This window comes from Eutrema salsugineum, unplaced genomic scaffold, assembly GCF_000478725.1.
Source record: "Eutrema salsugineum unplaced genomic scaffold, Eutsalg1_0 scaffold_14, whole genome shotgun sequence".
In the NCBI taxonomy this organism is placed as follows: Eukaryota; Viridiplantae; Streptophyta; class Magnoliopsida; order Brassicales; family Brassicaceae; genus Eutrema; species Eutrema salsugineum.
Genome location: NW_006256877.1, coordinates 6985755 through 7129933, shown reverse-complemented (window position 1 = coordinate 7129933; position 144179 = coordinate 6985755). Strand labels below are relative to the sequence as shown.

Here is a 144179-nt window from a genome sequence, read left to right as displayed (position 1 = left end):
TTCCTTTGGCTCCTACTACCTCTGCAAACTCTTACGAAGATGTCTTGAGCTTATATTTTATGGACAGGAATCATTTGGCGTTATCACTTCAGCAGCAGGTAAAACAATAAATTATAGTTAAGCTAAAGGCCGACTCTTATTTAAGATTTTTAAGAACCAGTTCTTAAACCCTATGTGTCAAATTTGCATTGGACAGAAAATTTTAATGAAATTTTTCTTCTTTCTTCTTTATTTCTTCCCCAATAAATTTTCCATCTCCTTTCAATGACTCCTCGTTTCTTCTCTCTCGCCATCTCTGTCGTCATGCTCGTCTCTAACAGAAACCCTACCGTTGAAAGCACCCTTTCAAATTGCCGCTGGTGACTCAAAACCACTGAAACTTAATATCCAGAACCTCCCAATTTTCCTTCTCGGAAAAATCTTCACTTTTTGGCTGTTGGACCGATTTTTTTACTTAAAGCCAACTGGGCTTAGTAAAATCAAATGGTGTGATGAGAAATAAGCTCAAGTCGGAGCTCTGGTCGTGGTCAGGTCGGGTTGAATAGGAAAAAAAAAACAAAACTCAAGCCTAATCTTGTGCTTCCATGAGACTTGGTCTCTTTGTTTTCACAATTCTCAGAGAATCGGTTTCATGGAGAGATCGTCGCATAAGATTATGTTGCCTACCTCCTGGATCTGCGTTCAAGAAATCTCTTTGATTTCAGAATCAACATTATCCAGAAATTTCTATATAAACACACAGTGTTATGTCGTCTTCTTCACCGCAAAACAAAGCTTCATCATAACTAAGAAAATCCAGCCATCTCTCTCTGTTTTTTAAGTAAGTATTTTGAGAGTATTGTAGAGTTAAGTTTGTATAGAATCCTTGTTTTCTAGTGCTTGTAAAAAGGGGTTAAAGTGGTTGTATCCCGCGGCTCTGGAATCGGAGAATTTTGTCGTACTGCGGGTGATTCAAAGAGTTATGGAAAGAGATTTATTTATTTCGCCTCCACTCGTTTCTCTTACCATAATATGGTTTATATCGTTCTCATTTTTTTAATCACATTTTTCGTAGTGCTAATTTTCAGCTCCTACACATAACTCTTTGAATCCGTTGGTGTTCTATAAACATCTAACAGATTGATTTACGAGAATATAAACGTTTTCTCAAATTGTTTACCCACCTGCGATCAAATTCTCATTGGAGGCTCAAACTTACAACGCACGGTCGTGGTGCCTTTCGAATTCGATGGCGATTTAAGTTGCAGTTCTGAGTTTTCATAAACGTATGATTTAGTTTACCAGTTGTGATTAATTAAACTTTGAATACAATACGAGAGCTTGCGAGTCTCAAAATTGTGTAGTGAGTGATTCCGTTGAACTCTCATTAGAGTGAATGATACTTTGTGGTTTGATCTCAGATGTGAAATTGTGATTTAGAAGTCTGAAACGAGACCTGTAATTTCTCTACAATTTTTTTTCTATTCTACTCCAAACAGGAAAAAGTGATCGATTATAAAAACTGATACAAAGTTTTGATTTCTGGTTTTACAAAATTTGAATTTTGATACAGACTTGAATTGAGATTCTATTGTATCGTAACTTTTTTATTTACTTGCTATTGGAAGTCTCATTTTAAATGCTGCAATGAAACCTGCAATTTTCTACGAGAAAATTACTTTTATAATGCCAATTCAATTTAGATTGGATCCTTTAATGTTTTTTTTTTTTAAAATTGTATCCTTAATGTTTAAATTAATATTAACCCTGTTTTACCCTTTGATTATCAATTTATTAAATTTTACTAAACATTATTACATTATTAGAGTTAGGTTCATGTACAAGGAATCGTCCATGTGTTTATTGTATTATGCCATTATGTCGCCGAGACCAAATCTATCGGTTGCCCCAATAAGTTATTTTCTTTAACTGAATATATCTTTATGATGCAATTACGTATGAGGAATTACAAATTATCAATTTGAAATGTTATTCACTTTGTCAAAATTTTAAATTCAATAAATTATGATAAAAAATATATACGAAATTTTGATTGGACTGGCCCCATAGAGAACCATATTTTAGATTATGCAGAGAAGTACTCGAGTTCGTATAAAGACAAATTAAGTTTTGATATGTTAATATTATGAAGAAGTAATTATTAGGCAACCTTAGTCCATTTATTTCAATTCAACAGCAATTAACCTAACTCGTTTTTCTTCATCAGCCACAAAAAGATACTCTTTATCGATCTGTCTTTGATTTCCATAAACTACAAGTGATATAGATAGGGAAAAAGGCCAAATAGTACCTCAACACAGATAACTGGTACCGATTAGTATCCAAACAATTTGGGTGAACTAATAAATACCCGAACATTTAAAAATTTGAATATCAATACCTAAACAATTTTTTTTTGGCCAAAACATACTTTGACTTAATTTTCGTTAGTCACTCTGTTTAAGTGTTAACAGAAAATCTGAGTTGGCACTAGAAATCTGAGGTGGCATTATAAATTAAAACTATGTCGTTTTGATAAGTTTAAGTTTTTTAAAAAAATCTCCAACTGCTACAAATCGAACCCTTTACCACAAGGTCTATATTCACGCGCGTATCCACTGAGCTAGCCAAACCTATTAACATATGTTTACCAAGTATTGTTTATATAGACATAACAAAGCATCGAGACTCTTCCATTTTTGAAAAAAAAACTTCGACTCTTCCATTTTCGATGACTCATTAGCTGCAGAGATCTGTTCCTCGCCATGAAATCGGGTTGGATGGATCGATTAAAACTTCAATTTCGTAAAGGTTCGACATTGTCGGATCTCTCTTGAGAAATCAAACAGAAGAATATAGAACAAAAAAAAAACAATAAATAAGTAATATGATGAAAGGAGAAGAAAAACATGAAATACAAGCAAAATCTGTTCAATAAGAACTTATAACGGAAAAAAAGAAATTTTAAAGAAGATGGATTTAGTTGAAAACAAAAAAAAATTCAGTGAAAAAAAAATCGCTCAAATCAAAGAAGAAGAAGAAAACGATACAATGACAGCAAAAAAAAGAAAAAAAACGTCAAAAAACAGATAATAAAAATGGAAAAAACAATTTTCAAAAATATTCAGATCTGAGAGTTCACTAATTTTCCTATATTTTCTCAGATTTTGGTGGAAGTTGTATTCTACGTTAAAGTAGAATGAAGACCATATGTAGAAAAACTGTTTTAGAATAACGTAAAACCTGGTCTAATAAGTAGAAGTTGTATTCTACCAATATGTAGAATATAGTCTATCCAGTAGATTTTATAATTTACCGTAATGTAGAATATAAAAAATATATAGAATATGTTTTCTACCACTTCGTAGAATATAAAAACAGCTATAGAAAACAAATTCTACAGGCTGGTAGAATATATAAAGAACTATAGAAATGGGATTCTACGTGGACGTAGAACGCGCATTCTACTATGCGTAGAACAAATTTTTAAAATATTTGTTTTCCTTAAATGATACCGAAAATATTTTTATTTCCTTTTTAGGTATTTTTTGAAATTTTTAGAAATTAGTTTTGAATTTATTTTTTTATTATAATTGCCATAACTGATTTAAAAGGGCAACTATGAAAAAATAGAAAACATTAAGGAGACAAATATCAATTGAATTGGCATTATAAAAGCAATTCTCCCATTTTTTATTTCAATGAAACCTGCGATTTTCATTTCATTTGAAACCTCACATTTTTTGTTTGGATTTCGCAGACCAACACTTGGTGTAGTTTGGTTTGAGCATGTTCTCTTTTAATTATCGAGAGCGTATTTTGTTACTGAGATGTGTGATTAAAATTTTGTCTAATCATTTGATCTTTTGATAATAATTGAAAATTTTAGATTGTATTATTACTTTGTCTTGGGTTACTAAATTTAATACACATCCTCCACTAAAATATTTTCTAATCGTTTTTGGTGGTTGCTCTGTTTTTTAGAATAGAAAACAAAAACAACAACAACGTTTTCGTGCCTGAGGCCGAGATCTTCACCTTTAACATTGGAGTGACGGAAGCTAACACCTCCACTGTTGCAATCAGGACTGAACAGATCCAGTTTGGGACTCCCACCAGTGATTATTGCCATCCCTTCTTTGATCCCTGCTACTGTTCAAACTGTGGTCACTGGACAGTATCAATCGGTTCAAATGCCAACTGTGAATTCAGTAGGTGTCCTTCTCAGAAAGTTCTACTGGACCAATTTTAAAATGTGGCAGAAGAAGATGTTTTTCTATCTAGCCACACTTAAACTGGAAAGTACACCCATGAAGAGAGACCTCTCTTCCAGCGGATAATGATGATGCTTACGCGCTTGCGAGCATGTTAGCTTGAGAACACAGAGATTTCTGTGGAAAGGATACAACCAAAGTCGCCTTGCTGATTCACAGTTCAATGTGTATAGCAATGTTGAAACATCTAAAGAATTGTGGGATTCTCTAGACAAGAAGTATCACACAGAAGATGATGGATCTTAGAAATACGCTGTGAAAAAATTTCAAGACTACAAAATGGTGGACTCGCAGCCAATAATGGTTCAATTCAGAGAGCTACAAACTCTCCTCCTGAGGGTATGAGGCTGTGTGAGATCTATCAGGCTGCATGCATCATTGAGAAGCTCCCACCTAACTGGACAGCCTTCAAAAAACTACCTGAAGCTGAAGAAGAAGTAGATGAGTCTCGAAGACTTAACCATGGAGCTCTGTATGGAGTCAACAAACCAGAAAAACATTGGAGTAGGTGTTGAAATTCGTGAACCCAATGCGAATGTGATGGAACTCCAAAACAAGGGGCGCCATAACAAAGGATGCCAAGACAAAAGGAAAGGAAAAGTCCCACAACAGAACTCACAGAAGTTCAAGAAGAAAAAATCTGGTTGTGAGAGCTCGCAGAAGTTCATTGGAACATGTCACAACTGTGGCAAAACAGGCCGTAACTCCTTTGAGTGCTGCAACAAAAAAGCTCCAAAGAAAAATGAAGGCAAGAACGAAGCCAATCTCGCTTAACCACACATGTGCGCAATGGTCACTGAAGCTAACGTCGCTGAAAGCCACCCAAAGATTTGGTGGTTCGATACTGGTGCAACCAAGCATATTTGCTTGGACAGGTCAATGTTCTCTGCCTACACGAAGAACAAGAGTGACAAAAAATCCTTCATGGGAAACTTTACCACCTCAAAGATCAAAGGTTATGTAAAGGTTGTTTTGAAGCTTATCTCTGGACGTGAGCTCACCGTTACGAATGTGGTCTACATGTCAGACATGAGCAAGAATCTGATCTCTGGATCTCTCCTGAGTAAGCATGGATTCACTGTTAAGTTAGATGCGGATAAGCTGGTGCTATCCAAACATGAGATGTATTTGGGAAAGGGATTTGTTAGTGATGGTCTTCTTAAGATGTCTCTTGAAACTGTTATTTGCAGCAATGTTGTCATTGAGGATTCCACCTCAAAGATGAATGAGAATAAGAAATCAGTTGTTTATTTATCTGAGTCTTTTAGTTTATGGCATGAACATTTAAGACATGTTAACTTCAAAACTATAAGTAGATTGATGAACATGAATATGATTCCTAAACAAAATAATAAGTAAAGAAAAATGTGAGATTTGCGTTCAAATTAAACTTATTAAAACACCATCACCAAACATGGAAAGAATAAACGTGGAAAGAACAAATGTGAGATTTGCGTTAAAAAAATCTCTTTGATTTCAAAATCAATTTTATCCAGAAATCTCTATATATATACACAATGTTATGTCGTCTTCTTCACCTAGAAACACAAAAACTTCATATCTAAGAAATCCAGCAATCTCTCTTTGTTAATTTTAAAATAAGTATTTTGAAAGTATCGTAGAGTTAAGTTCGTATAAAAACCATGTTTTCTAGTACATGTAAAAACGGATTAGAGTGGTTGTATTTTGCAGTACTTGAATTGGAAAATCTCGTCACACTGGGGATGATTCAAAAAAATTACAGAAAGAAATTCATTATCTCGCTTCCACTCGTTTTGGTATTCGTTTACATCGTTTTTGTTTTTTCAATCATATTTTCTGTGATTTTAATTTCAGCTCTTATAAGAATATCTCTCATACAATCAATTAAAACTTTGCTTTTACCCAATCTTTTTCCGATTTACTAAAATTAGGTGAATACCGTCACGTAACATGCAGGTTTTATTAATTAACAAACAAAACTTTTCATTTTTAAGTAATTTTAAATAGTAAAACTTAACATTAAAATTTATTAATTAAAATTTAAGTGGACATGTGTCACTCTCTCCACTGCTGATGTGTCAAAAAATTGGAGAGAGTTGATCCTCTTTTATATATAAGATTTGGATATGTGTGGATAATAAGTTTTGTGTCTTAAATTTAGTTTAATGGAATTTTCAATAATTAAAGAAAGACAAAAATTGTGATTATATCTTTATAGCTAATTTTTTATAGGGGTTTTGCTAAAAATGACCTAAAACTTGACTTTGAATACAAAAGTAGACCCCTGAAAAAATATTTAGCAGAAATAACCTAAATGGGTAGTGAAAAGACCATTTAATTCTGTATGAGTAAACAAAAAACGGATGTCCTAATTACCGTTTACACCCTGACGAAGTCTACTAAAGAGAGAAAGAAGTATAATAGTACACATCTTTTATCGAAATGAAGTCTACTAAGTAATTAAATCTGGAAATTTAATTTTAAAATTTAGAAAGAATTACTTTGGTATCAAATTTACATTCATAAATTCCGGAATTGTAACCCAAATGTACATAAATTATTTGTTCATATTGCTAAATGGAAATTTATGTTTTTAAATTAAGTAGAAGAAAATTTATTATTTACGTTTTTAAAGTTGTAGACTTCTATATTGAAGTCTGCTAAACCGAATAAATTAACATAACCGAAATTAAACCAGGAATAACTTCCCCTAACCAAGAAAAACTGCCCGTAACCGGGTAAATTTACCTAGTCCCCGTAAATTTATTAACCCTAACCGAAAAAAACTTACACGAACCGAACGGAATTACCAGACTATATAAAGGAATTTTACAGATCTCGTAAAAAAAAAACCATCAAAAGTTCCTGTTTAAAAAAAACGAAGGCGATTTCTGTTTCTCTTCTCCGGCGCCGCCGACTTACAGAACCGCCACCGATAAACCCGTTCAGGAAAGTTTTCTTCCTCCAGCCTCACCCCCATGTTTCCTTACTCCTCCGTATTCATCACCTTTCTGTTTTCATATCCACTAGTGTCCGGATCTGAAATTAGGGTTTTTTTTTTTGCAGATCTGCTTTCGCCACTGGGGGTTAACGTCATTTCCTGCCTCAAAACGATTAGTAGATGTCCTTCCGAAGATATATACTTAGCTATTCCACTATTCTTCATATTTCCTGTAATTTGTCTGTCGGGTTTGAGTACATAGCTTTTCTCCCCAGATCTGGTGCATTTCTCGACGCCGGCTTTATCTAATCACGGCTGTAAACACTACTAACTTTTAGATCCCATTTGGATGATTGGTTTTAGTAGACTTCATATACAGTGTATTATGATGTATTGATTGCTTCGGTTGGCTTCAGTAGACCTGCATATGCAGTATTTATGATGTTTTGATTGCTTCATGTGGCTTCTGTAGACTTCATATACTGTTTTTTGATGTTTTGATTGCTTCGGTTGGCTTCCGTAGACTTCTCGACTCGGATTGTACTTAGAAGGTGAAAGTAGACTTCCTTTGACAAAAGTAGACTTCATTTTGCAAAAAAGTAGAGTTCATTTTGTAAAAGTAGACTTCATGTTGCAAAAGTAGACTTCATGTTGCAAAAGTAGACTTCATGTTGCAAAAGTAGATTTCATGTTGCAAAGTAGACTTCATGTTGCAAAAGTATACTTCATGTTGCAAAAGTAGACTTCATTTTGTAAAAGTATACTTCATTTTGTAAAAGTAGAATTCATTTTGTAAAAGTATACTTCATTTTGTAAAAGTAGACTTCATTTTGTAAAAGTAGACTTCATTTGTGTATAGTTTCAAACCGTTAGTTATAACTAGTTTTTCTCATTAGAGCTTTGTTACCGTTGATGCACAAATCTGTGTTAGATAATGGTGGCCTCTGAATTCCTTAGAAGACTGTACACCAAAGGCGGTGAGCCAGCCCCGGATAAAAGCATCGGCTATTATGCTGATGATAATAGGCTGGTACCTGCACTACGGTCAGCTCTACAAGAGGATGAATGGGAAGAGATTTACGAGTCACCGTTGGGTGTCTTCTTAAAGTTCCACGACTTGGATTTTGGTTGGGCTTCTAGGCTGGTGCACCACATGCTGACCTTTCAGATAGTTTGCAAGCAGAGGTACGAGATATGGAGCCTGATTGGTACCACTCCAGTTCGGTTTTCATTGCATGAGTTTGAAGAGATCACCGGACTCAACTGCGGGTACGTGGATGACTTGGCTCTTGCTGATCTTGAGCTTTCCGATGAGATGCGGGCATTTTGGGAGCTAATGGGGGTTGATGTCGAGTCGGGCCCAAGCTCTATCGAAATTATTGAAGCCTGTTTCAACTGCTCATCATGGTCTCAAGATGATAGGCTGCGGTTGGGTTATCTTGGGATCTACGCTGGTTTCATAGTGGCAACAAGACCAGGCTTATCCACAAATGTCAACCATGCCAGACTAGTGATAGATCTCGAAGGTTTGAAGGAGTTCCCATGGGGAAGAATTGCTTTTCAGCATTTGATCAAGTCTGTTAAGGAGAAAGATCTCAGCAAAAACATTCATATAGAAGGATTTGTGCAAGCTCTTCAAGTGTGGGTGTACTATGCTCTGCCGGATTTTGCTGCTGAATTTAGCGAACCATTGCCAAATGATCCTACACCTCTTCTCTGGCTTACAAAGGATCAAGAGGACGAAAGAACGTCAAAGCCAACATGCTAAAACAGGTACTGTATTAGTCTAGTCATTCTCATTTAGAAGTCTTGTTCTGTAGTAGACTTCTATATAGTAATTAATTTACAAAGTAGACTTCAGGATTAGACTTCATGTGTAGACTTATATATAAAAAATCTTGTTAGAAGAAGACTTCAGTTGTAGACTTCAGTGGTAGACTTCAGTGGTAGACTTCAAACGTAGATTATTATATAGTAATTCATTTACTTATTGTGTTTTTCCAGGCTCGCATACAGTGCTGCGTGGTTAAGGACTTGGCGGATATGTTTCCAGTTTGGGATGATGAGGAACAGGATCCGGATATTGTCGAGATTGTCAATGCAATCCATGACCCCCAATTCAAGTTCTCAAAAAACAACTGGCCTTTGGAAGGTGTTCTGGGTGCACACATCGTCAAGGCAGAAGCAGGAAAGAGGAGCCTTCCCTCAGATGAATCAAGTCGCAAGAGAACCTTCACAGCCTCTGCCTCTGCCGCCTCTTTCGTTGGTGATGAAGGGGTCAGAGTTGTCGCTACTATGAAAGCGCACTTCGACCAATGCTTCAAAAGCTTTTCAACCAAGATGCTGAATGGTCTTGGTAGCTGTGAAAAGCAGATTAAACTTCTCACCGACAAAGTTGAATCTGTAGAGCGCGCGGTAGAGGAGTTAACTACAGGGTCGGCGAAGCACACTGAGAAAGAGGTTAAGGACAATGTAGAGCCAACCCAGCAGCAGGTCACTGGATCCAAGAAGCATGAAGGGGTTAGTACCAAAAACCCTCCGCCTATACAAAAACATTTCATGCGAACAAGATCACGCAAAGATAGGAACACTTAATACTAATGTCATTTGAATTCGAACATGTTGAATAATGCTATGTACCGTGTGAGATTATTTACTTATATTTTAAAAAATTGTGTTTTCAATTTCCAGACTATGATGAAACATGTTACTAAATTATAGCAATGGTGGTGTTATTTTTATATTCATGCCTGTTTATGACAATAAACTGCAGAGTAATTCAGAGAAAGAAGATGCTCCAATGAAAGATAATGTCAACGTTGGTGCGAGTGAGAGTGTTAATGCCCCCGGGGATGCAAAAGGAAAGAAGGCTGCCTTGAAGGAAGAAGAGGCCCCCGAGCCCGAAGACGTGTGATGTTGACTTCGACGCAGTTGCTCTAGCCAAAAATGCCAAAGCCAAAGCAGCGGCTCAGATAATTGCCCGAGCAACGAGTGCCAGAAACCGACAGCTGGCTGCGACACAGAAGAGTCATTTCTTAGGAAATAGCACCACAAAAGCGATCATTCCAACGTCGGCATCTCACTCCGGCCGTGTCCCTGGATATGATCCTTTCGATCAAACCGGTGTTAAGACGAAGCATACTACTCTAATGAACTTTGTGAAAGCAAACCCATAAGTAGACTTCTATACTTATGTAAGTAGATTTCATCATATTATTATTTTCCTGTCTGACTTTTTCACTTATACAGTGCCTATCCAAGACGTCCAAAAAACTCTTCGATCGACTGGTATTACATTCTCCGGACACCGAAGAAATGGCTAGCTGATATGGTTAGTGTTTTACTATTTCATATTAGACTTCATAGATAGACTTCATACGTAGACCTAATATGTAGACTTCTTTAGTAGACTTCGTATGCAGACTTCACTCGTGTCTTATTTTCATCAATGTGCAGCACATAGAAGCTTATATTAACGTACTCAGGCTGCGATTATCCAAGCATCCGGAGTGGTTTATATCCGACCGGATTTGCTTCCTCAACTCCATGTTTGCTACGGTTTGGAGGCGTGACTACAATGACTTCAAAAACTCTGAGCCGAATGAAGATGGTTCTGGCAAACTTCTACCACCTGGAGCGTATTCGTACTACACAGGCGAATTACCTATCTACTGACTAAAAAGACGTGGGCCTATGAAGTCGACCATTTGTACTCAATGTTGCACATCACGGAGGACCATTGGGTACCTATTTGGGTTTCATTTGTGACGAGGCATATCACGACATGGGGTAGTCATGCGGGAACCAAACATGCATCTGACGCCCAAATTGACGAAGCTGTGGAGCCTCTCGCTGTTATGATACCCTACCTTCTTCAGACCTGTGCACCTACTGAAGACAAGTGAAGATTTCCCTACACGCCATTCACACATTCGCGAGTACCAGGTACGGAGATACCTTAAAACTATCAGAGTGGTGATTGCGGAGTCTACTGCTTGAAATACATTGATTGTCATGCTTTGGATTTTCCATTTCCTCCATAACTTTGTGATAAAAACACTCGACAAATCAGGGAGAAAATGGCTGCAGAGATATTTGACGAAATAGGTGCTAGGGGCCATGATAAGCTAGATGCAACCGGGCTGGATCTCTATGATAGGAAAGTTTAGGGTATCCGTATTTAAAACTAAATTTGATTTTATGGAAACTTTTGGGCTACTTGCATAAATGACCTTCAATAGGATTGCAGGTCATTTTAGTAATTGGTAAATGATAGGTGTGGAAGTTTTTTGGCCACCTATCATATAATTAAAATGCCAAATATGTTGTAATTTCGTTTAGGATATTGTAATTAAACTGAAGTCTATGACTGAAGTCTACTAAGTTGTAATTGTATTTGTACTGAAGTCTACTAAGTAATTAACATGTTTGTATTTATAACTTTTGATTTCTACGTAACACTGAATTCTGTGAAATATTATTGAATATGGACTACTGATATGGACTATTTAGTAGAACTCATAAATATGTTGCTTACAATAAATATAAGTCTACAAACGAAGTCTACTACATAAGTCTACTAATGTCAATTAAACATATAAGTAAACACAAAAACATAAAAAAAATGGAGTCAACTAATTTCAACGCGGTCATTCATTTGCAAATCCAGGAATTGTTTTCTAGAATATGGCACATTCCAACTTCCAAAAGCACGGACTGCAAAGTTTGTCACCATATGAGTCGACAAGGCTTTCATCATCCATCCAGCGCTGGTTTGGCAGATTCATACAAGCACAACTCTTGATTGTACCTTAGCAAAAACATGGAAGACGGTTCGTGAAACTCATCAGGCTTCTTATAAGTACATGGACACCTGTTGATGTGCTGCATAGTCTTCCTCATTTTTGTTGCCTCTGCCGGAAGTAGGCCACAAATGTGGTTAAATACATCATGGCTGCCATCCATGGTTAAAGAGAACATAACCATGGAGTAAGTAGCCATGACGCATCCTCCATTTGATGACACCTTTATTAAATCAAACCCTACTTGGATGCTGTCTTCATAGAAGATTAGAGAAACGCCTCGTAGAAATTGCGATGTAGGATTTCTACACTCCAAACAGCGCCTAAAGAATGTGTCAACCCTCCCATGTTGATCACAGACCCATGGAATGTTCAAGGTTATTAGATCAACGGCTCTTAAAAACCCCTCTTCATTAGAAATCTCATTTAGATTTTTGGAAAAAACCCTTGCTTTACAGAGCACAGCGTAGGAACGAGATATGATTTTTAAGAGGATATCCCACAGAATGTCGGAAGGGATAGGGTTGAAGTTTATCAGGTTCGACATCTTCTAGGGTCTGAAATGAAACTATAATTCGTCTTCATCGAGAATTTATAGGCAGAAATACCGTAGACAAACAGGTACAACGGTTATACGCACCGTTAAATTCGTTAAAGCAGTTACTTAAATGAAGTCGTTTCAAATCTAACCGTAAACAAAATATCACATACATAGTAGATTTCGATAGTAGACTTCCACAGTAGACTTCTGGACAACAATAGCAGCTTTGTCTATTCCGGAGCCTTCTTGTTATTGTCCTGGTGAATCTTCGACGTCTAAGTGAGAGACATAAATTTTAGTAAATAAATCTGTTAATATTGTATAGGACATTATTAGATGAGTTTAGCTCAACTTACACAATTCGGTAGGGTATGACCAGGTTGTTTGCATTGTGAGCAGCTATATAGTTTGTGCAGATTCCTTGGCTTCTTGCTTTTCCTCCTAGCAATTTCTAGCCATGATTGCCACCGAGACTTCTTCCGTCTGCATGGTTTGCGGCGAATGTCTGGTGGCAGACATATTAATGGTTGGACTTCTTGGACCTCTGAAATTTGGGGATATATGTTGGTGGAGTATGCAGCAAACAAGTAGTTTTTTGAGTAAGTAGGACATACAAGGGAATCCACAGCTATCCCACCAGCTAATGCAGCTGCAATAGCATGTGAACATGGAATTTTCTCGATATAAAACACACCACATTCACACATTCCATGTTCCAAATCAACAATACAATTCCTAGTTCCTCCTTTCACATAGTATCTCCAAGTGTCAATTCGGTCCACCTCCATTGCATCTGCATAATGTCCACGAATCGCCAGCAAATACTCCACTCCCCAAGTATTATGTGTTGTGAGACTCAAAGCATCCTCTCTGCGTTTTAAAAACCACCGACTGAGGTTCTCTCGTATGAAGTCCAAGAGGAATGAAATGGGATAGCCACGAGCCTTCTTAAGTGCAGCATTTATAAACTCTGCGACATTGCTAGTCTTAATATTGTATATGTCTCCAACAAAATGAATCATTCTTCACGCTCGCTCTAACCATCCAAGCACATCCTTCCACTCGACATTTAGCCACAAACAGGGTCTTCGTAGACTTCTTTGTTTTAAAAGCAAATTTTAACATTATCGCATTCAATCTAACCTCTGATAACAGCTTCTCCTTTGTAGGGAAACTTGCCCTAACATATATATTATCAGACCATGAGATGGGCGTGCTTCCTGTTTCACCATATATGTTTCTGACATTTTCAATACAGACTTCATCTTCATCATCATCTTCATCTTTCACTTTACCGTAGACACCTGTAATGTTCTCCGTCAGAGTAAGTTGCATCGTCGACATCTTCTCCATCCTCGTTCACATCAGAACTGGCTGCATCATCATCGGTAGAATGTTCTGAATTTTTCTCAGACTCCTTACCTAAATCTTCATCTGATCCTTCCTGGTTCTCCTCAGTATCCATCTCCACTCGACTGGACACACAAAGACGTACCATATGCACTCTGCTTAACGCAATCAAGCTTGAAATTTGTCTATCATTGGTGACATGCACTGGAGGTGTATCTGAAGCCATAGTTTGCAACATTGAGACTGGTAGTGAGTAGGTTAACTCGATGAGCTCAGTCTTCTTGCCCAAGTTATAATCATCTCGCGCCATCTCAGTAAGCTCCCCCAAGGTACAACCATCGTTCAAAAACCACATTCTTCCACCTTTGCCCATGTCAACAACAAAATGCCATGAATTCTCCTCAATCTTCCATTCCCCGTACACAACTGGAATTTGAGCCATTCTCTGAAAAAATAACCATATAAACCATATTAGCAAACACTGCATAAAGACTTTTGTATCAATAGTAGACTTCTCCTGAAAAGAACATTAGTAGACTACACGACGATGTCTACTTTGATAAGCTAAGTAGCTTAAAAATCAAAACTTCTGATTCAACAATAAATATCGAATGAAAGGAAATGAAATTTACTGGGTAGTTCAATAACGTACTAAGAAGCAGTTCTAGTCCAAAAAATTTGAAAAATACTTTATAAATTTGCCTAAAACGCATTTTAAAAAAAAACGCCAAAAAATAGACTTCTACAGCAGACTTCAAATGTAGACTGGAGGAGAAGTCTACTTTTTCATAGAGAAGTCTACTAATGAAGTCTACTAAAAAAGAGGTCATTTTTGCAATTGACCAATCTGTTGACTTTTTCTTCAATAGACTTCAGAAGTAGACTTCCGGCCAAAAAGGTTATTTTAGCATTTGACCGATGTATTGACTAACAAAGTAGACTTCTATTGTAGACTTCATGTAAGAGTAGACTTCTCTGACAGTCTACTTTTGAAGTCTACTTTTTTTAATAGAAGTCTACGGAAAAAATAGGTTATTTTTGCAATTGAATTTTTTGAGTAGACTTCACAATGAAGTCTACTCGGAAAAAAGATTCTTTCTAAGTTTGACCGAAAAATATAAGTAGACTTCTTTGGGAAGTCTACAATTTTTAGACTTCTTTGGGAAGTCTACTAAAGTTTTTAAGAATTTTTTAATTTTTTAATTTTTAAAAAACCGTTGTCAAACACTAAAATGACCTATACGTTTTTGGTCAAACTACAAAAGTAACTTTAAGGTAGACTTCTTCTGCAGACGTAAACAGTAGACTTCATACGGAAGTCTATATTCAAAAGTCAAAATACGGTCAACTACAAAAATAACCTCTTTTCTTTAGTAGACTTCTTAAGCTTTCAAACGAAGTCTACTAGGCTTTTTTTTGTTTTTAAAGGATGTCGAGTAGACTTCTCGTGAAGTTTAATGAAGTCTACTTTTAAGAAGTCAATTGCAAAAATACCTTTATGTTGACTAGTAAACTTCAGTATACTTCACGAGAAGTCTACTTTCGCGATATGAAAACTGAAATGTGGAGAAATTGAAGTGCGAGGATTACCTTTAACAAAATTGAGCTTGCCTAAGTTTCTCTTAAACACCCAGAACTCAGGATTTCACCGAAAATAAACAACCCAGGTGTCGAGTAACCAGAAATCACCAAAAATGCATGGTCCGACGCATTGTAACTTAGCCCAGATGTTTTTGAGAAGAAATTATGAAAGAATGAGCAAGGTTATGAGTGAATGAACTCACATATTTACTTATTACAGCTTTAAAATTGGTTGAGAAGCATTTATTCTCATTTCGTGATTGTTCATGGTGGTTAAAGGAATTGAAAAATATGGCATTTTTGTAATTAAATGGTTTTTAAGAGGACCAATGAGACTTTACCCAAATTAAGGAAAAATCGAAATAATAGATGTATAATGACATTTTCGTTAATAGTTTAGGTGGGAAAAATAAAATTGTGACAAAATGGCAAAAATGGGAAAAAGAAAAAAAAAACTACTTTAGTGTTTGACTTTAAAATATACGTTAAATCTAAAACTCTCCATTTTTTATGTGGCTATTTTAGTTTTATCCTTGTTATTCCAAACAAAACACTAAAAATAGGTACCAAAATTTTACGGCTATACACATAATTTTTAATAATACAAATCTTATCGCATTTTTTTGGTTTAATCTTATCAGCAATTTGTTTGGATATTCGAACCAAACAATCTAATTAGCTAGACTTTGGAAGAATCCTAACAAACTAATCCGTTGACGACAAACATAATCTGATAAATATACTGAAAGGGTAAATTTTAAAGGAATGAATTCAAACAACAATGGCCGACACCAAAAAAAAATATCAAATTCAAAAATCAATCAATCATCAGTCATTCTTTGGGTTTAGAGTCAATAAACGCGTGTTATTCACGTCATCATACAGACCCGACGATGAGAAAGGCTAGCCCTGCGCCTACATGCATCTTAACCGTCCAAATTTACATGCATGCATTTGACGAAGATCGAACGGTGACAATTGACCTACATGTTAGCCCTGCGCATGCATGCATTTTAAACCGTTAAAATTTTACATGCATCTCATTCACAAAGATCTAACGGTTATAATTTCCTCTCATTACGACACTAAAGAACACCGAATATGTAGCGACTACTATAACAAGAAAAAAAAGAAAAATAAGTGAAGAAACGTTTTATACTCTTTTATACTCTTTCAAATTTAAAATTCAATGGCTCCTCCAAGTATCAGAGCCATCCCAAGATACTATACTCACGAAATTTTTTTTGTCGATTTCTTTGGAGACGAGTTGATCGTCACCGTAACCTCAACTCCCTCCGTTATCAAGCGATGGATTCGAGATGTTGTCTTCATACACCGTCGTTCGTCATCTTATCACCCTCTCGTCGTAGGAGTCGGCGTCCAGTGGACACATGCAGGACACTATTCTCCGCGGCCAAAAAATTACTGGCCACCACGGCAGATACACTCCAGTTATGCGTGAGGACACGATGTATCATCATCCAGCTGTCTCACTGCGGCCGTGTCCCCGATCTCCTCCGGAGATTCCTCAGGAACTCGGAATCAACTTTTGTCGGTGTTTGGAACCATCACGACGCGAAAATACTGAAAAGATGTAGGCATCAGTTAGAGATAGGACAACTTTTGGACGTAAAGAGGTATGTTATCGATTCAGAATGTAAGAGTCTGAGGGGTCGTTCGTTTGAGAAGATTGTTGAGACATGCATGGGTTATCAAGGAGTAAGGCTAGATCGGCAGATAAGCAAGAGTGATTGGAGTGTTGATAACCTTTGCCTTGGTCAGATACTTCAGGCATCACTTGATGCTTTTGTTTGCTTTAAGCTCGGTGTTTCCGCTCGTCTTTGGGAAGTCTGAAGAATAAACTTTCAAAAGGAATCTAATAATGTTCCGAATCTTCAATCTTATCTTCTCTTGTTAGGCTTTTGGGCAATGGAAAATGTTGTTTTTTTAATCTTTCTTGTGTATATTGGCCATCTTCATTTTGGACTTCCACTGTCTAAAGTTTTGTTTCCCTGCTCTGAATGGTTCCTTGGCTGTCGAATCCTAAACACAGTTTCAGCATGAAAAGTTCCCGGAGACTTGTGGGATTATCTTGTATAAATAAAGAATTAAAATAACATATTTATATATCTGTTTGGAGTAAGGATTATCGAAAAGAGCATTATGTAGGTTCGCTTTTTCATTTTATTGTGTAGTTCACAATTATTTTTACTTTTTTGCTAAAACACATTTAAATTTTTACTCACTACTATGTAAGTTAAAGTTGATTAATATGATCGAAGCGTATTTTACAAAACGAATATCCTTACAGTTTTCTTCTTCATTTTTTTTTTTATTATATAAGCTAATTTCTATGAAGATAACAAATTTTATCAAGCTAATGAATGGAGAACAAAAAGTCAACAAATATCACTTAAATTGATTTTTTTGGTCGAAATTACTTAAATTGATTTAATTTGCCATATTTTCATCAAATATTTTTGAACACAATCAAAATCAAATTTTGAAGAAGTAGATACGTGAGAGGTGTTTTGCATGTCATACATTCGATCGCATAATAAAGAACCTGACAATGTGACAGTACATGGATCTCAACCGTCAGATTTTAACTGCACAAATACCTCCAGAGATCAACGGTAAAATCTTCGTGTAAGTACAAAACGAGAATTCAATCTAAAAAATATATATCAAAATATCATTTTGATTTAATTTCCCTTGTTGACATAAAAAAAAAGATTCATATATCTTCATTAAAACTTTTGAACAGATCAAAATCAAAACATTTTAAAATGACAGTATTGTTAAGCTTTACAGAATTATGGCCGATAGATAAGGTGTTCGTTCAAGTGGGAAAACAAAAAAAAAACTCGTTACAGAATTAGTGTGTGACAATGCCTAAGAGCTTAGTGATTATTTTAAAAACCTTTGATTTTGATTTGTTAAAAACGATTCAAAGCCATATCTTCATCAAATTTTTTTGAACAAATCAAAATCAAATTTTTTTTTAAATTATCACGGGCTTTAACCGAACAAACAGTGTATTTCGATTTGATCAATTCACCAATATGATGTTCCACAAAAACAGGATATATACCAAAATGCATACCAAAAATTGTTTCATGGTTCAATGCTATTACATTCGATTCAAATGTCATTGGTAGAGGTGTCAAATTAGGCTCTGACCTGTGGGTTTGGCCCAAATAAAATTGCAGCGATGCGGGTTTGGGCTCCATAAAATTTGTCCAAATAAAAAGCGGGTTACACGGTCCAAACCCGCGTGGAAGTTGGGTTTTTGCGGGTCGGTCAGAGCGGATCCGCGGGTTTGCGGACCAACCCGTAGAATTTGATGTTTTCTTGTAAAGTTCGAAAAGTGAAGTATTTTGTTATTTTTGATTAGTGTATTTCGAAGTAGTAGTTTCATGGAGTGAATCGAAACTTAGTGGAATCATACAATTCAGCTATTGGGCTTTGTGATAGCTTCATTTCAATGAGATCAAGGAATCAAACTGGTATGTGTTTTATATTTGATTCAGATTCTGTGATTGGATTTTTAAATTAGGAAGAAAATTTGGTCATTGTCTTCCCAGCTAAAAACTAGTATTTTTTTTAGAGTTTTAATTTCAGTTTAATGTCATAAGTTTGCTTTTTTTTGTTGGTTTTGTTCATCGACTATATCACGGACGTGATTTTTATTTTGTCCACAGCGATGCAAAGGTAATTTAGAATATATCGTTTAAATCTTGAATTGACAATAATAAGTTTGCTTGAGAATCACATTGTTTATACGCTGGACAAACAAATAAGCTTTGTTCATCTTTTTTTTTTTTTTGATTTTATATGTGAATGTCTTGTTGCTTGTATCTTGATGGTTATCTAGCTTAAATTACTAGTTTTGATGTGTATCATTATTTGTAATTCATTTATTTGCTTTTCAAAACTAAGTGTCTATTTTTACCGTTAAATTGATTTTTCAAATCTTATGGCATTTTAAGGTTAGGAGTTTTGTATAAGAGGTTTATCAAATTCATTTGTTTGTTCATCGAATTTACTTAGACAAAAATTTTCTTTAGTTTTGTTTTTTAAGAAAATATGCCACATAACCTCAACACTATTCATATTTAGGCAACTAGAAAGATGAACTGTGCATTTTTTTAAATACCACACTACCCCTACGTTATCGCCGATATAACTTCCTATTAAATATTAATTTTATTATACAATTATTGTATAAGAGGTATATCAGTATATATGTATTGGCATGATTTTAAAATTTGAAATAGCTTTATTCCTTATTTCTGTCTTCTGTCGATAATTTCAAAGTCTACAGTTCCAAAACTCTAACTATTTCTTTCTAGGTTAAATTCAAAGTTAGAGTGAAATCCGGTGTCTTTCAGTTTCCGATTTGATCGCCGACTCGGCATGCGTAATTTCTTCACCGTGCAACTCATTCCATCTTCATTCAGACAATATAGTTGGTTGTTTCTGTTTCCGTAAGTAGTTCTCCATCTAATTTCGATCTTACAGATCTAATTAAAATATTGTAAGTTACGATTTTATGTCTTCTGCAGATGTCTAATCTGAGTCTTCCAGAGAGAGTTTTCGCCGCCGGCCAAGAACCAGTTGGAGAAAGGGTCAATTCGTATCAGAAATCGAAAACCATACAGGCAATCGTAAACGCGCTCGATGAATCCGAAGTTATCCGTCTCCGTGCGTCTCAATTGGGGAAGCTTTTAACGGTGATGGAGATGCCGTAATTCTCTGGTAGTTTTGGGTACTACATGTTAGCGAGGCTTCTCCGAGTAAAAAAGAAACATGAGTTATGGTTTTTGTTTGCCGGGTCACCTATCCGTGTCTCTCTGCGTGAATTTGCGCTCGTAACTGGGCTTGAATGTGGAAAGGTTGTACAGAAGAAGAAGAAGAAAAAAAATCCGGTGACTCAGAAACCGTACTGGCCGGAGTTATTCGGCCTCCTGAAGTCCTGCACCATCGAATCTGTTATCACCATGCTAGCCAAGAAAAAAATCACCGACCCAGAGAAGAGATTCAAATGCGCTTGTCTGGCGCTTACCGCTGCTGTTCTTGTGCCTACTTCTCATATCACGAAAATTGTTCCGGAACATGTTGAGTTGATTCGAGATATCGACGAGTTTCTTTGCTATCCGTGGGGCAGAATTGGATTTGATTTGTTAGTATCCAGTATTAAGTCCAAGGATGAAGTGGAACTCTCACAGAAAACAATAGCCGTTAAAGGCTTTTTTTACGCTATTCAGTTGGTGATGATGACCGCTGTGCCCACTCTTACCGAAGTAGTTCAATCACCGTCCGGAGAGTCTGAAAGTGAAGGCGAAGATGAGTCTGAGGCTCCGGCTGATCTTCTCCACGAACGAGAGCCTGGCTCTGTTGGCGACGATACTGGACCTGGAGGCGTGAAGATGACCCTTAGTCCCGGTCATGCCCGCGAGCTCGATGAAGACTGCAAGGTTTGTTCATTGATTTGCAGTCGGTTATTTAATTTATTGCCTGTTAACATAATTGTTATATGACACGGACTCTGAGTGACGTATATTAATATTTGTATTTTTCTACAGGTTCTTGTTCATTGCATCATTCCGGATGTTGAGGACTGTGCAATAGAAGGCATGGATTTGCGGTGGGATGACGAAGTCTAAGACGGCACGGTGGATGTTATGGTTAAATTGATTGAGGAAGGCTTCTGTTTCAGCAAAGATATGTTTATCGGCGGTCTAACTTCTGCTGATTTGGCCCGTATGCGCAGTGAAAAAGCTTTGAAGGAAAAAGAAATCAGAGACAAGAAGAAGAAAGATAAAATCAGCGATGGATCCTCACTCTCTGGGACCGACGACCCGGAAACTGTTGCCGAGTTTGTTGCTGGAATATTAAAACCCAACTTGCAGAGTTTGAACAATAGGCTCAGGGATGTCGAAGCTGCAGTACTGTTGCATGAAGGAAAGCTCTCCCAAGTTATTTCTGGGTTTTTCAAATCTATGGAGGCATCCATAGTACGAGCCATCACTGATTCAATCGGCAGCACCTCGACGAAAGCACCTTCCGTCTTCGAAACCAGGCATGAAAGCGATTTTCAGAACCAGAGGTCACACCCGTCTTCCCCACTTGTCCGTCCCAGACTCAGACCCGACGTGAAATGCATGAATTTACGGGAGCGCCGTCCGAAGCTGTTTACCCCCAACAAATTGATTCTCGCCAATCACAGTCAGCCCCAGCTACGATCAATCTGACTCAGTATTCCAAGGCGCCTTCTGAAAAAACAAGGAATATAGACTTTGGCAAAGCTTTAAGAATGCAAATCAAATTGCTTTGAACTTTATTAAGAATCTCTCAAACAATCTTCTACAGACTTGTTTGATCAGATTAACTCGCAGTCAAACTCTTGACCCGACACTGATCGATTCTTACACAACTCAAAAACTCACTATCTCTCAAGTTTCAGTGATACAAATTGCTCACACAGAAACCCTTTTGGACTCTCTCCTTTTCTCTCTGTTTCGTGTGTCTAGACCTCTTCCCATCATCCCCTTTTTATACTGTGTACACCGAATCCCCTTACAATCTCTTCCTTCCATTATCAGATATTTTCTTGCCTTCAACAGATATTGTCTTCCTCTGCACGATATACGCTTCTTGATCACGCCACGTCATTTGCTCAATTTCACTTCTTTCCTTAATCGTATTTTCTCGTGCTCTCACTTGTTAATCACCGCAAAGCTTGTGCTTTCAATCTCCCCCTTTTTATCTGAATGTGTTCTTCCAAGCTTCTCCACAAACCTGACAGACAAACACAACACAACCAAGCTACCAGAATACAACGAGTAAGCTCTCATAAAAATTATTCAATTCCATTAAGGCAAACTTATGGGGAGACACGGTTCGACATAGAGTAACAACCAGAATTAATCATTATACTCTAACATAAAACAAATAAAATAAGAGATGAGCTTCAAACAAAAACTTAAAAAAAAAACAAAAACGCCTTGGAATTGTAAATAGCTCCCCCTCAGATGTAGCCAACTACTCATGCCGTTGATTAACCTGATCTTCAAACGCAACCGCCTTGTCATACTCTCCCCCTGCTTGAGAGCACATTCAAATAAAAAACAGTTCACAAGCAAATACAAGGAGGTGAGAGGAGATATAACTTAATTACCTTGAAGACGAAGTTGTATCGCAGTGACCCAGGCACTCAATTGCTGAAGGTCATCCACCAGGTTGTGAGACTGAACAGCATGAGGCCGAATTGGTGGAGCAAGTACCACAGGATAGGCAGACTCTTCATCATCAGGAAACCAGAACACAGGACGCTGAAAGCTGAGGACTTGATAGATGAAGTTTGGAAATGGTAACGGACGACTCAACGAACCCGGAGAACGTGCAACACTGAGGATTTGGTGAAATACCATGTGGCCAAAGTGAAATTTTAGTCCTTGAGCCACTCCAGCGAGAAATTTTACCCGATGAGTAGCAAGATTGACAGCATCGGATGTGGGCATCCAGTTGGCAAGGCACACCTTGTACAATTGCTTCATTGGAGGAGTGAAAGCAGGAATCTCCAAGTCACCCCACGAGGTAATCCGACCACCAGATAGAATCTCCGAGGCAGAATCAAGTGTACCATCATCAAGGACTTTAGGAAAGCGAAGCAACGGATCCAAAGAGACAATTCCCAACATACTGTTTATCATGTTGGGAGAGAACTCAAACATCTGGCGTCGAACATACACATAGGTGATCCCATCTCGACGAATCATGTCATCCATATTAGCATAGAACTCAAAAACCACTTGAAGAACATAGGGCTGAACATCTGTCACAGTATTAAGTAGACCAGCTCCCATGATGACAGCCCCCATGATGACAGCCTCGAGTTCACGAAACTGACGACTTCCGACTGGAACAACTAGTTGATCCAGAAATTCACGGCTTGCAAACAAGGCATACCTGTGAGAACCTTCGGCAGTGAGGAACCGATGACAGTGCGGACGCCTCAGTGGCATCATCAGTTCAGGATGGGTGCTGTCTTTGTGCAGTTTAATGCGACGATGAGTTTCATAGTGATAACACTGTATTTTGACCACTTTTGTGGATCGATTTTAAATGATTTTCAAATGTTTTATATTTATTTTAAGTGTTTTAACTATTATTTTCTAGTATTTGTAGTTCCAAAACTCTTTTCAGGTTATTAAGGCAAAAAGTGTACATTTTGGAGCAAAAGATCATTTTGGATAAATTCAAGCTGTCAGACGTTTCACATCCGATGGAGACTTTCTCACCGTCAGATCAACCCCAAAATTGGACATAATATAAAGGAGACAACTAGATTTCAAATGCAATTGGTTTGGAGGCAATCCAATAGTTAGATCTCCAGATATCCTTGATGCACGGAAGACATGTTCTGCAGTCTCGCGAATGAAGCAAGCACAGAATGAAGATTCAACCTCAAAGACCAATCTCCGCGGGTCCAGGAGCCACGACCGCGGGGAACACACTCTCGACCGAGGTTACGAGTCTCTGGCTGCGGCCAAACCCCAATTCACCGCGGTCAGAAGCCTCGCGACCAAGGCCGACTAAAAGACAGGCCCATGACACCGTTTCAAGCCCAATTCGTCTTTTCTTCATTGGAAACCCTAAGTATGACTGGAGAGAGTTCAAGACCTATAAATATGTGTCTAAGAAGACCTATTTTCGTGGGGCCTCAGAAGAATCCCTTTTGGGAGCCACCAAATTTAGTTTTCTAGGGTTTTTATGCTTTTATGTTCTTAGTTCTTAGTTTAGGGAGATAGAGATTTCTCTTGAACCCTCTTTATGTTCTACCTTTATTTCAATTCGGTTTTTACTTCTATGCATCTTTCAATTTCATTTTCATCTTCTTCATATTAGATTAGTTGTTTAAAGGATTGAAGAGAAGTTTTCTCCGAGCCGAGCTCTTGAAATCGAGATGCTTCTTCTTCTTCTTCTTGTCTGTTTTTCTCTACTTCTTTCTTCTTATTAGTCTATGCATGTCTCTTCTATTTACTTTATGCACGTTTTGGAATGATGAGGTATGAGTTTAAAGGCTCGATCGAAGGGAATCGACTATGTTCGATAAGGATCTTCGCGAGATAAACCAAAGCCGAATTCTAGAAATCTTTCTTCTAAACTTATACTTAAGGCATGGATCTAGCATCGCAAACTAGAGACTGATCTAGGTCCTTGGTGTTGCGAAAGTATTCATCCGGGGCTGGATATATTTTGAGAAGAGCAGATCAACCATATGAGTGGAAACCTACCTATGGGCGAGCTGTGAATGTTGACGAGTCTTAAACATAATGCATCTTTTCCCTTCCAGGGCCAGAGTGGAAACCTACTGGTCAAGGTTGCGAGAGATAGTTGTTTATGATCATGACAGTGGCGTATTCATACGTCCGTGACTCGAGTTCTAAGAATTTACTAGAATCAATATTAAGAGCTTTGTTCATCCTTTAGATTTATTATTGATTTATTCACTTCTAATTTTCAAAATCCTTTTCAAATCCCTTTTTAAAATACATATATAGAAATCGCAAAACCTATCCAAAACCCGTTTTTTGTCTTAGACTTCGTTTACTAATTCTGGTTCTAAGGTTCTGTAGGTAAAGCGTGGATTCTCTGTGGATCGACACCCTAAGTACTACAACGCACTGCTGTGCACTTACAGATATCTAGGGTTATAAATTTAAAACATGAAGCAGCGAAGTCAACCCTAGCAGCATCACATAGCGAGAGCTAACATTCCCGGTTTCCACCTGTCGGTTTCCAAGTTGCGTGACAGTCACGTCACGAGGAGCAACAGTAGAGTGAGCCGATTCATCAATCGAGTCAACAGAGATTACCTCGGAAGGCACATGCCCGTAATCGAGATGCCACATGCTGGCTCTGTCATCAAGGGAACGCACTGGAGGTCATGGCACGCATCTGAGCCAACTCAGCAAACATCTTTGCGGCGGGAGTCTGATGCGAGGACATAACTAATGGCTGCACAAAAGAGTTGTTAAGAAAAACTTGTAGGATTAGGTCAACTGGAGACTTTACCAGACGATTCTCTTATACAGAAATCTTAATGGGCCAAGTCGATGTTGGAAGCCCTTACCTAGATTCTGCTCACGAAAAAATAAACCGCCTCACAAAAATAAGGAAAGAGTTAATAAGGAAGAAATTAATATAAGTAGACACACGGGTATGAAAAAAAAAATAGAAATCGGTTCAACACCTAAGAACCATCTAACCCAATTGAACCAGAGCAATCATTCTTGCGTGTTCGAGAGCTGCGAGAAACCTCTGACTGGAGAAGAGACAATAGCACAACCGAAAGAACTATTAAAATGAACGATGAACTACTAAAATGAATGATGGACAAAGGAAATAAGCTAAAGATTATGTCGAACACGGTTGTGTGTACTCTCAAGACAATGCAACAACGTTGACCCCTCAATCTACACTGCAATAGTTAACAAAAAAAATAATCAACACATCAAATGATCACAGCCGGGTAACAAGACACTTCATCCCCTGCACATCCTTAAGTCACAGTATATTTCAAGATGAATGAGGCAAACCGAGAGAAAGTTCAAGTCATTTATTCCACATTATCATTCTTTCTGAGACTGGATTCAATACTAGTACCACTTAGACAAAGAACGAAATCAGAGGTGACGGGTCTAAGCCAAGTCCGAAACGGATGTCTAGTTTGATAACAGAAGTTGTACAAAGAGTATTATGTATTCCCATTTTTTTTGTATTAAACTAAACTATAGAATAGAAATGACTTGAAAGCATGACAATGATCGAATTCAAAAGTGACGGGTCTACGCCAAGTCCGAAACGAGTGTCAGCCCGTGAATTTTCTCTCGGTCACGCACTCAGATATCTTTGTATCCAATCCAGACAGTGATCAAGTTCAGAGTTGACGGGTTTACGCCAAATCCAAACTGAGTGTCTATCCCTTCGGACTAACTGCGTCAGAGAATATACGGCTAGAAAGAGCTTACATACCTTGCTGTGTACATTGGACATGAGGTTTTAAGTATAATGTATACTTATACATATATATAGACAATAGCAGTGTAATTCAAGTTTCTATCTCCGTTGAACCACTATCTCAAGAGCACAAGTGATTAGCATTCACATATACCAAGTGACTTTCTTAAACGAAGAAAGGTATTTAAATCTAATGGCTTAGTAAAAATATCTGCTAGTTGATTTTCAGAGGACACATGTCTAATCTCAACAGTTTTCTCTTCTACAAGCTCTCAAACAAAATGATGTCTAATGTCAATGTGTTTGATTCGAGAGTGTTAAACTGGATTTTTAGATATATTAATAGCACTCATGTTATCGCATTGGACTAATAATGGACCAGAGGACATACCATAATCACTCAGCATCTGTTTCATCCAAAGAAGTTGAGTGCAGCAACTTCCCAGTGCAATATATTCAGCTTCAGCTGTTGATAGTGTTACACAATTTTGCTTTTTGCTATGCCAGGCTATCATGTTGTTACCGAGATAGAAACATCCACCAGATGTACTTTTTCGATCATCAACCGATCCTGCCCAATCTGCATCACAAAAACCAGCCAAATTTGCATTAGTATCTTTGGTATAGCACAAACCATAATCTAATGTTCCTTTTACATATTTAATGATTCTTTTGACTGCATTTAGATGTGATTGCTTTGGATTAGCCTGATATCGGGCACACAGCCCTACACTCAATGATATGTCTGGCCTGCTTGCAGTGAGATAGAGTAGACTCCCAATCATAGCTCTGTAGAGTTGTTCACTGACTTTAATGCCATCTTCATCTTTTCCGAGTTTAACAGTTGTACTCATGGGTGTTCTGGCCGTTTTACTTTTCTGCATCTCAAACTTTTTGATCAAGTTTTTAGCATAAGTACTTTGAGACACAGTTATGCCATCCAATGACTGCTTGATTTGCATACCCAAAAAGTAGTTTAACTCACCCACCATACTCATCTCGAATTCCTGAGACATGGTCTTCACGAATTTTTCAACCAGCGTCTCCTTGGTACCTCCAAAGATAATATCATCCACATAGTCTTGAATCACAAGGATGTGGTTCTTTTCTTCATAGATGAATAAAGTCTGATCCACACTCCCTCTCTTAAACCCTTTGTTTATCAAGAAGATAGTGAGTCTTTCATACCAAGCTCTAGGTGCTTGTTTCAAACCATAAAACGCCTTTTTCAACTTATACACATGATCAGGATAGTTTGGATCCTCGAAGCCCTTTGGTTGAGCCACATAGACCTCCTCCTGAAGAAATCCATTTAGAAATGCACTTTTCACATCCATTTGAAACAATTTAATCTTCAATATGCAGGCAATTCCAAGTAAAAGCCGTATAGATTCTAGTCTAGCCACTGGTGCAAAGGTTTCTTCGAAATCTACTCCTTCTAATTGAGAGTATCCCTGAGCCACCAGTCTCGCCTTGTTTCTGACAATGTTTCCTTCATCGTCTATCTTATTTTTATATATCCACTTGGTACCCACAATGTTCACACCAACTGGCTTGGCAACTAAATCACAGACTTCATTTCTTACAAACTGCTCTAGCTCTTCGTGCATAGCATTGACCCAAAACTCATCTTCTACAGCTTCATGAATGCTCTTTGGTTCTATGATAGAGACAAAACAAGCATACATCAGCATTTCTCTGAAGTTAATCTGTTTCCCTCTTGTTCTTCTAACATCATTGAGTTCCCAAATCACATCGTCAGCAGAGTGATTCCGATGAACTTGGATCCTCTGAGATTCTACTTGTTCTATTTTGGTACTGTCTGCAGGTTCATCTATGTGATTAACGTCAGACGTGTTTGTCTTTGTATTCTCACTCTGAAAAACCTCATCTTGAACCTCGCTCACAGTCGGACTACCTCTGTCGTCAAAGACAACATTCACTGATTCACCTATGGTCCGGGTTCTCTTGTTGTACACTCTATACGCCATACTATGCAAGGAATAGCCCATAAAAATTCCTTCATCACTTCGAGCATCAAACTTTCCAAGGTTTGCTTTGTCATCTAGTATGTAACAGATGCATCCAAAGACATGGAAATAACTCAAGTTTGGAGTTTTTCCTTTCCATATTTCATACGGAGTAGTGTTAGTTCCTGATCTCACATAGACTCTATTAATAATGTAGCATGCTGTGCTGATAGCCTCTGCCCAGAACCAATTTGCAACATTATTACCCTGCATCATTGCCCTTGCCATTTCTTGTAGAGTTCTATTCTTTCTCTCAACAATTCCATTTTGTTGAGGTGTTCTTGGAGCTGAGTACTGATGCCTTATACCTTGAGCTTGACAGAATTTTTCAAACACATCACTCTTAAACTCACCTCCATGATCACTACATATTTCAATTATTCCACCCTTGCTGTTCCTTAGTTGCAGTGCCAGAATTTTAAAGCTTTCTGCTGCTTCCGATTTTTCTCTAAGAAATCTTACCCATGTAAACCTTGAGAAATCATCAACCAGAACAAAAATGTAGCGTTTCCCTGTTATACTTTCAGTTTGGACTGGTCCCATAAGATCAATGTGTACCAATTCCAAAATCTTTCTAGTGCCAACATCGGTGACTTTCTTGTGTTGAACCTTGATCTGTTTGCCTTTAGCACACGCACCACATACAGTGTGAGTTTTGCTTTCAAGCCTCGGTACTCCTCTTACTACTTTTGATCTCACCAGTCTAGTCAAGCTATCAATGTTCATGTGACCCAGTCTTTTGTGCCAAAGATCTAAGTCTGAAGTCACAGCAGAGAAGCATACTTCTTCAGCCTTCCACATGTAGCAATTATTTTGAGCTCGAACCCCACACAGAACTACCAATCCTGCTGTATTAACCGCCTTGCAATCTGTTTTTGTGAACGTTACACTCAAACCTTCATCACACAGTTGGCTGATGCTAATCAGATTCGCCTTCAGACCTTCAACATAATAAACATTTATGAGACTAGGTTGATTATCACCCTCAAGTGTTCCCTTACATCTGATCTTCCCTTTTCCCCCATCTCCAAATGTAACTTTGCCACCAACATCCTCATCTATTTTGACTAAAACATCTTTCTTCCCTGTCATATGTCTAGAGCATCCACTATCGAAAAACCATGCCTCGCTGTTGTGACTCTCAGCTGATGTGAATGCAACCATACTCGTTTATTGAGTGTCTTCAACATCGACCATAGCTAATGAACACACGAGTTCAGGTTCCGAGACAACTGCAGCTATGTCTGTGGGCTGATTGATACTTTCTTGAGCTGCCACCCTTTTGAAGTCATCATACAGAAACCTCTTCTCAATCCACACTTTGAGATATTGAGATGGCTCGATGTAACATTTCCTTGCAGACCAAGCCTGGAAGACTTTCCTCTGAAGTTTATAGCAGAAGGCTTTGATGTGACCACGCTTTCCACAGAAGTAACAGCCGGATTTCCTATTATGTGCTCTAAAGCCATCATGTAGAATTCCTGTCTGCATATTTTTAGAAGCAGAAATACCTTGCCCATCTGTTGGTTTTGGTTCAGTGTATAATTGAATTCTTTCTTTTCTTGGTTCCTCGGGTATCATGACCGATCCTCTCACAAAGTTGATGAGATTTTCACCTGTTGCGGACTTGTTAGATGTTTCACCTTGATAACCTAAGCCCCAATGGTTTTTCTTCGATCTACCACTTGACAACATGACATTCAAGGCTTCTGTTCCACTATTTGTTGTACTTGCCTTCTTGTTATATTCAAAAGCGTGTTTCAGATTTTGTTTTTGGTCCCTGGTATGGTTAAGTGCTTCCTCAAGCTCCCTGATCCTGTCCTCAAGCTTCTGTTTCTCATTCGGATTCAAGGTCTCTGACTTCGTTTCTTGTTGACTCTCGATCTCTAAGATATTGACTTTTGCCTCCAACATGAGCTTATCCTTCGTAAGCTGTAGTTTTTCATTACTGAGAACGATCCAGCTATCATACAACTTCTTAAACTCCTCCTTAGGATCAATTTATGTCTCGTCATCAGAATCTGAGCTATTTTCATCTTGAATTTCTTCGCCTGCGCCAATGAAGGCTACAAAGTTCAGAAAATCCTCTCCTTCATCATCATCATCGGATCCACTTTCATTGAAGCTTATAAATGATTTCTCCTTGTTTTTAAGAAGATTTGGACATTCAGCTCTTGTATGACTGATTCCTCTGCATTCTTGACACTTCAGCTCCTTGCGTTTGGTCAGGGGGCAATCTGACTTCAGATGACCATAACCATCACACTCAAAACATTGAAAGTCCTTCCTTTTTGTGAATTTTTCAGAGTCAGTCTTGAATCCTTTGCTTCCAGTTCTCTCACCGTCGCTCTTTTGAAACCGATTTATAGCTGGATTTTGGCCTTTTTCCACACGCTTGAGAGCTCTGCCAAAATTTTTAGCCATCAACGCCATGCTGTCTTTGATCTCTTGGAACTTGTCTAATTCTTTCTCAGCTGTGAATGCAACACCTTTGGATGTCATCGGTTTCTCGGTCATGGTGTCCATTTCCTCAGCCTGCAAAGTACCAACAAGTTCCTCATATTTCATCTCATCCGAGTTCAGCGCGACATTCATGATAGCTTTCTGTGCTGCAAATTTTGGAGGGAGACATCGAATCAATTTCTTAACCAGTTTAGCATTCTTGTATTTCTTCCCAAGAACTTGAGCCTCATTCGCAATAGAAGAGATTCTAGCACTAAACCCTGCAATGGTGTCTTCATCACTCATCCTTAAATTCTCGAATTGAGAAACTAAGGTGTCCAGTCTTTTTCTCTTCACTGATGAGGTTCCCTCAAACACATTTTGCAGTGTATCCCATGCTTCCTTTGCAGAAGTACATCCTTGAATCAATTGGAACTGTGTTAGATCCACACCACAGAAGATAGCATTCAAGGCCTTGGAGTTGAATTTTGAGAGATTTTTGTCGTCATCAGTCCATAGTGACTTAGGTTTGGTGACCTCAGCACCTTTTTTATTCGTCATGGTAGGTTCCCTCCACCCACTTTGGACTGCGGTCCAAGCATCTTCGTCGATGCCTCTGATATTTGCCATCATTCGGACCTTCCAGTATCCATAATTAGTTGGATCAAGCATTAGCGGTTTGTGAACCACAATTAAATCTTTTGCCATGTCCATATTCAGTCTCAGGATCTTTGACCTGAAAATGGAGTGACAACCTCTCAAGGTCACCCGCTCTGATACCAAATGAAAAAACAAGGAATATAGTAATAGACAAGACTTTTTAGGGTCTCAGGGCTATCAATCCCCTTGTCAATGTAGCACAAAGAGGTTAATCAATCCAGATGTGGTGTTAGACACTAAACTATGTGATCAAGTTCTTAATTCAAGCAAACAAGAGTGGGTTTTGATTAATCTAGAGACAACTACAAACATAAACTGGATTAAAGACTAATGACAATGACAAAACAAGAACTAAGCAATGACAAATGATGTGAATATATTATGATGGAGGCATGAGATACTAGACATGATAGTTGGTTAGGGTGCTTGGTGCTAAACTAGAAATGCTAATGACAATGATGAGACATGATTCAAATGATTAAGAGCTCTAATCTAGGTTAGTCCTCTCATGAATGTATTAACCCCTATACTAATCCATTTTCAAACCAAATTCCCATTTGTGAAATATGAATCAATATGCATTAATAAACAGTTCTCAATGATCATTCAAGCAAATAACAATACATCATCATGCAGAAAAATGCTTAAACCTCTAATACAACTCTTTCAGGAATTTCATCAAACACTTTTGGTGCATGAAATTCCCAGAATCTAGATCTCAAGTGATTATCAAGGATCTAGCATAGAGAACAGTTGTTTAGAGAAATGAATCAATGAATCTAGCCCTAAGCACTCCTAATCTAACACTTTAGCACCCTAACCTACACATCTAGAACCTCATTAAGGTGACTACTCACTAATCATGATCAACACACTAAATCCTTTGCAAGATGTGTTGTTAATCATGATTAGAAGTTTGATTTGATGATAAGAAATGATGGAACAGGATAAAAAGAAACTTCAAAATCGATCTTAAGCTCTCTAAAACAAAGTGTATTAAGTAGATTTTCACCAAAGGGGAAAGAAAACTAAAAGTAGATTCAAGGTTCTCTACAAATTAGGTCTAAAAACCTTATAAAGGAGGCTTGGGCGAACCGGGTCAACCCGGAACAAACCGGGTACTGACCCGGCCTTGGTGGGCAAAGATGGGTTTGCCACGGTCTGGTGTGTTCTTGGTGTGACCGTGGCAATCCTGACCGTTGATAGATAGGAGTTTTTAGGTCTCAGGGCTATCAATCCCCTTTGTCGAAGTAGTACTAAGAGGTGTCAATCCAGACTTGTCAACGAGACACTAGTTTATGTTGTTTGTTCATTTAAGTCAAGATAAAAATGGCATGAAGGTTTTACTAAGCTAAATAACAACGATTAAGCATGTAAGTAAAGTAAATGATGAGAATCAAACAATTAAAGATGCAAATGATAACTAAGCGATTCAGATGATGATAATATGTAATAAAGCAAGAGACTTTAGACCAGATACTTGACTCGGGTGCTTCCAAGTTCAACTAGTGGGTTAATGAACCAAAACATCAAGCGGTTTCATTTAACTTTGAACTCAAGGCATGTTAATCTTCTCATGAAAGTATTAAGCATCTAAATTGATCCTCCTTCATACCAAAAATGTCTTTTGAGAAGCATCGAATCAATCAGCAATAAGAATCAGTTCAAAAATGTCATTTAAGAGAACAAACTATCACTCTCGTGATGAAAGACGCTTAAACCCTTAACCGAGTGGTTCAGACATTTCTACAAACACTTTTGATGCGAGATATGTCTCAGATCTGAACCTCAAGTGATGTGCTCGGATCCAGCCTAGAGATCTCGTCGGTTAAAGAATGAAACATGCAAGACTAGACACCTAAACCCATTAATCTACCTTGAAAGCACCCTAGTCTACCCATCTAAAGCCGCTTAAACGACTACTCACTAATCATAACGAGCTCACTAAGTCCTTTGCAAGACGTGTAGCTGGTCATGATGAGGAGTTTAATGTTAGATGATAGAAGAAATAGATAAAGAACAAGATTTCTCATGCAACAACAAGATATCGGATTCAAATCATCAAGTTTCACCAAAAAGGCAAGGTCTTAAAGTTAAAAACAGATAAGAGATCAGATCCTTAGGTTTTTAGTCTCAAAATGTATATATAGCAAAGGAACCGGGTACTGAACCGCGTTCTTGGGTTGATGGGTGAGTGCCACGGTGTGTCGGAGAGTGAAGCCGAGGTCTTCATGTCGAGGAGTGGACGTGAGTCCAGATCCAAATGAAGATCTCGTGAAGAACACGTCAAGAACATGCATGAATCCTAGTCTTTGATCCATCTTCACGTGTGTGTTCTTGGGCGGCTTTGTTCTTGATTCTGGGTTTGTGACAATGGACCTCGGCATGGTTTGTGACAATGGACCTCGGCATGAAATGCCGAGGCGCTTGGTAGTCGAGGGGTTTGGGCGAACAGGGTCCGGCATGCACGCCGAGGTCATTGCACCGAGGTGCACGTTCAACACTTAGTCGTTTCCAGCTTCATTTCTTACGTGTGCATGCCTTGATTCCAACGTGCCGAGGTGTCAGCACGAGGCCTAGTTCAGAATACTCCCAAAATATGAGCCTTGACTTGGCCGATGTCGAGGTAATGATGCCGAGCCCTGAGAAAACACTTAGCGTGTATCGCAACATATTTGGGCTCGTATTGACCATGTCACCTTCCGGAAGCAGTAACTTTCATCCCACGACTCCAAATGCTCTGAGACCAGTTCCATAGTCAAGATGACTCAATAAGCTCGAACTTTGGTGAAGAAACCGTCGGAGCTTGGGAAGTGGAGGGCTTCCTGGATTTCACATCTTTGAACCGTATTGGAATCACCAGAAAATAAGCTTTTTAGACCGATGTGAACTCCGGAGACTTTATCTTTCAAACCACTGCTCCGAATTTAGCGATCCAAACTGTTCTGAAAAGGTCTTTCACAGATCTCAAACTTTGATGAAGACCGGGCAAGCTGATTTGGTCCGGAAAGGCTCCGTCCGCCGTGATCTTTGTGCTCCGCCGTTCGGTTCTCGGATGCGCGTAATGTTGGTGCATCTTCCGGAAGCTGTATCTTTCTCCCCACGGGTCCGAATTGGATGATTCCAACTGTTCTGGGATCTTTGTTTGATTATCTCCAACTTTGCTGAAGACCCCGCCAACTGGTTCGGACCGGAAGGTTCCCCGGATTGCTGATCTTTGAAACGCGCGGACAAGGACAAATTTTGGTCGAGAAAAGCTTCCCGCGGTAAGGAAAATGGCCGAGGGCTGTGTACCGCGGTAAGCTTTTTGGTCGTAAAAATTCCTTCGCCTCGGCCAAAAACTCAACCCATGGTATTTGCACCTGATCTTCAACCCAGGCTGACTTTGGTCGATCGGTACGGATTTTGGTCGGTGCTGAGCGATTGGTAAGCTTTTTGGTCGAGGTTGAACGATCGGTAAGGATTTTGGCCGGTAATGAGCGATCGGTAAGGATTTTGACCGAGGTTTCTGTCCGTCCGGTACGCGATTTGGCCGAGAAATTCCTCCAAGCGGTTTTCACCATTTTTGACCCTTTTCTTCATCGTTTTCTCCTCTGCTCCTCTTCTTAAGCTCCAAACGACTCCCAAAGCACCTGATAAAGACTTCAAAACATGCAAAACTCTTTGGGACCTAATGCAAGCCCTAAATCCTATTTTCATGCCTAAAGACACAATTTACATGGGAAAACACATGATGAGGACTTTAAAATGCTCTCTAAATGATGTAAAATACAGACATATCAACTCCCCCACACTTGTCCTTTGCTTGTCCTCAAGCGAAGAGAACAAATGAGAGAAAGAGGTTGTAATGCAGATGGAGCTCATATTTCCTTTTTAGAGAGAAGTGATCACAAAGAGAACTTGGATTCATGCTCAAATATGCAATGCAAAGCCATACTCAGATATTTTACAACTAAAGCACAGAATCTCCACAAGTCATTACCACATTCAACTCTTTCACATTCATTAAGCTCGTAACCGGTGAATCCAATGATGCAATGTTCAAATAGGCTGGCTTGGCTAGGGTAAGGTCATGAGATAAAAATGATCTCATCAATATTCAAGCGGGTGCAATGCAACAATGGGATCACTCAATGAACGACCAAACTTTGGCAGAATGCTAAAGGTAAAAAGCAACCGATGCATACAAGGGCAAGACTCATCACACCCCACACTCCACTCAAAGCTTTTCTCACTTGCTCACCCTCTCAAGATCCTCACTCTCTCAATCGCTTTCTTTTTTTTTTTCACTAGGGGACTCATTTTTGTTTTGATTTTCAAGCCTTTGGTGTTTACTTATTCAAACAGCTCTTTTCTTTTACAGCGATTAGCCTCTTTTCTTTTCTTTTTTTTTTAGAACACTTGAGCCTTTTTGGCTTCTTTTCATTTCAGAGACTATACTTTTCTTTTAGAACAACAGAGCTCTTCTTTTCAAATTCAAGACTCGATTCTTTTTCTTTCATTCCCCTAGCTATTCCCACTCTCTCTTTTTTTCTCTCAGCTCACCTTTTTCCACTCACCAATAGATCTTTTCCCCCACACTTATTTCTCGCCAATACTCTCAGTTCCTTGATGTTGGAACATATCACTCAATGAGACATGCCCTTGTCGCTCTAAACCTAACACTTTCTGCTAAGTTCAGTCCAAGGTGGCCTTACAATTCACACACAAACATTGGCTCGAAAAGAAAGTTGGGTTCAAGGTGAGGGAACTGATCCATGATGCGGATTCAGCTACTTGAGCTAAGGAAAAGAGGGTGGTGAAAACAATGATTCTAGCTCAAGTATGTATATCGGTATCCACAAGCCAATTCAAGCAATGCATCAAAAGATATTTACAATTCAAGTTTAGGGTTATCACTTAACTAGAGTTGAGTGTAATTTAGACTTGCTTCTCAGATTCAAATCGTTTCAAGCTTTACAAGCACAGAATGAGTTTCACAAGCATATTTAGTTCAAGTTCTCAAGTGATTTACTCTCTAGGAAAAAATCTATCATTGCCCCTTGCACTGATGCAATCCTAAATGATGCAACTAGACTCGATCTTAAAATGCGAGATGCAACTAGAATGATGCGGTTTTACCATATGTACAAAGCTAGATGAGACTCAAGAATGCAAAAGTCAAATAAGAACAAAGAAAACAAGATCAGAAAACACAAAGCTCCTCCCCCACACTTGAATAACACAGTCCCGTGTGTTATCAAAGCGTGTGAGAGAAGTAAAAAGACAAACTAAACGAATGCAGGATGATATACACAAGATGCATATGTACAAGAGTTTGAAGTCGATACCTTAGTCGGAGAGGTCTGATCCCAAGTAGTACGAGGGATTTGATGTTGAGCAGGAGGGTGTGGATTGACGTGGTGGGCTGCTATCCGAGGGTTCAGGTAAGAATGACAAGGCAGGGTCGATCCAATCTTCTTTGCCTGGTGGAAACTCCGGGTTCCTTGCGTTTGAGCTTTCCCCAACCTCCTCTTGTGTAACTGGTGCGGTTGAGGTCCCCGAGTTCTTGTCCGGAGAAGATGGCCGTGTGAGCTGCTTGACCTTCTTCTTCAGGTGTCTTACACAGTCCACCAAGGCATGAATGGTCTTGTCTTGCCACTTACACCACTTTTGGAGAGTGTTCACTCGCAAATACAGTTTCTTGGTGTGGTATTCAGGCTCACCCCACACGTATGGATCAAAATGATATCGGCCTGCTCCCATCCTTCTCTCAGCGTGCCGTTCTTCTTCATTCTCACCTCCGGCCGGGCCGTTCTCGTTCTGAGGCTTGTTAGGTATGGCCTTGGTGCACTTGCGCATTGGTGGGCCGAGAGATGGGTTGTACAACTGATCCTTGAGGACATAGAAGGAGATGTTACACTGCTTATCAAGCATGGTGAGGCCTCGGTTAGGCAGTAGAACTTGTGTACCGTCCCTGTGCATCAGCGTGAAGTTGTAAACCCATCTATCCCCTGACTTGCCTCCAAAGAAACCACTTTTACTTAGGTATTGCTCATTAATGAGACTCGGCCTCGATGGTGAATCAGGGAATATGAACCCTTGAGCTCTCAAGATTTTAGTGACAATCCAACCGTTCTGAAGCCTCCTTGCTCCCTTCTTCTTTCGGTCACACCACACATTGTGTCTATAGGTGAGCATTTGGATCGCAAAGAACGCTCCTAAAGACGGTACATGCATTGGCCCTTGGAACTCCTTTTTGTTCTTCATTTGAGTGATGAGCGGCTTAAGTCCAAGTCCTAACAGTTCAAGCTCTGCCGTGTGAATGACACCAGGGTTGTATGTAGAGAAGAACGTAGAGGCCAGGACCCGGTTGGTGTATCTGATCGCAGGGTTCCTGATGCAGCTTGTCTTGCTCTTGCCTCCCAAGTAAGGCCCAAAAGATATCGTTTCCCACAACGCGGCCAACTCATCACGAGGGTACACAAACTTGTCAAGCGAGCTTCCATTCCTTTCAAATCCAAATATCTCATCAAGCTCCTTGAAACTGACCTTGTAGTGCACGCCTTCTATGTCAAACTCAATGTGTCCGAATCCTTTGCCATGTAGACGCTTGGGATCTCTCTTGGGGTAGATGACAACCTCCAAAGTGGCAAGAAACTGTTGTGTGATCCCCTCGTAAGCAACATCGCTCATCATGAAGAACTCGGCCAAGCCCATGTTTTGAAAGATGAGTGTAACATCATCGAGTATCTCAAGCTTCCTCAACAGCTCCATATCAGGGAACCGACCTTGAGCTACTCTTATAGAGTTAAAGTGGTCCAAGTACTCCTCAGTAGTCGGGAAATGTTCTTCCTCGGGCTCGGGCTTTGGTTCCTTCTTGGCCTTCTTGCCACAATCGGGTTCATGACGGACTATGGCTCTCAGCTCGTCCCCATCGATCTCAGAGGCTGCCTGCTCCCCATTCCTTTTTGGTTCACGGGTTGGAACCACAGTGAGCTCGGCGTTCCTTGCTCGCTTGGCGGCTGGTTCACCATTGGATCTCACGGAGGGTTTCTTGCTTGTTCCACCATTGCGTGCCACGGCTACGGCTTTCCCTTTTGTACTCCTCCTCTGGACCTCGTTTTTGTTCGTCTCATGAGTGGGAACAGCTCGGTCGCCGGTCATCTGCAAGGCAGATCCTCAAAAAGAAAGTTAAAATCTTGAGCTCAAGAACAAACAAAAGACTAATGCTCCGACAAGTTGGCAACGGCGCCAATTGATAGATAGGAGTTTTTAGGTCTCAGGGCTATCAATCCCCTTTGTCGAAGTAGTACTAAGAGGTGTCAATCCAGACTTGTCAACGAGACACTAGTTTATGTTGTTTGTTCATTTAAGTCAAGATAAAAATGGCATGAAGGTTTTACTAAGCTAAATAACAACGATTAAGCATGTAAGTAAAGTAAATGATGAGAATCAAACAATTAAAGATGCAAATGATAACTAAGCGATTCAGATGGTGATAATATGTAATAAAGCAAGAGACTTTAGACGAGATACTTGACTCGGGTGCTTCCAAGTTCAACTAGTGGGTTAATGAATCAAAACATCAAGCGGTTTCATTTAACTTTGAACTCAAGGCATGTTAATCTTCTCATGAAAGTATTAAGCATCTAAATTGATCCTCCTTCATACCAAAAATGTCTTTTGAGAAGCATCGAATCAATCAGCAATAAGAATCAGTTCAAAAATGCCATTTAAGAGAACAAACTATCACTCTCGCGATGAAAGACGCTTAAACCCTTAACCGAGTGGTTCAGACATTTCTACAAACACTTTTGATGCGAGATATGTCTCAGATCTGAACCTCAAGTGATGTGCTTGGATCCAGCCTAGAGATCTCGTCGGTTAAAGAATGAAACATGCAAGACTAGACACCTAAACCCATTAATCTACCTTGAAAGCACCCTAATCTACTCATCTAAAGCCGCTTAAACGACTACTCACTAATCATAACGAGCTCACTCAGTCCTTTGCAAGACGTGTAGCTGGTCATGATGAGGAGTTTAATGTTAGATGATAAAAGAAATAAATAAAGAACAAGATTTCTCATGCAACAACAAGATATCGGATTCAAATCATCAAGTTTCACCAAAAAGGCAAGTTCTTAAAGCTAAAAACAGATAAGAGATCAGATGATTAGGTTTTTAGTCTCAAAATGTATATATAGCAAAGGTAAAGTGTCGCGGGTCAGCCCGGAACAAACCGGGTACTGAACCGCGTTCTTGGGTTGATGGGTGAGTGCCACGGTGTGTCGGAGAGTGAAGCCGAGGTCTTCATGTCGAGGAGTGGACGTGAGTCCAGATCCAAATGAAGATCTCGTGAAGAACACGTCAAGAACATGCATGAATCCTAGTCTTTGATCCATCTTCACGTGTGTGTTCTTGGGCGGCTTTGTTCTTGATTCTGGGTTTGTGACAATGGACCTCGGCATGGTTTGTGACAATGGTTGGTAGTCGAGGGGTTTGATCGAACAGGGTCCGGCATGCACGCCGAGGTCATTGCACCGAGGTGCACGTTCAACACTTAGTTGTTTCCAACTTCATTTATTACGTGTGCATGCCTTGATTCCAACGTGCCGAGGTGTCAACATGAGGCCTAGTTCAGAATACTCCCAAAATATGAGCCTTGACTTGGCCGATGTCGAGGTAATGATGCCGAGCCCTGAGAAAACACTTAGCGTGTATCGCAACATATTTGGGCTCGTATTGACCATGTCACCTTCCGGAAGCAGTAACTTTCATCCCACGACTCCAAATGCTCTGAGACCAGTTCCATAGTCAAGATGACTCAATAAGCTCGAACTTTGGTGAAGAAACCGTCGGAGCTTGGGAAGTGGAGGGCTTCCTGGATTTCACATCTTTGAACCGTATTGGAATCACCAGAAAATAAGCTTTTTAGACCGATGTGAACTCCGGAGACTTTATCTTTCAAACCACTGCTCCGAATTTAGCGATCCAAACTGTTCTGAAAAGGTCTTTCACAGATCTCAAACTTTGATGAAGACCGGGCAAGCTGATTTGGTCCGGAAAGGCTCCGTCCGCCGTGATCTTTGTGCTCCGCCGTTCGGTTCTCGGATGCGCGTAATGTTGGTGCATCTTCCGGAAGCTGTATCTTTCTCCCCACGGGTCCGAATTGGATGATTCCAACTGTTCTGGGATCTTTGTTTGATTATCTCCAACTTTGCTGAAGACCCCGCCAACTGGTTCGGACCGGAAGGTTCCCCGGATTGCTGATCTTTGAAACGCGCGGACAAGGACAAATTTTGGTCGAGAAAAGCTTCCCGCGGTAAGGAAAATGGCCGAGGGCTGTGTACCGCGGTAAGCTTTTTGGTCGTAAAAATTCCTTCGCCTCGGCCAAAAACTCAACCCATGGTATTTGCACCTGATCTTCAACCCAGGCTGACTTTGGTCGATCGGTACGGATTTTGGTCGGTGCTGAGCGATCGGTAAGCTTTTTGGTCGAGGTTGAACGATCGGTAAGGATTTTGGCCGGTAATGAGCGATCGGTAAGGATTTTGACCGAGGTTTCTGTCCGTCCGGTACGCGATTTGGCCGAGAAATTCCTCCAAGCGGTTTTCACCATTTTTGACCCTTTTCTTCATCGTTTTCTCCTCTGCTCCTCTTCTTAAGCTCCAAACGACTCCCAAAGCACCTGATAAAGACTTCAAAACATGCAAAACTCTTTGGGACCTAATGCAAGCCCTAAATCCTATTTTCATGCCTAAAGACACAATTTACATGGGAAAACACATGATGAGGACTTTAAAATGCTCTCTAAATGATGTAAAATACAGACATATCAACTCCCCCACACTTGTCCTTTGCTTGTCCTCAAGCGAAGAGAACAAATGAGAGAAAGAGGTTGTAATGCAGATGGAGCTCATATTTCCTTTTTAGAGAGAAGTGATCACAAAGAGAACTCGGATTCATGCTCAAATATGCAATGCAAAGCTATACTCAGATATTTTACAACTAAAGCACAGAATCTCCACAAGTCATTATCACATTCAACTCTTTCACATTCATTAAGCTCGTAACCGGTGAATCAAATGATGCAATGTTCAAATAGGCCGGCTTGGCTAGGGTAAGGTCATGAGATAAAAATGATCTCATCAATATTCAGGCGGGTGCAATGCAACAATGGGATCACTCAATGAACGACCAAACTTTGGCAGAATGCTAAAGGTAAAAAGCAACCGATGCATACAAGGGCAAGACTCATCACACCCCACACTCTACTCAAAGCTTTTCTCACTTGCTCACCCTCTCAGAATCCTCACTCTTCACAATCGTTTTCTTTTCACTAGGGGACTCGCCTTTTTCTTTCATTTTCAAGCCTTGGTTTTCACTTATTCACACATCTCTTTTCTTTCATAGCATATAGCCTCTTTTTGACACTTGAGCCTTTGGCTTCTTTTCATTTCAGAGCTTATCTTTTCACATCCAAGACTTAATTCATTTTCATTCATTCCCCTAGCTATTTCCACTCTCACTTTTCCACTCAGCTCACCTTTTTCCACTCACCAACAAGTCTTTTCCCCCACACTTATTTCTCACCAATACTCTTGGTTCCTTGATGTTGGAACGTAGCACTCAATGAGACATGCCCTTGTCGCTCTAAACCTAACACTTTCTGCTAAGTTCAGTCCAAGGTGGCCTTACAATTCACACACAAACATTGGCTCGAAAAGAAAGTTGGGTTCAAGGTGAGGGAACTGATCCATGATGCGGATTCAGCTACTTGAGCTAAGGAAAAGAGGGTGGTGAAAACAATGATTCTAGCTCAAGTATGTATATCGGTATCCACAAGCCAATTCAAGCAATGCATCAAAAGATATTTACAATTCAAGTTTAGGGTTATCACTTAACTAGAGTTGAGTGTAATTTAGACTTGCTTCTCAGATTCAAATCGTTTCAAGCTTTACAAGCACAGAATGAGTTTCACAAGCATATTTAGTTCAAGTTCTCAAGTGATTTACTCTCTAGGAAAAAATCTATCATTGCCCCTTGCACTGATGCAATCCTAAATGATGCAACTAGACTCGATCTTAGAATGCGAGATGCAACTAGAATGATGCGGTTTTACCATATGTACAAAGCTAGATGAGACTCAAGAATGCAAAAGTCAAATAAGAACAAAGAAAACAAGATCAGAAAACACAAAGCTCCTCCCCCACACTTGAATAACACAGTCCCGTGTGTTATCAAAGCGTGTGAGAGAAGTAAAAAGACAAACTAAACGAATGCAGGATGATATACACAAGATGCATATGTACAAGAGTTTGAAGTCGATACCTTAGTCGGAGAGGTCTGATCCCAAGTAGTACGAGGGATTTGATGTTGAGCAGGAGGGTGTGGATTGACGTGGTGGGCTGCTATCCGAGGGTTCAGGTAAGAATGCCAAGGCAGGGTCGATCCAATCTTCTTTGCCTGGTGGAAACTCCGGGTTCCTTGCGTTTGAGCTTTCCCCAACCTCCTCTTGTGTAACTGGTGCGGTTGAGGTCCCCGAGTTCTTGTCCGGAGAAGATGGCCGTGTGAGCTGCTTGACCTTCTTCTTCAGGTGTCTTACACAGTCCACCAAGGCATGAATGGTCTTGTCTTGCCACTTACACCACTTTTGGAGAGTGTTCACTCGCAAATACAGTTTCTTGGTGTGGTATTCAGGCTCACCCCACACGTATGGATCAAAATGATATCGGCCTGCTCCCATCCTTCTCTCAGCGTGCCGTTCTTCTTCATTCTCACCTCCGGCCGGGCCGTTCTCGTTCTGAGGCTTGTTAGGTATGGCCTTGGTGCACTTGCGCATTGGTGGGCCGAGAGATGGGTTGTACAACTGATCCTTGAGGACATAGAAGGAGATGTTACACTGCTTATCAAGCATGGTGAGGCCTCGGTTAGGCAGTAGAACTTGTGTACCGTCCCTGTGCATCAGCGTGAAGTTGTAAACCCATCTATCCCCTGACTTGCCTCCAAAGAAACCACTTTTACTTAGGTATTGCTCATTAATGAGATTCGGCCTCGATGGTGAATCAGGGAATATGAACCCTTGAGCTCTCAAAATTGTAGTGACAATCCAACCGTTCTGAAGCCTCCTTGCTCCCTTTTTCTTCCGGTCACACCACACATTGTGTCTATAGGTGAGCATTTGGATCGCAAAGAACGCTCCTAAAGACGGTACATGCATTGGCCCTTGGAACTCCTTTTTGTTCTTCATTTGAGTGATGAGCGGCTTAAGTCCAAGTCCTAACAGTTCAAGCTCTGCCGTGTGAATGACACCAGGGTTGTATGTAGAGAAGAACGTAGAGGCCAGGACCCGGTTGGTGTATCTGATCGCAGGGTTCCTGATGCAGCTTGTCTTGCTCTTGCCTCCCAAGTAAGGCCCAAAAGATATCGTTTCCCACAACGCGGCCAACTCATCACGAGGGTACACAAACTTGTCAAGCGAGCTTCCATTCCTTTCAAATCCAAATATCTCATCAAGCTCCTTGAAACTGACCTTGTAGTGCACGCCTTCTATGTCAAACTCAATGTGTCCGAACCCTTTGCCATGTAGACGCTTGGGATCTCTCTTGGGGTAGATGACAACCTCCAAAGTGGCAAGAAACTGTTGTGTGATCCCCTCGTAAGCAACATCGCTCATCATGAAGAACTCGGCCAAGCCCATGTTTTGAAAGATGAGTGTAACATCATCGAGTATCTCAAGCTTCCTCAACAGCTCCATATCAGGGAACCGACCTTGAGCTACTCTTATAGAGTTAAAGTGGTCCAAGTACTCCTCAGTAGTCGGGAAATGTTCCTCCTCGGGCTCGGGCTTTGGTTCCTTCTTGGCCTTCTTGCCACAATCGGGTTCATGAGGGACTATGGCTCTCAGCTCGTCTTCATCGTTCTCAGTGGCTGCCTGCTTCCCATTCCTTTTTGGTTCAAGGGTTGGAACCAGAGTGAGCTCGGCGTTCCTTGCTCGCTTGGCGGCTGGCTCACCATCGGATCTCACGGTGGGTTTCTTGCTTGTTCCACCATTGCGTGCCACGGCCACGGCTTTCCCTTTTGTACTCCTCCTCTGGACCTCGTTTTTGTTTGTCTCATGAGTGGGAACAGCTCGGTCGCCGGTCATCTGCAAGGCAGATCCTCAAAGAGACCGTTAGAATCATGTACATCAACAAGCACATGTCTCTAAAGATAACAAGAACAGAGCTGTTTCTCTAACAAGACCAGAGTTATAGCTTTTTCCAAACATCAAAGGAAGTAAGAACAAGCCAGAACAAGCAAAGAAAGACACGATATCTAGACAGTTCAGCTCAACATCTCAAAGCATCATTAAGATCGATTCCAAGCGCATTTTCTCAAGAATTTTTAAAAACTCAAGAACAAGTGATTTTCAGAGCAAAGACCGGTTTTTCTTATGTTATCTATCTTGATGGAATTTTTAAAATTGTTCCCAAAGGCCGACATGTTCCAAAAGAATCGATTCCACATTTCACAAACAATGAAGCTCGCAAAGAATGAAGGAAAAGGGTGAGTTCTGTAAGATGCAAATACCTTTGGGAATCCGAGATTCAAGCGTAGTGGAATGCTTATGATGAATATACAACACCCTAACGAGTCTAGAACGCTTGGAATCACAAGAAATGGATGAGAAATGAGAGAGATGTGCTCGTGAAATGCAGAGAAAAGAGAGAAGAAGGCGAACTCTCGGTTTTGGCTCGGGATGGAGGCTGGTATGGGCGGTGTCGCGCTTTCCAGCTGGCGTTTGGACTGTAGTGGGACTGGTCCCCCCTTCTCCTCCAACTGCGACCGTTGACCCGCGCCAAAACAGCTTTGACCGGTCGTTTAAATTCAAATTACCGCGCAAAGCTTCCAAATGGCGCGACTTTGGAATGACGTGGGCCGTACGGACTAGAGTGGTTTGTCTCGTGTTCTCTTGAGCGGCCTCGACTTGTTCTACCCCGAGGGCACCAAGCCGAGTGGGCTAAGCTCAAGTTAACAAGAATTTCCTCGCGGCCTTCAAATCTTTTCCTTAGTCCGCGCAAACCTTCTTCTTTGACTCAAGTGTCCCAAGTGTTTATGTTTTTGATCATTCTTGAAACTGGTCACCTCGGTATGCTCCACCACGAGGGTATCATGCCGAGGTCACTTGTTTTAACAAAGAATCACTTGGTGCAGGGAGTTTAAACGGTCCGGCCCTGGTGTAAACTGGTCGCGGTCTCGAATCGAGGTTTTAGACCGTTTTAGGTGAACTTTGCCCCTCGGTATAGTTATACCGAGGTATTTACACCGTGGCCCTCCCCCACACTTAGTCATTTTACTATGACACTTCTCGGACACGGCTATGATGAAATCGAGTCGAGGAGTCTAGCCGAGGTTCTCAGGCTTTACTCGGTAAAAGGTGACCGCGGTATGCATATACCAAGGGTCGATACCGAGGCTACGAACACTCTAGGACTTAATTCATCAGGCCGTGTCATTTCCAAGCTTTTTCTTACTCTCATCATCAAGATTCACCATCTAACTCCTGAAACACTTAACAAACCCTTCAAAAAGCTTCAAGTAAAAAGAAAAAGAAGATGAAAAGCGAAATATGTACAAGGATAAGCTTGGGGTGTCTCCCAAGAGCACTTTGTTTAACGTCACTAAGTTTGACTTTTCATACCTTTTCAGGCTGATTCTGGTTCAAGAAGAGGAACTGAGGTAGCTCCCTCTCTTGTTTCTGATGCCAGGTAGTGCTTTACCCTCTGACCGTTTACCACAAAGCCTTGTCCATCTTTTCCTTTCAAAACAACCGCTCCATAAGGCCTTACATCAAGAATTTTGAATGGACCGGACCATCTGGATCTCAACTTCCCAGGGAATAGCTTGAGTTTCGAGTTAAATAGCAGAACTTGGTCTCCTTCTTTGAACTCTCTCTTGTGTATCTTCTTGTCATGAAGCGCCTTGGTCCTTTCCTTGTAGATCTTAGAGCTTTCAAAAGCATCTAACCTGATTTCCTCAAGCTCATGAAGCTGTAAAACCCTCTTCTCTTGTGCAGTCTTGATGTCAAAGTTAAGAAGTTTCACTGCCCACAATGCTTTGTATTCCAACTCAACCGGTAGATGACAGCTTTTCCCATAGAGCAAGTTAAACGGTGAGGTTCCAATGGGGGTCTTGTACGCGGTTCTGTAAGCCCACAAAGCATCATCAAGTTTCTTGCTCCAATCCTTCCTAGATGAGCTCACGGTTCTTTCTAAAATAGCCTTTATCTGTCGGTTAGAGACCTCCACTTGACCACTAGTCTGCGGATGATAAGCTGTGGCCACCTTGTGCTTTACCCCATGCTTCCTTAAAAGACTCTCAAGAGTCTTATTGATAAAATGGCTTCCCCCATCACTGATTACTACTCTTGGAACTCCAAACCGTGGGAAAATGATACTTTTAAAAAGCTTTACCACCACTTTTGAATCGTTGGTTGGGGATGCAACAGCCTCGACCCACTTACTCACATAGTCCACTGCGACAAGGATGTACTGATGTCCGTATGAATTCACAAAGGGACCCATGAAGTCAATGCCCCAACAGTCGAAGACCTCGACCTCAAAGATTGGGTTTTGGGGCATCTCATTCCTCTTGGATATGTTACCGTGCCTTTGACAAGCCTCGCATCTCGATACCACATCTTGAGCGTCCTTGAACATAGTCGGCCACCAGAAGCCGCTTTGCAAAACCTTGGCAACCGTCTTGAATGCACCTAAGTGACCACCGTACGCTGAACCGTGGCATTCTTGTAGCACCGGATGGATCTCTTCTTCGGCCAAGCATCGCCTATAGAGATGATCTTTGTTAAGCACGTAAAGATACGGCTCATCCCAATGATATCTCATCACATCTCTAAAGAACTTTTTCCTCTGATAGGCATCAAGGTCCGGTGGCTCTAAACCGCAAGACAGGTAGTTCACAAGATCCGCGAACCAGGGGAGGCTTCTTTCCTTGATCGTGTTAGCCTCTTCCACTTCTAAGTAAGACCGTACCCGCATGAGATGTTCCTCAGGTAAAGCATCGTCTATGGGGACCTTTTCTTCAATCCTCAGCCTTGAGAGATGATCTGCGGCCCCGTTTTCAATGCCCTTCTTGTCAAGTATTTCCATGTCAAATTCTTGGAGCAATAGGACCCATCTCAAAAGCCTCGGCTTAGCGTCCTTCTTAGACATCAAGTACCTCAAGGCCGCGTGATCTGTGTAAACCGTGACCTTTGATCCCACTAGATAACTCCTGAATTAGTCAAATGCAAACACAATGGCAAGCATTTCCTTCTCGGTGGTTGCATACTTTTCTTGAGCTGAGTCCAAGGTGCGGCTGGCATAGTAAATCACATGGAGTTTCTTATCTTTCTTCTGCCCCAAGACAGCTCCCACGGCATAGTCAGATGCATCAGTCATCACTTCGAATGGTAAAGACCAATCGGGAGCTTGTACAATTGGTGCACTGATCAAAGCCTCCTTGATCCTCTTAAACGCTTCCTCACACTCTTCATCAAAGATAAACTCCACCTCTTTGCACAATAGCCTAGTTAAAGGCCTAGCTATCTTGGAGAAATCCTTAATGAACCGCCTATAGAACCCAGCGTGCCCAAGAAAACTTCTTATCCCTTTTACAGAATTCGGAGCTTGTAGGTTCACCATCACCTCGATTTTGGCCTTGTCCACCTCAATTCCCTTCTCTGATACCTTGTGCCCCAAGACAATGCCTTCTTGTACCATGAAATGACACTTCTCCCAGTTCAATACAAGCCTATGCTCCTCACATCTCTTTAGAACCTGAGAAAGATTAGCAAGACATTCGGAGAAAGAGGAGCCGTATACGGAGAAATCATCCATAAACACCTCGACTTTCTCTTCAATCAGATCAGAGAAAATGTGCATCATACATCTTTGAAAAGTGGCTGGTGCATTACACAAACCGAAAGGCATTCTCCTATAAGCATAAGTGCCATAAGGGCAAGTGAATGTCGTTTTCTCTTGGTCTCTTGGATCTATTGGTATTTGGAAGAATCCAGAGTATCCATCGAGAAAACAGAAATAAGGATGATTGGCTAACCGTTCAAGCATTTGATCAATGAATGGTAAAGGGAAATGATCTTTCCTTGATGCAGAATTCAATTTCCTATAGTCAATGCACATGCGATGGCCGGTTATAGTTCTTTGGGCTATGAGTTCATCCTTATCATTTTTTACCACCGTGATACCACCTTTCTTGGGCACAACGTGCACAGGAGATACCCACCGAGAGTCAGAGATTGGATATATGATCCCCGCCTCAAGGAGCTTTAGTATCTCCTTCTTAACCACCTCTTTGAGGTTCGGGTTAAGGCGACGTTGGTGCTCAATAGAGGACATGGCTTGGTCCTCCAGGTGGATCCGATGAGTGCATATATCAGGAGAGATTCCTCTTATGTCGGCCAAGGAATACCCTATTGCTCTCCTGAATTTCTTGATTTCATTAAGCAATGCACGTTCTTCATGTTCAAGCAAACTATCGTTTATGATCACAGGGAAAGTGGAGTTCAAGCCTAAGAACGCATACCTGAGCCCTGTTGGTAGAGGCTTGAGCTCAACAGGGGGAGCGTCTGCCTCATTCCAATCGGTATCAAAGCTACATTGGCCCGGAACAGCTTCCTCGGCCTTTTCCTTGTTCTCGCGCGGATTACCATCGGCCTCGGTATGAGTTGCCACAGCCATGATATCCCGAGGTGTCTCCTCTGTTCCCATGGACCCCTCGCTGTCTAAGATGTCGAGGCCACTCTTCCTGAGCTCCAAAAACCTAGCCTCAGCTCCAAGTTCCTTCGGTTGGTCCAAAAGTTGCTTGTATACCTCGCTTTCCTCATTCAAGTACCCGTGCTCGCTTTGTTCACGTGTAAGGACCACTTGTAACGGATCCTCTGCGTTCAACTCTTCCAGGAGCTCATCAGCTAGCTCCTCCATCACTTCCACATAGAAAACCTGACCTCCAATGGTCGGTTTCTTCATCATCTCTTTCACATTGAACTTCATATGCTCGGAACCGATGTGTAGTTCAATCATTCCTCCTCTCACATCTATAATGGCTCCTGCGGTCGCTAGGAACGGTCGACCCAAGATGATAGGGTCCAATGGTTCCTCGTCCATCTCAAGAACTATGAAGTCCGTGGGGATTTCTATCTCACCGATCCTTAAAGGCAAATCCTCAAGCAAACCCACCGGTAAGCGAACCGATCTATCAGCTAGTATAAGAGAGATCTTGGCCGGCTTGTAACTCTTGTATCCCAATCTCTTCGCCACCGTGTATGGCATTAGGCTCACAGAAGCTCCCAGATCACACAAGCAGTTTGAGAACTTCAAGTGACCTAAAGCACACGGTAAGGTAAAGCTGCCCGGATCGGATAGCTTCCTTGGTATAGACCTCCTTTGTATTATGGCGCTGCATTCATGGCTCAGTATTACCATACCCTGGAGCTCCTTTGTCTTGTTGAGGATCGCATCCTTTAGAAACTTCCCAAGCTGTGGTATAGCTAAGAAAGCATCTATAATGGGTAAGGTGAGTTGCGTGTTCTCCAAGTGTTTCTCAAAGACCGCTTTGGCTTTGTCTAAGATTTTCTTCTTGAAACGCCCTGGGAACGGTATCTTGGGTTGGTAAGGTGGTGGTGGAACGTATGGCTTTTCAAGCTCAGTTGTCTTTTCCACCTCTTTTCCTTTGTCCTTGATCGGTTCTTTCTCAAAATCCGCTTCTTTACACGCATCACCTGAGGCTGCCTCCCCCTCTAATTGCTCATTGGCCTCAATGAGCGTAGTCTTAGGGTTCGGAGCTTGTAGTTCTTTGCCACTCCTCAATGTGATGGCGTTCACGTACTCCTTGGGATTGGGCTCCGGTTTACCTGGTAAAGCCGGGCCTCGGGATGATGTAGAGGCTTGATTCTGCTTAAGCTCCCTGATATCTTGCTGCATTGTCGCGTGCTGGCTCTCAACTCTCTGCTGACCCTGTAACAGTTGCTGTAGGATCCCACAGACATCGTTTCCCATCTGATTCGGACCCGTTCCCTGATTCTGTTGCTGATTACCCATCGGTTGCGGATTGAACCCTGGTGGAAACTTGTGATGTTGCGGTTGGCTGGTGAAGTTGTTACCCTGAGCCGCTTGATTCTGATGAGTGTAGCCGTGCTGTTGCCCACTGAACTGTTGTTTGGGCTGGAAGGTATTCCGAAAAGGAGCTTTTGGAGCATAGCTTTGTTGTTGTTGCTGAGCAGGGTACACTTGGTCTTGAGGGTTAGCTACATTCGGGTTTCGGTATGAGAGGTTTGGGTTACTGTTGTAGTTGTTAAACCGCTGATACCTCTGCTGATTCCCTATGTAGTTCAGCTCCTCTTGAGTTAGACCATCTTCATTAACATTGTCAAAACTTGGCCCTTTCTCATCAAACTCGCCTACAAAGTGGATTGGCTTTTGTGTCGCCATCAGAACCTTGTCAAGCTTGCTCTGAAGCTCTCTGATATCCTTTTTCATACGCTGTTCTTCATTGGAGCTCTCTGTACGGTTTACTCTATCAAAGTCTTCGCCATAAGTATCATTAGACATGGATAGGTTCTCGACTAGTTCCATTGCCGCATTGATCTTTTTCCCAAGAAAATTTCCATTTGAAGCTGTATCGAGTTGGTTTCTGATCTTGGGGAGTGCACCTCGGTATAAAGTACTCAAGAGGGATGCCTCTGAGAAGCCGTGGTGGGGGCATTGGTTAGTGTAGCTTCTAAACCGTTCCCAAGCTTCGCTAAAGCTCTCATTGTTGTGCTGCGTGAAGCTGGAGATCTGGTTTCTGAGCTTAGCCGTGCGTGATGTGGAAAAGAACTTTGATAGGAACGCCAGTTTACATTGCTCCCAGGTTTGTATAGAACCCCTCGGGAGGTTCTTTTCCCACTGGTGAGCTTTATCACCGAGGCTGAATGGGAACAAGCGTAGCTTGAAGCTATCTTCCGAGACACCATTGATCTTAGTTAGGTCGCAAACCCGATCAAACTGATCTAGATGCTCAAGAGGGTCTTCTCCGGCTAGACCGTGGAACTTTGAATTCTGCACCATATTGAGCAGGGAAGCTTTAACCTCAAAGTTGTTGTTTTGAACCGGTGGAGCTTGAATCCCAGCTCGGTATTGGTGCGCATTAGCTCGGTCGTTCTCTCCAACAAAGACCGGATGAGGTTGTCTCTGAGCTTGTGGCGGTGGCGGATGAACATGGTGGGCTTGTTGCTCGTTCCTATTAGCTTGTTGTTGGTTTTGCTGAGCAAGCCTCTCGTTCCTTTGAGCTTGTTGTTGGTTAACATAGGCCTGTTGTTCATTCCTGCCTGCCTGCGCCTGATTAGCATGAGCCTGGTGTTCGGCTTCTTGAGCCTGTTGCTCGATCCTTTGCTGTTCTGCCATTCCAAGTCGTTCAAAATGCCGTTCCCTCTCGCGAGCTCGCCTCTCAATCCGGTTGATGTTGTCGTCGTACGGTAGAGGCGGTTCTGTGCTCCGAGACCTGGTTTTCATGCACCTGAAAGCAACACAAGAACTTGCAAAGAAAGTTAGTAAAACAAAGAAAGTTAAAATCTTGAGCTCAAGAACAAACAAAAGACTAATGCTCCGACAAGTTGGCAATGGCGCCAATTGATAGATAGGAGTTTTTAGGTCTCAGGGCTATCAATCCCCTTTGTCGAAGTAGTACTAAGAGGTGTCAATCCAGACTTGTCAACGAGACACTAGTTTATGTTGTTTGTTCATTTAAGTCAAGATAAAAATGGCATGAAGGTTTTACTAAGCTAAATAACAACGATTAAGCATGTAAGTAAAGTAAATGATGAGAATCAAACAATTAAAGATGCAAATGATAACTAAGCGATTCAGATGGTGATAATATGTAATAAAGCAAGAGACTTTAGACGAGATACTTGACTCGGGTGCTTCCAAGTTCAACTAGTGGGTTAATGAATCAAAACATCAAGCGGTTTCATTTAACTTTGAACTCAAGGCATGTTAATCTTCTCATGAAAGTATTAAGCATCTAAATTGATCCTCCTTCATACCAAAAATGTCTTTTGAGAAGCATCGAATCAATCAGCAATAAGAATCAGTTCAAAAATGCCATTTAAGAGAACAAACTATCACTCTCGCGATGAAAGACGCTTAAACCCTTAACCGAGTGGTTCAGACATTTCTACAAACACTTTTGATGCGAGATATGTCTCAGATCTGAACCTCAAGTGATGTGCTTGGATCCAGCCTAGAGATCTCGTCGGTTAAAGAATGAAACATGCAAGACTAGACACCTAAACCCATTAATCTACCTTGAAAGCACCCTAATCTACTCATCTAAAGCCGCTTAAACGACTACTCACTAATCATAACGAGCTCACTCAGTCCTTTGCAAGACGTGTAGCTGGTCATGATGAGGAGTTTAATGTTAGATGATAAAAGAAATAAATAAAGAACAAGATTTCTCATGCAACAACAAGATATCGGATTCAAATCATCAAGTTTCACCAAAAAGGCAAGTTCTTAAAGCTAAAAACAGATAAGAGATCAGATGATTAGGTTTTTAGTCTCAAAATGTATATATAGCAAAGGTAAAGTGTCGCGGGTCAGCCCGGAACAAACCGGGTACTGAACCGCGTTCTTGGGTTGATGGGTGAGTGCCACGGTGTGTCGGAGAGTGAAGCCGAGGTCTTCATGTCGAGGAGTGCACGTGAGTCCAGATCCAAATGAAGATCTCGTGAAGAACACGTCAAGAACATGCATGAATCCTAGTCTTTGATCCATCTTCACGTGTGTGTTCTTGGGCGGCTTTGTTCTTGATTCTGGGTTTGTGACAATGGACCTCGGCATGAAATGCCGAGGCGCTTGGTAGTTGAGGGGTTTGGGCGAACAGGGTCCGGCATGCACGCCGAGGTCATTGCACCGAGGTGCACGTTCAACACTTAGTCGTTTCCAGCTTCATTTCTTACGTGTGCATGCCTTGATTCCAACGTGCCGAGGTGTCAGCACGAGGCCTAGTTCAGAATACTCCCAAAATATGAGCCTTGACTTGGCCGATGTCGAGGTAATGATGCCGAGCCCTGAGAAAACACTTAGCGTGTATCGCAACATATTTGGGCTCGTATTGACCATGTCACCTTCCGGAAGCAGTAACTTTCATCCCACGACTCCAAATGCTCTGAGACCAGTTCCATAGTCAAGATGACTCAATAAGCTCGAACTTTGGTGAAGAAACCGTCGGAGCTTGGGAAGTGGAGGGCTTCCTGGATTTCACATCTTTGAACCGTATTGGAATCACCAGAAAATAAGCTTTTTAGACCGATGTGAACTCCGGAGACTTTATCTTTCAAACCACTGCTCCGAATTTAGCGATCCCAACTGTTCTGAAAAGGTCTTTCACAGATCTCAAACTTTGATGAAGACCGGGCAAGCTGATTTGGTCTGGAAAGGCTCCGTCCGCCGTGATCTTTGTGCTCCGCCGTTCGGTTCTCGGATGCGCGTAATGTTGGTGCATCTTCCGGAAGCTGTATCTTTCTCCCCACGGGTCCGAATTGGATGATTCCAACTGTTCTGGGATCTTTGTTGGATTATCTCCAACTTTGCTGAAGACCCCGCCAACTGGTTCGGACCGGAAGGTTCCCCGGATTGCTGATCTTTGAAACGCGCGGACAAGGACAAATTTTGGTCGAGAAAAGCTTCCCGCGGTAAGGAAAATGGCCGAGGGCTGTGTACCGCGGTAAGCTTTTTGGTCGTAAAAATTCCTTCGCCTCGGCCAAAAACTCAACCCATGGTATTTGCACCTGATCTTCGACCCAGGCTGACTTTGGTCGATCGGTACGGATTTTGGTCGGTGCTGAGCGATCGGTAAGCTTTTTGGTCGAGGTTGAACGATCGGTAAGGATTTTGGCCGGTAATGAGCGATCGGTAAGGATTTTGACCGAGGTTTCTGTCCGTCCGGTACGCGATTTGGCCGAGAAATTCCTCCAAGCGGTGTTCACCATTTTTGACCCTTTTCTTCATCGTTTTCTCCTCTGCTCCTCTTCTTAAGCTCCAAACGACTCCCAAAGCACCTGATAAAGACGTCAAAACATGCAAAACTCTTTGGGACCAAAAGCAAGCCCTAAATCCTATTTTCATGCCTAAAGACACAATTTACATGGGAAAACACATGATGAGGACTTTAAAATGCTCTCTAAATGATGTAAAATACAGACATATCAACCGTGTCAAAGTCTTCACTTGTGTTCTTGGTTCCTTTTGATGCCACGGTCTGATCAAGCTTCGTCTGGAACCCGTGGCAAGTCACCGTGTCAAACGCCGAAGATGTGTAAAGGTTGCCACGGTCAAGCTCCTAGACCGTGGCATTCAGATCGTGTCAAAACCCGCATGTATGTGAAATCCTTCCCAGCCAAGTATTTGTTTGCCACGGTCAAGTCTCAGACCGTGGCATTGAAACCGTGCCAAAACCCGAAGCTGTGTAAAAGTTGTCTCCAGCCAATTGTTCATTTGCCACGGTCAAATCCCAGACCGTGGCATTCAGCTCGTGCCAATCGCCGAAGGTTTGCAGGAGTTGCCACGGTCAAGCCTCAGACCGTGGCATCTAGGCTGTGTCAATCGCCGAATGGTTGCAAAGTTCTTCTCAGCCAAGTGTATGTTTGCCACGGTCAAGTGTAGACCGTGGCATGAAGATCGTGTCATTGGCCGAGGGTGCACAAAAGTTGCCACGGCCAAGTGTGGACCGTGGCATTCCATCGCGGCATGTTTAATTTAGTCATTCTGGGCTGTCTGGACCATCTCGCATTCCTGAGAGTGTAACTTCCTGGAGACTTGTCCGAATTGAATGATTTCGGTTGCAGAAGACAGAGGACTCATTTATCTCCAACTTTAGTGAAGGAAGCTTCGGTTCTTGGGAAGTGTAAGGCTTCCTGGAGGGCACATCTTTGTAGTGCATGTACACGACCAGAGAGAGGCGTCTAGACATGTGTCCGTTCCGGAGACCGTATCTTCCTGATCATAGATCCGAATTGAATGCTCTTGGACGTTCTGGAAAGACGACTCAATTGTCTCTGATTCTCATGAAGGACCCGGAAACTGAATCGGCCTGGAAGTGCACCGTCCTTCGCATCCTTCAGAACTGATCTGCTCGGTCCGGAATACCTGCGAGATTGGGGTTCCTTCCGACGAGCTTAACTCTCTGCTCACGCGTCCAAATTCCACGATTCCACTTGCTATGAGACCGTGATCCAATGCTCTCCAACTTCTTTGAATCACCCGCCATCTGAATCGGATCGGAAGGTTCCCCGGACAAGCGATATCTGAGACATGTTCGCACCCGGAGATTTTGGCCGATACACTTCACTCGCGGTACGTGTTTTGGTCGACAAAGTCCACCCGCGGTACGTGAAAATGGTAGCCCAAACCTTCCTGGCCAGCAAGAATGGCCGATAACCTCCATAGACCCAATTTTTGCCACTTTTCAAGCTTTGATCACCATTCCACCTCCTGGATTCATCTTTTCAGCTCCAAATGCACATGATGAACACTCAAAACATGCAAAGACTCATTGGGACCTAATGCATCTCCTAAGTTCTAAAACCAACCTCAAGGACCTAAAATGCATGGAGTAAAACATGATTTAGAATGAATTATGCAACCTAAATGATGCAAATTATGAGCATATCAACTCCCCCACACTTGTCCTTTGCTTGTCCTCAAGCAAACAAGAACAAATGAGAGAAAGAGGTTGGATGCATTGGGAGTTCACATTTCCTTTTTGAGAGAAGTGATCACAATGAGAATTCAAGTTCATGCTCAATTATGCAATGCAAAGCCATACTCAGATATATGTCAACTCAACAAGGAATCTCCACAAGTTCTTCTCTCTCTCAACTCTTTAACATTCATTAAGCTTTTTAACAAGTGGATCAAATGGTGCATTGTTTAAACAAACATAGTTTGGCTAGGGTGAGGTTATGAGACTAAAATGATCTCATCAATGCTTGAGTGGGTTCAATGCAGCAAAAGGATCTCTCAATGAATGACCAAACTTTGGCAGAATGCTAAAGGTAAAAGGCAACCTATGCATACAAGGGCAAAGACTCATCCCACCCCACACTCTACTCAAAGTTTCCTCACTTGCTCACTTTTCACACTCATTCTTCTCTCACTAGGGGACTCTCTTTTCTTTTTCATACACAAGTCTCGGAGTTCAAACTTTACATAGCTCTTTTTCACTTTTTTTTGTAACCTCTAACCTCTTCTTTTTTTCTTTCTTTTTTTTAAAAAACATTTGAGCTCTTTGGCTTCTTTTCTTTTCACTTAGAGGCTAGACTCTTTCTTTTCAAAACACTAGAGCTCACTTTCTTTGACTCAAAACTCCAAGACTGATTTCTTTTCTTTTCCATTCCCCTAGTTCTCACCATTCTCCTTTCATTTCCACTCATCTCTCCTTTTTCCACTCACCAACATGTATATATTCCCCCACACTTAGTTCTTGCCAAATCTCTCAGCTCCTTGATGATGGAACTTAGCACTCAATGAGACTTGCCCTTGTCGCCCTAAACCTAACACTTTCTGCTAAGTTTGATCCAAGGTGGCCTTTCAATTCACACACAAACATTGGCTTGAAAGAAGGATGGGTTCAAGGTGAGGGAACTGATCCATGATGTGGATTCAGCTACTTGAGCTAAGGAAAAAGAGTGGTAAAAACAATGGTTCTAGCTCAAGTATGTATATCGGTATCCACAAGCTTTTTCAAACAATGCATCACAAGATATTTTCAAGTCAAGTTCAAGGTTCCCACTTAATCAGAGTTGAGTTCAATTCAAACTTGCTTCTCAGATTCAGATCATTTCAGACTTTGCAAACACAGAAAAAGATTCACAAGCATATTCAATTCAAGTTCTCAAAGTGATGTACTCTCTAGAAAACCTATCATTACTCTCTGCAAGATGCAACCTACATGCATATGCAATCTAGACTCAATCCTAAAAATGAGAATGCAACTACATGATCATTTTTTTGTGTAAATTTTTCAGATTTATCCATTTTTTTTTTTGCTTTTTATATGCACTTAGATGAGACTACATGAATATGCAACTAGAATGTGACTCAAGACTCAAAGTGTAAGATAAGAAAATAGAAAACATGATTAGTAAAGGATGAAACTCCTCCCCCACACTTAAATAACACAGTCCCTTGTGTTATAAAAGCATGAGAAAGAAGTGAAATCAAAGCAAACAAGTAAAATGCAAAAGAAAAAGAAAGTCTACATGCTATTTACAAGGTTTTGAGTGTTTACCTCAATCGCTGAGGTCTGACCCCGAACTATTTCTCCTTTCCTTTCTCTTGCCACGGTCTGGTTGTTTCCCCGTGTCAAACTCCTCGTGGCAGTGCTCATTCCTCGGTCAAACCCTCCAAATCTTTGCCACGGTCAAACCTTTAGCCCGTGTCTTGTAGACCGTGGCATTCTCCGAATATTGGTCCTTCCACCTTGATTTTGCCACGGCCTGGTTTCTTCCCGTGGCAATACCTCGTGTCAAACCCTGAATATTGGACATACCACCATAATTTTGCCACGACCACATCTCTTCCTCGTGAAAACTCATCGTGGCAAACCCCGAATGTTGGACACTCCATTTTCATGTTGCCACGGCCTGGTCTTGAACCCGTGCCTTCCAGCCGTGTCATGCACCAAATGGATACTCAGTCTTCATTTCTTTGCCGCGGTCACCTTGTCTTCCCGTGGCAAACTTCTCGTGGCAAAATCCGAATCGAAGTTATGCTCCGTTTCCTTTGCCACGGCCAAGTTCCTTAACCGTGTCTTGTGGCCCGTGTCAATCACCGAACAAACGGGATTTCTGTGTACTTTGCCACGGTCTGGCTCCTTTCCGTGGCAATCTAAACCGTGGCAATCCCCGAGCCTTGTCCATTCCTCTTTTTCTTTTGCCACGGCCTGGCCTTGAGACCGTGATTGTCTCCCCGTGGCAACACAAAGAGGCTTGCCACGCCTTGTTCTTGACCGTGGCCAGTGCCCATGTCAAAGGCAGAGCACAAGCTTGTCTCCATTCCTTCATCTCTTTTCATTTTGCATTCACTTTCCAAGGGTTCAGACTCACACCTAACACCTGTAGACACTAAACAAACCCATCAAAACATCCTAAAACATAAAAAGAAAGAAATCAAAAGATCAAAAGCATATTTACAAAGGATAAGCTTGGGGTGTCTCCCAAGAGCACTTTGTTTAAAGTCTCTAAGTTTGACTTTGGAAAACCTGTTTTTAGTTGGGGTGAGGTTGAGCACTGATGCTCTTCAGCACTTCAATGGTCCTGAGCAAGGAAGTTGAGTTGGTTTGCTGCCTTTGGGAACCATTAGACCCTTGTCCTTGAGATCCCACCTTGAGACCTTTGTCCACCAGCTCTTGAATACCATCTGGGTCTTTATCAAAGATGGCCCTTGTGAGACATGCCCTCACTTCAGCAAACAGACCTGGCTTCCCATTGCAATCCAGCTTATACTTCAGAGAACCATCATCATCAACCCAAGGAGTGAGATCAAAGTCTTGAGAAGAAAGATCAGGTTTAATACTCTTGTCTTCTGATGCTGAGCCATCACTTTTGGTGTTAATCATCCTTAGATCACTAAGTGTAGGAGACCATGAGAGCAAGATGTCTTCTTCTCTGATCAATGGCTGTTCAGTCCCATCCTTGTAAACAGAGTTGGTGTGAGGTTCTTTTTCCATTTCCACAGCTGAGAGAGATTGGGATCCACCTAAAATCCCAGCACTTCCTACATACTTCATCTCAAGTACCTTAGGGGGTTCTATCTCTTGAACAACTGATCCACAAAATTCAGCTAAAGGTGGTTGAACAGGGTAAAAGGCATCCTTATCCACCTTTGTAAGCACCACTCTTTGAGTATCAAAGTCAATCATTGCACCAGTGGTGTTGAGAAATGCAGTTCCAAGCAATAGGGGGAGCTCTTTGGTCTTCTTCATCTTCATGATCACAAAATCAGTGGGAATTATGCATTCACCAACTTGAAGTGGATAGTCTTCTAAAAATCCATATGGTTTCTTGGAGTAGGAATCACCAAAGGTGATAGAAGAGGGGTAGGACGTTATAGACTTGACCTTTAGCTTCTCCATCATATCTTTAGACATTATACTCACACTTGAGCCTGAATCACACAAAGCATTCTCAACTCTAAAGTTTCCAAGAGTGCAAAAGATGGTGAACTTCCCTGGGTTGCCTAGCTTTGGGAGGGAGGTGGGCTTCATCTGAGTTGATTCAGAGGTGGAGGCACAATCTGTTAGCTTTGCTTGACCAGTTGGCAGCTCCTTTGTTTCAATAGACACGGAATCATTCCCTTGCTGAACAGAAAGAACTGAACCGGCTGCCCCCACACTTTTATTCTCAATGTCCTCATTGAGTTCATGTATGAAGCCCATGAAATCCTCTATAATGGCATTCTCATCCACATGGGTTTGTGCAGGTTCACTAGAGACTTGACCATTGATAAGGTCTTCTATTTCTTGCACAACAGCTGAGTGGTCATCATTGGAGTAGATGGCATTGCAATAATCCTTTGGGTTTTGAAGAGCTTTACCAGGAAGAGAGACTTGTGGTTCAGAAGTGCAGATGCCCTTGTTCTTTTTAATAGACTTTAGTTCTGCGTCCAGTGTCTCCATGTCAGATACCATCTTTTGTTGTCCTAGTAAGAGCTGTTGGAGAAGAACATTGAAAACAGGACTTTGTTGAACAGTTGGTGGCTGAAACTGATGTTGAACCGGTGCTTGCTGTTGGAACTGTGGAGGACCAAACCCAGGTGGTGCCATTTGCTGCTGTGTATTGAAACTAGGACCCTGAAATGGTTGCTGTTGCTGACCAAAACCTTGATTCTGACCAAACTGATTATTTGGTTGAAAAGATCCTTGAAAGTTGTTCTGGAGAACAAAGTTCTGTGGAGCTTGAGGATTGGGATACACCTGGTCTTGTGGGTTAGCTACATTGGTGTTCCTGTAAGAGAGGTTTGGATTGGCATTACCATACTGATACCTCTGGAACCTCTGATTCCCAATGTAGTTTAGTTCCTCTTGGGTTAGACCTTCTTCACTGATGTTCTCAAAGATTTGAGATGGTTCCTCATACTATCCAACAAAATGCATTGGCTTGTGAGTTACCAGCTTCAACTTGTCTAATTCACTTCTCAACTCCTTAATTTCTCTGGTGAGCCTCTGTTCTGAGCTTGAACCTTCATTCCTATTTGACCTGTCATAGTCTTCACCATAGGTATCATTGCTCAATGCTAAGTTCTCCACTAGCTCTAAAGCAGCATGAATCTCTTTACCCAGGAAGTTCCCATTTGAAGCAGTATCCAGTTGGTTTCTAATCTTGGGAAGAGCTCCTCTATAGAGTGTGCTGAGGAGAGAAGCTTCACTAAACCCATGGTGTGGGCATTGGTTTGTGTAGCTCCTGAATCTCTCATATGCTTCACCAAAACTCTCATTGCTGTGTTGAGTGAAGCTAGAGATTTGGTTCCTCAGTTTTGCAGTTCTTGAAGTTGAGAAGAACTTAGATAAGAAAGCTTGCTTGCATTGCTCCCAGGTTTGAATGGAGCCTCTTGGAAGATTCTTCTCCCATTGATGAGCTTTATCACCAAGACTGAATGGGAATAGTCTTAGCTTAAAGCTGTCTTCTGAAATTCCATTTATCTTTGTCAGATCACACACCTTATCAAACTGGTCCAAGTGTTCCAAGGGGTCTTCCTTTGCTAACCCATGGAACTTTGAGTTCTGGACCATATTCAACAATGATGCCTTCACTTCAAAGTTGTTGTTTTGCACAGGAGGTGCCTGAATACCAGCTCCATACTGATGAGCATTGGCCCTGTCATTCTCTCCAACATAGACTTGGGGTTGCTCATATCTTCTTTGCTGTGGTGGGAAAGGGTGGGGTTGGTGGTGCACTTGTTGTCTTTGTTGAACATTGGCTTGATGCCTCTGTTGATGAGCTTGAGCTTGTCCTTGGTGGACATAAGCTTGTTGATGGTGCACCTGTTCCTGATGAACATTACCCTGATGAAGCCCTTGACCAACTCCATTACCAGCTCCATTACCCTGAGCCTGTTGCTCCTGAACCGGTTGTTCTATATCTACCACGTGATCTCTTTGTTCTTCCATGTAAGCCTGATCAATCTGTCTACCACGTCTGTCCCTTCTCCTCCTTGGTACCAAAAGGTTGATGTTGTCGTTGAGAGGGAAAGGAGGACCACAGCTTCTTGATCTAGACCTGGTGTTCATACACCTGAAATCACAAACAGAACTTGAAAGGAATCAGTAAAAACAAGAAAGTAAGCACTTGATCTCAAGAACAGATCAGAGCTTAATGCTAATCAACCACAATTTGGCAACGGCGCCAATTAATAGACAAGACTTTTTAGGGTCTCAGGGCTATCAATCCCCTTGTCAATGTAGCACAAAGAGGTTAATCAATCCAGATGTGGTGTTAGACACTAAACTATGTGATCAAGTTCTTAATTCAAGCAAACAAGAGTGGATTTTGATTAATCTAGAGACAACTACAAACATAAATTGGATTAAAGACTAATGACAATGACAAAACAAGAACTAAGCAATGACAAATGATGTGAATATATTATGATGGAGGCATGAGATTCTAGACATGATAGTTGGTTAGGGTGCTTGGTGCTAAACTAGAAATGCTAATGACAATGATGAGACATGATTCAAATGATTAAGAGCTCTAATATAGGTTAGTCCTCTCATGAAGGTATTAACCCCTATACTAATCCATTTTCAAACCAAATTCCCATTTGTGAAATATGAATCAATATGCATTAATAAACAGTTCTCAATGATCATTCAAGCAAATAACAATACATCATCATGCAGAAAAATGCTTAAACCTCTAATACAACTCTTTCAGGAATTTCATCAAACACTTTTGGTGCATGAAATTCCCAGAATCTAGATCTCATGTGATTATCAAGGATCTAGCATAGAGAACAGTTGTTTAGAGAAATGAATCAATGAATCTAGCCCTAAGCACTCCTAATCTAACACTTTAGCACCCTAACCTACACATCTAGAACCTCATTAAGGTGACTACTCACTAATCATGATCAACACACTAAATCCTTTGCAAGATGTGTTGTTAATCATGATTAGAAGTTTGATTTGATGATAAGAAATGATGGAACAGGATAAAAAGAAACTTCAAAATCGATCTTAAGCTCTCTAAAACAAAGTGTATTAAGTAGGTTTTCACCAGAGGGGAAAGAAAACTAAAAGTAGATTCAAGGTTCTCTACAAATTAGGTCGAAAAACCTTATAAAGGAGGCTTGGGCGAACCGGGTCAACCCGAAACAAACCGGGTACTGACCCGGCCTTGGTGGGCAAAGATGGGTTTGCCACGGTCTGGTGTGTTCTTGGTGTGACCGTGGCAATCCTGACCGTGTCAAAGTCTTCACTTGTGTTCTTGGTTCCTTTTGATGCCACGGTCTGATCAAGCTTCGTCTGGAACCCGTGGCAAGTCACCGTGTCAAACACCGAAGATGTGTAAAGGTTGCCACGGTCAAGCTCCTAGACCGTGGCATTCAGATCGTGTCAAAACCCGCATGTATGTGAAATCCTTCCCAGCTAAGTATTTGTTTGCCACGGTCAAGTCTCAGACCGTGGCATTGAAATCGTGCCAAAAACCGAAGCTGTGTAAAAGTTGTCTCCAGCCAATTGTTCATTTGCCACGGTCAAGTCCCAGACCGTGGCATTCAGCTCGTGCCAATCGCCGAAGGTTTGCAGGAGTTGCCACGGTCAAGCCTCACACCGTGGCATCTAGGTCGTGTCAATCGCCGAATGGTTGCAAAGTTCTTCTCAGCCAAGTGTATGTTTGCCACGGTCAAGTGTAGACCGTGGCATGAAGATTGTGTCATTGGCCGAGGTTGCACAAAAGTTGCCACGGCCAAGTGTGGACCGTGGCATTCCATCGCGGCATGTTTAATTTAGTCATTCTGGGCTGTCTGGACCATCTCGCATTCCTGAGAGTGTAACTTCCTGGAGACTTGTCCGAATTGAATGATTTCGGTTGCAGAAGACAGAGGACTCATTTATCTCCAACTTTAGTGAAGGAAGCTTCGGTTCTTGGGAAGTGTAAGGCTTCCTGGAGGGCACATCTTTGTAGTGCATGTACACGACCAGAGAGAGGCGTCTAGACATGTGTCCGTTCCGGAGACCGTATCTTCCTGATCATAGATCCGAATTGAATGCTCTTGGACGTTCTGGAAAGACGACTCAATTGTCTCTGATTCTCATGAAGGACCCGGAAACTGAATCGGCCTGGAAGTGCACCGTCCTTCGCATCCTTCAGAACTGATCTGCTCGGTCCGGAATACCTGCGAGATTGGGGTTCCTTCCGACGAGCTTAACTCTCTGCTCACGCGTCCAAATTCCACGATTCCACTTGCTATGAGACCGTGATCCAATGCTCTCCAACTTCTATGAATCACCAGCCATCTGAATCGGATCGGAAGGTTCCCCGGACAAGCGATATCTGAGACATGTTCGCACCCGGAGATTTTGGCCGATACACTTCACTCGCGGTACGTGTTTTGGTCGACAAAGTCCACCCGCGGTACGTGAAAATGGTAGCCCAAACCTTCCTGGCCAGCAAGAATGGCCGATAACCTCCATAGACCCAATTTTTGCCACTTTTCAAGCTTTGATCACCATTCCACCTCCTGGATTCATATTTTCAGCTCCAAATGCACCTGATGAACACTCAAAACATGCAAAGACTCATTGGGACCTAATGCATCTCCTAAGTTCTAAAACAAACCCCAAGGACCTAAAATGCATGGAGTAAAACATGATTTAGAATGAATTATGCAACCTAAATGATGCAAATTATGAACATATCATATAGACTTTGGCAAAGCTTTAAGAATGCAAATCAAAATGCTTTGAACTTTATTAAGAATCTCTCAAACAATCTTCTACAGACTTGTTTGATCAGATTAACTCGCAGTCAAACTCTTGACCCGACACTGATCGATTCTTACACAACTCAAAAACTCACTATCTCTCAAGTTTCAGTGATACAAATTGCTCACACAGAAATCCTTTTGGACTCTCTCCTTTTCTTTCTGTTTCGTGTGTCTAGACCTCTTCCCATCATCCCCTTTTTATACTGTGTACACCTAATCCCCTTACAATCTCTTCCTTCCAATATCAGATATTTTCTTGCCTTCAACAGATATTGTCTTCCTCTGCACGATATACGCTTCTTGATCACGCCACGTCATTTGCTCAATTTCACTTCTTTCCTTAATCGTATTTGCTCGTGCTCTCACTTGTTAATCACCGCAAAGCTTGTGCTTTCACCTTCCTTAGCAATAAGTGATGAAGAATTCATTCGCGGACTCACACAATCCATTTACTGGTGGGACCCAAACTAATCCCCCCTTATTCTCTCAGACCAATCCTTTGTGGGCAAACTCTTTATTACCTGCGGGGATGCCGATGTCATCAGAACTAAATTCGCACGATACGGTTAGTTATATCAGGTACCGTATTAGTTAGACGTTATTTTATTGTTTAGGTATAATACAATTTTGCTTCTTCTATTTTGGATAGAGTGCTGCTGAATCCAGTGAACCTTCTGCACCCACATTGTCCACTGCCGTTCTTAATGGATCTGGATCCACAAAGGCGGTATGTTTCTGATTTTATTTGCTCTTCATGATCCTTGACTAGGATTGATTCTCGCCATTGTTTCCCAGATGGATTTGCTTCTATCCGTGTCTCCTTCATTTTCGCTTGGATTAACTCAAGACGGTAAAAAAAATTCAGGAGTTCCAGATTCTGAGGAGGAGCCTGATTACCTTAACGAAAAAGAAGTAGCCCATGAAGAAGAACCACCACGGAAAAGCAAAAGACTCAAGTATACGTGAATCACAAATTACAAGGACTATCATCGCGGCGTGAATTGTTCCTCTGTGAGGAAAATGGTTTTCACAATGCCATGTGACCCTAAGGTCAATTACGGGGAGAAGTTCGTTGAGTTGAAAGCAAAACTTATGAAAGATCGGTAATCTAACTATACATTATTCATTAACAGTTTCTGACATGCTTAGACATATAATAAATTTGGTAACTTCCTATTTGTTTTTTTACATAGTCAACTCACGGGTCTGTATGAAGGTGCATCTGTCAGTACCTCTGATGTTATCGACATCGGTGAGAGAGTTCGGGTTTTGCACTCTACGGTAATCTGACTATACAATTTTCATTAACAGTGTCAGTCATCCGTAGACATAAACCAAATTTGTTATCTTTTCGGTTATTTCACATCCCACGCCGGTTGTAACATTAATTGCTTACAGGTTGTTGATGGGTTAATGTACTATTTGCGCCACATGACTGGGCCACAGCTGTACCCGGCGAACTACATGAAGATTGAGTTCTTCAACACGATCTTTCCTGTCCTAATTAAGTCTCACTACACCAAGTTCACAAAGACTGCTGTGAAAGATCGGTCCAAATTCAAACTCCAGCCAAGTCTAATGTCGTACTTCCAGCCAGAAAATCCCATGCGTTCTCTGCCGGAATATATGTATTTCCCTTTTAATTTCGACCAGCGCCATTGGGTTGGTGTTTGTGTCGATCTATCATCTGCTTCCATCCTCGTCCTCGATTGCAATGCATCTCTCCGATCCGATAGTGCTTTGAAGAAGGAGTTCACACCGCTTGCCAACATGTTCCCTTACCTGCTTAGGGTTTCTACCTCAAAGGCATTACGTGATGAGAAGCCATTCACGCTGGTTAGAGCTGCCGGAATTCCCCAAAATGAGATCAATTCGGATTCTGCGGTGACAGCCCTCTATTTAATGCAAGCCCATGCATCTGGTGGTTTGGACTATTGCCGGACCATTACCCCTGAGGTTATTTGTACCGAGGCATATAAGTTAGATGTTCTGTTCTACGAAGAGTTCGGACCTAATTGAGTTATTGGCACTCTATGTTTCTTTTGATAGTTCTCCTTCTTCTCATTTGCTTTGGTTAGCTGTCATTGTATGCACGTGTTGAACGCCATATGTCTAATTTTCGTAGTAACGCTGTAATAACACTGTTAGACTTCCTTAATATCAGACATTATTGCTCGTTTTACAAACATTACTGTTTCGCTCACACTTTTCGAGATATCGGAATCGGTCTGCCTAAGCTATAAGGTAAAATCATAGCTTTACTCGTGGTCGTATATATACCACATATATTTGGAGGTTCGTGTTACACCAGAGATTCATGCCACAGATGATGACATTATTACTTACGTTTTTACACTGTAAAAATATTTATATTCGCTACTTATTGCAGTAGTGGAATAATTCATTTTGCCGATCGTTATCTTAGTTATTCAAAACAGTGTACCCTTACACCATCATCTGTTATTCTTGTTTGTGATTTAACAGCACCTTGGATTAATTAGATCTGAATTCCATTTGAAATTTAGATTCTTACTTAAATATTTCACATTACCATAGCAAAGGAAAGAAGTACATAAACCGAGTTCGGTGCTTACAACTTCAAGATTTATGAAAGTACATTAACAGATATTAAACATACTTAGGCAAGGACAATTCCGAGACAGCTATCATTGTCGATATTGTCTTTGAAGGGACTTAGTAATACTATTTCACAAACACCACATCTTGAAAATTTGGCCGGCCCTTCCATCGGCTCACCAACAAAAGATTTTTTCAACTAACAGTCCTTGCCTCCCTCCTTGATCTCATATAGGGTTCTTACAGGTGGTTCGGTTGTGGCCCTGGCCTCCACACCGACCACATATCGTAAGTCGCCTCGCAGCTCTTCCCTACAAACTTAGGAACCATGAAAATTAGTTATAAAAACTAACTTGACCGATAACTGTCAATATATAGGATAACATATTTTATAACGCGGCAACTATTTACTTACCCTGAACTCTCCACGCGAGAAAATCCTTTGCTTGCGAGGGCGACCTGGGGGGCGCCTTGTTGCTGGTGGCATGAGACTAAACCTACCAATAGGATCTCCATCTTCACCAGGAGATTGATAGTCGGTCACCGGATAAATGCTTCCAGAGTAAGCCATCCGCCAGAATGAAGTTGTTAGCTCAGCCCCAACCAGCTTATCAACGCTGGTATTCGATCGGATTGCTGCGGTAACTGTATGAGAACAGGGGATAGATAGTAGTTGGTATTCGCAGCAACTGCACGCCCTCTTGCACAGATCCACACGGAAAGTAAAACCTCCTTTGTCCGTCACTTCAAACTCACTTTCATTGATACGGTTGACCGCATAACCGGTTCCCATCTCAAAATTCACAGCCACAATCCCTTGCACCCTTTTCGTTAGGCTGTTTGTTTCATTCTTTGCAGCTTTTCTCCTTTTGACGAACCATTTCATCAATGTTCCCCGTATGTGCTCCAGAAGGGGTACAATGGGATACCCACGGGCTTCCGCCAGTGCAGCGTTCAAGGATTCAGCAATATTACTGGTCATTACATTGTACCTAACACCGGTGAAATGCGAACGTGTCCATTGCTCAAACCCCACTCCGGCGAGGTACTCTGCACATTCTCTGTCAATTGCAATGATTTTGTTGAAATGTCTGTTGAAATCGGCCACATGATAAGCCCTCGCGGCTTTTGAAATGAGATACCCGAGGTGCCTCTTCTTGAATATTGCATGAACATTCCGCTGCAGATGGACGACACACACCCCATGTCGTGATCTTGGATACACCTGCATAACACAGTTACATATAATGTTACACCTATACAATTAAATGTAACATATCTACATATTTATAACAACGACATCTTAAAATAACGACTAACCTTAGTAAGCGCGGCATAAATAGAATTATGCCTATCTGACACGAAAACTACATCATCTCCATCTGGAACGATGTTCAGCAGGTTGTTGAAGAACCACGTCCAAGCATTGTCATTCTCGCCATCAACTACTGCGAAGGCCAATGGGTATATTTGATAGTTCCCATCTTGGGCACTCGCAGTTAGCAAACAACCTGCGTAATTCCTTTCAGATGTGTTCCGTCGATGACAATCACCTTCCGCATATACTTGAACCCCTCCACACAAGCTCTTATGGCATAGAACAAATATTTGAATCGTTGCCCGACTCCTTCTTCCATACAGGTCTCTAGACTTATCAACGATCCAGGGTTTGCGATCACCAATTGTTGCAGATACAACGGCAATAGCTTGTACGACCCACCGTTCGTTCCTTTAGCGTAATCCATCGCCACCTGTCGAGATCGCCATGCCTGATTCTAAATTATTTATGGCCTAACTCTTATTTACTTCGCTAACATAAACTATATCATGTAAAACAAATCTTACCTTCCAATACGATATAGGAACGTCATGCTCTGCTCTCATGGTTTCTCGCACTTCACTCGGCTTGGGTCCTGCACCTCGACATGCGTATCTGGCCCGCATCATGTCCCCTATCACGTTTGAAGTTGCATGTTTTTGGAATTTACCCCTCTCGTCAACCGTGCACAGATGCTCACCCTTAACTCGCTTCACTATGTCTACATATATGACCATGGACTATAACTTATGTTTCGCGCTACACCCACAAATATCTCGTTATCGCAGATGTTAACAAACAAATACTTATATACCATAGATCTGTAACTTTACCTACGAACAGTTGTTCTTCAACGAAGTCTTCATCTTCGGCTTCCTCCGTCATGTCTTCACTGTCCCTCGAGGAAGGACACGCTAAAGTCAGGCCAAGTGTCGAACCACTCTTCCAGCTCTTATATGTCTCCTTCCCTTTCTCTTTGCTTCCACTGAACCGCAGTGTTGTTGGCGTCAGATACCCAGGCGTACAAACCGCAGTAGCTGCAACAAAAATTAAAACCATTTCACATTCTCATTCTTGAACTTATTGTAAACTTTTTGCTAACAACAAAACAAAAAAACCGTCACCTTTCACTGGGGTCATTAGCGCCAATTTCGCCATTGCATCATTAAAGCATTCAGGTCTTGTCTCGACGTCTTCGTCATCGGCTAACCTTATTGTGCCTTCGCTCGCTGGTTGGTTTGTGTTTGGTACGTTGCTCAAACCTGCAGACACTTGCGCTTCAGCCACTTGGGTTATCCCGCACGGGCCAGTTGTTCCTGGGCTTCGGCAGCTGACTTCTTCACAATCTCCAGCTCCTCGGCAGTACAAATTTCCTCCAACACACTCTGGCTACAGGCAATCCACTCCCTTGACAACACATCTGCAAAACACCAGTATATACTTTACTCGACATACCCAAAAAAATTTGCGCCTATAAATTTACTGACACTTACGGCGGTAATCAAGGCTTCCAAACTGAATCTCCGGCGCCACCTGGGGTACAGTTCTGGAATGACCTCCAACATCAAAGTTAGCTCGCTTCTGGAACTTGTAGAGATTAACAGCCTCATTTCCCACCGTCACAAACATCGGTAACTCAGCAACTTCCATCCTCACCGCCATGAAGACCTCGATGTCGGTGTTGCAGGTTATGTCAACAGGGGGCGTCACTGGACCGCTTGGGACCAGCATCCAGTCTGGGAACTGATATGTTAAGCTCACATCGGTCTGACCATCGACCGCCAACTGAACGCGAACACTGTTCATCAGACTGTCGAAGCTTTCGTTCTCCTGCACCATGATGTCGTAGTGCTCTCCACTGTTTTCAACTCGGAAGCTCCATGTCTCCGCAGCAGTCTTCTCCCAAACTCCTTGAATCAGCATAACAAGTTTTCCTACCATCTGCACCATAAATCCACATATTAGTTACTTAGATCTATATACATCTACTATATATGTTGGATTTACTATCAAATTTATGTTTCAAACATTCCAGCACTAGCATTTATGGCGCATTAAACGTGTTAACCATTTATAGCATATGAGGTTGATAGGGTATACTACAAAAGGAATAAATTGAAGTTCCGTGAGTAATTCTTTACTTACCTTTAACCTCATCAACAGTTACTGTGTTTCTGCCTTTTCAAACTACACGACAATTTTATCTTTTTCTTTCTCTGGTTTACTTTCTTGGTAGCACAAATGAAGTGGATGGATGATACCTTATTATATAGGGGGTAAAAAACCCTAATACATGCACATACATGCATATATGTGTGTGTCACATACATCAGAATATCTTCCAGATACGGTAATTAATGACGCGTCGGAAGAGGTAAAAACGAGTGGTTCACAGCGACCTATGTGCAGACCTATAACCGCTACATATTTCACTGATATTATCTCCACAATTTATAATTATTTTATTACATCAAACCTAGCTTGCTTTACGGGGAGAGAAACTGGCAGCGGTTTATTTTTGTAATACTACACCTATTCAAAACGTTTCGTTCCCTCCAATCACTGTTTTTCCTTCTTTCCTAATTTTGATGTCCAACTAGAATTTTCACCTAATTAACTCTTGTTTTTTATGCATATTCTGATTCAGTTACGAGCAAAACTTTATTCTCTTCTTGCAGATTTTCTGGTTCTATAAGTTTAAATGTCATAAGAACTTTAAGATGAAGAAAAAAGTATGAACCCGCGGGCCAGCCCGTAAAACCGTAGAATATAGGCGGGTCGGACTTGGACATATCAATTTGGGACCACAGCTTATGATGGGTCAGCCCGTTAGACCCGAAAAAAAATTAAACCCACATTAGGTTGAGCTACTTAAACGCAGATTGACCCGTTTGACATCTCTAGTCATTGGCTCTTTAACAGAATAATCCGCAGAGTATTGACTAAAATAAAATGCTAACAAATCCCAACAAAAGAAGAAGAATAAAACAGAATGAACTTTTCCAATAAAGACACTGAGAAAAGTTAAAAGCTCATCTGATTTTTACTGCCTCTACGATGCGAAAGGCTAGGCTGGCTAGCCCTGCGTCTACATGCATTTTAACCGTCCAAATTTACATGCATGCATTTGACAAAAGATCAAACGGTGATAATTGTCCTACATGCTAGCCCTGCGCCTGCATGCATCTTAAACCGTTCAAATTTACATGCATATCATTTCACAAAGATCTAACAGTGAGAATTTCCTCTGATCAGTACGACACTAAAGAGCACCGATTTTTTTTCTCTCTTCTTCAATGGTTCCAACGATCAGAACCCTCGCAAGTTACACTACTCACCAAAAATACTGTGTCGATTTCTTTGGAGAATATTTGATCGTCACCGTAACCTCGACTCCCTCCATCATCAGGCGATGGATCCGAGATACCTTCTACAACCGTCATCGACGATCTTCTCACACTCTCACGTTGGAGTTGGCGTCTAGTGGACACATACAGAACATTACTCCACCAACAACCTGTTGGAATTTATACTGGTTTATAACGATTCATAAAACTAATTATGAATTTAAGTTCCAAGATCTCAAGCAAATACTAAATTGAATCTAGGTCATCAGATTAAGAGTATACATGCAGCGGAAAGATGAATAGAAAAACAAGGTTGTATAGCACTCCAAACGTCGTGCCTCTACCGGTATCCACACGCACACAAACTAGATCAAGACGGGATGCTAGTACCGTAGAGATCATATCTCAATGCTTGACAAAACATTTTGTCTCTATATTATGTTTAGGGTTTTAATGTAAGAGGTTGTCTTAATTAAACATCTCATTATATCCTTATATAATGAAGCCACGTTGACCTAGCATATTAATGCTTAATGGGCCAAAGGCCAAACTCGTATAACAAAGTCAGTAACGTAACAATTATAACATGTATTATTCTAAACCCAACATATGATCGATCTAGTTTGCTTAGGTGTGTGACCCTGAAGTATCGTATAACATTAGCAACAAATTCATAATCCGTAGATTAAAAGCGGTTTCTAGCAAAGCATTATAACCACCTAATATCATACAATTGTCAAACCTTGACGTTACAACTTCAACTAGAGAAGTACGGATGATTTTAGGACATTCCCAACAATCTCCCACTTGTACTGGAATCATCTATTCCTATAATCCTTTTTGTCTCTATATCTCGATCTGAGCATAAGGCAAGAAACTGTGTCATCCTTATTAAGCTAGATCATGTTTATCGAACTCCGATTCATACTGATCAAGCAAACGACTGACATCCACCTCGTTTGAGCACGGCCATGCATTTCTCAGTATTAAATCTTCGATAGGCCCGGAGATAATTATCTCTCGTTATATGAGAGGGACAAATTCCATCTTGTTCCATCCCTGTTTCTTACATAATTCATAATGCGCCCAATCACTGTCTTTATAATCACCTTTTACGGCTCCCGTTTGACAGAGTCAAAGCGAACCAGTCCATGTATAAGAAATCATGACGAACTCAGGTTAAAGGACTACACTCTATAGTTGTGATGAAAAACTCTTATGACATTCATATAACAATCTTGTAGATTTCTCATAGCGGGTCAGTCAAATACTGCGTTCTCTAACACATATCTATGTGATTGACTTTAATACAACATATTAATGACTTCACGAAACTTAGTCATCAGTCACCTCACATACTAGTCATTCTTAGTTACTAACGTCCCATTTTAATAATCTTGACTAGGGACCTCAATAATTTAAGTCATCTTCCACTTATAGAGTTTCATGATCAAGTCACTTACTTGATGATCTATAAAAATGACAATAAATTATTTTGAGACTATTATTTAATTATCTAATAATAAAATAATACTGAAACTAATTTCATTAATTTGAAAATAAAATCAAATGTATGTAAACATGAATATCATATCATAATAGAAAATCTTCCACTAAAAATAAGATTACATCTTTATGAAGCTAATGCCTATAGCAGCTGTATGGCTCTCATACTTAGGCCGGGGAAGAGGCTTCATCAAAGGATCAGCAACATTTGCATCCGTTGAGACTCTGCTAATCTTCACATCTCCTCTATCAACAATATCACCATTGAGATGATATCGTCTTTCTATATGTTTGGATTTCTGGTGTGATCTAGGTTCTTTCGCCTGTGCGATGGCTCCATTATTGCCACACTAGAGATCCACCGGACCAGATATGCTAGGAACCACACCTAGTTCAGTAATAAACTTCCTAATCCAAACAGCCTCCTTTGCTGCTTCAGAAGCAGCGATGTATTCAGCTTCGGTTGTAGAGTCTGCTACGGTGCTTTGCTTGGAACTTTTCCAACTCACCGCTCCTCCATTAAGACAAAAGATGAATCCAGATTGCGATCGAAAATCATCTTTATATGTCTGGAAACTAGCATCAGTATAACCACTCACAACAAGCTCATCACTTCCTCCATAAATCAAGAATTTATCTTTAGTACTTCTTAAATACTTAAGAATGTTCTTGACTGCTGTCCAATGACTTTCACCGAGATCAGATTGGTATCTACTCGTCATGCTTAAAGCACATGCAACATCTGGACGAGTACAGAGCATAGCATATATAATAGATCCTATAGCAGAAGCATATAAGATTCTACTCATGCGCTCTCGCTCATCATGTGTCGAAGGACACTAAGTCTTGCTGAGAGTAATGCCATGAGACATTGGTAGAAAATCTTTCTTGGAATCATGCATACTGAACCTATGCAAAATCTTATCTATATGAGTATCTTGACATAGTCCAATAATCTTGTTTAATCTATCTCTATAGATTCGTATTCCAAGAATATAGGCAGCTTCTCCCATGTCTTTCATTGAGAAACAACTACTTAGCCAAGTCTTGACAGACTGAAGCAAAGGAATGTCATTTCCAATGAGAAGTATGTCATCTACATACAAAACTAAAAATGCAACTGCGCTCCCACTAGTCTTCTTGTAAACGCACGGTTCTTCTTCGTTTCTAACAAAATCTAACTCTTTGATTGCCTCATTAAAATGAAGATTCCAACTCCGAGATGCTTGCTTCAATCCATAAATGGAACGTTGAAGCTTGCATACCTTCCTAGCAGTCTCAGGAACTGTGAAACCTTCAGGTTGTGTCATGTACACATCCTCTTCGAGATTTCCATTAAGGAAAGCTGTTTTCACATCCATTTGCCATATCTCATAATTATAATAAGCAGCAGTTGCTAGGAGAATCCGAATGGATCTAAGCATTGCGACTAGAGAATAGGTCTCATCATAGTCTATACCATGAATTTGTTTGTAACCTTTAGCAACCAATCTAGCTTTGTATATCAATATATTACCATCCATGTCTGTTTTCTTCTTGAAAACCCATTTACACTCAATGGCTTTAGCACCATCAGGTAAATCCACCAAAGTCCATACTTTGTTTTCTGACATGGATCTCATTTCGGATTTTGTGGCTTGAAGCCATTTTTCAGAATCAGGGCCCATCATTGCTTCTTCGAAAGACGTAGGTTCATCACTCTCTATAATCAATAGATCATGATCATCTGTCACCCAAACCCCATATCTATTAGGTTCGTGACGAGTCCTCTCAGACCTACGTACCTCAGGTTCCACAGGTGTAGACTCTACGACTCTTCGTAAATATAATTGATGCTCTTCCTCAGAAGTTGCACCAACCTCCTGTGTTTCTCGAACTTCTTCGAGTTGTACTTTACTCCCACAATTTCTCTTAGAAAGAAATTCTCTCTCTAAAAAGACACAGTTTCGAGGAACAAACACTTTGTTCTCTGTAGGGTTGTAAAAGTAATAACATTTGGTTTCTTTGGGATAACGAACGAAGTAGCATTTATCAGATTTGGGTCCAGGCTTATCGGTAATCAAACGTTTGACATAAGCGTTTGGCTTAAGTATTCGCCTCCTCGATCATTGTGGCGTTCCTGGAGGAGTGAGCTGTGAAACAATTCCACATTCTCTCAGATGATCAATAAAAGTTTGGCTTAAGTATTCGCCTCCTCGATCTGATTGAAGGGCTTTGATTCTTTTGCCAAGTTGGTTTTGTACTTCATTCTGAAATTCTTTGAACTTTCAAAAGATTCAGACTTATGCTTCATTAAATAAACATAACCATATCTACTGAAATCATCAGTAAATGTGATGAAGTACTGATAGTTTCCTCTGGCATTTATACTCATTGGTCCACATACATCGGTATGTATAAGGCCCAACAAATCGTTAGTCCTTTCGCTGTGTCCAGTAAAAGGAGCTTTAGTCATTTTTCCCAACAAACAAGATTCACATCTTTCATAAGATTCAAAATCAGATGATTTCAAAAGTCCATCACTATGAAGCTTTTGAATGCGTTTCTCATTTATGTGGCCCAAACGACAATGCCAAAGAAAAGTTGGATTTGAGTCATTTGACTTAAATCTCTTGGTACTAATGTTATAGACAGACATACTTTGGTTCAAAACATAAAGCCCATTCTCTAATGGACCGCTACCATACAAAATATCACCACGATCAAATAAACAACACTTGTCTTTAATCGAAAAATGAAATCCTTCCAAATCCAAACAAGAAATAGAAATAATATTTCTGCTTATAGCAGGTACATAGTAGCAGTTTTTAAGTTCTAAAACCATGCCTGAAGGCAAAGACAAATTAAATGTTCCTACAGCTAATGCAGCAACTCTTGCTCCATTTCCAACTCGCAGGTCCACTTATCCTTTCTCCAAAGTTCTATTGTTGCTTAGGCCCTGCATATTAACACAAATATGAGCACCACAACCGGTATCCAATACCCAAGAGGTAGAACTAGAAGTAGCAACATTTACTTCTATAACATAAAAACCTGGAGAAGAAGTCTCAAAAGTCTTCTTCTTCTTTTTCAGATCTTCCAAGTATTTCTTGCAATTTCTCTTCCAATGTCCAGAACCATTACAGTAATGGCACTTATCTTCACCAAAAGGACCAGGCTTGATCTTTGGAGCAGGGTCTGACTTGCTTGGATTCTCAATCCGGCTTGTCTTACCATTTCCTTTGTTCTTACCAAGTTTCTTAAACTTTTTACCCCCTTGTACCATAAGGACGTGAGAGGTGCCCTTCTTGATGTTTGGTTCAGCAGATCTGAGCATTCCATGCAGCTCAGTCAGAGTCTTGGTCAAATTATGCATGTTGTGTAGTTCATAACAAACTGATCATAACTTGACGGCAGTGACTGAAGGATGAGGTCAGTGGCCAACTCTTGGCTGATAGGACAGTCCAACTTTGCCAAGTTATCAATATAACCTATCATCTTAATGACATGTGGGCTAACTGGACTGTCTTTTGGCAGCTTACAGTCAATGAGAGCTTTAACCGTCTGGTATCTCTCAGTTCGTGCTTGCTCCTGAAACATTCCTTTCAGGCTGGTGATCATGTCAATTGGCAATTCCACGTTCTCATATTGCTTCTGCAAGTCTGAGTTCATGGTAGCCAACATGAGACAACACACATCGACCATATCACTGGCATGCTTCTCATAATGATTCCTCTCTGCATGTGGAGCATTGGACTTAGGTTTCTCAGGAGGAAGACTCTTCTCCAGGACATATTCTTTTTTCTCCTGTTTGAGAACAATTCTCAGGTTTCGATACCATTCGAGGAAGTTCGATCCATTCAGCTTGTCCTTCTCAAGGACAGATCGCAGCGAAAATGAGCTGTGAGGGTTTGACATAGCTGGATCAAAAGAATAGGAAATGTTAATATGATGTTCAGGTATTTGAGAAATACAATAATTAAGAAAATTCATATTATATTCAAAGTAAAATTTTCCTCAAAATAAATATAATGATCCAAGATCCATATTTCACTAAAATTCAAGTGATCTTTGGCTCATCGCCCGAATGTCTAGTTATTTAGGTAAGCAACATCTTTGCTAATTATATCATATATAACTCTTGGTTGTTAGACGACATCTTATGTCTTATACAACCTATGCCTCTAAGTCCAAAACCGTTTTGATAACTTAGTCAAGTAAACCAATCTTATTTCATATGGTAACCATTACCATCTATCTCACTTATGTAGTTGTAAATGCCTTGCTTGGCAAGCCCATCAAACAACGAAACAAACCTTGATAGTTGAAAGATTGGATGACATCATATTACTTGAGATTATTGAGGAATTAATTTTAATCCAATTTAGTTTATATTTAAAGTTTATCTAATATAAAGTATCTATATATATATCATATATGTATTTCTATTGGATTGTAAATAATTTAAATTAATTTTAATCTAATTAAAATAATAAATTATTATTAATAATCTTAATAGATTTCAAAACCTTAATCGTATTAGAACTTGAACTAAAAAGATTTTAAAATTAGAACTCGTATCAAAGTAAGAATTCTTGTACTAGGTCGAACGCATGAGGAATCACACCCACACGAATTCACTCACGATATACAAGATGCATATATGTTATTTATTTAAAAATCAAGCAATCATGTATTACCATAATACGTGCTACGTTCATACTTTTAAATCCAATATATGCACAAACTTTATATCTATGGCATGCACATGTTACTAAGTGACAAAAAAAACGCATGTCTCCGATTGTGATAGTAATGATTTTGTACAAATATCAATTATGACAAGCACTATCACACGAACATATAAATTCTGGGAATTACTAATCAAATTATAACTATCAGAATTATTATATGTCAAAGATTCAACGAACATACTGATTTATTTAAAATCATAAAACTCATAGTTTAATCAAATCAATATTCACACAAACATATTTCATTAAATTTCATAAATTTAAACATGTTCAAACTAATTAAATTGACATGTATATCACATATATATGTTAGATTCAAAATTAGTATTAAGCAAATTGCTCTGATACTACTGTTGGAATTCATACCGATTCATTACGATTGGAAAAACGACTTATTTCCCCTCCCCCCGCAAGTTTCATATAGTAACAGAACCCCCTCAAGTTTTAACCTCGTCCTATATCCTCCCCTCGGTAAACTTGTAAACCCGAATCCCCCCAATTGGAAAGTTTAATACTTATATAGCCCTAAAACGAAAGTTCAATACTAATATACACCTATACCCGGATTAACGCTGGTTTACTGTTTACCAAAAACTGTTTTGACCAGTTAAAACCAAGATTGACCGAATTAAAATCCGATTAAACGTCTAAACCAAAAATTGACACGTAATCCTGACCCAATTACAAAATTTGACCCGTAAGCCTTACCAAAAAACCCGACCTAAACCCGATTACGTTTAAACTATCATTTTTCCCCAAATCCTAATTCCTCAAGAACCCTAAATCGAGAATCCCCAATCCTCAAATCGGAAACCCTAAATTGAAATCTCAAATCCGAATCAAACCCCAATCTCGAATCAAACTTCTATCCCGAATCAAACCCTAATCCCGATTCACCTCAATCTTTGATTTCTTCTGCAAATGTCGATAGTGGAGTGGCAAGCTGGTTATGATTCTGACGGTGAAAATCGTAGGGAGCGTGACGACTTCAACATCGAGGAAGCCATTGCTGCGTTTGAAGATGAGCCTTCTATGAGGCACAATGTGTACCCAGACCTGGATGGAGAAGATGCGACTCGACAGAAAGCTCGGAGGCGTGAAGATTGGGGAAGAGGAAATGGAAACTTGTACTTGGGACAGCTGTTCATCAGTGGTATTGCGTTCAAGGAAGATGTCCTGGACTATGTTTTGAAGAATGGTTACAATCTGAGTCAGTTCAGGTATGAGAAGAAGAAGCTTGGCTTTGAGTGTAAGGGAGATAACTGTTCATGGCGCATCTACTGCTCTCGACCAGGTAACAATACAATGTGGGAGGTTGTGAAGTTTGAGTCTGTTCATTGTTGTGTTCCGAATGGAGTTTGCACGATGTTCAAGGTGCATGTGATAACTCGGTTGTTTGTCGACAAGATTCGTGAAGAACCAGAATACTTCATGCCTATGAAGATTGAGCAGCTGGTTATGGAGAAGTGAAAGATATGTGTGTCAAGGCCTCAATGCCAGCATGCCTGAAATAAAGCTCTGCGATGGATTGCAAGAGAGTATGAGGAGCAGTTTGCATGTCTTCGGGATTATGCAAAAGAGATAGAAGTATCAAATCATGGATCTTCCGTGGAGGTTGATTGTGTGATAAATGAAAAAGGTAAACATGTCTTTCAACGCTTCTATGTCTGTTTCGAGAACCTCAGAAGATCATGGAAAGAAAACTGTAGGCCGATGATAGGAGTGGATGGTTGTTTCTTAAAAACTGTCCACAAAGGGGAGTTGTTTGTTGCAAATGGTCGAGATGCAGACAATTGGATTTACCCAGTCGCATTGGCTGTAGTTCAGAAGGACAATGCTGATAATTGGGGTTGGTTCTTTGGTAAGATCAAGCATGATTTAGTCCTAGAAGATGGAGATGGTTATGTTTTAATCTCTGATCGCCAAAAGGTACAACTTGTAGTAAGATTTTGCTTACTTTTGCCTGTATAGATTCTTACAAATGCGATTTGTTTTTGCAGGGATTGATCAGTGCTGTTAAGCAAATCCTGCCAAGGATTGAGCATCGAATGTGTACAAGACACATTTACATGAACTTGAAGTCTCGACATGCAAAGAATCCAGAGTTGAAGGGTTTGATTTGGCACTTGGCTTGGAGCTACAATGAGCAAGAATTTAGGCAGAATTTGCAGAAGATAGAGCTATATGATGAAGCTTTGTACCGAGATTTGCTGAAAACAAAACCAGAGACATGGTGCAGGGCATTCTACAAACTTGGACCTTGTTGTGAGGATGTGGAAAACAATTCAGTTGAATCATTTAACAACTCCATAGGTATGTATTCGAATCCTTCTTTATATTCGATTTATGTTGAATCCTTCTCTATCATATATGTTTGGGGCATGTATTTTTCATTTTTCTATGCAGTTAAAGCAAGGGATAAGGCCTTAGTGCCTATGCTAGAGACCATTGCCAAACTTGCAATGGTTCGTATAGCCAAGAGGGATGTCCAGGCCATGAACTACGATGGATTGTGTACTCCATATGTGAAGAAATACTTAGCAGAGCTGCATGACAAAGCTGCAGAATGCTTTGTTAGACCATCCACTAACATGCAATTTGCTGCTACAATCGATGGATGTACTCACCGAGTGGACTTGACTAACAGAACTTGTAACTGCGGAAGATGGGAGATATCTAGTATCCCATGTGAGCATGCGGATAGTGTGATGATCCGCAGGGGATTTGAAGCTCAGTATTATGTTTGCCATTGGTTTAGGACCGATAAGTGGAGGAGGCTCTATGCAGATGGTATTGTGCCATTGAGAGGTTCTAAATTTTGGCCTGTTGGAGAAGACCCACCGATAGTTCACCCTGAGATCCCAAACATGCCTGGTCGGAAGAAAGATAAAGACAAGGTTACAAAGGAGGATAAAAAGAGGAAGAGAGGGAAGAATGAGTCTCCCACTAAGAAGGCAGACCCGATGATGAAGAGGAGGACTATGCATTGTGGGATTTGTGGACAAGGAGGACACAACTCTCAGTTGCATAATAAGAAGAAGAAATCATCAGCTATGGTAATACATTACCATTCTTCTTTCTTTGTTATGCATTTCATCTTTGAAATTTTTGGTAATGCTTATTGTTATTTGATTTTCTCAGGTTCAGGGACCTGAAACATCATCTCAAGTGGAATCCTCATCTCAAGTGGAATCCTCATCTCAAGTGGAATCATCACAAGGAGTTCTCACCCAGCTTTGAAAGTGAAGAAGTGTTTAGAACCTGTTTTCAAGTATTTGATGCGTTTAGAACCTGTTTTCAATATATTGTATGGCTGTTTTTTTTAACCTCTTTCAGCTTGTGTTAGCGGCAATGCATTCTAGTTATGTTATGGTGTAATGATCAGACATATGGATGCTCTTTTAGGTATAATGATCATCGAATTCAGTTGGTACTCTTTTAGGTGTAATGATCTACTTATATTGATGCTTAGTTATATTGTTGCTCTAGTTATATTGAATCAGGTTTGAGAGACAAATTTTCAAATAACAATACACAAATTGATAATCTTTTTTTGCCAAATAACAAGGGTCTTGCTAAATAACAAGGGTCTCAAATTACAAATACAAAGTGATAACAAATCACAAGCTCAAATAGCAACAATGACTCAAATGTAGCAACAAAGTTAACAAAGCTTTCAAGCATCAACCTACAAGCTTCCTACAAGCTTCCTACAAGCTTACTACTTACAAGCAAAGCATCAACCTACAAGTTTGATACACCCAACAACAATCATGCATCCAAAACAGACAAGTAACGCCATTTTCTTCATCTCGGATTTAGCTTCAGCTATAACTTCTTCCACTCTTTCAAAATTCTCTTTCTCTAGCTTCATTTGGAGATCTTCAAACATCTTCTTCTCTGCCTCCATAGACCTACTCGTAATGTCTGCCACCACTTGTTCAAGTTTTTCAGTTCTTATTGTCAATGCATCAATCTCATTCAACAATGCCTCATTGACCCACTTGAAAATGTGGTTATCATTTGACAGCTACAACAACCGATAACGATGATAATCAAAATTTACATATCCTAAAACCATTTCACATTGACACGAAAACCCATAGCCACTAACCTTTTTCTCTACGGCAAATGCACACCGATAGTATCTACGGTACGGATTGGCATCAGACTTCAATGTTCTTGGGATGATTACTTCCCCACACCAACATCTTTTAGACACACCCGAACTTCTTCTTTCTCGACCACCTGATGTGATACTCGAAGCACCAGGTTCGTTGTTCATCATCGTCTTCTTCTTTCTTCTTCTTTCGCGACCAGATTATATGATTTAGGGTTCCTCGACTGATTTGGGGATTTTCAAATTTGTAATGAACAGATAAATTGTGTTGGGTCGGGTTATAGGTCGGGTTATAGATCGGGGTCAGATTATTCGGGTTTTCAAAACCGATATGGAATCGAGAATCACGGTTTCGTATACTGTTAAGCTCATAAACCAGTAAAATCAATAACCAGAGCTATATAAGCATTAAACTTTCCAATTGCGGGGATCCGGGTTTACAAATTTACCGAGGGGAGGATATAGGACGAGGTTAAAACTTGAGGGGGTTCTGTTACTATATGAAACTTGCGGGGGGAAATAAGTCGTTTTCCCATTACGATTTATAAAACTAATTATGAATTCAATTTCCAAGATCTCAAGCAAATACTAAATTGAATCTAAGTCAGCAGATTTAGAGTATACCTGCAGCGGAAAGATGAATAGAAAAACAAAGTTGTATAACACTCTAAACGTCATGTCTCTACCGGTATCCACACGCACACAAACTAAATCAAGACGGGATGCTAGTGCCGCAGAGATCAAATCTCAATGCTTGACAAAACTTTTTGTCTCTGTATTATGTTTTGGGTTTTAACGTAAGAGACTACCTTAATTAAACATCTCATTATATCCTTATATAATGAAATCACGTTGACCTAGCATATTAATGCTTAATGGGCCAAAGGCCAAACTTGTATAACAAAATCGGTAACGTAACTTATGTTTAATTGTTTATGTGCATGTATATAATATATGTTATATATATATTATTCCTTTTAGTACTCATGTATTTTAAGTATATGTCATATCTCATATAACATGTATTATTCTAAACCCAACATATGATCAATCTAGTTTGCTTAGGTATGTGATCTTGTAGGATCATATAACATTAGCAACAAATTCATAACCCGTAGATTATAAACGGTTTCTAGCAAAGCATTATAACCACCTAATATTATATAATTGTCAAACCTTGACGTTACAACTTCAACTAGAGAAATACGGTTGATTTTAGGACATTCCCAACACACCCTAATGGACACCGATAGTTACGCCACCGATTCTTCAACGGAGAGTTACGATTCTCCGGCGGAGAGTTACAATCCTCTGGCGGATACTCTCCAGTTATGCGTGGGGAAACGTTGTATCATCATCCAGCTGACTCACTGCGACCGTGTCCCCGATGTCCTCCGGAGTTTCCTCACGGATGCAGAAACAACATTCGTTGGTGTTTGGAACAGTCAAGATGCAAGAAAGCTAGATCGATCTAGACATCATTTGGAGATCGGAGAGCTTCTTGACGTGAGGAAGTACGTTCAAGATTCAGAAGGTAATAGTCTGAGAGGTCGTTCGTTCGAGGAAATTGTTGAGACATGCATGGGTTATCAAGGAGTAAGGCTAGATCGGGAGATAAGCAAGAGTGATTGGAGTGTTGACACCTTGGCCTTGATCAGATACTTCAGGCGTCAATAGATGCTTTTGTTTGCTTCAAGCTCGGTGTTTGGGCTCGTCTTTGGGAAGTCTCTGAAGAATAAGAACCATCAAAAAGACATCTACTAATTAATGTTCCGAATGTTTCAGGTTTTTAGACCAAAACAAAAAATGTTTCATGTTTTTCTTTTTTGTTAGGCTTTGCGTTATAGAAAATGTAAATCTTTAATATTTTCTGCGTCTTGGTCATCGACTTCCACCGTCTATGCTGTTTTCTTATTCTGATAATTCCTTCAGTTTATATTGTGTACTTACGCTCTATGTAGATGTATGTTTTATGTAATGTTATTTGGTTTAATGTTTTTATGTAATGTTACTATTGAAGAATTTGTACTCAGTACGTTGTAAGTTGAAGTTGATAGAAAATAATTATTACTAGGCTTTAACAGAACAACCTTAATCAATTTATCAATATTTTTTGGTTTAATGCTCCCGACCAAACCAAGATGTACCAAAATGCATACCCAAATTTTGCTTCATGGTTCAATGCTGTTAGCCTGTTACAGTCTTCTTTTATTTATTCAATCCAACATATTCAACCAAAACATTGCCGATGGATAAGGTGTTTCAAGTGATTATATATGCCCTAAGAAGAGCTTTATGTTTCAAAGATTCATTTTCATGGAGCCATAGAGAAAAGGTCAAAAGCGCATCTGATCTTTAGTGCCTCGACTTCATAGATAGCCATGCATTCTCAGGCACAAAATCCTTGAATATCCCTCTTCTGAGAACCTGTGTTTTTCACACCCAGAGGAAAAGAAAGTTGTATAAACTACAGTAATATGCTGAGATGAATTCACCTAGACATGCTCAATAGAAACCATTATGACATGCAGATTCATTTGCGCTCTTCTTGTTGCTTGGCTCAGACTTTATATAAGACTTTACAAACAGTATGGTGAGAAAAGCAAAGAAAATAGAGCAAATGATTATCTACCTTCTTAAGAATCATCATCATTATCGTCTGATTCAGGCTTCATTTCTACAGGCTTAATTTCCTGAAATGCAAACGAAAAAAACATTTTGAGATGACAACTATTTATGAAAAAGAAACATTGGATTATACTTCCATAATCGAAAACCAAGTCTAGCTTCGAATATCGAATCCAAACATAATCATTTTGTGTGACATGACATAACATAACATAACATAACATAAACAAGTTCATGATCAAGAAAAAATTACAAAACATGATCAAACAAATTAACACAACAACAAGAACGTAAATATGATCAATACAGAGGCAAAAACCGAGCCCTAAGCAACATATTCATTACAAAGCAAAAGAAAAATTGACGGTGGGAAAAAAAATTCAAGAAAAGCAAGGAAAAAAAAACTTGGAAGTAGAACAGAACCCTAACAACATAATCGTGCTGAATATAATCGAATAGAATACAGAAGCCTAAAATCAAAATCAGATTATACAAATAAACACATACAAAGGGCTGCTACAGCCTACAGTGCTACGATATATGGCGCACGTAAATGTCGTTTTTCTCAGTTTCTGCATTAAAACAAAAAAGGGAATTTGAAGAATTTATAGTTTGGAAACTGTAGAGAATTGAAACAGATTAAACATTTCTTGGAGAATTTGAAGTGATGAATGAAAGAATGATTGTAATACTTGGAAATCAAGACATTAGTCTTTCTATACAATTTCAAACTAAGCATAAGCATTAAAAAAAAAAAACCTAGATTCTGCAGAGTTTCAGATTACACAACCCTTAAGCAGGCTCAAGCTCTGAGAGCTCTTTTTCCAGCTTGGCCATTCCTCTCTCCACATACACAATGGTTCTCCACAACACCATCCTGCTTTCCATTTTCATGCCTTAAAACAAAAAAGTGAATTTGAAGAATTTATAGTTTGGAAACTGTAGAGAAGTGAAACAGATTAAACATTTCTTGGAGAATTTGATGTGATGAATGAAAGAATGACTGTAAAACTTGAAAATCAAGACATTAGTCTTTCTATACAATTTCAAACTAAAAAAAAAAAAAAAAACTAGAATCTGCGGAGTCTCAGATTACACAACCCTTAAGATGCCTCAATCTCTGAGAGCTCTTTTTCCAGCTTGGACATTCCTCTCTCCACATACACATTAGTTCTCCACAACACCATTCTGCTTTCCATTTTCATGCCTTCAATCACACATAGTCTCCGAAGCAGACCCTTAACGAATCTGTACTCGCTCATACCAAACCATTCATTTTGTTTCTTCACAATGCTTTCAACATCTCTGAAAGCTCTCCTCACGATTCCAACTTCCATTCCTCTTTCCACGAGCTCATTCACCGAATCTACCATCTTATCTGCAATCACATTAACGGATTCTGCGTAGCTTCTGATATCTACCACGTGAATTGCTGCACAGAAGGCACCAACAAACGTCAAGACCCAGCAACTGTTATCTACCAACAACTCTCTTGGTGGGTTTAGCCTTCTGCTTATCTCTGGGAGAAGACTCTTCATCACAGGAATCACAAAATGTTCCTTTTCGAGCCACATTATCAAGCACTGGAAGATATAAACAGCTCTCTCGAACTCTGTTTTGCTTTTCGATACGATATAGTCTCGTAGCTCGTACCATACCTCAAATTCAAAGTTCATCATCTCATACGCAACGTGGTACACCACCCCACCAAAGACTCTGAAATCGCTCTCTGAGATTCCTTCTCTCCAGAGGCAAGAGATGATCAATGGCTGGAGCTCTCTTATCACAGGAACATCAATCTCCTCCTTCCTCGAAGTGTGGTCATCGAGCATGACGTTGAGCCGTCTGATCGCCAAAAATCTCGACCTCTCTTCAAGAATATTCGACGCCAAGATTCTCAAGATTTGAAGTGGCGATAAGGTTTTCAAACAATCGAACCATTCACGTTCAGAGACGGGTCGTCTTTGTTGTGGCTGATTGTTGCTAGACTTAATCATACGATGGATTATCTTCGCAGCCTCCTTAGTGCGTGTTCCGAGCTCTCTGATCTTGAACATGAAGGCAGACACGAAATCTCGCTGCTCCTTATTGTAGTTACAAAAGCTCATGTCTCGTGAAAGAAACCTCGCGAGATCTTGAAGCGCTCGTAGCAGAAACTGTTCCATTCCCTTCTCCACAAGCTCGCTTGCCGACCTCACAAGAACAGAAAGAAGAACCTTTACCAAATCGAATCTCAACTCTGAATCCATAAGCTGAATCCCCATTTTAACGACAGTCTTTAAAGCCAAACACCAATCTCCGACTCTATCTTCCTCAGGATTAAGCAACACAATCTTCGCCTTCTCCAATAGACTCTGCATAAACCTGTAGATGAATCTCCCGTAAACCGGAGGCAAATCGATAAAGACGTGAAAAGCCTTTAGAGGCTCGCTAATCGCAAGCTCGAGGATACAATCACTGAGCTCGTCCCATCCGCCATTATCCAACATCAAAACATCGTAAGCTACAAGAGAAACGATTCTTCCGAGGAACTTCATGTCAGATTCCTTGGTTCCTCGCATCGTCAAGCATGAAATCAAAACGGGCTTGATCTCGTCGAGCCCGATGAGATTGAGTTCGATTCTGCGGTTTCTAAATTCGGCGAGGGTTTCGGAGAGGAGATGGATCGATTGGGATCTGACGATGGCACTGGAAGAAGATCGGTAAAGATTGAGAAGCTTTAGGGTTAGGCAATTCGGGAATTTGGCGGCGCAGAAGTTGTACAGAGCAAACGCCGTTTTAAACTCGGTGGTTTCTTGAGGCAAGGTGAGTCGATTGAGGACGTTCTCGAGTCCGTCGTGGGTTGGAGTCTTGAGGATTTCTCTGGATTGCCTCATGAAACCCGAAGATTCCGCCATTGAAGCTTCTGCAGAATATGTAGGGAGTTTAGGAGATTTATTGATGGAACTGTATTTATACATCACTGAGTAGGCCGCTTATACAAAATACAAAATACAAAATAGGATAAATATATACAACTAATTCGAATTTTTTTTTTTCGTCAACTAATTCGAGATTATCTCCAAAACATCAGTTATTATCTCTGAAAAATTATATTCATGATGATATAAATTTATCCACAAAATAGATTCTGCGATTTTGCCGAGATTTTTTTTTGGTTTTTTTTTGTGTTAGAGCTTTTTAGGTTTGAGAAATTAGAGCAATATCAGATATATTATGGTTGTAGTTCCGAACCGATTGGTTCATATAATTTTCCCTACCCGACATTATAATCATACCTTTGTTAATTTTCTTTTTCAGAATCATGTAATAAACTGGAAATAATAATAAAAACAAAAACAACAAACGACCTGAATTATGTACCATTTTTATACATAGTTTCACTTAAAATAAAACCCGATAAATCGTAGAAAACTAAACCATACCGAACCCAAGTACATATGGTTTTAAATGGTTTAAGTTTTCATAAGACGGATAAATCATAAAACCGAAAAAGCCAAACCGTAAACCGGACTGCCCACTTCTAAACATGCTTAAAAGAGTCGGTTGAGTAGAAAGTAAAGAGATGGAATCAAAAAATTGTGTTACTCCGAAACATTGATTAAACCCATAATCAGCATAAACACAAAACAACACACACTGATAAGCCTTTAACTGAATAATGATGAGAGTTTTTGAGTTATCTACCCAAATAACTACAAATCCCAAAAAATAGAATAAAACAGAGATTAGCCACTTCATCTAACTTTTACTGCCTCCACTTCATAGATTAGCCACTTATTCTTAGGCACACCTTCCTTCGATTCCTTCTCTGAGTACCTGTGTTTATCACATCCAGAGCAAAAGAACAGATTGTATAAACTATAGTAATATGCTGAGGTGAATCAACCAGACATGCTCTAATGAAACCATTGTGACTACCCGAGAGATGGTGGAATTATTAGCCTTCTCTTCTCACCAACTCGCATGCCTGAGAATTAGAGATAAGGATATCAAAAATTAATGAATTTTCAGTTGAAATCATCAACAAATTTAGCAACTAGACATACCTTCGACGCCAATACTGAGTCCTTTTATGACCTTCTCTTCACCTGCAAGGAGAAGCATTACATAACTAGACAAAAGCTGATTGTGTTTGAGGAGAAACAACAATGGCAAAACAATATTTAAGAAAATATTTACCTAATCGAAATCTCAAGGGATCGTCTCCCAAGTTTGAACTCAACACTTTCCCGGTGTCTTTTAACTTCTCAGTATAGAGTATGCTCACCTGAAACAACCATCAATCGTTTTGAAGAATTTTCATGGTGCTGGGAATTGAGTCAGCATCAAGATTGCATATTAGATAAGATGTATAGAAAACAAAAACTCACTTTTTTGCCATTAGCAGCTGCTTTTCCATCAACCTTGGCTTCTTCAAGCACTTCAATGCTAACTTCATCTGGTGAAGAAGTAACTGATTCTACTGGTTTATTGGTACCAGCTTCTTTCTCGTTGTTCCTATTTAGTATAGAAATAAAATTGGTAAGAATAGTTTATCCTAAAACACCAATAAAAATCAAGAAAATATCCACTCAAACCTAAAAGACAACACTAAAAGAGACAACTTGTCTCAGGAAACCAAAGTTGATCATACCATCTACCTTGTATTTGCAGACTATAACATATATTCAATTGAAAATTCTACATAAAATGAACGGTACGACTCACTTGTCAGTTTCAGTAGCTTGTTTCTTCTTCTCTTTAGTTTCCTCTCTCTTATCCCTCTTCCTCTTTTTCTTTGATGGGGTTGCATCCCCATTCTGAGAGAGCAATACATCATTTGCTGATTCAATCTCCCTGCCATCATAAAACAGTAATACCAATGAGGAAATGATAACAATGATATGAACTTTCTAATGGATTGTTCAACTGTATATGAAACGTCAACTTGTGAAGAAAATGAGTAACTTGGATAAGAAAAAATCAGCAAGCACACTTGACCCGTTATTTTAACACTGGCGACTGATGTATAATCACGTTTGATATCGATCTACTTATATCATATACAGTAAAATTGTTCATTCCATTCTCTTAACTCAACCTAGCGTCTTCTAAAATCCTGAAAGCTAGAAGGTAACATAATCTGTTCAGTAGTATGATACAACTTACTTGTCAGTGGCTTGCTTCTCATTCTGTTCAGGCATAAGTTTTTCCCCTCCGTCATCTAAGTCAATTACAGCTGAAGTCTTGGACTTATCCTTCTTTCGTTTTTTCTTTGCAACAGCTTCACCTTCTTTCTGAACGGCAGGATGCTCAACATCACCCGATGGTTTATCCTTCCTGAAATATTACACATATTTGGTTTATAAAAGGTTAGAACTTATAAGATAACAACACTAACGCTGGTCTGAAGTGGGTGGAAACTTTCCTACCTTTCATCGAGAGTCTTGTGGGCATGAGTTGTTACGTCTGATGTCTTTTCACACTTGGCATTAGGCTTTCCATTTTCCAAAATCGAACTCTTTGCCTTTGACCTCGTAATCGGAATCTCTGAAGAAAGGACCTTGGGTATCTTGTGGTCATTATCGTTGTTACGTACTTCTACGGTATCCCCAATGCTAGAGTCATCAGGTTTAGCTGAAGTTTCATCAGAATCTGAATCAAAGACCGACAAGTGAAACTTCTTCCTTAGTCTTCCACCTTTCCCTTTTTCTTCCTTGTCCTTCTTTTTAGCTGCCATCTCCTTAATAGATACTGGAAAAGGAGACAAAGATTATCAAGAGAATCTCCGAGGTAATTTCATGTAAGACTATCGCTAGATGCAGATGTATTGCTTTCTCCACCAAATGACATAAGTACAGAGTATCAAATTGTGTGAAAACTACTGTTAACTTATAAAGTCACATGCAACTAGAGGCTAAGAAAAGGTATAGAAACTGAAACTGAAAATGTAAATCCACAAATCAAACATAACATAAGTATTAGCTTTAAAGAAAGAAGACACCAGAAAGAAAAAAAAAAAAAAAAAAAAAAAGATACGAAATGGCGTACTTTCATCATCGTAAGTGCTAGAGACGTGTGAATTGCGGCCAGATGGATCATCGTCGTTTATGAAACTATCACTGTAGTCATAATCATCACTGCTACCTTTCTCCATGTCTGTGTCAACAATGTCTTCTCCGTATGACTCCCTTTCAAAATCAAGTCAAGGTTACAAACAAAAAACCATAATCGATATGCACTTTTAATCTTAAAAATCATTAAGAGAGGATACGATTCATCATCATTTAGCCTTAGAGCTGTACTCCTTTCGAGGAAGTAGCCAGTGAGGTGAACGCTCCGTGGTCCGATTACAGAGAAGACAACTTCATCAGCCTCCTCAAACTCAATATTCAGTTGGCAAGAATCAACCTTTTCAGGGGACAAGACACATAAGAAGAGGGGGCTTTTGTTCCCAACGTTACACTGAAGAATGCTTCTAGTTGTTGCGTTACCAAGCCCCAATGTTGCCTATACCAAAAAAAAAGAATCAAAGATCAGCCAAATAACCCAAAATCAAAACGCCACTTCTTCATGTATATGTTAACTTCAAGCTTATTTAAACAAAGCATACATAAGAAATTAATCAAAAAGAGAAAATAAAGCGAATCAATTACAAAATCAGCCAAGTAATACAAAACCCACAACTTCGAAGCTTATCTAAACACACATAAATCAAGAGGAGCCACAAGAAATTTAACCAAACAGAGAAAATAAAGCGTCCCTATTACAAAATCAGCCACCTAACAAAAAACCCAAAACTTCGAAGCTAAAATAAACGCGCCTACATCAAGAGCAGACATAAGAAGCTTAGTCAAACAGAGAAGATAAAGCGAACCAATTACCAAAGTCTGAAAATTTAGGGTAGAAAAATTGAGATTAAGACCTGGGAAAGGTGAAGTCTTCTTGTTTCAGTAGCCTTAAGAGTGAAAGGCTTTCCTGGCTTAACTTCAACTCCTGCAAACACACGAAAACTCTCATCAACACCAAACATCGTCGGAACAAAAAAACAAAGTAAGCTTTTTGTTCAATCAAAATCGATAATTAGTCATATCTGTTTTGGGTTTAAAAGATGAAACCCACCCCAGAAAGCCATTGAATTTGATCAAAAGAATCAAAGAAAATCGTCAAAGCCGACACTTTTTTGGTCTTTTGGGTTTCTTCTCTCCGTTCTGTGTGACGAGGTTTTTTTGGTTGGCGAGGGTTTATGTTATTGGCGCCCTTATTTATTTGGAGTTTTTCTTCTTCTTTTTTTAATTGTAAAAGAACATAGTGGAAAAACGCTTCGGTTGTACAAAAATCAATTAAGGCATTATTTGACCCAAATAATGTATGTAGATGCCTCAAATCAAATCGACAATTAATTGACAGGCTGAAATAAAGTATATTAAGTGCTTTGATTGGTTTAAACGCAGCAGTTGCGGTTACGAGTGTGTGAGTTTGCGAAAGCGAACGATTGCGGTTTTGAGCGTTATTCGGCAGTTTGCACGACTGGTTAAATTTTTTAAAGCGGATCCGTTTGCAGGACAATTTTGACTAGCAAACCAACGATTATTTTAGCGATTAAACATAAAATTAGCAAAATAAATATCAGAATAATTATAAAAAAAGGAAAACTATATTATTATGATTAATATCAAAATCAATAGTTTAAAATAATTAATAAATTATAAATAAATACTAAATAATTATTTTAAAAATTAAAAAAAAATTATAATAATATGTTTTATTTCAATTATTGGGAACATCACTCAAAGTTGTGTCTAGTAATGTAATAGACTGGAAAAAATTTGCTCCAATACGTAGATCTTCTGGATTTGTCTTATGCATGATGTAAACTTTCTTCAATTGATCTAATCGATTTTTTACACGATCCCAACTCAAATCAACTCCAAATTGCTCATTAGTATTCTTCAAAATAAGTTCTTTCTCGAGTGCACTAAAACATCTAGGATATTTATCTTGACTTTGTTTTTCCACAATGATCCGTTGAAGTAACGCACATGTCATCTCGTTTGATCATGTAATTTTCTGAAGAACAAAAAAAAGAATTATAACAAACTAATTTTATAATTAATAAGATACATATTTATAATTTCTTACTTTAAATTTAAAAGTGGAAACAAAAAAAATAATATAAATAAATTAAATTAAAGTATTATGGCATTTATGCTTGTATCTTAATTTTCTTCAACTGATATGGAAAGCCATGATAATAGACTAGAACTTGATAGAAAAAGTGAAAGGTTAGGGTTTATATATATAAGAGAAGATTTTAACGTGATCTTTTTTTTTCTAGCGTGAATTTATTTATTTTTATTTTTTTTACCCAACCGCTACCGCCCGCAACCGCAAACGCTGGCGGGAAGCAGCTTTTTCATTTCAGCAGTATAAAACGATACGGAGCGGTTTACAACGATTTGTATGATTGTGATAAAACGCCACTAACCGCTACCAACCGCAAACGCTGCGTTTGCGGGTGATAGCGGATGAACCAGTCAACACCTAACTCGTCTCTGATCACAAAGAGTCTTACCAAAGAGGTTTTAGCCCATTTTCTAAAGATGTAGATAGTTAGAGGGTCAAATTTAAACTTTTTCTAAATGTACAAAATGAGCTGCTATGGAAAATGACATTAGTGATTCTAGACTTGCTATAATCCTAAAACTTGCATTTTAGTTACATTTTTAGGCCTATACATTTTGGTCAAACGATAATTTTAGTTACACTTTTATAACTATTTTGTTGCAATCAAATATCTTCTTATTTTTAGTGAAAACAGAAAATTATAACTAAGTTTTTTTATCAGTTTATTTTGGATATAGTTTCTGTATTTCAAATATAGAATAAAATAAAACTCTTATAATGGTGCTAAAATTAAAATCAATTTATGAATCAGGTTATTTGATTTGATTCATTATGGATCAATTTGCTTAACCTGAACTAATCTTCCCTTGCGAATATCCTCAATTGAGAAATCGAAAAACACAAAAAGTGACTATAGTATAATTTATTCTCCGATCATAAATAAAATTATCAAAAAAGTTTTTGTCAATTAACAAAAATTATCCTAAGATAAATGTAAAAGTTACCGCTATAGAAAACTCTACAAAAGTGACTAGTGGCATTTCCTCTTTATATGTAACCCTAAACTTTCGAGTTTATAGTTCGTCGGTTTTTTAGTTACACTTTGATTAAACAAAATATTTGGTTACATTTTTATTACTACTAGGGGTTGATCCGCGCGAAATTGTATTGTATTTGTTGACATATTTAAAAGAAATTTCTACAATATCCATTTTTTCATTAGATTTTGTATTTCAATTTTTTATATATATTTATAGTATTTAATAATTTAATATATAATATTGAGAAAATAATCAAATAATATATTAATTAAAACTTCAAATCAAATTTTGTTTGTAGATATCTTTATATTTATGTGGGTTTATGATTTTCGAATATATACAACTCTTAATTGTTGCATTCAGAAAAAAAATATATGTAATAGGCAATTAATTATTTAAAAATATTTCGATTCTCTAACATATTTCTAAAATATATTCATAATCTCTCTTTTTCTCTACACCCATTTCCCTCTCCATCTTCCTCTCCCTCTCCCTCTCCCTCTCCTTCTCCATCTTCATCTCCCTCTCCTTCTCCCTCTCCCTCTCCCTCTCCCTCTCCCTCTCCCTCTCCCTCTCACTCTCCTTTTCCCTCTCATGTTCTCTCTCTCATCAATGCAACATCTTGAACCACACACAACATATTAGACCGGTTGAAATTTTAATATTTCTCAGAATTTTCTTTTTTCTAGCCACTCTCAATGTCACCTCTCTAACCTGAGCTCTGTATAATTTTTAAGGGGAACTTCACTCATTTTATGTTTTAAAGATTAGGTTGAACATGTTAACATTTTGTGATACCACAATTTGTTTCATAAAATATGCATTCTCACATCTTTATATTATTATTTAAGTAGTCATTTTAAAAAATAAATTTTATTTTATAAATTATTACATGATATGCTATTACAAATAACAAAAATAATTAAAATAGGAAATGATATAATTGTCACTCAAGCTTTTTGAAACTTGTGCGAATATTCTTTACCTGTTAATATGCATTTAATTTTATGATCTATTATTTTATTTTTCTTTGAATTTATGTCTTTTTTATATTCTAGTGTTTATAACGGTTTTAAAGAAAATTTGAATATTTTTAGATATTAAAATTTTGGAACCGAGAATTTGTTTCTCGGATTTGGGAAAACTGGATTCAAATCCGGCTATCTCAAAATTTTATGGTACTATTCATATCTATCAAATCACATAAATAAAATAAATTATTTAAAATAATAATGAATAAATGCATTAATATATAAATTATTATTTATAAAGAATGTCTTTTCATATTCTTGTTAAATTAATGGATGATAGTTACCATGAGAATTAAAGTATAATAACACAAAATATAATAAATTATAAATTAATAAATGAATTGATGATGTGTCAAAATTTAGAGTTTAAGAAAATGATGTGGCATCATGAGGAGAGAGGACATTTTACTTTATATATATAGATTTTAGCAAATTCAATATATCTCTTTAATTCAAGTTAAACAAAAAATACTAACCAAGTTTTTTTTCTTTATTTTGATTTGATTCTAATTTCTATATTTTGGATAATAAATAAACTACGGTAATAAAACTGAAATCAATTCATGTATCATATTATTCGATTTGGTTCATTGTGAATTGATTTACTTAATCTAAATTAAACATCTCTCATAAATCATTCTCAATTGAGAGGTCGAAAAACACACGATAATGGTTATTATATGATAACTAGTAGGTATAGACTTTCTCTCGTTTGCCTCTCTATCTTTAACCCTAAAACTTACATTCAGTTTCATGATTCCTCGATTTTTTACTTAAAATATATTACTAAATTAATATAATCAAGATATCTCTTTTTTTTTTTAGTGAATAAAGAATATTAATTATATTTTATTTTTCTTCAGTTAATTTTGGATCTAGTTTCTATTTCACTTATTGGAATAGATGAAACTTTATAACAGTGCTAAAACTGAAATTAATTTACGTATCATATTATTCGATTTTGTTCATTGTGGATCAATTTGCTGAATCCAAATTTAACTTCTCTCATAAATCCTTCTCAATTGACAAGTCAAATAGCACAGATAGTAGTTACAGTATAATCTCTGTTCAAGTCATGAAAAGTCTTATCAAAAATGTGTGGGTCAATTTTGTTAAAACAGAGATAATTAGAGGATTATATTCCAAATTTTCCTAAAATTTAAGTAAAATTTTGCCACAATAGAAACTCTGAAAACATGACTAGTGATTAATAGTATTTTCTGTTGCTTTTCCATTTTTCACCTTAAAATTTGCATTCTGTTCTATATTATTAATTTTCAGTTACATTTTTTAATTACTATTTTAGATTCAAATATCTCTTTATTTTAGTGAAATGAACAATTTTAATCAAGTTTTTTTTCTTCGGCTTGATTTGGATCTAATTTCTATTATTTGAATATAGAAATAATCAAAACATTTATAATGATGCTAAAACTGAAATCAATTTGCTAATTATATTCTCTGATTTGGTTTGTTGAGTAATCTGAATTAAAGTTCTTTCATAATTTTTTTTAACTGAAATGCCGAAAAACACAAACAGTGGCTATAGTATAATTTCTACTAAGGTCATAAAAATCTTCTCGAAAATGTTTAGGTCAATTTTATAAAATGTAAATAATTAGAAGGTCGGATTCAAAATTCTCATAAGATATAAGTAAAAGTTTGTCATTAGATAAGTTGTCCATTGCTTTTACATTGTTAACCATTAAACTTGCATTCGACTTCATAGTTCGTTAATTTTCAGTTACATATATTTATTACAATTTTAACCCTAAAACTTGTGATTCGGTTTTAATCAATGTTTCATTCTTCTTTTATGATTTGATTCAGATCTAATTTCCGTTTTGTCAGAGATATAGTTAAATAAAACTTTTGTAATGGCGTTAGAACTGAAATCAATTCACGTATCACACTATCTGATTCGGTTCGTTACAGATCGATTTGCTTAATCCGAGATAAATTTCCTTTATAAATCCTTATCAACTGAGAGATTGAAAAACACACAATAGCGTCAATAGTATAATCTCTGCTCGGGTCACAATCGAAACAATTGTGGTCAATTCTGTAAAAGCATAGATAGTTAGAGGATTATAGTGGAAAAAGCTTTGATTGTACAAAAAGCAATTAAGAGATTTGACCTAAATATGTTAATGACATATTGGCCAAATTATAACAAATCAAATCGAAAAATAATTGACAGGCCAAAAACCAAGCGGTTAAAGTATATTAACTTGGCTCAGATCACAAAGAGTCTTACCAAAGAGGTTTTGGTCCATTTTCTAAAGATGTAGATAGTAAGAGAGTCAAATTTAAACTTTTCCTAAATGTACAAAATGGGCCGCTATGGAAAACGCCATTGGTGATTCTAGAGTTGCTCTCATATATAATCCTAAAACTCGCATTCGCCTTTTAATTTTTAGTTACATTTTGGTCAAATGAGAATTTTAGTTACACTTTTATAACTAGTTTATTAGAATCAAATATCTTCTTATTTTTAGTGAAAATAGAAAATTATAACTAAGTTTTTTTTATCAGTTTATTTTGGATATAGTTTCCGTATTTCAAATAAAGAAAAAAGTTAAACTCTTATAACGGTGCTAAAATTAAAATCAATTTATGAATCAGGTTATTTGATTTAGTTCATTATTGTTCAATTTGCTTAATCTGAAATAATCTTCCCTCGCAAATCTCCTTAATTGAGAGGCCGAAAAACACAAAAGTGGTAGTAATACAATTTCTGCTCTGGTCATAAATAAAATTATCAAAAAAGTTTTTGTCAATTAATTAAAATTATCCTAAGATAAATGTAAAAGTTACTGCTATAGATAACTCTACAAAAGCGACTAGCGATTAGAAAGTTTCTCTCATTTCCTCTCCATATGTAGCTGTAAACTTTCGACCTTATAGTTCGCCGGTTTTCAGTTACACTTTAATTAAACAAAATATTTAGTTATATTTTTATTACTATTTTAGTGAATTCAATATATATATCTCTTTATTTCAAGTGAAACAAAAAAAATACTAATCAAGTTTTTTTCTTCTTTATTTTGATTTGATTCTAATTTCTATATTTTGGATACTAAAATAAAATCTACGGTGCTAAAACTGAAATCAATTCACATATCACATTTTTGATTCGGTTTATTGTCGATTGATTTACTTAATCTGAATTAAATATCTCTCATAAATCTTTCTCAATTGAGTGGTAAAAAAAAATACGAATGACGGTTATCGTATGATCTCTGTTTAGATTATAATGGAAAGTGGAAATGATTTTGGTCAATCCTGTAAAATCTAGATAGTTAAAGGATCATTCAAAATTCTCCTAAGATAAATATAAATTTAGGCTATAAAAACCTCTTAAGACGTAACTAATAGTTATGGACTTTTTCTCGTTGCTTCTCTATCTTTAACCCTAAAACTTACATTCAGTTTCATAGTTCCTCGATTTTTATTACAATGTATAACTAAATTAACATATTCAAGATATCTCTTTTTAATTTTTAGTGAATAAATAATATTAATCACTTTTTTTTCTTCAGTTTGATTTGAATCCAGTTTCTATTTTCACTTATTGAAATAAATAAAACATTTCTAACAGTGCTAAAACTGAAATTAATCTAGATATCATATTATTCGATTTGGTTAATTGTAGATCGATTTGCTGAATCAGAATTTAACTTCTCTGATAAATCCTTCTCAATTGACAAGTCAAAAACACAGATAATATATAATATTTGCTCAAGTCAGTTAAAAAAAATTATCATAAATGTTTGGATCAATTTTGTTAAAACGTAGATAATTAGAGGATTATCTTCCAAATTATCTTAAAATTTAAGTAAATTTTGTCGCTATAAAAACTCTGAAAACATGACTAGTGATTATAGTATTTTCTGTTGCTTTTTTATTTTTGTTATCCTAAAACTTGCATTCTGCTCTATAGTTCGTTAATTTTCAGTTACATTTTATTATTATTATTTTTATAAATTTAAATATCTCTTTATTATAGTGAAATAAAAAAATTTTGATCAAGTTTTTTTTCTTTAGTTTGATTTGAATCTAATTTCTATTTTTGAATATATAATAAACAAAACTTTTATAATGGTGTTAAACCAAAATCAATTTGCTAATCATATTCTCCGATTTGGTTTGTTGTTGAATTTGAATTAAAATTCTCTCATAATTTTTTTTTAACTGAAATGCCGAAAAACACAAATAGTGGTTGTAGTATAATTTTTACTAAAGGTCATAAAAGTCTTATCGAAAATGTTTAGGTCAGTTTTATAAAGTGTAAATAATTAAAAGTCATATTCAAAATTCTCATAAGATATAAGTAAGAGTTTGCCCATTGTTTTTCTATTTTTAACCCTAAAACTTGCATTTGATTTTATAATTCGTTAACTTTCAGTTACATATGTTTATTACGATTCTAACCCTAAAACTTGCATTCGGTTTTTTTCTTCTCTAGTTTGATTCATATCTAATTTCCGTTTTCTCGGATATACAATCGTATAAAACTTTTGTAACGGAATTGAAATCAATTCACCTATCATAATATCTGATTTGATTCGTTATAGATCCAATTTGCTTAATCCGGGATAAACTTCCGTTATAAATCTTTCTCAACTGAGAGATCAAAAAACACACGATAACGTCTATAGTATAATCTGTTCCGGTTATAATCGAAACCGGTTATAATCGAAACAGTTGTGGTCAATTCTGTAAAAGCATAGATAGTTAGAGGATCATATTCAAAATTCTTCTAAGATAAATTTAGCCGCTATCGAGAACTCTGAAACGCAACTGGTGGTGATTCTCGCGTTTCTCTCGTCTTCTCTCCGTCTTTGACACCTAAAGCTCGCAAATCTGCTTCACAGTTCGTCGATTTCTCAGGTGCTACTAATATCTTGTTTCTGTTCACTGCGCATTTTGATATGATTCCTGGAATCTCCAGTTTAATCTCTGTTTCGTTTGATTTGCGGATTCGACATTGTCTCTAGGTTTATCGATTAGGTGTTTGCTAATCCCGTAGGAATCGGATGAGTTTCGAATCGAACTTTTTGAGAAGGTTTTTACAGTTTTAGATTTCATAGGGTTTTTGATGAATCGAAGATTCCATATCGCTATTTACGCTTGGATTTGTTGGATTTTCTACCTTTCCTGGATTTTTTTAGTGATTTTAAGATTTGTTTCTTTGTGCGTGATTTGCTTAATCATCATACTTCTGAAACTTCTTCTCTACGAGGAAATGAACTGTTTCGATTTCTCTATGGTTGATTTTTTAGTTTTCCTTTGTCCTGTTTATAGTTGAAATCTTTCTGGGAAGTTCTTTGTTTAAGTTTCATAACACACCAACAGCTTCTTAGTGTAGAGAGTGTTGCCTTAGCTCTCTTAAGATATGTTTTAACTCCTTAGCTATTCTGAATCAAGTTACTTGTAAAAACTGGGTCTTAATTCAATCAGTTCGATAAACTTTTCTTGAGTTCTTAGCTTGCTTTCTGGATGTTTCTCCTCCGGTTTGTGGATTTGCAGGTGTATTTGTTCTTGTTGCCTAGGTTCTTAATTCGGTGTCTCTGTTTTGCTTGGTTTTTCGTCATGTTCATTTGCATGAGAATATATGGTGGAGATCACCATTTTGCAATGTTTCTTTTGGTAGCTAGTCATTCACATGCATTAAACGATTTGCAACATATACGGTGTGGAAGTAGATGATTACAGTAAACCATTCACATGCATGTATATCGACTAATGTAAACTGTACGAGGCTAACATTTGCGATACTATGCTAACGCCTCCATATCTGCCCTTTTCTTTTGTTCTAGCCAGAAAAGTAGCCATCCTTGAAGCAAAACATAGCTCATTCGGCTGTTCAGGAACTTGGGAAATTTGAATGATACAGATACACGACAGGCATGGAGTGCAACAGAGACGAGGCAGCAAGGGCAAAAGAAATTGCAGAGAAGAAGTTCAAAATGAAAGACATTGCTGGGGCCAAGAAATTCGCCTTGAAAGCTCAGAGTCTGTATCCTGAGTTAGAAGGTATTTCTCAGATGTTAGCTACTTTCGATGTGTATATCGCTGCAGAAAACGAGGACGTGAACTGGTACGGGATACTCAATGCAAGTCCGCGCGATGATAATGAAACGTTGAAGAGAAAGTACAGAAAGCTTGCTCTAATGCTACACCCCGATAAAAATAGCTCTGTAGGAGCTGAAGGAGCATTCAGGCATGTAGCTGAAGCTTGGAAATTCCTGTCAGATAACGAGAAGAGAGCAGCTTATGATCGTAAGAAGAGTTTGAACACAATGTATCAGAAGGTTTCAGTGTCATCTGCTAATAGCGGCTTCTGCAATTTCACCAAGACTAACTTTACTTCGAATGTGAGGACGACGACCCAGAGACCCAATCCGCCGACCCAAAAGAACAATCCGCCGACCCAGAAGAACAATCAGCAGACCCAAAAGAACAATCCGCCGACCCAGAAGAACAATCAGCAGACTCAGATGAACAATCCGCAAAAGCCGGCTGGTAATACACAAAAAACAGGACGGAGTGTTCATCATCAGACAACAGCACCAAGCTCATTTGCTGCATCTGGATCATCTGAGGAATCAAAGTTGAATACTTTCTGGACAGTCTGCAGGAGATGCATGATGCAGTACGAGCATCTTAGAATCTATGTGAACTGTAACCTTCTGTGTCCCAATTGTCTACAGTCGTTTATAGCAATGGAAGTCCCTAAACCGGGTATGTCAAACCGTTGGAGTAGCTCCAGCCGACTAAACCGAAAGCTTGATCCAAAACCAGCTGCAACCCACGATACTACTTCAGGGGTATTTAATAACTCCAAGTGGACATTCTCAAGAGCCAACAGTGCAGCCCATGCTGCATGTGTGGTTCAAAAGGCTTATGAGAAAGTGAAGAAAGACCGTGAAGAGGCAAAAGCAAACGCGAGAAGAGGAAAGAAGAATGCCAAAAGGAAGAGCACTAATGATTCGTCTGCTGCTATTAGTTCTCATAAAAATAGGAAAGTTATAGGAGAAACCGATAACAATGGTTGCTCTGGTGGAAGAGGTGTCGCTTACTATATGACTGGTGAAACAGGAACAAACTTGGTGAAGTTACATGAAACCAAAGAGAAAGCAGATAAGATTAGCAAGGAGCGTAAAAAGGCGCGTTAGCAATCTGAATCAGTGGAGGCATAATTGTGATTGATTGTGTTTGTTATATATCATCTGCAGGCTATAACCAACAGATTACTAGGAAATAATTTGTAAGTTGGTCATTTGGTAATCTATTGGTTTCTAACATCGTAGAGAGAGATGAATCTTTTTGAGTAGAGGACACAAAACTGCCTTCTTAACATTTTAAGACAGACTCAGTGTTGTGTCAAAGTGGTTGTTGTAGCAAAAAGTTAACTTGGTTTCATCATGACTCTAGTAAATGCTCTGCTTTAGTGCCCTAATTAAAAACCGTTGCTTTGATTTCTTTGTCTGTTTCAAGGAAGAAGATGAACGTTAAAAGCTCTGATTATAAATTATTCATAAAAGTCTGTATCTTTCTAAGAAAATACAGAGGTCAAAAGGAATAAATGTTAAAAACGGAGGAAGATGCGCTGCATCACGATTCACCAAGAGGCAAGTAGAACATAATAAATATAATTATAGGAAAAAAAAGGAATGTGAGAGATCAATATTGGGATTTACGTAACCTCTTCCCAAGAACCCTGACCCTAGTAGTATATATCAAGGCAAATGCTAAGTCTTTAAACCCACTAAACTAGAGAGGCGAGAGAAAGAAAAAACTTTTTGTTATCTTCTACTTTAGAATCTGAGTCCGAAAATGGTGATCATCAACGAGCATGCTCGAGTCCCTGACACTGAAAGTGACTCTAGCGGATCCACTGAAAGTGATTCCGAAGAGAAAAGTAAAGAGTCCAGCGAAGATGAAGAGTCCAGTGAAGATGAAAAGTCGAGTGAAGAAGAAAAGGAAGAAAAGAAGAAAAAAGAGAATCTCTATCTCAATCTGAAGAAACCCGCCAATGAAAGTCAGAAGAACAAGGCTGGCTCTGGTTCACAATCGGAACCTAGGTCTCAGGGTGATGTTAAGAGCAAGCCCCTCGATCTAAACCAGAAGAAACCTGCTCTTAATAATCATATCAACCTTAGTTCTGGTTCTGAAGAGGCGAGTGAAGAGGGCTCTGGTGCCAAAGAAGAAGAAGAAGAGGGAGATATTAGTTCTCAGAACAAGGCTGTTGCTGTGGAGAAAGAGAATCTTGATCTCAATCTGAAGAAAGCCGCCTCTGAAAGTCAGAACAAGGCTGTTGCTGTGGAGAAAGAGAATCTTGATCTCAATCTGAAGAAAGCCGCCTCTGAAAGTCAGAACAAGGCTGTTGCTGTGGAGAAAAAGAAGCTTGATCTCAATCTGAAGAAACTTGCCTCTGAAAGTCAGAACATGGCTGGTTCTAGTTCACAAGGTGCTGCTGAGAAGAAACCTGAAACAGAGATTACTGATCTGAAGCTTGATCTGGCTGCCAAGCGTGCGGTGGGAGATATGGGCCTACATGACTGCTCGGAAAGAAAAAGGATAAAGAATACGGTAAGTGGTAGAGAAGTTGAAAGCCTCCTGAGGACTGACACAGGAGCCTACTGTTTCGGGTTTGAAGAAGGGACTGTGAGTCAAGTCTGGGAAATGGAAGTGGATAAAGAGGAGAAAAGAGACTTGGTGGAGAGGATCAAGAACCTTAAAGCTTCACACTGGACTCTCAAGGTGAAAGAAGCTCAGCTCCGAGCTGATGTGACCAAATGGATTATGGATGCGCTTAGGAAGAACCAGTGATTAATCTTCCCAATGTTTTAGTTTCATGATTTGTGATGTTCCCTTTTTTTCTTGTTTGGTTTTTCAGTTCTACATTTTCGTATCGTTTGTCTCTCTGTTTTGGACCTTTTGGTAATTTTAACCGCCGAATAAATTATTTATATTTCATTGAGTCCTGCAAGAATTGAAGAAAACTTAAAGGTCATTTTGATCCTTTAGCCTTAACAGGGAAGATGAATATAGGTAGATCATGTTAGAGAATGAAGGTTTTGAAATTAGGGCTTCAAATGGTCATTGAAACAAATGGATCTGGATCAATTGTAGGTTCTTACAATCATAGCTATGAAATGTCGTAAGAGAAGAAAGATGTGACTTGTAAGAGAAGAAACCTGACTTTTAGGGCTTCTAAAGTTGTTTGTTAACATTATATAAAGTTGAGAACGAGAAGATTGGCTCCTTAAAAATGTATGAAAGAAAATACAATACATCAAGAATAGTTTAGTTATGTGGAAATACTTTTTTGTCTGGTCTTACTTCTCAAATTGTTGTTCATGTGATGTCTCACGAATGATTTCCTTAGAATGAAGAATTTCTTTACTGTTGTTGTCAACTTTTGTGCATTTCATTTGAGACAATTGTCCTGTTTTCTTGTGTGATGATTTTTATGACATTCTCGAATACCGTGACCTCAGAATTTTGATGGACTGCATTTTCTTTAGTCTGGATCATAAAACGGAGGTATAAATTTCAGCCATTTTAGGAAAATGAAACACATAAAATTGGGAAAGTAAACACATTAAACTTAATTAATCAATACCAATGTTTCTAAGACAAATCTAATTCATATGGAGGTGGTAAAAAAAAAATATTTACAATATAACTTTTTTACCTTTTAAAATTGAGAAACAAAATTGGTTTTGCAAGTAATAAGATTGCTTGTTGATAAAGGAAAAAAAAAACACGCGCTCTCCTAAATTTTCTTTTCATCATGAGTTAATCTTAAGGAAAATACGAAAATCCATAGTTTATCAAAACATTTAAAAGGAAACAAAAATTGTATATACGAAGAGGCAAGGTACGTAATCAACAAAGGAAGAGTGGAATTAGAAAAACAAAATTTGGTTTTACAAAATGTTAACAAGTAGCCACGGATCAAGTTAATTGATGATTGCCCCTTGGTCAAATGATGTTTCTCAAAACTTAGACTTACGAAGAGCCAAAGGAACGTAATAAAACCAACAGCAAGAGTCGGGAGAAGACATTTCACGTAGAAATCGAAAGAAAAAAAATTCATAGAGAGAAGAGATGAATCTGAGACTATATCTAAGAGAGTTTGAGAAAAGTTTCGATATGGAAAAAGCAGTGTGTAACCACGGTTTTTTCATGATGGCGCCAAACATTTGGAACCCTAAAACAAAGTCACTAAGTCGGCCTTTAACCGTTTCAAACTCGTCTTCGGTCAACGTGACCATCTCTCATCCTCGCACTCTCTCTTTTCTTGTAATCCAAGTTCATGGCATCAACAATGTCTCAAGAGTAGACGAAGAACTCATCTTGCAACAAGTGGCGAGGATGCTTAGAATATCACCCGAGGACCAACGTGACGTGACCAAGTTTCAAGAAGTCTATGAAGCCGCAAAGACGAGTGGTTTTGGTCGAATCTTCCGCTCACCATCTCTCTTTGAAGATATGGTAAAATCTATCTTGTTGTGCAATACTACTTGGGAGAGGACACTAGGTATGGCTTCTAAACTCTGTGTCTTGCAATCAAAGCTAGCCGATGGCACGGTAAGGCCGCCCTCTTCTCGTCAATATAAAAAGAGGAAATTAGTCCCGAAACCTAGGAAAGAAACAAGGGGAAACTTCCCTAGTGCCAAGGAATTAGCGAGTCTTACCAAAGAATTGATTAATGAGCATTGTAAACTTGGTTATAGAGCAAACTGGATAGTCAGACTAGCAAAAATGGTCGTGAGCGGGAAACTGAATCTTGAAGAGATGGAAAGTAGAGAGATGGAAGCAGAACAAGTTATTAAGAAACTGATGAACTTGAAAGGCTTTGGTTCTTTTGTAACTGCAACGGTGCTTATGTGTCTTGGTTATTACCATCTTGTTCCATCCGATACCGAGACCCTAAGACTCTTACGAGAGGTATATCTCTATATATTTATATACTTAGTTCTCTTCATAAATAGAAATTTTAATTAATCTAATCTACTGTAATGTTCTGTTTGGAGGTGCATGGAGAGGAGGAGTATTCGAAAGAGACGCTAGAGAAAGCAGCACAATCATTCTATGACAAATTCTCTCCATTCCAGTCTTTGGCCTACTGGTTAGCTTCTAGTATTTTTAATTTTCTAAGGCATATTAGTTTCTGATATATATATATATATATATATATATATATATATATACTTATATTGCTTCTTCTTGCACTATATAGGTTTGATCTAATCCAAAGCTATGAAACAAAGCTTGGCAAGCTTAGCGAGTTGAGTCAGTGTGACTACAAGAGTGTTGGAGGATGTTCTTACATCAAGGCAGACCAGATGAATATCTCTCTTTCTTTCTAAATGAAACATTATATTTTACTTTCATGCATGGTTTGCTTTTTACAACTCTGCTTTGTTGTGTATTTACGTTCTAAATGCCTCTTGTTCGGTTTCTTATGGTTTCACAATTGATTACCATAGTTTTCCATCAATCAAGTGGGCATAATCAGATCAGCCTTTCTTTATCTTGTTCAAATCTTGAGTCTTCGTTTCCTATAAAAGTGTTTAAAAGGAGGAACAGTTTAATGTTGGAGACTGAAGACTTTGTTCTTTGCTCCTTTGGCTTGATCTCTGTTAGCTAAGATTATGAAGATTCAAGACCTCTATAATTGATACAACATATAACTGAAGTTATTTGTTATTTCTTCTTTGTCCCTTCTTTTTTTGCTTGATATTCTCCACTTAAAATGGAACCAATATAAAGCTCTGATTAATATAGACTTACAGAAAACATTGTTCGTTTCTTTTCTTCATTTTTTATTTGTTACTCCAAATTGTTTTATAATGAGATGGTTTGGAGTTGTATGTGAAGAACTCAATGTTACTTTGACTCAAATAAATCATTTCATACCAAAGGAACAATCCAAAATAAGATTAATCAAAACACCAAAATAAATTTTACTTCTACATGGGACTTTAATAAAATCTAAAAAAAAAACTGAAACATAACCAAACATCCAAAATAAGATTTAACCAGATAAGCAAAGATCCATAACAAAATAAACCAGAAAAAAAAACCAAAACCCTAATGGGTTGACTGATGCTTAAGCGAACAAAATGGCGGCCACATGATGCTCAAAGTCACTCTTTTGAGCAGTAACTTTCAGTGCTCTCTCCTCTAACATTCTCCATTTCTTTTGGATTGTCTTCTTGGTTTCAACTGACATGGCATTCCATTTTTTCTTCAATGTTGCTTCATCTATTCCGTAACTAGCCATGGAAGTACCAACAAAAGAATCTAAGATATCTTCTTCACGAGATGCAGTAGAAGGAGATTGCAACTTCTTTGCCATTTGAGGTTTCAAAGAGAGAGAGATTTCGAAAGAAAAATTAGGCGTTAGAGAAAAGAGAATATGGAGAATAAGTCTGGCTTTATAATTGATTAAAAGTTAAAAAAATTATTAATAATTATCTCAGCCGATACACTCGGCCAATTATCGCAAACTAATTAATAATCATTTGGATTTCCCGATATTTTGGTTTGTGTGTTGGTTTCTAACCAATCTAATAAAAGAAGTAACTTTTTGAAATATTCAATGATAATTTTAAAAAGTTTAACTTGTTGAAAAAAAGTATTTTCATCGCCTTAGCACTTTTCTTTCTTGTTCGCGCCTTGCGCAGATCAAAAAATTTAAAAAATGATAATCATAATTTTATGCTTGTTGGGATCAGATTTCACCCAAACCAGTTTAAACCATGTCAAAGAACGTTTAAACATCAAGGAAAGCCGATTTGGCGAGAGGAACCAGAGATTTATCAGATATGGGCCGAAGGAGTAGGCCGAGCTGTAAATGGGCCGAGCTGCATTGAGGAAATAAGCAGGCCGAGCCGTGACATCCAGATGGGCCGAGCCGTGCACAAGAGAAGACGGGCCGAGCCGCAGACAAGAAAAGATGGGCCGAGCCGAAGGATGCAAGCCCACTGAAACCCTATGCAAAAGCATTATGACGGTAGTCGCATGACAAGATAAGGAAAAATTCTGAAAACTCTCCCGAGATTCTCGCCTAGGCGATTTAGAGGATTATTATAAATAGACGATTTATGCGATTCATTATGTAACTTTGGCAACCCTAAGCAATAAAGACTTAAACACTTTTCCAGCAAAAAATTTTCTTTTGATCTTACTGTTCTTGCGATAAACCCTAGAAATTTCAGATCCCTTAAGTTTTCCTTAACAAATTTTTGGTTGTGCAAGTTTTGACTCACACAATTTGGCGTCGTCTGTGGGGATATCGAAATTTTCTTATTCTAAATCGACAAGATTTTAAGATCTGAAGAACATGGCGAGCAACACCACCGACGATAACAACAACAACAACAACAACGGTGCAGAGAAGGACGCTCCATCATCAGGCACGACGACGGCGACAACTGAAACCCAAGAGGAGATGCGAAACATGATGGCTGCGTTGATGAAGAAGATCGACGAGCAGGACAAAAGAAACGAGGCGATTACAGAAAGGCTCGACATGATGACGGCCGAGAGACGACACCCGACTTGGAGAGCCGGAATCTCCGATCCGACGGATGGAGTCCGTAGACGTTTTGATTTCTCAACACCTGCAGGAGCCTCAGGTAGCGGCGCAAGAAATCCCTTGGCTCCACCAATGTTTCGTCCCTTGGCGACAAAACTCCCGCAGCAACCCGAATCAACATGACCGAGCCGTCTCCCCTCTGTCGGAACCCAAGGAGACGAGCCGACAAAGAGGAGAACGACGCGATCGACATGGATGCCCAGCCAAACGACAGAACGACGAACTCGCACCAAAACGGCTCGGCTCGGCGAATAAGCCAAAAGGAGCTCGCCTCGCCACTAAACGGCATTCGAACCGACGAGGTCACTGACCCGGCTCGCGACGACAACCCAACTGAAGAAGAAGAAAACCTCCAATGGGTCGAGCAGGCAGAGCGCGAAGATGAGCCGAGGAGAGAAGATCGGGAACGACTTCGCCAATCGAAGGAAATGACTCACGCACAAACCCTCGAAATCGAAGAGCTGCGAGCCTCAATGGCTTGGACAGTGGCCGAGATACGCGCCATGAAGTCTCAAGTGCATAACGCGACGAGTGCCGCGCCCGAAATCGATCGAATGCTTGAAGAGACCCAGAGAACACCATTCACGGCGAGAATCATGGAGGCTCAGATTCCCGAGCCCAGGAAGGTGAGAATCCCATTCTACGAAGGAACGACCGACCCGAAGGCACTCATCACATCGTTTTGGATAGCAATTGGACGAGCTTTCACAAAGAACGCTGCCAATCTGACCGAGCGGGAGGTAGATGCCGGATATTGTCTACTCTTCGTAGAACATCTCAAAGGAGCCGCGCTCGAATGGTTTTCGAGACAGGAGCGCAATTCAATCGGCAGTTTCCAACAACTCTCCGCTTTGTTCCTCAAGTAGTATTCGATGTTCATGGATAGAGGAACTTCGGATACCGACCTGTGGAAGCTATCCCAAGGACCGAATGAACGGCTTCGGGACTACATGGCAAGGTTCAAGGCGGTCGTATCCAAAGTAGAAGGAATAAGCGACAAGGCTGCACTCGAGGCTCTGAGGCGGTCCTTGTGGTACAAATCTGAATTCCGACGGGAAATGACCCTCAACACGCCACAAACGATTCAAGACGCCCTACACCAGTCATCAGACTTTGTCGTAAACGAAGAGGAGATGAAAAATCTGGATGAGCACTACGAAGCGACGAAAGCAGCGATTCGGAGCTCAATCTTGACGTACCCTTCGAAGAAAGGTAACCCATCCAACAACGCGACAACACAGAGCTCGGACGAACCAAGAAGCGGAGGTGCCCACAACTACCAAGTAGGCACCGGACGCGGAAGAGGAGAGCCGCGCAGCAACACTTGGGTAAGAAGACCCACTAACTACGATGGAAAGGCGTTCTGCGAGTATCACCAAACCTACGGACACTCGACGGCGTAATGCCGAACTCTAGGAGCCAAACTCGCGGCTAAGATGGCAGCGGGAGAGCTCCAGAGCGCGGTGAATTTTAAAGACCTCGTCCCTAGTGAGCCAAAAGAAGGAACCGAGCCGAGCGTCACAGCAGAACCCGCAAAACCCCGACGAGGCGATAACACCAAGCGCGACAGGAGAGGTCAACCCAAAGAACGAGCCGAGACAAAGAATCAACATGATCATGGGTAGATCCCAATATTACCAAGACACGGTGTCTTCCATCAAGGCTTATCAGCGCCGAGCCGAAGCAAAGGAAAATTAGACAGAGCCGACCGATATTCCGAACACGGTGATATCCTTCGCCAAAGAGGAAACGGCAGGGATAGATAGACCACACAACGATCCATTAGTGATCGAACTGACGATCAGAGATCACGATGTAGCGAGAGTACTCATCCATACCGGGAGCTCGGTAGATGTTATTTTCAGGGAGACACTCAGAAGGATAGGAATCGATCTCTCCGAGGTAACGGCGGTCCCCAAACCTCTAACCAGATTTCAGGAGAAACAACAATGACTATGGGCATAATTAGCCTCCTTGTGATAGCCGGCGGAGTCACTAAGATCGTCGAATTCTGCGTCACCGATCACCCAGCAATCTACAATGTGATTATGGGAACTCCATGGATCAATGCAATGAGGGCGGTCCCTTCCACCTATCACCTCTGCCTCAAATTCCCAACTCCAGCAGGCATCAAAACGATTTGGGGAATCCAGAAGGAGTCACAAATGTGTTTCTTGGTGGAGCACAAGTTGAGGAACCCCGTCACCGATGCACGAGCAGACGTAGATCGCAAAAAGCTGAAGACGGACCGAGAGCTGCAAAACGCGCGCCGAGCCGGTAAGTGATGCGGTGGACTCGGTGCATAGACGAAGCGCATCCAGAGAGGCGCGTCGAAATCAGAACTAAGCTAGAAGAACCACTGAGAAGCGAACTCCTTTTCCTCCTCAAGGAGAATATCAACACCTTTGCCTGGACAGCGGAGGACATGCCAGGCATAAGCATAACCAAATCCTGATGCATCCCGATGACCGGGAAAAAACGGCGTTCATAACCGATCGCGGGATATACTGCTACAAAGTCATGCCGTTCGGACTCAAGAACGCAGGGGCAACATATCAACGGCTCATCAATAAGATGTTCGCAGATCAGCTCAGAAAAACTATGGAGATATACATCGACGATATGTTGGTCAAATCACTCGAAGAAAAAGACCATATCGCGCACCTACGAGAATGCTTCGAGCAGTTGAACAAACACAACATGAAACTGAACCCGGCGAAGTGCAGATTCGCGCTAACCTCAGGAGAGTTCCTCGGCTACTTGGTGACTCACCGAGGCATCGAAGCGAATCCCAAGCAGATCAAGGCATTAATCGAGATGCCCTCTCCAAGAATGAAGTGAGAAGTTCAAAGGCTCACAAGAAGAGTCGCTGCGCTAAACAGATTCATCTCCCGTTCTACCAATAAGTGCATGCCTTTCTACGACATCCTTCTAGGAAATAAGAAGTTTGAGTGGGACGAGCGATGCGAAGCAGCTTTCCAGGAGTTGAAGAGTTATCTGGCGAGCCCGCCGGTCCTGGCGAAACCAGTTGAAGGAGAGCCCCTCTTCCTCTACATCGCTGTATCTGCTACGGCCGTGAGTGGAGTGTTAATAAGAGAAGAGCGATCCGAACAGAAACCCATCTTTTACGTCAGTCAAACACTAACCGATGCCGAGACCCATTACCCCCAGATCGAGAAGGTCGCCCTAGCCGTTGTAGTATCGGCTCGCAAGCTGCATCCATACTTCCAATTACATTCGATTATTGTGCTCGCTACCCTTCCACTGCGCTCGATCCTGCACAGCCCGAGCCAATCTGGACGGCTCGCCAAATGGGCCATAGAGTTGAGCGAGTACGACATCGAGTATCGGAACAAGTCATCTACAAAGTCACAGGTGCGCAGATTTTCTCATCGAACTTCCGACCGAGGCGACGAACGAGCCAACCCCAGACGAAGTTTGGATGCTGCACGTCGACGGTTCGTCAGCTAAACACGGCTCGGGAATCGGAATCCGTCTCACTTCTCCCACCGGGTAAATATTGGAGCAGTCTTTTTGCCTGAACTTCCACGCCTCGAACAACGAAGCAGAGTACGAAGCACTGATCGCCGGCTTACGACTAGCGACGGAATCGAAGTTCGAAGAATAAGAGTCTTTTGCGATTCACAGCTCGTAGCATGTCAATTCAACGGAGAGTACGAGGCGAAGGATGGACGAATGGGAGCTTACCTTAGAGTGGTCTGAGATTTGGTGCAAAAGTTCGAGAAGTTCGAACTCACACGAATACCCCGAGGCGAAAACACCTCGGCGGACGCCTTAGCAGCACTTGCTTCAACCTCAGACCCGGATCTCTGTCGAACAATTCCAATCAAATTCATCGACGTCCAAGCATAGAAGAGGTAGAAGGAGTTCGGCTGATAAATCCTCCCGAGGAGGAACCAGAGAACGGCGAAGCAATCGCTATGGACGAAGACGCCTCACTAGCCGAGCTGGAGTACGGCTGCGACAAAGAATGGCTCGTAGCCATCCGAGTATATATCGCCGATGGAGAAGTACCATCCGACAAGTGGGAAGCTCGCAAATTAAGGGCTCAGGCCATGCGATACGTCCTCGTCGACGGCGAAGTATTTAAATGGAGATTTTCAGGACCGCTCATGACATGTGTCGAGGGACCGGAGACAAGAAAGATAATGCATGAGGTGCACTGCGGCGCGTGCGGAAATCATTCTAGCGGAAGGTCACTTGCGATCAAGATAAAACGGCACGGTTACTTCTGGCCTACGATGGTCAAGGACTGCGAGAAGTTTACGGCGAAGTGCGAAAAGTGTCAACGGCACGCGCCTACAATCCACCAACCTATCGAGCTGCTGTGGTCGATTTCATCACCTTATCTCTTCATGAGATGGTCGATGGATATAGTCGGGCCTCTACATCAATCGAAGCAGAAGCGCTTTCTGCTCGTCCTTACGGATTATTTTTCTAAATGGGTCGAGGCCGATTTTTACGCGAGCATAAAGGACACTCAAGTCGAACACTTCGTCTGGAAAAATATCATCTGCCGACACGGGGTCCCCTATGAGATAGTCACCGATAACGGATCCCAGTTCATCTCAACTCGCTTCGAAGCTTTCTGCGAGAAATGGAAAATTCGTCTGAGCAAATCTACGCCAAGATATCCCCAAGGGAATGGACAAGCCGATCCTAGACGGTCTAAAAAAGAGGCTCGACGCCAAGAAAGGACGATGGGCAGAAAAACTCGAAGAAGTCCTTTGGTCGCATCGGACAACTCTGCGCCGAGCCTCTAGAGAAACTCCATTTGCCATAGTCTATGGAACGGAGTGCGTAATTCCCCCTGAGGTGGATTTCCCAGGGATTCGACGAAGACTTCTGCCAGGACAGGAGGGCTTGAATCACTTAATGATGCTGGACAAACTCGACTTGGTCACGAAAGGCGCGACCAAGCTCTAATTCGAATCCAGAACTACCAACAGGCAACGGTGAGATACTACAACAAAAATGTCCGAAGTCGAAGATTTAAAGAAGGAGAGCTCGTTCTTCGAAAAGTATTCCAAAACACTGCCGAGAGGAATGCAAGAAAGCTCAGAGCAAATTGGGAAGGTTCTTACAAGATTACAAAAGTAGTTCGCCCAGGAGTCTATGAACTTGCGACGGTAGCTGACGAAGCAATTCTAAGATCGTGGAACGCAATGCACCTAAAGAAGTATTATCACTAAGGCTACAACACGATCAACATGAACTACGGGACGACTTGATCCATGCAAATGGTACGTAGGCAGCCCGTCCTCGGACGGGTTCAGCTATCCCCCTCCTAAAAAGTGGGGGGGGAGTGGGTACGTATACACATACCTTCTTTAACTTTAAAATTTTAGCTCGTCGAGTCTACTATCTCTAAGGTCATTGTCACTTCGGCTAGTTTTTCATTCGTTTTAAACCAGCTAGTTGTTTTATGTTCACCTTGGATTTTTAATTTGTTCATTGTCACTTCGGCTACTTTTCATTCATCACTTATGTATACTTCTCCTAAACTTTTACTTGTCCTTGCATTCACTTCGGCAAAATTTTTCTGATCTATAGTTCCAAACACCTCACCTTGTTGCTGGCCACAACGAGGCAACAGTCACAAAGTACTCTAAATGGACTTTTTACCACCTTTCCTAGGACGAGGGTGTAAGTCACATCCTCTATGGATTAAAATCAAGCGCGCTATACAAATTTTGGACCATAAATGTATCAGTCACCACGGTTTGTCATCGCACACGAGATTGTAAGTCGAGACTACATCGCTTTCTCTAAAACCAAAACGAACTCCTAAAACCCGGCAAATGCATTCACCCTCTCGGGAACGCCGGTCTAAAATCAAAATTTGATATCATCACAGGACATGGACCTCGGCAACAGGAGTTCCAAACTAAGCGCCTCAAACGGCCAAAACTTAATCCGACCTAAAACGCCTCGCGCTCTCTCCTTCCTAACTCAAACGCTTCGGCACTTACGGTCGAAGGCACAAAAAGAACGTTAATCTCTTTAAGAGTCAACCCCCAGCTCGGGATTTAGACTTAAACAGAATCTATAAAAGCCTGTCCCTCAATCCAGCTTTCTATCAATCTTTCGTAACAGTTTGGCCAGGGAAGCAAACAAAAGCCCCCTCGGCCCGGCTCGACAAACCAGTCGACGACAGCTCATTCCAGCAAAAGTTTCCTCAAAAGTTTATAAACCGCCAAGGGCGAAAACAGCGATTCCAAAAAATGACTAGGGGGAAAGACGAATGTAATAACCACTAATAAATTGTTCCACCAAGAAAAACAATAGTCAAGTGGATAAAACCGTCCAGACACCACTTACAAAAACACAAGAGTTCGAAAAATGGATAAAACCATCTAGGCCTTTAGTACAAAACGCGTGAAATAAAGGACAAGGGAAGAATGGGAGAGTCAAGCTGCGGACTGCGTTTCTCGCTCGGCAAGGAGGGTCGAAAGGGCCGGCGTACCCGCATTTGATCCGGTCGGATCTCCAACACCCAGGTTAGCCACTGTCTCTTCGATCGGCTCGTTACCCAGACAGGTATCTACGGAGTCTGGCGACACGGGCGAGAAGACTTGCTCACCTCGGATCTCGGATGCGATACGCTCATACGCCTCGTTGTCGACGTATTCGCTCTTCCAACCTTTTAGCTTGGCCTCTTCGTCGTCGAGAGTCGGGTTGTCCGGCTTCCTCAGGTCGTTGATCATAACAAGGTTGCCCTTGATCATAGCAAGGCCGCCTATAATCCGCCGATTGGACTTGTTGGAGATATAAAATCTGCCCCCCTTCAGAGCCTTTCTGATCTCCAACAAGTTTAGCAGATGATCCAGCTCAATGTCGAGTCCGCATTCAAAACTTCGAACCAGGATGCCGATAATGTGCCGCAATCCCCTCGGCATAATCTGCCCAATCAAGATCCCATGTTTCAAGAGGTACTCGAGGATAACTCCAGGGATCGGGAACCAGAGGAAACAGAGCTCGAAGAACGCCTCGTACAGAGTAAAGTGATTTTCAGGGGGTTTATCGACTCGGTCGTTCTTCTCTAGAAGGACGAATTCCACCTCGTCGGATACTCCGTAACGGCATCGCAATGCCTCAAGTGAGTCGGGGGAGGAGAGTGTGGAACCAGGCGGGTCAGATTTTTGTCTTTTCACTTGCTTGTGTTTCCCCTGCCCAGACGAAGAAGCAACTCAAGATGCCATGAGACGTTCTAATTCAAGCCTCGCCTCGACCGGATCAAAGGGAAACGCTTCCTCCTCAACTTTTACTGCAGCATAATCAACGTCTTCGTTATAGGCAGGACCCCGGGAGCAGCTCGTCAAAACCGACGGCTCGTTATTTGGAGAGTGAGCACCTGATGGATTTGAGTGATTCGACGCCTCGTCGCTTTCATATGAACGATAGGAAGGCCTCGGCGAGACATACGCCTCGGAGGATCCTGTTGCTCCTCTCACCTCGGCATCTACGCGGCTCGGCTCATAGTAAAAAAGCGGATCCAGTGAAACGTCGGAGCGGTCCAAAATGATTTACAGTCTGTACAGGAATTACAACTCTACGCGGCGAATTCTCGTCGGAAATAGATCTCGAGCGGCGGAGGCCTCGGAACCCTAGCCGGAAAATAAATAAACTAGAGAGAGAAAGAAGAGAGAAGGGAGAGCTACCTTTAGTGAAATCGAAGATCTGAAATTATGAGTAAAGAAGAAGGGGATTTACCTTCTTATAGGACAAGCTGAGGCGCGTGAGTTCCGCGTGAACCTTGGGAAGCCGTTAAAACAACAGCGCGTGGAATCCGCGGCGTATTAACAAACTCTAGCCGCGTCGGTTACACGCGCCAATAATTTAAGAATCTTCTTTTGGAAGACCAAGAGTCGGGATATCCGATTCTTCAGCTGATGTCTCGGCATAGTTGTTACAAAACGCCTCGTCGTTACCTTGAAACACGGCTCGACATTATCGACAAAAACGCCTTGTCGTTACCTTGAAACACGGCTCGGCATTATCGACAAAACGCCTCGTCCTTACCTTGAAAAACGGCTCGGCATATCCTTCGAGAAAACGCCTCGTCGTTTATTCGGCTCGGCATATCCTTCGAGAAAACGCCTCGTCGTTTATTCGGCTCGGCATATCCTTCGCGAAAAATGCCTCGTCGTTTATTCGGCTCGGCATATCCTTTGCAAAAACGCCTCGTCGTTTATTCGGCTCGGCATATCCTTCGAGAAAACGCCTCATCGTTTATTCAGCTCGGCATATCCTTCGCGAAAACGCCTTGTCGTTTATTCGGCTCGGCATATCCTTCGTGAAAACGCCTCGTCGTTTATTCGGCTCGACATAGTCTACACGAAACGCCTCGACGTTCACGGTTCGGCATAATTTTCATAGAATACCTCGTCGTTTACACGACTCGGGACGACACTCGCCTCGTGAACAAGCCTTTTCCTTAGAACAACCCATCGAGCAACATAGACTACGCCAAACAGCTCAGTTTTGTCTCTTGTCTCGGTGTGCTTCGTTGCCTAGCAAATCTTGGAACTACGTCGCTGAAAAGCAGCTCGGCGTTGTTTTGCCCTTTTTAATGGTTCGGCACTCGTACTCCGGAAACGCTTCGCCTAAGACTGTTCCGTAACAACTCAAGTCGATGGTTTATCCCGTGGCAAGAGAAATAAACCTCATCATTCTCGTCTCCGAAACTGACGAGCTGGAGGGGCTAACTGTTGACGTCGGTTTTCACCCAAACCGCTTTAAACCATCTCAAAGAACATTTAAACATCAGGGAGAGCCGATTTGGCGAGAGGAACCAGAGATTTATCAGATATGGGCCAAATCCCCGCATAAGAGGAGTAGGCCGAGCTGTAAATGGGCCGAGCTGCACTGAGGAAATAAGCAGGCCGAGCCGTGACATCCAAATGGGCCGAGCCGTGCACAAGAGAAGATGGGCCGAGCCGCAGACAAGAAAAGATGGGCCGAGCCGAAGGATGCGAGCCTAGTGAAACCCTAGGCAAAAGCATTATGACGGTGGCCGCATGACAAGATAATGAAAGATTCCGAAAACCTCTCCCGAGATTCTCGGCTTGGCGATTTAGAGGATTATTATAAATAGACGATATATGTGATTCATTATGTAACTTTGGCAACCCTAAGCAATAAAGACTTAAACACTTTTCCAGCAAAAAACTTTCTTTTGATCTTACTGTTCTTGCGATAAACCCTAGAAATTTTGGATCCCTTAAGTTTTCCTTAACAAATTTTTGGTTGTGCGAGTTTTGACTCACACAATGCTATAAATTGAAAAAAATTAAAACAATCATTTAAGACATAAAAGATTAAAATAAAGTTAATTTAAAAAAGTAAACACGATCCAAAATGTATTATTCAAAACTACTATATAAATGTATAAAATCCACAAACTATTAAACTAAGATAAACATGAGTTTTTGTTTCTTATATTTTCCTCTTATTGTGTTTTTTTTTAATCATCTTTTTTTTTATTTTTTGTAATTATCTTCCATAATTTTCCTTGTTTTCCTTGTCTTATTATTTTTTTTTTTTTTGTTTTCTTCTTCCTGGTTTTCTAATTCAATTTCTTTCTTATTATTCAACAACTTTGTCTTCTTCTTCTTTGTTTTTACGATTTATTCTTCTTCTCTTTCTGATTTTTTTTTTCATCTTGCGTACTCTTCATACATTTTATGACTCTATATCTTTTGAGGCTGATGCTCACCGAAGACACACCATTGGGCAGGCATGCATTTCAGCCCTTTACTTACATAGAAATTTGAGTGTACAACTTTAGAAAACACATAGATTGACCACATTGGTTTAAGTATTCAGATGAAAACGTTTTGGAATCATCTTTAACAAAACCTCTCTTTTATGATGTAGTCATCGAATCATATCACAAGCCCTTTCTTGTAGTTAAAAAACAAATCATAACAAACTGTTTCTTGTGACAGAAGCTACCCTATGGTATACTAAAAGGTAATCTGTTTTACCTTTGGTTAAATAGTAAAGGAATTATACCGTTGGTTTTTAAAAAAAAATTTTAACTATACATCCCAAACTTAAAACTCTGTTCAAAGGTGTGTTATATTTTTTTGTAAGATAAGAAATCTGTATTTGACTTTCGTGGTTTGCTCCTTTCGAACAATCGAAACTGTTTCTAGACAATCAAGATTTAAAAGGAGCTTAAACATACCAAAGACGAAATTCTCATAATCTCTTAATTACTCTTATAGTTTAACAAAAGAATCAAAGAACTAAAGCAAAAAAACAAAATTAGACGTAAAATAGAGCCTCTCCAAAAGGGTTGTGAAATCTTCACGGTTCCAAGATTTGTAGATTTTTGTTATATTATTTGCCATCTATTTCTTCCATATCGTTGTGCTAGAATATTTATTTGTTATCTTATTAAATAATTAAAAAATGTAAAAAAAAACGAAATTAGATGAAATTGAATCCTTCCAACATACAAACTTAAGAAAACCTAGAGTTCTAACTACTCATCAAGTAATACTATAGTGTCGATTAAGGGACGCCAAATAAAAATCTCTAACTCTTGAGAGGGAATTTTATTTTACTCCATCTTTTTTAAATAATGCACATATTGTCAATAGATCAAGCTAGGATTCAAAAATCTAACTTTTCACTGTTTTTAAAAATTTAACAGGATCATTCATACGAATATCTCAAATGTTAATCTAACTGGGTCATTCATACGAAGATCCCAAATGTTTGTGTTCTCGACATTGATCTTCTTATTCTGGTTTTTCTTTGTTATGTACTTCTTCTGCTTTATCTTCTTCTTATTGCTCTTCTTTATATTTTTCTTTTTCTTTTTTCTCGTATTTTTTTTTTAATATTTTTCATCATTTTGGGTATCTTCTTTTTCATAATCTTTGTCTTCATCTACTTAATATTTTTCTGGGATTTATTCATCTCCTAATTGATCACATTTGTATTCCATGTACTCTTTGGTTTCTTACTCTTTAGGTTTTTCCTAGCATTTTTTTTATCTTCATCTTCTCATATTTTGTAATATTTACTTTTCTGATCTCCTTTCTCATCTTAAAAAAAAACCAAAGAACAGGATTAGATCGAACTCCATCAAATCGCTATGAAATCAGTTTTCAAACGCCACAATTTTCTGATTTATATGGTTCAGGTTTCTCCAATTCTCCTACTACTTTATTTGATGATGATTTAATATTGTATGAGCTTATTTAGTTGTGCTTACAGCTTTGATATCAATTACCTCCTCCTCCTGCGTGAGTATTTGTTTCTTTGCTCAAACTGTCAACTCACAAAATATGTCTCCCACTTTGAGAGGAAGTAAAAAAAACTTTACAAAGAGGAATATTTGAAAAGAAAAAATGATTTAACTATTTTTATTTTAACCAAAAAAAAAAGTACTTATCTAACACTCTAAGTAGAATAATTGCTCGACCAAAGTAATTGAAACACAATACTCCACTAAATGGTCTTCTACACAATTTAATGAATCTCAACATAACTTAAAATATCTAATTATTCATAAAATTTTGACTTTTGATTCAAATATTATTGGTATTTTGTACTTGGTGATCCCCACCATTCACTTTTCTACTCTATGTGAGATAAAAATTTATTCACCATGTTGTTCTTTAGTACTTGAGGTCTTTTTTTTCTACCATACATTTTGGTTACGTTGGGATATTTCCTGGTTCAAAATATCATACCAACAAAGACGATTAGATAACTGAGAGATTTCATCTCTACAGTTGCTTTGATCTCTGATTCCATTTCCAACTCTGCCACTGTTTTGATCAAGTCATTTTGTGACATCCCAATTTCCGGTATATGTGAAAAGGCTTATAAGAATTGATTTGGCTACCTATGTCATCAAAGTGCACTTATCTTTTCTGGGAGTAATCTCAGGATGGATGACCTACCGGGAAGTAGTCTGCGGTACTGTGCGAGGAAGGACAAAGCACAGGGAAAGATCACGTGGTGATTGCAGAGACAGTAGACAATTCTTACGAGCCTCCCGGACCAAGCAACTCTCGACCGTCAGACAGGGGTGGGCCCAATGGGCCTAGAGAGATGCCAACCGTCGACAGTGGTGGGCCAACGAACCTAAGAGAGAAGGCGTTGGGCTCACTGGTAGGGGCGGTTGGTGGGTCAATGGGCCTAGAGAGAGGACGTTGGGCCCCAGATTATACGGCGTTGGGCTCACTGGTAGAGGCGGTTGGGGGCGTTCAAAGTTGATAGCCAATCCAGATGAAAGGCGGATTCGGGGTCTCATGGATTTGATAGCCGATCCGTCTGGTTCCCGGTTAGGGAAGAAGGGAGCGGGGTCTCACAATTGGTATCAGAGCATCAGGTTAGCCAACCGGCTCTGACCCGGGTGGCGTCTTGGGACGTGGTTGAGAATTCGAGGACGAATTCTTTGGAAGTCGGGGAGAACTGTGACATCCCAATTTCTGGTATATGTGAAAAGACTTATAAGAATTGATTTGGCTACCTATGTCATCAAAGTGCACTTATCTTTTCTGGTCAAGTGTCTTGAGAGAACTCCAGAGTTAAGCATGCTGATGCTGGAGTAATCTCAAGATGGGTACCCTACCGGGAAGTAGTCTGCGGTACTGTAAGGGAGGACAAAGCACAGGGAAAGATCACGTGCTGATTGCAGAGACAGTAAAAAATTCTTACAAGCCTCCCGGACCAAGCGACTCTCGACCGTCGGACAGGAATGGGCCCAATGGGCCCAGAGAGATGCCAACCGTTGACAGTGGTGGGCCAACGGACCTAAGAGAGAAGGCGTTGGGCTCACTGGTAGGGGCAGATAGTGGGTCAATGGGCCTAGAGAGAGGACGTTGGGCCCTAGATTATACGGCGTTGGGCCCCCTGGTAGGGGCGGTTGGGGGCGTTCAAAGTTGATAACCAATCCAGATGAAAAGCGGATTCGGGGTCTCATGGATTTGATAGCCGGTCCGTCTGGTTCCCTGTTAGAGAAGAAGAGAGCGGGGTCTCACACATTTGCTAAGTAAGTCAGAGACAAACCTAGCGACCTTGAGTTAAAAATGTAAATGCATCATGATGTATTGGCTGCTTGTAAAATCAAGAGGAAGAAATACACCCACATTGGCCAATTGTTATCGGAGCTTACCCCAATAAACTTGTATTTTCTCTAGAGTCCAGAAAAACGGGTCTGTAATATAACTACAGAGACACCATACAAAATTTAAAGATGACAATATGTATAAACCATACTAACCAGAGAAAGTTCTAACTTCTCTCATGTTTCATGTATAATTAAAAATGTGTATTGTAACTTGAATTTTTAGGTTCTTGATTGTGAGTCATAGAATCTAGTTTCAAGGTTTACCAAACATGTAACAACATAAAACCAGACATCCAAATAATATTGTACGTCAGTGTCTGTCCAACTGAAACCATAAAGAATCTATGAGAGGAAGTTAACTGATTAGTTAAAAGTCAGAATTAGAAGATTATTGATATTTAAACATAAATTTTACATCTTTTGTGAAACTTAAGCAAGAGAAACTTTACTATGATCCAAAATCAACCTTTTACCTGTCTTTTTTTTTTTAATCCAATCAAGTAATCATCTAGATCTAATATCCAATATGGTTATCGGTTAAATACATCATTTCAACTTTTCGCTAACATCATTTCAAACGTGGCTATTCTCTAGCTAATTTTGGCGGCAATGTTGATCTTAAATAATATAATTAACAATTCAAGCTCAATTAGAAACACAAGAGATGAAAGCACTTCACACGACAAAGATTTCAGTCGGAGAAACGTGCAAAAGATCAAAGTACAAATAGTTACCTTATTCTTGTTCCTTTTTCACCTGTCTTTGCCCATAAATAAAATAAAGGAACCAAAACCAATATCCAAGAGAAACAAGATATCCGAAACTCAGTCTCTACTAACCACGTAAATATCCGAACACTGGGCATAAGAGACAAAAACATACAAAACGCATTCAAACAAAGTGATTTCGAAAAAAATAGTAATTTTGTTCATGTATAATCATTATTATCAATCGAACTAACCTTGAGAGTAAGAATATGCCGAGTGTGGTAACGTTTGTGCTGGAACTAAACTCCTTGTTAGCTTGTTTTCTTCTGTTCTCGGCAGCGGCGGGTGGGGTCTTGGATAAAACACGGACCGTCATGTCCTGCACCTCCTTCACCGAAGCTTCTTTTGGACTGTTATAAATTTAGGATAATAGGATTCATCAGATCAAGTAATAATCCACAATCAGATGATTAAACCGGTTTTTTTTGTACATGTTCATTAAAGTTCCATGTACCTTCCCAAAAGTTCAATCAGCTTGGCAACAAAATCTTCACAAGAACCAGGGTTCACGTTCCATTGCCATGAAGGATTTCGACACTGTATATCCTATAGACCCTTTTGAATCGTCACCAAGAGCCTACACCACAAAACAGAATACATGATCTTTTTGTAATCACTTTTTAAAACATAAAAAGGCTCATAACTGACTCCAAAGAACTGCAACGGCTCATGACCATAATCCAGATCTTCATAACCTAAGAGTTAGGGTAAATAAGAACGTTCTAAACAGGTGAATATTAAATAAACATATATATATATATATATATTTAAGATTTATGCAAATCGAGTAATTCATATATATTTTTAATTTAAAAAACAATATCTAAATATGTTGATAAAGATTTATGGAGTAACATAATTATTTTAAATAAATTTAAAGAGAGACAAAAAGTAATTAGCCACTTTGAAATTGAATGAGAGAGCTTAAAACTAAAATTTTATTTCGGATATACTATATATGATGTTTATACTCACGAATTTGCTTTTTTTTTTTTTTAGTTATTTAATAGTTTGTGTGGATGCTTTGTCCAATGTGGAAGATCCTTAATTAATCCATTCTTTATTTAATACTTGAACTAAAAATGTTTTACACTTGTATTTTGGCAAACGTTAAAACTTGAAACACTATATAAACCTACCTTATTTGAATATACAACATTTAGAGAACTACTAGAAATGTAATTTATATAATCATCTATATATATATTTTTTGTATAGTCATATAATTAATTACTTAACCAAAAACCTGTAGAAAAGTTAATATAAATATTTTTACCCATAATTTGCTCTATATATATTTCTTTTTGAGTCATTTACTACTTTGTGTCGTTGCTTTGTCCAATGTGGGAGATCATTAATTATGCATGCACTAATCAACTAATCCATTCTTTTTATTTAATACTTTGGCATACTTTTTTTTTTTTTGAACAACGTATATTGGCATACGTTAAAACTTTTAAACTCGACCTATATATCTTATTTGAATAAAATTTAGAAAACTTCGAAAAATGTAATGTATAATCTATTTTTTTTTGTATAGTCATATACTTACTTTACCAAAAAACTGTAGTAAAAGTTAATATAAATTTATGAGAATCCATAACAATAATTTAAAAAACTTTGTAAGAATCAGTAAATAGTTTGGCCAGATTCCATAAAAATCTTTACAAATTTTCGAAATCTGTTAAGCCAGAGAAAATAGGGACCAACAGAAGATTATTAATTAGTACGTATCGTAAACTACGCGGTGTCAAGAAACCTTATTAGTTGCAAAGAGATTTCTTATTTACATCATACAAAGGCTTTGCCTTATATACACGTCTCGAGTATTAGGTTAATCTACATCTAATATTACAATATTGTGTCAACCAAAACTCGCACAACCAAAAATTTGTTAAAGAAAACAAGAGAGATCTAAAATTTCTAAAGTTTATTGCAAAAACAGTAAGATCGAGAGAAAGTTTTTGCTGGAAAAGCTAAGTGTTTAAATCTTATTACTCTCGAATTGGTCAAAGTTACATAATGAATTGTTTCATCGATTATTTATACAGAATCTATAAACCGCCTAGCCAAGAATCTCGGAAGAGATTTTCGGAATATTTCCTTATCGCCTCGGGCGGCCGCCGCCGTAACATCTCGCTTAGGGTTTTGCATGGGCTTTATCCTCTGCGGCTAGGCCTGCTAGCCATCGAACTCAATCGGCTCGGCCCGCACGTCTTGCGATGCAGCTCACCCTCCATTTCCTTTTCAGCTCGGCCCACTTGCTCTTTCCCACGACTCGGCCCAACTCACACCTCAACAGGGCTCGGTCCACTTGATCTTTCTCGCGGCTCGTCCCAACTTTCACCTCAACAGGGCTCAGCCCACTTGCTCTTTCTCGCGGTTTGGCCCAACTTGCACCTCAACAGGGCTCGACCCATCAAAAAGGGAGCCCAGCTCGGATCAGACATAGCTAGACATAATATCTCAAACACTTAGTCTTTTTAGAGGTGGGTAAACTTGTTGAGGATGGAAACTGACCCCAACAGTTAGCCCCCCCCAGCTTGTTAGCTTTAAAGACGAAGATGACAAGGTCTGTTACAAGTTTAGCCATCGATCTGAGCCATTACAAAGCAGCTCGTGCTTAAGTGCTGCTGCGCCGCAAAGAAACAACAAAGTTCTCGAGGCTCACTGGTTTCATGTTTCTATTGTTGTTTTGTTTTGTTTTTTTTTTATATTGGTCGATGCGCTCTCATGAAGGACTGTGGTGTTTTGAATGAGTTAAGGGAGAGGCGTTTTACTTGACAATACTGAGCCGCTCTTGATGATGAGGTGCCCATAGTGCTGCGGTACGCAGATGCCTAGGCGACAAGGCAAGATATTGCCTAGACGATGAGGCAAGGTGATGTCTAGGCGACGAGCCGAGATAATTTCTAGGCGACGAGCCGACATAATGCCTAAGAAGCAAGGCAAGGTAATGCCTAAGCGACAAGGCAAGGTTATGCCTAAGCAACAAGGCGAGGTTATGCCTAGGCGACAAGCCGATGATGGTTACACGATGATAAAGGATGACGCCTAGACGACGAGCCGATATGATGGCTAGGCGACAAGGCAAGAGGATGCCTAGCCGATGAGCCGAGATGATGGCTAGGCGACAAGGCAAGAGGATGCCTAGCCGACGAGCCGAGTAGATTTCTAGGGGACAAGGCAAGAGGATGCCTAGCCGACGAACCGAGATGATGGCTAGGCGGCAAGGCAAGGGGATGCTTAGCCGACGAGCCGAGATGATGGCTAGGGGACAAGGCAAGAGGATTCCTAGCCAATGAGTTGAGATGATGGCTAGGCGACAAGGCAAGACGATGCCTAGGCGACGAGGCAGAGATGCCTAGGCAACAAGCCGATGATGGCTACGCGATGATACACGGATGACGCCTAGCCGATGAGCCGATATGATGGCTAGGCGACAAGGCAAGAGGATGCCTAGCCGATGAGTCGAGATGATGGCTAGGCAACAAGGCAAGAGGATGCCTAGCCGTAGAGCCGATGATGGCTAGTTGGGAATAAAATATGACGCCTAGCCGACGAGGCAAGATGATGCCTAGGCAACGAGCCGTGATAATGCCTAGGCGACAAGGCAGGTGATGCCTACGTGATGAGCCGATGATGGAGAGCATGCTAGTCGAGCCAAACTAGGGATGCCATTGCCTTCTCTCTTGGCTGAGCCGTTTCAAGCAACAACGACGAGGCATTTTCGTTTAGATGATGCCGAGCCGTGTTTAATGATAATGCTGAAGCGTTTTCGCTTAGATGACGCCGAGCCATGTGCGGTGATAACGATGAAGCAATTTTGTTTAACTGACGGCAAGCCGTGTTTAATGATAACGACGAGGCGTTTTCGCTTAGATGACACTGAGCTGTATGCAGTGATGACGACAAGGCATTTTCGCTTAGATGACGCCGAGGCGTGTGCAGTGATGACGACAAGGCATTTTCGCTTAGATGACGCCGAGCCGTGTGCAGTGATAACAACAAGGCATTTTCGTTTAATTGACGGTGAGCCATGTTTAATGATAACAACAAGGCGTTTTCACTTAGATGACGCCGAGTCATGAACAGTGATAACAATGAGGCATTTTCGCTTAGATGACGCCGAGCCGTGTGCAGTGATAACGACGAGGCGTTTTTGTTTTACTGACGGCGAACCATGTTAATGATAACGACAATGGCGAGGCGTTTTTGCTTAGACGAATAATGTTTAATGTTTAATGATAATGATGAGGCGTTTTCAATTAGATGATGCCAAGCCGTGTGCAGTGATAACGACGAGGAATTTTTGCTTAGATGATGCCCGAGCCGTGTGCAGTGATAACGACGAGGCGTTTTCATTTAATTGACGGGGAGCCGTGTTTAGTGATAACGACGAGGCGTCTTTGCTTAGATTATGCTGAGCCATGTTTAATGATAACGACGAGGCATCTTTGCTTAGATGACGCCAAGCCGTGTTGAATGATAACGATGAGGCATTTTTGCTTAGATGACGCGGAGCCATGTTTAATGATAACGACGAGGCGTTTCACTTAGATGACGCCGAGCCGTGTGCGGTGATAACGACGATGCGTTTTCCCTTAGATGACGCCGAGCCGTGTGCAGTGATAATGACAAGGCGTTTTAATTTAATTGTCGGTGAGCCGTGTTGAATGATAACGATGGGGCATCTTTGCTTAGATGACGCCAAGCCGTGTTTAATGATAACGACGAGGCGTCTTTGCTTAGATGGCGCCGAGCCGTGTTTAATAATAACGATGAGGCATTCACTTAGATGACGCCGAGCCATGTGCAATGATAACGACAAGGAGTTTTCGTTTAAGTGACGCCGAGCCGTTCTTAATAAAATCAACGAGGCATTTTTGTTTAGAACAATCCCGAGCCGTTTTACTTAACGACAGAGCGTTTTGTAGAGACGATTTTGGGAGGTTTGTCAAAAAGCATGGTCGTCTTGATAATCGTGTGAGAGAAATAAAGTCGAAGCGCTTACTAGGAGAGGTTTAACGCCGAAATATTATCTGAGACGTGTGTGTTGAACGCACCCTGCTACTGGTACGTCTCGCAAGGAGACTGTCACGGATTCCCCACGCCATATTTAAGTTTTCGCTGGTTTTCCAAGGTGTGCTTTTCTGTCATTTTTCCGATCAGGTGTGCTCACACAGTTTGAGCTTTGCAGCCAAAGTGTTTAACTTGGGCTGGTTTTTACTTGCCGAGGCGTAAGACCTAGGCTTCTCATTGTCGAGGTGAAAGTCCAAGAGGATATAGTGTTCTCTTTGGAGTATGACTATAGACCGGCGTTCCCGAGCTGGTGAGCGTGTTTAGCCGGGTTTTAAGAGTTCACTTTGGTTTTAGAGAAAAGCGATGTAGTCTCGACTTATAATCTCGTGTGCGATAGTGAACTGTGGTGACCGATACGTTTTTTGTCTGAAATTTGTATAGCACGCTTAATTTTTATCCATAGAGCATGTAACTTGCACCCTCGTCCTAGGAAAGGTGGTAAAATTCTGTTTAGAGAACTTTGTCTTTGTTGTCCCGTTGTGGCCCGCAACGAGATGAGGTGTATGGTGTTTGGAAACCGAAGTGAATTGGTAACTGTGTGAGCCAAAACTCGCACAACCAAAAATTTGTTAAGGAAAACTTAAGGGATCCAAAATTTATAGGGTTTATCGCAAGAACAGTAAGATCAAAAGAAGGTTTTTGCTGAAAAGTGTTTAAGTCTTATTGCTCTCAAGTTGTGAAAAATTACATCATGAATTGTTTACAGCGACTATTTATATAGAGTATATGAACCGCCTAGCCGAGAATCTCGGGAAAGATTTTCGGAATATTTCCTTATCGCTTCGTGCGGTCGCCGCCATAGCACTTTTCCTAGGGTTTTATGGGCTAGGTCCTTTACGATCTTGGCTCATCTCATTGAAGAAGCACTGGCTCGGCCCAACATGAAGAAAAGCGGCTCGGCCCATTCTTCCTCTTGCTCAGCTCGGCCCACTCTTTGTTCTTCTCTCGGCTTGGCCCATTTATCTTCTTCCACGGCTCGGCCCACTCGTCTTGGTGAGCACAGCTCAGCCCACTCGTCTCGGTGAGCACAGCTCAGCCCACTTGTTTTGTGGGACTGCTCGGCCCATATTCGGCGGGCAGCTGTTCCTTCTCGCCAAATCGGTTTTCTCCAGTACGTAGTCATTTTTTAGATGGTTTTATCCGCTTGGGGTGAAACCGACCCCAACAGTAACAAGCAGGAAGTTTGCCGAAGCAATGCAAGAGTAGTGAAAATAAAGCACTTTGAAAGACAAGTAAAAGATTAACCGACGTAAAACGAGTGAATGAAAAACTAGCCGAAGTGAAAACAAAACTAGAGATAGCTAACGACGGTGGAACCAAAATCTTAAGAAATTGTGTAAGTATAGTGTATACGTACCCAATCCCCCCCCATCCCCTTTTTAAGGAGAGGGACAGCTGAACCCATCCGAAGATGGGCTGCCTACATACCGTTTGCAGGGATCAAGCCGTCTCATAGTTCTTCTTTGTCATGATGCATTTTTAGTGATAGTATCTCTTTAGATCGAGAGTTAAAATTGAGCTCCGGATTGCTGCTTTCGTCGCTTCGTAATGCTCGTCTAACTAAATTCTTCATTTCTTCCTCATTAATGATGAAGTCTGATGATTGATGCAGGGCGTCCTGGATTGTTTGCGGTGTGTTCAGCGCCATCTCTTGTTTAAACTCCGATTTGTACCACAGGGATCGCTTTAGGGTTTCGAGGGCGGCGTTGTCGCTTATTCCTTCTACTTTGGACACAACAGCTTTGAATATTGCCATGTAATCCCGAAGCGGTTCGTTTGATCCTTGAGATTATGTCCATAAATCAGCATCGGAGGTTACTCAGTCCATGAACATTAAGTATTGTTAAAGGAAAAAAGCAGAGAGCTATTGGAAACTGTTGATTGAATTATGTTCCTGTCTTGAGAACCATTCTAGTGCGGCTCCTTTGAGGTGTTCGACAAACAGTAGGCAAAAACCGGCATCCTTCTCTTGCTTAGTCAGATTGGCGGCATTCCTTATGAATGCTCGTCCCATCGCTATGCGAAATGCCGTGATATGCGCCTTCGGGTCTTGTGCCTTCATAAAACGAGATTCTGACTTTCCCTAGTTCGGGGATTTTATCCTCCGTGATTCTTGCCGTGAACGGAGTTTTTTTTAGTTTCTTTGAGCATTCGATCAATCTCCGGCGCGGCACTTATCTCGTTATGCACTTGAGATTTCATGGCGCATATCTCTGCCACAGTCCGAGACATTGTGGCTCGCAATTCTTCCATCTCCAGGGTCTGCGCGCGAGTCATTATTCTAGGTGGACGAGGTCGCTCCTGATCTTCTCTCCTCGGTGATGCGAGCTAGGGTTGCTGTCGAAAAATAGTTTTAAATTTATAAACCCTCTGCAAATGCACAGCCGTGCGTTGTAGTACTTAGGGTGTCGATCCACATGGAGAGTTGTCTTTTCTGCAGAAACTTCACACTGGATTAGTAATCGAAGTCAAAGACCAATGGGGTTTTTTGTGGGGTTTGTGTGATACTGAAAACGCAAAATAAAACAAGACTAAGACTCTACTAAAACGAATGTTGGGCTGACAGGAATATCTTAGGGGATATTCGATTCATGCTAGGGTTCTAAAGTTCATAGGTGGCGATTTACACTTCTCCGGTTTACTCTAATCGATGTATGGTGGCCTTTTCAATTAGCTTCCGGGCGATTTATCTTCATCTATCTTCTGAGATCTGCATGGAACTGGAATAGACATATGTATGATTAACCAACTCTCGTCACCTTAATCAACTAATCACTTACCTCGGCAATTAACTCTTGCTCTCATACCGTGAATAAGATCATGCATTAGACATTGAATTCGTCTGCTCACATCTTCTCTACAGGTAGCTCTCGACTCCTGTAGCGACTATGTTTTGCTGAAGCTTTGTTCTGGCAATCTGATACAACACTCTCGTGGCTCTGATTCCTAGATTCAGTAGTTAGATCGCGAGTTTAACTACATGCATTATGAACAACTTAGAAGAGATGAGATCTAGAATATGGCTAAGAAAACAACAGCAATCCTAGTCAAATATGGAGTCCCCTTCGATGGATCCCTTAAACCTAACAACTAAATTACTCTGACATGATGAAAGAAATCATAAGCAAAGAAATAGATAGCATAAATTGAATAGATGAAAAGAAACAACAAAAGTTTAAGAGAAGAATCTCTATCTCCCTAACCTAAACCTAAGAAACAAAAGTTGGGTGCCTCCCTATCAAGGGAAAAGGAGCACACACGAAATTAGGTCTTCTAAATACATATTTATAGGTCTCCAAGTTTTTCTGGTCGTCCTTAGGGCTTTCTGTGAAGAGAGAATGAGTTGGCTTGAAAACAGGCAATTGGGCCAAAAATGGGCTTGTCGCAGAATTGGGCTCTCCAAGGCTGGTAAATTCTGGTCCACCGTGTATGGAGGCTATGAGGAGTGGCCAGGATAGTGTTCACCGCGGTCACGAGCTCCTGGACCGCAGTGATTGGTCTATGATGCCCAAACTTCATTCTTCCTCTTGCTTCATTCGCGAGACTGCAGAACATATCTTCAGTAAATTGGAAATAACTTATGATCCAACCGTTGGATTGCGTCCTGATAGTAGGTTTTTAGCCTACTAAGATCAATTAACTTCTTATGTTGTAGCACTTGAAGGTCAATCCAAATGGAGATTATCTAGGCACTAAGATTGAGTTTACATTGTAGCAAATAAAAAAGAACGAGTTTGCACCATAAGAATTATGTGTGGTGTCTACATAAAAATACAATTGAATGTGTGGTGTCGGCCATAAAAATACAAAGGCAAAAAAAGACAAACGTATAAAAAAACAAAATATGTATTGTCGGCCAAAAAAATGTTGCCACAAATTGTCGGACAAAAAAATCGGGCCCAAAAAAGTTTCAGCCGAAAGTTCAAAAAAAGTCGGCAAAAAGTACAGAAAACCTCGGCCCAAAAAAAATTTTACCGGCCAAAAGTTACTCGGCCTAAAAATTTATTGGCCAAAAACATACCTAAGCTAAAAAATTATTGACCAAAAACAAAACTGAGACAAAATTTCTCAACCAAAAACAAAACTGGGACAAAATTTCTCGGCCAAAACTTAAACTCCTCGACCAAAACTAAAACTCATTCACCAAAACCCCAAAATGATCCCAAAACAATAAAACATCTACCAAAAACCACAAAACTATCCCAAAACTCGTAAAACATCTACCAAAAAAACCCAAAACTCAAGAATATGAAAAACTCAAAACTGAAAAACGATTGTGCCCTGCATCCTTTAAGCCCTTTGATGTGTCGTGTGGTGAGGGTGTTAAGTTTTACCCTAAATGAAATCAATAGCCGCAAGTGCACAGCTGATCGATTGTAGTACTTAGGAATCGAATCCACAGAGAAAGATGATCTTTCTTGCAAAAGCCTTCGAAAGAAAGATAAAGTAAGGAAGTCTAGAACCAGGCGATTTTCGTAAGGGTTTTGGTGGTGTTTTTAAAATGTAAAAACTAATCTTAACTCGAAAATACGACAACTAAAACTACCTAATGACTAAACTTAATGAAATCGACTAAAAAGTAGAAAAACGGCTAGACCTAATTGCTTAAATAAAAATCGATGAAAAGGATGAAAAGAAGCACTGGGTTTCAGGGAAGTTTTCTCTGGGGTATGAACGATTCAAAACATAGCTAAAGAGTAAATTTAATAAGATCCTAGCTAAAAATTTTCGAACTCGAGTCACGGACGTATGAATACGCTATTGTCGTGATCATAGACAACTATCTCTCTCTCAACCCTGACCAGTAGGTTTCCACTCTGGCCTTGGAAAAGAAAAGATGCAATATGCTTAAGACTCGTCAGCATTCAAAAATCGCTCATAGGTAGGTTTCCACTCCTATGTTTGTTTTGCTCTCCCAAACTAGATCTGACACCGGATGAACGCTTTTGTGTCACCAAGCATCTGAATCAGATTGTAGTTCATGGCGCTACTCCCATGCAGTAAAAGTAAATTCAGAAGAAAAAGTTCTAGGATTCGGCTTCAATAACTCATGGAATCCTCATCGAACACATGTATCCCCATCGAAAATCCTTTTGACCCAACAATAAAACTACTCAGACATGATGAACGAAATCAAAAACTTAGTATTAAAAAGTAGAGCAATAATCGAAATTGAAGAAGAAAGAAAAAGGGTTCAAGAGATAGATCTCTCTCTCCCTAAACCTAAAACAAAAGCTTAAAGTTGAATCTTTTCTAAAGTATTTCGTCTTTCTCCTCTTCTCTTCTTAAAAACGACCTAAATGACAATTTATAGCTTTCAATGCTCCTTGGTCTCTAGGATTCCGGAATTGAGGCTGGGAAAATGATCTGGGCTTCAGAAATGGGCCTTCTAGTTCCGATATGACTGGCTGCGATCGGGAAGTGCGTGGCCGCGGTGAATGGATGTTTGGCTGCGGTCGGGTAGCTTCTGACCGTGGTGATATGGCTGTTGGCCGCGGGTGCAAATGCTTGCCGGCTGGTTTACGAGACATCTTGCTCTTTGCGTAACTTTTGATTGAACCGTTGTATTGTCAAGCTGTAAAGTGTGCTGGAAAGCTGATAGTTCCATCTTTGAGATCTCCAAATTTGAGCTGGATCAGAAGGTGAGAAGGCCTTCAATCAGGGGTGAACTTCTGACAGTTTGACTCTGAGCTGAAAATCTGGTTTTCTATCCATTTTGTTAAGCTTTTTTCTAAGTTTCCTGAAAAGAGTTTTGGAACTACAAATACTAGAAAAACCTAAGAAAAGTACTTGAAAGCAATAAAAACACAAAAAAATATTTCAAAACGATCCATAAACAAAATACGGTGTTATCAATCATTGATTTCATTGTGCCCTGCATCAAATCCAAATACCATGAGAAGAAGAAACAAATCCAGATAACTCTATTAAAAAACTGAACCCTAAACCATATGCGACAAGTTCAAAACCAAAAAGAGAACACATGAACAAGTTCAAATACATAGGGTATCATATGATAAACTTTTTAAGATGCTTACACAAATACATGGCCTTTCGGAAAAACAAACATTTTACATCCATATGCGACAAGTTAAAACAAACAAAACATCTAAAACATTCATACAAAGGCAACACAACGTCTTTAGGCATTTGACAACATGTCTATTATTATCCTATCCTTTAAAGTCTCCTCTATTTCACTTAGTGGCTCTGTTTTAGCAAGTAAGATTTTCCAACACTTTTTGCTTGCTTACCTTATCCTTTAATGCAAAATCCTTCTGCCTAATCTCCCACAGACTCTCAAACTCTGAGAGAGACTTCCCAGCTCCTTCCGCAGTGGCTTCAGTGCCCACACGCCTTACCTTCCTTGGCTGTTTTAATACTAGGAGGACGTGGCATTGCATCTTCCACTCCATGGTGTGAGCTTGAACACTGTGTAGATCCCTCATCGACCCTTCTTCTTTTTGATTTTTCTTTCTCACACCACTTTTGATCATGTCGCAGCTCTCTCCAAGCATGTTCCAGAGTGAACTTGGACTTGTAATCATTGAGCTATATGTCATTGGCCACCTTCATGACATCATTGTCATTTTGTCCACTCTCTCTCTGAGTTGATGCAGCTTCACAGCATCCCACTTGCAGACTATCTCGTTTATCTTGGCCCATCTTTTCTTGCAATGACTAGGCCCTCACATTTCTTGACCGGCGAGCTTCAGACTTGATGCAAAGTATTTCGCAATATGTTTCCAGAATGCATCAGCTCGTTGCTCATTCCCAACGATGAGATCTTTGCTTGTGTTGAGTCATGCACTTATGAGCACAATGTCCTCCAATGGAGTCCACTTCATTCTTGGTTTTGCGGATTTGGCTGTGCATTCATCTTGGCTTGGAGCAGCACCCCATTGGGTACGAAATACTTGAGCTTCTGATTCACCAAGTTCAATACTTGGTGAAACACTATCGTAAGGATTAGGTTCATGGCTCTCAGTATTTTGTTGACTGTTTAAGAGATCCATGAATCCTGAAGAGTCAGTATATGGATTTGTAGAATCCATATCTCTCTAAAGTGATGTTTGAAAGGAGAAAGACAAAGAATAGTAAATGGATTTGGGTTGTGAGTAGTAATCGATGGGTGATTCAATGAGAAGGAAAGAGAAGACAACAAGGGTTTTGGTTCTGAGTAGCATTCGGTGGGTCTTTAAGTTAGTAGCTTCTTTTTTAATATTTAAGATGAAGGGTTTAAGTTAGACAAGCTTGTGTTTGACAAGCTTGTGTTTGACAAGCTTGTGTTTGACAAGCTTGTGTTTGACAAGCTTGTGTTTGTGTTGTTAGCAGTCAATATCAAAGTAATGAGTTCACCTAACCTAAAACTACCGAGCATTGATCACAAACCATTGATTACCATTAACCATTAATCACACACCACATAACAAAAAACAAAAGGTAATGCTAAGCTACAATGGCTATGCAATCATAATTTCCAAAAGAAAATAAAAGGATTTACAGGAAAAGATATTTACCATGTGTATTTGTCTTGATCAACAACCCTTGTGTCGAGCTTGATATTGATCAACTGAATGCAGATTCACCCTTCTCGCTGAATTCACAACATCACAGACAATAATCAATTGGTCGACTCATCTAAGCACATCACACAATTAATATAGATCTATTCCTTCACGAGAAACCCTAACTCATGGCAAACAAATTCGATGAGCACAACTCATTCATCAAGTGGATTTAACCGATTCATCACTAGAAATTTAAGAGATTACATCACGGGAAACCCTAACTAATCGAAAACAAATTCGAAGAGCTTCCACAAATAAAACGATTCATCAAGCATAATTAACCGATTCATCTACAGAATTTAAGAGATTCTCGAAACTTATCTGATATTCCGTGAGAGAGATTTTCGTCCAAAATAGCTGGTCTTCCACACCATTAATCCATTCGAATCCCCATGCAGGACAGAAAAAAGCTTATCGAAATGATCTAAGAGAACAAAATGGTGAGATTTGGATTTGGATTTCTGATTTCGATTTCTCTGAAGAACGAGAGAAAAATCATGTGTTGGGTGGGAAAAAAATGAGAGAGCAAAAATGGACAAACAGAATGAGTTTTTAGAGAGAAAAATTAAAAAAATAAATTATTAATTCTCTCCACCAAACACATGATGACACGTATGGGGCTGCTAATGGGTTCTAAAAGCTCTGATGGAAGAAACGGTTCTGAGGTTTATTAGGCTTTAATCTTTATTTTTAAGTTTAAAAAGGGGTTCCTGCTGCTGTTGGAGATGCTTTATTTTTAAATTTCTTTACTGTTGATGTCAACTTTGGTGCATTTCATTTGACACAATTGTCTTGTTTTCTTGTGTGATGATTTTTATGACATTCTTCGAATACCGTGATCTCAGAATATTGATCGACTGTATTTTCTTTAGTCATGGAACGTAAAACGGAGTTATTAAATTCAGCCATTTTAGGAAAATTTAAAATGAAACACATAAAATTTGGAAAAGTAAATACATTAAACTTAATTAGTCAATACCAATGTTTCTAAGACAAATTACACATGGAATGTCGCGGTGGTAAAAAAAATATTTAAAATATAAATATGTCTCAAGTTTCCCTTTTTAACTGGATTATAAAGTGTTCTTACCTTTTAAAATTGAGAACAAAAATTTTCAAAATAAAATTGGTTTCGCAAGTAATACGATTGCTTGTTCATTAAGGAAAAACAAACGCTCCTAAATTTTCTTTTCATCATGAATTTATCTTAACTTTAGCAAAATACTAAAATCCATAGTATCAAAACATTAAAATAAAAAACAAAAATTGAATATAGGAAGAGGCAAGGGACATAATCAACAACTGAAGAGTGGAAGAAAAAAAAAATCAGATTTGAAAAACCAATAACAAGTACCCGGATCAGTTTAATTGATGATTGCCCCTTGGTCGATGATTCTATGATGTTTCTCAAAACTTGTTAGACTTACGAAGAGCCAAAGGAACGTAATAAAACCGATAACAAGAGTCAGGAGAAGACCTTTCACGTAGAAAATCGAAAGAAAAAATTTCATAGAAAGAAGAGATGAATCTGAGACTATATTTAAAAGAGTTTGAAGAAAGTTTCGATATGGAAAAAGCAGTTTGTAACCACGGTTTTTTCATGATGGCGCCAAACATTTGGAACCCTAAAACAAGGTCACTAAGTCAGCCTTTAACCGTTTCAAACTCGTCTTCGGTTAACGTGACCATCTCTCATCCTCGCACTCTCTCTTTTCTTGTAATCCAAGTTCATGGCATCAACAATGTCTCAAGGGTAGGCGAAGAACTCATCTTGCAACAAGTGGCGAGGATGCTTAGAATATCACCCGAGGGCCAACGTGACGTGACCAAGTTTCAAGAAGTCTATGAAGCCGCAAAGACTAGTGGTTTTGGTCGAATTTTCCGCTCACCGTCTCTCTTTGAAGATATGGTAAACTCTATCTTGTTGTGTAATACTACTTGGGAGAGGACACTAGGTATGGCTTCTAAACTCTGTGTCTTGCAATCAAAGCTAGCCGATGGCACGGTAAGGCCGCCTTCTTCTCGTCAATATAAAAAGAGGAAATTAGTCCCGAAACCTAGGAAAGAAACAAGGGGAAACTTCCCTAGTGCCAAGGAATTAGCGAGCCTTACCAAAGACTTGATTAATGAGCATTGTAAACAAAAATTGGGTCTTCGAATCGCAAGACTAGAGATTCTAAGGCGATTAGAAGTGCGAAAAGGGTTTCTAGGGTTTTTACCGGAGTCCTGCCCACGTAAGGGCTCCGGCCATCATGACGGCGCCGGAGAAGGTGACTCCTCCGTCACAGGTGGGGGAGATGACGTCAGACGATCATGGAAAGAGGGTGGAGTCGGATCAGTTGGTGATTGAGGAGTCTGTGAATCTGGAGGCTCCGGAGACGCAGGTTTGTACGGATGGGGTGCAGGAGGAGATTGTGGAGGAATCTCAGCAGGTGATCCCCAGTGACACCGGTTCTGATCTCTCAGGGAAGAGCGGTTCTTTGGTGGCGAATGAGGCAACGGAGGGAAAGACTTGGTCATCTATTGTAGCTCCGAAATTGGGGATGCAAAAGTATGATGTTGTGGTCGAGGAAATTGATGGTGTGGAAACGATTCTGGTTCCAGACTCGGTCTTTGAGAATGCTCCACCCTTATGGGAGGATTGTGTTGTGGGAAAGTTCGTTTCGAAAGCCCCACATGTAGGGTTTATTCACATGAAGGTGAATAGAATCTGGAACTTGGGAGGCAAGTCTTCTAAGATTGAGGTGTTTGTGGTTGATGAAACAACGATAAAGTTTATGATTCCGGACGCAGCGATTCGTTCACGGGTTCTGCGCAGGGGTATGTGGAGTATCAAAAATATTCCAATGATTGTTTCGAAGTGGAGTCCAGTGGTGGAGGAAGCTCAGCCGGAAGTGAAATCGATCCCGATGTGGGTGACTGTTAGAAACGTCCCAAGATCAATGTTTTCGTGGAAGGGGCTTAGTTTCCTGACAAGTCCGCTAGGTGAGCCTAAAAAGTTACATCCTGAGACTTTATGGGCAAAAGACTTCGAAGAGGCAAAGGTGTTCGTGGAAGTGAATCTTGAGAAAAAGCTTCCGGAATCCTTTAGTTTTAAGTCATCGACAGGGTTGAATGCGGTGGTTTTCTATGAGTTTCCTTGGTTACCACCTAGGTGTACTTCATGTGCTAAGTGGGGTCATGCGGCTAAGGACTGCAGAGCTAGTCCGGGAGATAAGATCACCTTGCAAAGGGTGAATAGCCCGAATCAGAAGGAGATGAATTCTGGTTTGAAAAATCTCGCTCCAGCACTGCAGGATCAACCATGTGAGAGTGCTGGGGTTGCAAATGGGGGAAGTCTGGAGAAGAGCCCAGAGATAACTACGCCAAAGTCTCTCGGTAAAGCTCCCGTGGACAATAATCCAGAGAAGGTCACCGTGAGCAATCAAGCTCCGCTGGAGGGACAATGGGTGGTTGCAAAATCACCGGGGAAGTCCAAAAGTGCACCAGTTCGAAGGGAGGTGGAAGGGAACTGTGTGACTATTTCTCCCTCCCGGTTTGATATAATAGCAGAGCTTGAGGCTGCAGAAAACCAGGAAATGATGGAACGTGAAGTTACTTGAAGTTGAGGAAGAAGAGGGCGAAATACGAGATGAAAAACTTGACTCTGGGACACTCCCAACGAAGGAGGATGAAACCGCAGTGGAAGGTGGGAGAGTCTCACTTCCACGGGAATCAAAGTCCACACATCGATATTTAGCTGCCACTTCAAAGCCGACCTCTGTTTCAACACAAAAGGGCTCGGCTAAGAAGAGAAACCAAAACAAAAACAACAACCCCCATCATTAATGTCTTGTTTTTTCTGGAACATTAGAGGTTTTAATAAAAAGAAGAAGCATGAGATTGTAGGGAGTTGGTGTAGGAAACATGACTTTTTATTTGGAGGATTGATGGAAACAAGAGTCAAGGAGAGTAAGGCAGAAGATATTGCTAATAGAGTTTTTCCGGGTTGGTCTTTTCTTCATAACTATGAGCACCATAGAATGGGGAGAATCTGGGTTGTTTGGCAAGACTCTGTTCGCCTGACGCCTGTATTCAAGAGCGACCAGTTGATCACTGTCTTGGTGAAGATTCAGGGATCGGATGATGAATTCCTATGTTCTTTTGTGTACGGATCAAATTTCTTGGAAGATAGAAAGGAGCTTTGGAGCGATTTGCGGAGTCATATGGATTCACCGGTTTTTTGACGCTTGCGATGGATAATTATGGGAGACTTTAATGAGATCATAACTTCTGATGAGCATTCATGTTCGAACAATGTATCCACCGTTGGCATGCATGATTTCCAGGAAATAACTAGAGATGGTGCTCTGTGCGATATGGGATACCATGGACCGTTATATACTTGGTGCAACAAGAGATCGGAAGGCTTAATTTGCAAGAAGTTGGATAGAATACTGATTAATGACCACTGGCTTAATCATAATTCTAATTCTTATGGTGTTTTTGATGCTGGGGGCTGTTCAGATCATTTAAGATGTAGATTTTATGTGAATGGTGAGAATCTTGGCAGAAGGAAACCATTTAAATTTCCAAATGCCATTGCTGCTCTCCCACGATTTAAGGAAGCTTTGGAAACCTACTGGGATGAAACAGTTCCACTTTTTCACTCTACTTCTGCTCTTTACCGCTTCTCAAAAAAGCTTAAGTATCTCAAGCCCATAGTTCGAACGATCGCAAGGGAGGAGCTTAGCGATATATCAAAGAGGGTCCTGATAAACTATGAGGATCTCTGCGTAAAGCAGGAGCAAGTTCTCCAAAGCCCCAGTGTATCTGCTCAAGAGGAGGAGCGTAAGGCTTACGAGAGGTGGGATAGAACTGCAGCTATTGAAGAGCAATTCTTATGGCAGCGATCAAAGCTGCATTGGATGAGTGTGGGTGACAGGAACACAAAAGCTTTTCATAGAGCTGTTAAAATTCGTGCGGCTCGAAATGGAATTAGGGAGCTGGAAAAACCGGATGGGTTTATAATCAGGGATGAAAATGAGATCAAAGATGAGGCAGCAAATCACTTCCGCGCCTTCTTAAACTTGGTGCCCGACGACCTCTGCGATACTTCTAGTGGTGAGATGGAGGATCTTATTGGTTACAGATGTTCAGAGGAAGAAAGAATGAGTCTTGTGAAAGAGGTAACAGAGCAGGAAATCAAGGATGTGGTATTCGCAATGCCAGCGAATAAGTCCCCAGGGCCAGATGGGTTTACGGTTGAGTTCTTCAAGGGCAGCTGGCCGATCATTGGGAAGGATCTGGTGGTGAGTATTCAGTTATTCTTTGTTAAGGGATTTCTTCCCAAAGGGGTCAACTCAACCATTCTTGCGCTGATTCCTAAGAAAGAAGGTGCAAAGTCTATGAAGGATTATCGGCCAATTGCGTGCTGTAATGTGATATATAAAATCATATCTAAGATACTAGCAAATCGTCTGAAAAAGCTTCTCCCAAATTTCATCGCTCCCAATCAGTCGGCTTTTGTTCAAGACCGTCTGCTTATTGAAAATCTCCTATTGGCGTCAGAGCTGGTTGAGGGTTATCACAAGGAAACGATCTCGCCGCGATGTGCTTTAAAAATTGATATATCTAAAGCATTTGATACGGTTCAGTGGGGTTTTTTATTGGCTATTCTGGAAGCGCTGCACATGCCTGCTGCTTTTATTCACTGGATTCGTCTGTGTATCTCGACGGCCTCTTTCTCGGTGCAGGTTAATGGTGAACTTGCAGGATATTTTGGTAGTACTCGAGGATTGAGACAGGGCTGCTCTTTATCGCCGTACCTATTCGTAATATGCATGAATGTTCTATCTAAAAAGTTAGATAAGGCGGCAAGAGAAAGGAAATTTGGTTACCACCCTCGTTGTTCGAATCTGGAGTTGACGCACCTTTGTTTCGCTGATGAATTAATGATATTTTCGGACGGCTCATTAAGATCTCTGGAAGGAATAATGGACACTTTCGCTGATTTCTCGAGAATGTCTGGGCTCTGTATCAGCATTGAAAAGTCGACTGCTTTTTTGGCAGGTGTGTCAGACGCGGTGAAGGATATTATATCTCAGAGATTTGCTTTTGTGTTTGGTGACCTCCCAGTTCGTTATTTGGGTCTGCCGTTGCTTACGAAAAAGATGCGAACTCTAGACTATACTCCTCTCATAGATAAAATAAAGGGTAGAATTAACTCTTGGACAGCGAAAACTCTCTCCTTTGCAGGAAGGTTACAATTGCTATCATCTGTAATTGCGAGCCTCACCAATTTCTGGATGTCGGCATTTAGGCTTCCAAGCCGGTGTATCGAGGAAATTGAAAGCATATGCTCTGCTTTCCTATGGTCAGGACCGAACCTTAATCCGAAAAGAGCTAAGGTGGCTTGGATAGATGTCTGCAAACCTAGGGCAGAGGGTGGACTTGGTTTAAAAAGCCTTCGTGTGGCCAACGAGGTTTGCGTCTTAAAACTTCTTTGGCGACTCTTAACGGAAAAGAACTCCTTATGGGTACGGTGGTCCTATATCAATCTTATGCGCAGATCTTCAATCTGGCTTCTCCCTGATACCTTAAACAATTTAGCGGGTTCTTGGATGTGGAAGCAACTGCTCAAAAGTAGAACCCAAGCCATTTCATTCTTAAAAACTGAGATCGGTAATGGGAGGAGTACTCTGTTTTGGTCGGAGAACTGGTCTTCGTTGGGTCTGCTTCTTCCTCTTCTCGGTTCAAGAGGATTCATCGATTTTGGTATCCCACGAGAGGCCACTGTAGAAGAGGTTATTCTCGGGCATCGTAGGCGACGCCATCGTCTACCGCTTCTAAACAAGGTGGAAGACGAAATTGAAGATGTGCGAAGGCGATATAGAGTAAACACAGAGGATAAGCTTTGTTGGAGATCGAGCTTAACCGGGTATACAAACAGGTTCAACTCTCGAAATACAACACAGCTGCTGAGGCACACTTCTCCAAAAGTGCCGTGGGTGAAAGGTGTCTGGTTCATGCATCACACCCCAAAATTTGGTTTCATCACTTGGCTTGCTCTACACAACCGTCTTGCCACGGGAGTGCGTATGCAAGCTTGGAATGCAAACATCTATTCTTCTCTTGCAACTTCTCGACTACAATTTGGAGAAACTTAACAGAGGGCCTCCTCTTACAAGATTACACTGCAGACTGGAATGGTATTGTGCACCTGATCTCCACACCTTGCCTTCGTGTGAAGAGCTTTCTGATTAAATACCTGTTCCAAGCTGTTCTCTATGCCATATGGACAGAACGAAATGATCGTCGACATGGACGCCCTCCATCCACGGTAGTCCGGCTCATAAAGATGATCGAAAAGGGGATCAAGAATAAGATAAGTTCCATTCGCAATACTGGTGATCAGCGATATGACGAAGCTCTCCAACTCTGGTTTTCAACCAGACCGACGAACTGACAAAAGGCGTCTCTATTAAAGCTTCTTTTCTTGTATCTTATTAAACAGCTCGCATGATTTCATGTAGAAAACGCTTTTTTTTCGGTTTGAATAAAATTTAACATTCATCCAAAAAAAAAAAAAATGAGTATTGTAAACTTGGTTATAGAGCATACTGGATAGTCAGACTAGCAAAAATGGTCGTGAGCGGGAAACTGAATCTTGAAGAGATGGAAAGTAGAGAGATGGAAGCAGAACAAGTTATTAAGAAACTGATGAACTTGAAAGGCTTTGGTTCTTTTTTAACTGCAACGGTGCTTATGTGTCTTGGTTATTACCATCTTGTTCCATCCGATACCAAGACCCTAAGACTCTTACGAGAGGTATATCTCTATATATTTATATACTTAGTTCCCTTCATAAATAGAAATTTTAATTAATCTAATCTACTGCAATGTTATGTTTGGAGGTGCATGGAGAAGAGGAGTATTCGAAAGAGACGCTAGAGAAAGCAGCACAATCATTCTATGACAAATTCTCTCCATTCCAGTCTTTGGCCTACTGGTTAGATTCTAGTTATTTTTATTTTCTAAAGCATATATAGTTTCTTATATATATATATATATACTTATATTGCTTCTTCTTGCATTATATATAGGTTTGATCTAATCCAAACTATGAAACAAAGCTTGGCAAGCTTACCGAGTTGAGTCAGTGTGACTACAAGAATGTTGGAGGATGCTCTTTCTCTCTAAATGAAACTTTCTATTTTACTTTCATGGTTTGCTTTTTACAACTCTGGCTTAATTTGTTGTGTGTTTTCGTTCTAAAAGACTGTTGTTTAGAAGCTCTGATTAGCCTTTTTATATCTTTTTAAAATCTTTAGAGTCTTCGTATCCTATATAAGTGTTTAATAGGAGGAACAATGTTGGAGACTGAAGACTTTGTGTTTTTCTGCTTGATATTCATCACTTAATAGGGAACCAATATAAAGCTCTGAGTAATAGAGACTTACTTAAAACATTGTTTGCTTCTTTTCTTCATTTTTTAATTGTTATTGATGATTTACTACTCCAAATTGTTTTATAGTGGACGTTAGCACTATATGAAATGGTTTAAAGTTGTATGTGAAGAACTCAATGTGACGCAAATAAAGATGCATTTCATACCGAAGGAACAAACACCAAAATAAAGTCTACATGGGACTTAAAGAAAATCCTAAAAAAAAACCGAAACATAACCAAACACCAAAATAAAGTCTACATGGGACTTTTAAGAAAATCCTAAACAAAAAAGCCGAAACATAACCAAACATCCAAAATAAGATTTAACCAGATAAGCAAAGATTCAAAACAAAATAAACCAGGAAAAACCAAAACCCTAATGGGTTGACTGATGCTTAAGCGAACAAAGTGGCCACATGATGCACAAGTTCACTCTTTTGAACAGTAACTTTCAGTGTTTTTTTCTCCAACCTTCTCCATTTCTTTTGGACTGTGTTCTTGGTTTCAACTGACATGGCATTCCATTTCTCCTTCAGTGTTGCTTCATCTGTTCCGT

General features: G+C 40.0%; 5 protein-coding genes, 1 long non-coding RNA gene, 2 other non-coding genes and 3 pseudogenes across 10 annotated transcripts; 7 read left to right on the top strand and 4 right to left on the bottom strand.

Annotated features, from left to right (window-relative positions):
* Nucleotides 1-110, top strand: part of LOC18022743 — a 3062-nt pseudogene extending 2952 nt beyond the window's left edge.
* A 16529-nt stretch (nucleotides 111-16639) lies between these two features.
* LOC18022740 lies at nucleotides 16640-17304 on the top strand (annotated as a pseudogene).
* A 34036-nt stretch (nucleotides 17305-51340) lies between these two features.
* Nucleotides 51341-51447, top strand: LOC112088780. Its single transcript, XR_002900716.1, has one exon. It is a non-coding gene; the product is annotated as a small nucleolar RNA R71 (small nucleolar RNA).
* A 9620-nt stretch (nucleotides 51448-61067) lies between these two features.
* LOC112088627 lies at nucleotides 61068-61174 on the top strand. The gene has a single exon (XR_002900573.1). It is a non-coding gene; the product is annotated as a small nucleolar RNA R71 (small nucleolar RNA).
* Nucleotides 61175-71817: 10643 nt separating this feature from the next.
* LOC18022739 lies at nucleotides 71818-83966 on the top strand (annotated as a pseudogene).
* Nucleotides 81807-82392, bottom strand: LOC112088505 (uncharacterized protein At4g04775-like). The gene is made up of 3 exons (XM_024158800.1): nucleotides 82222-82392; nucleotides 81898-82137; nucleotides 81807-81851 (listed from the first exon to the last, which is right to left on the bottom strand). The coding sequence occupies exons 1-3, from the start codon at nucleotides 82390-82392 to the stop codon at nucleotides 81807-81809; spliced, it is 456 nt and encodes a 151-aa protein (XP_024014568.1).
* A 1992-nt stretch (nucleotides 83967-85958) lies between the features above and the next one.
* Nucleotides 85959-87752, bottom strand: LOC18022738. Its single transcript, XM_006405830.2, has one exon. The coding sequence runs from the start codon at nucleotides 87750-87752 to the stop codon at nucleotides 85959-85961; it is 1794 nt and encodes a 597-aa protein (XP_006405893.1).
* A 771-nt stretch (nucleotides 87753-88523) lies between these two features.
* LOC18022737 (peptidyl-prolyl cis-trans isomerase FKBP43) lies at nucleotides 88524-92095 on the bottom strand. The gene is made up of 12 exons (XM_006405829.2): nucleotides 91960-92095; nucleotides 91763-91833; nucleotides 91112-91347; nucleotides 90889-91028; nucleotides 90270-90591; nucleotides 90007-90177; nucleotides 89566-89694; nucleotides 89229-89355; nucleotides 89038-89125; nucleotides 88905-88946; nucleotides 88777-88825; nucleotides 88524-88674 (listed from the first exon to the last, which is right to left on the bottom strand). Exons 1-12 carry the CDS (start codon nucleotides 91970-91972, stop codon nucleotides 88593-88595), a joined length of 1470 nt encoding a protein of 489 aa, XP_006405892.1. The 5' UTR covers nucleotides 91973-92095; the 3' UTR covers nucleotides 88524-88592.
* A 7724-nt stretch (nucleotides 92096-99819) lies between these two features.
* LOC18022824 (J domain-containing protein DDB_G0295729) lies at nucleotides 99820-102505 on the top strand. Of its 2 annotated transcripts, none has more exons than XM_024159031.1 (2): nucleotides 99820-99928; nucleotides 100858-102505. In XM_024159031.1, exon 2 carries the CDS (start codon nucleotides 100948-100950, stop codon nucleotides 102214-102216), a length of 1269 nt encoding a protein of 422 aa, XP_024014799.1. In that variant the 5' UTR covers nucleotides 99820-99928; nucleotides 100858-100947; the 3' UTR covers nucleotides 102217-102505. The 2 variants fall into 2 exon arrangements, with proteins under 2 accessions (XP_024014799.1, XP_006405891.1); XM_006405828.2 differs by having other exon boundaries at nucleotides 99842-99928; nucleotides 100862-102505.
* Nucleotides 102506-105157: 2652 nt separating this feature from the next.
* On the top strand, nucleotides 105158-106422 carry LOC18022823. The gene is made up of 3 exons (XM_006405827.1): nucleotides 105158-106000; nucleotides 106087-106181; nucleotides 106293-106422. The coding sequence occupies exons 1-3, from the start codon at nucleotides 105158-105160 to the stop codon at nucleotides 106420-106422; spliced, it is 1068 nt and encodes a 355-aa protein (XP_006405890.1).
* Nucleotides 106423-122509: 16087 nt separating this feature from the next.
* Nucleotides 122510-135684, bottom strand: LOC112088581. 2 transcript variants are annotated; one of them, XR_002900536.1, is made up of 4 exons: nucleotides 135143-135684; nucleotides 122995-123117; nucleotides 122735-122890; nucleotides 122523-122630 (listed from the first exon to the last, which is right to left on the bottom strand). It is a non-coding gene; the product is annotated as an uncharacterized LOC112088581 (long non-coding RNA). The 2 variants fall into 2 exon arrangements; XR_002900535.1 differs by having other exon boundaries at nucleotides 122510-122890.
* Between the last annotated feature and the right edge of the window lie 8495 nt (nucleotides 135685-144179).

Bases quoted from the DNA above. Each gene is read 5' to 3' on its own strand.
- LOC112088505 (XM_024158800.1), bottom strand. From the start codon at position 82,392: ATGAACAACGAACCTGGTGCTTCGAGTATCACATCAGGTGGTCGAGAA. The intron at 82,138-82,221 runs GTTAGTGGCTAT...CGGTTGTTGTAG, and splicing joins CATTTGCCGTAGAGAAAAAG to CTGTCAAATGATAACCACAT. The intron at 81,852-81,897 runs GTCTGTTTTGGA...TCAAACTTGTAG, and splicing joins TGAAGAAAATGGCGTTACTT to GTTGATGCTTTGCTTGTAAG.
- LOC18022738 (XM_006405830.2), bottom strand. From the start codon at position 87,752: ATGGCGGAATCTTCGGGTTTCATGAGGCAATCCAGAGAAATCCTCAAG.
- LOC18022737 (XM_006405829.2), bottom strand. The intron at 91,029-91,111 runs GTATCCTCTCTT...TGATTTTGAAAG, and splicing joins AGGCTAAATGATGATGAATC to GGAGTCATACGGAGAAGACA. The intron at 89,695-90,006 runs GTAAGTTGTATC...TTATGATGGCAG, and splicing joins GAGAAGCAAGCCACTGACAA to GGAGATTGAATCAGCAAATG.
- LOC18022824 (XM_024159031.1), top strand. From the start codon at position 100,948: ATGGAGTGCAACAGAGACGAGGCAGCAAGGGCAAAAGAAATTGCAGAG.
- LOC18022823 (XM_006405827.1), top strand. From the start codon at position 105,158: ATGAATCTGAGACTATATCTAAGAGAGTTTGAGAAAAGTTTCGATATG. The intron at 106,001-106,086 runs GTATATCTCTAT...TTCTGTTTGGAG, and splicing joins CCCTAAGACTCTTACGAGAG to GTGCATGGAGAGGAGGAGTA. The intron at 106,182-106,292 runs GTTAGCTTCTAG...TGCACTATATAG, and splicing joins TTCCAGTCTTTGGCCTACTG to GTTTGATCTAATCCAAAGCT.